Raw genomic sequence first — 126,449 nt, 5'->3', positions numbered from 1 at the left:
CCTCCCCCGGCCTTGGTGGAGGATCATATCAACATCTGCTGAAGGACGGGCAGAAATGCCTAGCCTTGAACTGTGCAGCTTTGTTTGCCTTTTCCATGTGTCTCTGCCAGATGGAGAAATGTGTGTGGTTATTACTTTAAGAAGGATTTAGTTATCATAAGATCACCTGCGTCTGAGAATTCTAAAATGAGAGGCAAACCACAATATGTCCACATGAAAATACTTTTCTAAGTAAAAGTATATTGCCGTTTCAAATGATATCAAAACCCCCAAAGCTGTTGGATGACTTATGTTGTATTTCTTTAGCAAAATTTGTAATGACTTGGGCCTACTTAATACATTTTACATTTTAATACAGGCATCATCCCAAAATAGGCGTCATATTACATTGGAAAACTTTTCATTAAATATTGTTGCAATGAGGATATTAAGTAGGGCAACTTGCTAAGTGTACGCTTCCTACTCATACTGTAGGCCATATGCATTTTTAGAGATCTTAGTATTTTTGTGAATTCTTTAGCTTTTTTCATTACTTCTTTTTGCTCAAACCCACTGAATTACTCGATAGGTATCAATGTGCCTGTGTTATCATAAACCAGTCATTGATGAAGCCATCGATCAAGGGAAAACATAATCCCTATTACCTTTAATGCCCAGTTTCCTGTTTCATGGACAGCACTCATTTTTATGATTTACAATAAATGCAATACACTGTATTTCTGAAGAAAATGCTTTTAATCAAAGGAACTTTGCTCATAGCCAAGTATAACAAAGAAATCAGAGCCATATATAATGGTTTTGGTTGAAACCTCAATTGCCAAAGTCTCTCAATATTAGGCTCTGGGGAAAACCAAGTGGTTCATTAGGCTTGATTGTTCTTGTAGTTCCATTGTGATTGGCTACAAGAGGTCAGAGCGTGTGGGTGTGTTGGATAGGTTCACAATGAATAGGAGAGCCATACTGAGGTTATGAATTACCCAATGACAAACCAAGACCGAAACTAAGAATAATGTGATTTAATTACGGTAATCTAAAAGCGTGGGAGATTGGTAATGGGGGCAATACAATGGAGAATGTGGGAATTCTTACGAGAAGTGAAGGGGGAGAGAAGTCAATCAATCTAATTTCAACATAATCATCAGAACTATGTATATGTTGAAATTGCATAGAAAATTACACATAGAAATGTTTTTCATCCTATATTCAAATGGTTGGGTGAAATTACAGTCGTGGCCAAAAGTTTTGAGAATGACACAAATATTAATTTTCACAAAGTCTGCTGCCTCAGTGTCTTTAGGTATTTTTGTCAGATGTTACTATGGAATACTGAAGTATAATTACAAGCATTTCATAAGTGTCAAAGGCTTTTATTGACAATTACATGAAGTTGATGCAAAGAGTCAATATTTGCAGTGTTGACCCTTCTTTTTCAAGACCTCTGCAATCCGCCCTGGCATGCTGTCAATTAACTTCTGGGCCACATCCTGACTGATGGCAGCCCATTCTTGCATAATCAATGCTTGGAGTTTGTCAGAATTTGTGGGTTTTTGTTTGTCCACCCGCCTCTTGAGGATTGACCACAAGTTCTCAGTGGGATTAAAATTTCCTGGCCATGGACCCAAGATATCGATATTTTGTTCCCCGAGCCACTTAGTTATCACTTTTGCCTTATGGCAAGGTGCTCCATCATGCTGGAAAAGGCATTGTTCATCACCAAACTGTTCCTGGATGGTGGGGAGCAGTTGCTCTCGGAGGATGTGTTGGTACCATTCTTTATTCATGGCTGTGTTCTTAGGCAAAATTGTGAGTGAGCCCACTCCCTTGGCTGAGAAGCAACCCCACACATGAATGGTCTCAGGATGCTTTACTGTTTGCATGACACAGGACTGATGGTAGCACTCACCATGTCTTCTCCGGACAAGCTTTTTTCCGGATGCCCCAAACAATCGGAAAGGAGATTCATCAGAGAAAATGACTTTACCCCAGTCCTCAGCAGTCCAATCCCTGTACCTTGTGCAGAATATCAGTCTGTCCCTGATGTTTTTCCTGGAGAGAAGTGGCTTCTTTGCTGCCCTTCTTGACACTAGGCCATCCTGCAAAAGTCTTCGCCTTACTGTGCATGCAGATACACTCACACCTGCCTGCTGCCATTCCTGAGCAAGCTCTGTACTGATGTTGCCCCGATCCCGCAGCTGAATCAACTTTAGGAGACGGTCCTGGTGCTTGCTGGACTTTCTTGGGCGCCCTGAAGCCTTCTTCATAACAATTTAACCGCTCTCCTTGAAGTTCTTCATGATCCAATTAATGGTTGATGTGTTTCCTTGCAGGTAACCATGGCTGACAGAGGAAGAACAATGATTCCAAGCACCACCCTCCTTTTGAAGCTTCCAGTCTGTTATTCAAACTCAATCGGCATGACAGAGTGATCTCCAGCCTTGTCCTCGTCAACACTCACACCTGTGTTAACGAGAGAATCACTGACATGATGTCAGCTGGTCCTTTTGTGGCAGGGCTGAAATGCAGTGGAATTTTTGTTGTTGTTGAGATTCAGTTCATTTGCATGGCAAAGAGGGACTTTGCAATTGCAATTCATTTGATCCCTCTTCATAAAATTCTGGAGTATATGCAAATTGCCATCATACAAACTGAGGCAGCAGACTTTGTGAAAATTAATATTTGTGTCATTCTCAAAACTTTAGGCCACGACTGTATGTTGAATTTTAGATTTGATTAAACATATTTTATTTCACCTTGTTTCAATGTTGTGTCAACATAAACAGAGGTACTGTATATATAAATAAAATGTGAAACCACTATCCAACGATTTCTGCCTAAACAGTGACTCCTACTGGTATAAGAGAGGTAATGTACTTCAGTGAGAACAAGTCTAACATCCAGATACCTAGCTCCATGTACCCTGCTTAGATTTGGCATAGAAGCTGTGTTCTTTTCAGCTAAGCTAACATGGCAACACATTAAAATATTGATCAGTTTCCATAATCATTTATGTAGACTACCTAAACAACTATTCTACTTTTCTTGCACAAGCTGTATGTGAAAGTAAATGCAGAGTGAGGTTGGGTTTATGTTGGCTACATGGGCCTCTGATTTGCCCAACAAAGGACACCATCATTTCAATGTGTAGAGATGTATACTGTCATTCTTCTATGGTTGATTGGATCTTTGGAAGTGTAGAAGTAGTTACCATTAGCCCTATAAATAGGATGCCAAATTCATGATATTAATAATACACTTCACCTTTGAATATTTACATTTGGATTTTGGATATTTGGATATACAGTACCAGTCAAAAGTTTGGACACACCTACCTCATTCCAGGGTTTTTCTTTATTTTAACTATTTTCTACATTGTAGAATAATAGTCAATACATCAAAACTATGAAATAACACACATGGAATCATGTAGTAACCAAAATATTGTTAAACAAATCAAAATATATTTTAGATTTTAAATTCTTCAAAGTAGCCACCCTTTGCCTTGATGACAGCTTTGCACACTCTTGGCATTCTCTCAACCAGCTTCACCTGGAATGCTTTGTTGTCTGCTTTTCCTTCACTCTGTGGTCCAACTCATCCCAAATCATCTCAATTGGGTTGAGGTCAGGGGATTATTGAGGCAAGGTCATCTGATGCAGCACTCCATCACTCTCCTTCTTGGTCAAATAGCCCTTACACAGCCTGGAGGTGTGTTGGGTCATTGTCCTGTTGAAAAACAAATGATAGTCACACTAAGCGCAAACCAGATGGGATGGCGTATCACTGCAGAATGCTGTGGTAGCCATGATGGTTAAGTGTGCCTTGAATTCTAAATAAATCAGACCGTGTCACCAGCAAAGCACCATCACACCTCCTCCATGCTTCACGGTGGGAACTCCACATGCAGAGATCATCCGTTCACATACTCTGCATCTCACAAGGACCAAAAAACTAAAATCTGAAATTGTAGTTGCATTAAGCGCAAACCAGATGGGATGGCGTGTTGTTGCAGAATACTAGTGGAGTGATGCTGGTTAAGTGTGCCTTGAATTCTAAATAAATCACTGACAGTGTCACCAGCAAAGCATCCCCACACCAGCACACCTCCTCCTCCATGCTTCACAATGGGAACCACACATGCAGAGATAATCTGTTCGCCTACTCAATATCTCACAAAGACACAGAGGTTGGAACCAAAAGGACAGATTTCCACCGGTCTAATGTCCATTGCTCGTGTTTCTTGGCCAAAGCAAGTCTCTTCTTCTTATCGGTGTCCTTTAGTAGTGGTTTCTTTGCAGCAATTGACCATGAAGGCCTGATTCACGCAGAAGAGGTAACTCTGGGTCTTTCTTTCCTGTGGCAGTCCTCATGAGAGCCAGTCTCATCATAGCGCTTGAGGGTTTTTACGACTGCACTTGAAGAAACTTTAAAAGTTCTTGAAATTTTCCATATTGACTGACCTTCATGTCTTAAAGTAATGATGGACTTATTTCAGCTGTTCTTGCCATAATATGGACTTGGTCTTTTACCAAATAGGGCTATCTTCTGTATACCACCCCTACCATGTCACAACACAATTGATTGGCTCAAATGCATTAAGAAGGAAATAGTTTGTGGAATTTTACTTTTAACAAGGCACACCTGTTAATTGAAATGCATTCCAGGTGAATACCTCATGAAGCTGGTTGAGAGAATGCCAAGAGTGTTCAAATCTGTCATCAAGGCAAAGGGTGGCTACTTTGAAGAATTTCAAATATATAATCTATTCTGATTTGTTTAACACTTTTTTTGTTACTACATGATTCCATATGTGTTATTTCATAGTTGTGATGTCTTCACTATTATTCTACAATGTAGAAAATAGTAAAAATAAAGAAAAACCCTGGAATGTGTAGGTGTATCAAAACTGTTGACTGGTATTGTTGTAAATGTATTTCTTCAATTCTATTTATGATATGTTGATACTATCTTTTTAATGGCACCACCTTAACTCATAGCTAAGTGGTCACTAACGTTCTCATGGCCTGTGTCTCTCACTCCTTCAGTCCAAGGCGTCAGACATGCGTTTCGACGGGATCTTCACGGAGAAGGAGGTGAAGCAGGGCTCCAAAAGACAGCGAGTCATCAACTACCGTTACAGAGAGAACTATATCTAGCCTCTCATCTACAGACCTATCATGGAATAACCCTCTTTCTCTACTTCTTTATAAACTCACCCAACACCCAGAGAGTGGGGTATATCTGGGCACCCACAGCCTTGACAAGTGGCTCCAACCCTGGGTACCAGTACGAACAAACTCTCCCATGTCCCTTGGACATTTTTGTATCCAACTGTGTCCAAACGTTTGTCTGCTACTGTATATGTTAGTAATATGATCCTTAATCCCTCTTTTTTTCTCCTTACGCCCCATTTTCTATCCTTCCGCTTACCCTCTTGCTCTTTTTGCCTCTCTCTCGATCTCTCTCTCACTCTCTCTCTCACTCTCACTCTCTCTTGTTCCCAGAGCTCTCCTTTATCTCAGAGGGGTATTAGTTGCTTGGGGGGCCTTGTGCCAATCACATGGTGGTCAGGTGGTAGAGCTCAGGTTACCTCATGCCTTTTAACAACTGATTTAGGAACAGCCCAAACATACTTTTAACCATATTCAGCTACACAACAAAAGCAGCCATGGAACAATGGCTAAAGATTTTAAGTAACCAGGCATGGTGATGAGTATGAGTCTACTGCCTCGCACTCTAAGCCTGTTTTCTGTGTCTCGGTCTTTGGCATTAGAGCAAGGGGACTGACTGAAGGTAAGGTGGGTTTCTCCATCCATGAGGCAATCCATACAGTATTGCTGTCCACTATAGATTACAGACCCAAGACAACGTGGCTCAAGCAGATATGGTGTTTATTACAGCATATGTGCTGCAACCACAGGAGGCGTGGTGAATTGGTCAGATCACTGGTAACAATGTCTCCTCAAAGTTTGAAAAAAATGGAGTTGAAGAACAATAGAATTAGGAGAAACTACAAATTAAAACCTGGAGTGGTTTAGGTTTTTGTTTTGTTTTTTGCTTTCATGATTTGACTCGGTTTTGGTTCGAATTTGCAAACTCAAAGAACTTCCCAATTATAACTGTATATTGTTAATGATTTCTAAGTGAGTTAGCAGTGGTTATCTTATTAGGAGGAACTATATGGCTTGGTCACATCCTGATTAGTGCCTGCCTCTGTACACTCCCTTATGATCTCAATTTCTCAACTGTCTCACTTTGGCACTGAATACTGGCCATAACTCCTGCAGTTTAACCATTACCATTTTGCACAAAATTACCTTGGGAAGGACTTTTGTACTGAAACGTCTTTATGCAACATGAAAATCAAATCTACACCAGTCTCTTGATAAAATCTACCTTGTGCTTTTGCTTATGCACATTTAGACTGCTGCCATAGCAACCACTGTTGATCAGCCAATGGGATGATTGGGTGTGAGGGCTTAGTGGACCAGTGTTATGGTGTGATTATCCTTCTGGCGCTCAGGTGAATTTAAGGTCAGCACAACCGGTGTGGCTTTTAGCCTTTGTGAGTAACTCAATTTGTCTCTCATTTCAGGTGGGTGGACTGTGGATGCTTTAGCTGAAATTCAATGAAACCTGTTTTAGGGCCCTGTACTGAGGGAAAGTATGTTTATAATATTTTAACAAGGATTTACGTTTCAAGTAAATCAATGTTAATTGGATGAAATTAACAAAACAAAAGTTATTCCAAAAGTGTATTTTCTCAGCGCAGTTACAAAATAATTTGAGTTTCAGTTTGAGTGTGATGAAATTCCAATGACACATTGAGGATGCCAGCCTCAATTTCCTTATTGTCCACAGGCAAAAGTACAAGGAACACTGGAAAAAAGGGGTTGATTTACCACTAGCAAATACATTGGATATGGAATGGGTCTTTTTTGTTTCATCTTCTTGATTAGACTTCATTTAAAAGAGCACTCTTTCTTTTGAAGTGGATCGAGTTTGGCTGTGGCTAAGTTCAGTGACATTCACCCTACAAAGTAATGCGTTTGGAGGGATAGTTCCAAAACTACATCATTCTTTCTTCACCCTTTAAGTGTAGCACATGAGGATGTGTGAAACTTACTCCTCACCATAAAGTGTTGAAATTGCTGGCATTTCGGGTTGCACTGACAGTTAAGACGCTTCAGGACGACGGTCCTGGCAACGCGGAGGTCCTGGATTTGAGCCTTGTGTGAGCCGAACCAGGAGTAAGCGGTACTCGCTTAACAAGCAGTGTGACGTCCTTTACAGTGGTGCCGTGACCCGGCTCTACAGTTGTGCTCAGCTCAATACTGGGGTCGCTGTTAAGTGAGTTTGAGGGCGTTCACACAGGCAGCCCAATTTGAATATTTTTTCCACTAATTGTTCTTTTGACCAATCACATCAGATCTTTTTCAGAGCTGATCTGATTGGTCAAAATACCAATTAGTGAAAAAAAACATCAGAATTGTGCTGTTTGTCTAAACGCAGCCTCGGTGATTATTTAATAACAAATGTTGTATCCGGTGCTCTGGGGAAGATGCAGGTGTGTCTGACCTGTCTCTCTTCATTAAAATAAATTAGACATTGTGTGCTTCAGTATGAATGCTCTAGTTACTCCAATGTTTGGAAGCATGCAGGTTGACTGATGATTTCATGTTTACCAAGGACGAGTAAAAAAAAATCATGGTGAAAGTGGCATTAAGAGGCCGCGTTTACACAGGGAGAGTAATCTTTTGCCAATAGCTGGTCTTTCAACCAATCAGATCTTTGCCAATAATTTAGTTGTAATTGAATTGCCTGTGTAAATGCAGCCAGATAAAGCAGGGTTTCCCAAACACAGTCCTGTTTTTTGCCATAGCACTACACAGCTGATTCAAGTAACCAACTCATCATCAAGCTTTGGTTATTGGAATCCGCTGTGTGGTGCTAGGGCAAAAAACTAAACGTGCACCCAGGACCGAGTTTGGGAAAACCTGATATAGAGGATATGATTTAGGGATACTCCCCATCACCAAGCTGTCATCAAGCAGTATGCCAGACTCATCTCACACTTTTTTTTTTATATAGATCAAGACTCTCAGATGCCCATCTGGCTGTGTGACACAATATCCACCTTTAGAGAATCGTCTCATTGAAACAGACATCAATGTCCTGCTAACAGTATAGCTTCCTCCACTGTCCCTGTCCCCAAATCAAACTCAAACCACTGATTTTCTGCTCGCTAACACATGACCGCCCCCTTCCTTGACAACATACCAACCGTTTGAGCTATCGGAAAATATCTAATTCCATAGCTCCATCGGCGACAATTTAAGCTAGCTGTGGAGGGACTTAACTCTTAACTCTGTTACTTAACTCTTAACTCTGTTACATATTTATAAGTGGTTTCTTTAATTGGAAAGAGAACTGGACAATAAGATCCTGGAATATGGTTACCAGGGTCCTGTTATTGCTTAACCATTAGACATTTTAAGTGCTGGACAGCGCCACTTTGTCATAAATGTCTTTACTTTACTTTGTAATAGCTAACCCATTGGGCACAAACTGGTTGAATCAATGTCGTTTCAACTTCATTTGTCAATGTATTGCGGCGTTGAATCTACGTAGAAAATACATTGGACTCGAAAAAAGTCAGCAACCATAAAAACTGTTATTTTGAGGGTGAAATTTCAACCACAGGATAGTGTCGTCATGGTCACCAAATTTCCACTAAGACATTTAAAAACCCATTTCATAGAGAGTGTTACAAATTGGACTATATTACAATGTCCCTATTACAAGCCATTCTAAAAAGTAAGCCTAAAGGCTCCTTGAGAGTGAAATAATACATTGAAGGCCACTGATGATGCTCTCCCAAGATCTTGTGATAAAGAGTAGGGTTAGGGAGCATGAAGCCTACAGGCCAGTTGTGGCATGAGTCATGCGTGTTGCCAGAGCATACATTCCCTAAAGCATAGTAAAGGGAAATATCTGCCTGCCACCAGAGAATACTTCCATGAGGGCAGTTCTGATATATGGACATGATGTTGGACGTTTGAGTGCATGTGTGTTCTGGTAAAAATACCTCATCCTCCCACTAATCTGGCTGGCCCTGATGGAAAACAGTGGCTGTCCGGATTGTGTTTCCTGGTTGATTCAATATGAATAGATCAACCAGATTCATGAGGAATGCTTTTCCAACAGTCTTGAAGGAGTTCCCACAAATGCTGGCTGCAGAATGGATGCATTTTTCATCCTAGCCCTGATCCCAATATAGGATGGGGCCTATGAATGTCACGTACATGACTTGGCTGCTCAGAGGACAAGCAAAATAAGTGCATTCTGAGCAGGTGAGGGTATAAACCTGCTGAACTCCAACAATCTATGCCAACAGCAACATTTGGGAAAATAGCCTACATTGTGGCTTCTACCGAGAGTGTACAGCCCACCACAGAAGTCACTCTTCTTATAACTGTATGCAAGAATTTACATAGTGTAGGCGACAATACAACAATCTCTATTGATGAACGTCGTGAACTATTGAGTTAGACAAAACTTTGAAAGGACGAGGGAGACAATGAAGGGATTTTGATGGGACCACCACACTGCATATCCAATAGCCGAATATAATGTAATAGCTGACAGGGAGAGGGCCACGAAGGTTTGAACAAATGAAAAGGTGCATTCAACTCAATTGAAGTACTGGAGACAATCGCAAGTGCAATAGAACCATCCTACACAACACAAACTGGTTGAATCCGTTGTTTCTCAGTAATTTATCACCGTATTGTGAGGTGGTATCTATGTGGAAAATACGTTGCATTTGAAAAAAGTAATCAACGTAAACTATTGTTTTGAGGGTGAAATTTCAACCACAGGATTATGTCATCATGGTCACCAAATTTCCACAAAGACAAACCTTGTATCAAATATATTGAACTTGTACCTTTAAAACAATGTCAGCTCTTCAATGTTATATCCACTATCAGAAGAAAAAAAACGCCGGGCTAAACCTCCTAATGGAGAATTTATTTAGCTTCAGCTAACTTTTGGTCTCCCATCCAGGATTTTAACCAAACCCAGCCCTGCTTAGCTATGACATTTGTCACTGACACTACCAATGTGATATCATGAGAATAATTGTTGAGCTGTCTTCACTTAAAAAATAAATAGATTCACTGTTGCCAGTGGCAATTTTAGCATGTGCATCTTGGTGGGGCAAACAAAAACCAAAGAATTGGGATGCATGCCAGCAAAGCCACTACACAACATAACACAACACTAAACAATACATTAATTGCACTATAACGGTGACAAACTGTGCCCACAAACTGTTAGAACCTACATCATGCTGTCCCAATAGCAGAGCTTTCTTTTCAGCACTGTGGAGTGAATCCTTACCACTGCTACACCTGGCTATCAGAGGAGCCTTGTCTGGCAGCAAAACAGTTCGTTCAGCCTCATTTACTGCATTCAACATACAGTTGAAGTCGGAAGTTTGCATACACCTTAGCCAAATACATTTAAACTCAGTTTTTCACAATTCCTGACATTTAATCCTAGTAAACATTTCAGGTCTTAGGTCAGTTAGGATCACCACTTTATTTTAAGAATGTGAAATGTTATAATAACAGAGAGAATTATTTCTTTCAGATTTTATTTCTTTCATCACATTCCCAGGTCAGAAGTTTACATACACTCAATTAGTATTTGGTAGCATTGCTTTTAAATTGTTTAACTTGGGTGAAACGTTTCGGGTAGCCTTCCACAAGCTTCCCACAATAAGTTTGGTGAATTTTGTCCCATTCCTCCTGACAGAGCTGGTGTAACTGAGTCAGGTTTGTAGGCCTCCTTGCTCACACACACTTTTTCAGTTCTGCCCACAAATTGTCTATAGGATTGAGGTCATGGCTTTGTGATGGCCACCCTATACCTTGACTTTGTTGTCCTTTTAGTGGTTAGAGCGTTGGACTAGTAACTGAAAGGTTGCAAGTTCGAATCCCCGAGCTGACAAGGTACAAATCTGTCGTTCTGCCCCTGAACAAGGCAGTTAACCCAGTGTTCCTAGGCCGTCATTGAAAATAAGAATTTGTTCTTAACTGACTTGCCTAGTTAAATAAAGGTAACATTTTAAAAAATAAAATAAATTAAGCCTTTTTGCCACAACTTTGGAAGTATGCTTCTCCATTTGGAAGACCCATTTGCGACCAAGCTTTAACTTCCTGACTGATGTCTTGAGATGTTGCTTCAAAATATCCACATAATTTTCTTGCCTCATGATGCCATCTATTTTGTGAAGTGCACCAGTCCCTCCTGCAGCAAATCACCCCCACAACATGATGCTGCCACCCCGTGCCATAATATGTACATGTGTGCCATAATATATGTACATGTGTGCCATGTGTGCCATAATATGTGTATAAATGTACAACATTTATACACATAAAAATGGCATAAAAGCATAAAAACAGCATTTGAATATTACTTTTAAATTTGTTAAAAAGTACATATTTGTAATTTAAAAACAATAGAAACAACCATGAATAAAAGTAGTTTTTCTTGTAAAACATCCAATATGTAAAAGCCATTCAAAATGTGTATCAACAACTATTGTTTCAATTAACCCCAGAATTCAACTATAAATAGACAATACAAGTGGCCTAAGGTTTCAAGCTCTGGTGGATTTAAAATGTAATGATATGAACCAAATATCCACATTTAATGGAAATGTATCTTCTCCTTGGATAGTTACATCTGTGCCATTGACTTAATTAGTTATTGATATGTTGGATTCACGTCTCCATGTTACCAAAAATCTAGTTAGTTAAAGAACACGACTAAATCAAATGTAAACTTCAATGGAAGTGATGGAGGCATGTGAGCATGTTATTTTCTTTTAAATGACAAAATCACCTTTAAGTAACATCAAACCAAATATGGAGTTGATTTGAATTGATTTCCGGTGATTTGCGCATAAATTTTTTAAACATGTTCTCATGCCCCCGCCACTTCCATTGAAAGTTAGCTGAAGTTTGTAGTGGCTGTTTAAAGAAAACTCAACCATGGATTACAGTTTATCTTGGCCTATAGACTACTTTCAGGGTTGTGGAACCATCTAACATCAAGTTGTAAAATAGTGAACTACTCCTTTAAATGGTTGAAAGCCACAGTGATAGACATTTGTGTGACAACTAAACCAAAAATCCCACATTGTTTTTTCATTGGAATTTGGTTGTGCTCTTCGATGGTTGAAAGCGTAATGATAAACACATTGGAAATTCTAACTTTTAGCTGTCTTTTTAAGTGGGTGAATATAGGTTGTAATGTCATTGATCAACGTCTCAACAAAATATTATCCATTGAATTATACATTTTTGGGGGGTATTTTTTTAAATCTATATATTTTTTACCCCTTCTCCCCAATTCCGTGACATGCAACTGGTAGTCCACGTTGAAATGACATGTGTGCACAGTGGGATGTGAGGAACATGATGTTGAGCAAGATGGTTTGGAGAAAAAAGAACGGGGCGCGAGCGAGCGGTCGCGTGATATTTTTTTTTTTAGGGAGATTTTCTGAAGTCTGAAGGTCTTCAATTCTGCTAAACTGAGTTCTCGGAATTAACATGATGATGGTCGGTAAAGGAGGGGGAATACGGTGGCGACCTCTTCGTTGTTTAAACTAGTCTAGCCTTTTCTCAACAACGGGCAAATCTGAAAGAGAGGCTAAGGTAACGACCAAAAACGAATCTGTTTTCTTGTAGCCAGCTCGATGTATTAGGGAGAAGGTTCTGTTTTTACACGACATAGGTGGATGTTAGCTAGTTAGCTAGCGTGTTATTTGAGACAACCGTTACCTTGCCTGGCTTCCAATCATTCTCGTGTGATGTCGCCTTGGTTAGCTAGCTAAGTGTTTAGCTAGCTAACGTACCTAGGGTAATGTTTTTGTAAATGACTATCGTGTATACAGTTTACAGTGGTGATTGCAATAGCTATATTAAATAACTCATTATGGAACCTCACAAACCCAAGGCAATTTCACTACAGTTTATTTGATTTCACTGTGTACCTAACGTTAGCTAACAAGCCAAGAGTTAGCTGAAGAAGTTAGCTATCCGTACTAATTTTCTTTTCTGTGGGTTTTGTGGGTGCCAACCCGACTGCTACTAGGGAAAGGTAATTTTATGTCCAACAAGCTGCCTACATAGTTTTTATTGAGAAACGGCTGCATTTCTGCAAATAGAAATTGGGATTAATGGACCGTTATTTTCCTACGTGACGTTACGTGCTAGAACGATAACCAGCTAGAACAAACCTTGGATGTAGTAATCGTTAGCCAAACAGTTTCGCAACTAAAACGAGAGTTTCCATGGTGGGACACATTCAGGTAGGTCCCTCCCGTTCCGTTTGCTTCCGTTTTAATACGTTTTTTGTAACAGAATCGGCGTAATGACTACGGACGGACTGGGACTACAATTCGGCCCTGACATTTTATCCACTCCAGCCCACATCCACTGCCTGCTCCGTACTCCAGCACCCTACACTTGTGAGGAGAAAGACATTTAAAAAAAAAAATGTTTTATGCGATTGGAGAACACATTGGGAGGTATCTTAGACCATTCCTCTATACACAATTTTTCCAGATTCTTAATATCCTAGTCTGCGTTTATGGACTCTCCTCTTCAATTCAAACCATAGGTTTTCAATGGCGGAGACTGAGATGGCCATTGCAAAATGTTGATTTTGTGGTCAAGTAACCTTTTCTTTGTGGATTTTGATGTTTGCTTGGTTATTGTCTTGCTGGAAGATCCACTTGCGGCCAAGTGTTCACCTCCTGGCAGAAGCAACCAGACTTTTGGCTAAAATGTCCTGGTACTATGGGGCTATTTTGCTTCCACTGGTCCTAGGGCCCTTGTTAAGGTCAACGGCATCATGCACTTTACCTAGTACTAGGATATTTTAGCCAAAACCTGGTTGCCTCTGCCAGTAGGCGGACAGTTGGCCGCAAGTGGGTCTTCCAGCAAGACCGTTACCCCAAGTACTAATCAGTCAACCATTTCTGTACTGGTGAGACATGGTCCTCATCCTGTTTTTTATATTTTTTACAAGCTGATGTTTAAAACCAATGCAATATGTAAAAACACCAACTCACCACTATAACTGTGCCTCTGCTCTAGCCATTTTGTTTGCCTCCTTGTTGTCCTGTCTTATCTGTCTCAGCAACTTCTCTGCTGTCTCTGTTTTCTCTCTGCCAGTCTGCTTAAGCCTTATGTTATAAAAGCCAAGCTAACAACATAGGCTATATTGCAAATTAGTGCCTGTCATGTATTCCCCTGAATCAACAGCTACTGTACCCTAACAGCCTGGCCTCATAGCCATACAAAACATTATTTATGTATTTCTGATACCTACTAAAGGTTACTTAAGACAAACAAAAGTAGGGAAGTTGGACGCACCAATATCATACCTCCCCTCTTAATGTAATGGTGAGAGGTTAGCATGTCTTGGGAGGTATAATATTTGTGTGTTTAACTTTCTCACATCATTCACGATTCATTGAGGATTATCTATAATCATGGAAGCATCCACATTAACTTCTATGGGCTAGGTGGGACACAGCCAGTGAAATATCAGGGCGGCAAATTCAAAAACAACAAAATGTCATAATTCAACTTTCTCAAACATACAACTATTTTACACCATTTTAAAGATACACTTCTCCTTGATGTAACCACATTGTCTGATTTCAAAAAGGCTTTACAGCGAAAGCAAAACATTAGATTATGTTAGGAGAGTATATAGACAAAAATAATCACACAGCCATTTTCCAAGCAAGGACGTGTCAAAACCCAAAACACAGCTAAATGAAGCACTAACCTCTGACGATCTTCATCAGATGACACTGCTAGGACATTGTTACACAATACATGTATGTTTTGTTCGATAAAGTTCATATTTATATCCAAAAACAGCATTTTACATTGGCGCGTGATGTTCAGAAAATGTATTCACACCAAAACGTCCAGTGAATGTGCACATCAATTTACAAAAATACTCATAAACGTTGACAAAATACATAACAATTATTTAAAGAATTATAGATGGAGAACTCCTGGATGCAACCGCTTTGTCAGATTTTAAAATAGCTTTACGGAGAAAGCACATTTTTCTATATTCTGAGTACATAGCTCAGCCATCACAGAGAGCTATACAGACACCCGCCAAGTTCGGGGCAACCTAAACTCAGAATTAGTATTATAAATATTCTCTTACCTTTGCTGATCTTCGTCAGAATGCACTCCCAGGACTGCTACTTCCACAAGAAATGTTGTTTTTGTTTGAAATAATCCATATTTATGTCCAAATACCTCTGTTCGTGCGTACAGTTCACTTATCCAAATGCATAACGCGCGAGCGCAGAACCAGAGACGAAAAGTCCAAATGTTCCATTACCGTACTTAGAAGCATGTCAAACGCTGTTTAAAATCAATCTTTATGGTATTTTTAATGTAAAATTGCGATAATATTCCTACCGGACAATAGCATATTCATTTAAGGAGAAAAAGAAGGAACGGCACGCTCGTGTGACCGCGCGTATCCAATCCCTTTGTCCACAGGCAGTCCACTCAGTAACTGAGCTCCTATTATCTGCTCAGTAACAGGAGATGGCTGAAACAACTTTCTGAAGGCTTTTGACAGCCAATGGAAGCCTTAGGAAGTGCAACGTAACCCCACAGATACTGTAGTTTCGAAAGGGACTAGAAAGAAGAACTGCAATTCTCAGATCCTCCACTTCCTGGTTGACTTTTTCTCAGGTTTTTGCCTGCCATATGAGTTCTGTTATACTCACAGACACCATTCAAACAGTTTTAGAAACTTCAGAGTGTTTTTTATCCAAATCTACTAATAATATGCATATTCTAGTTTCTGGGCCAGAGTAGTAACCTGTTTAAATTGGGTACGTTTTTCATCCGGCTGTGAAAATACTGCCCCCTAGTCCAGACAGGTTATCCTCTCTAGGGGGTGTGGGACGCTACCGCCCCACCTTGCCAACATCCAGTGAAATTGCAGAGTGCCAAATTCAAAAACAGAAGTACTCATTATAAAAATTCATAAAACATACAAGTCTTATACATCGATTTAAAGATGAACTTCTTGTTAATCCAGCCACGGTGTCAGATTCCAAAAAGGCTTTACGGCGAAAGCATACCATGCGATTATCTGAGAACAGCTCCCAGCAGACAAATCATTACAAACAGTTACCAGCCAAGTAGAGGAGTTACACAATTCAGAATTAGTGATAAAATTAATCACTTACCTTTGATCTTCGTATTGTTACACTCACAAGACTCCCATTTACTCAATAAATGTTTGTTTTGTTCGATAAAGTCCCTCCTTATATCCAAAAACTTCCGTTTTGTTTGCACGTTTTGTTTAGTAATCCAAAGGCTCAAAGGCAGTCACAACCGAAAGACGAAAAATCCGAAAAGTATCAGTAAAGTTCGTAGAAACATGTCAAACAATGTTTATAATCAATCCTCAGGTTGTTTTTAGTCATAATAATAACATTTCAACAATTATACAAAAGTATTTCTGACAAACTAAATTCTATCTCCATTACGAATAATGATTAAACTTAACACAATAATAAAGCTGCCTCCTCTTCTCCTCAGACAGCAGCACTTGCCTCCTCAAGGCTGCTGACACCGTGCTTGATGGTTTCTCCTTTCTCAACAGGTACAGATTAGAGGTCGACCGATTAATCGGAATGGCCGATTAATTAGGGCTGATTTCAAGCTTTCATAACAATCGGATATCGGTATTTTCGGACGCAGATTTTTTTGTTATTTGTATTTTACATTTTTTTTAACACCTTTTATTAACTAGGCAAGTCAGTTAAGAACACATTCTTATTGTCACAACGGGTGGATTCAGGAGAGGTGGAGTCAGGCGCAGGAGACAGAATGATTCCGTGAATACATTTTAATAAAATATCCACACGAAAAATATGCAAAAGTATGGAGTGCAAGGTGTGCAAAAAGAAACGCACCACCCTTAAAAGAACGTAACCAGGGACACAGCCCAAAACGAACAATGTAACTCCAAAAGGGAAAACACAGAACCTCATAACAAAACACACCCTGACAACGAACAATCCCGCACAAACAATAAACCTAACTAGCTAGCCTAAATAGACTTCCCCACTAACAACTAACACAAAACAGGTGCGCAACTAACCTAGGCCTAACTAGCAGAACGTGAAACATAAATCGATGGCAGCTAGTAGGCCGGCAACGACGACCGCCGAGCGCCGCCCGGGCGAGGAGGGGCGCCACCTTCCGTAGGTGTCGTGACACTTATTTTCAATGATGGCCTAGGAACGGTGGGTTAACTGCCTTGTTCAGGGGCAGAACGACATATTTTTCCTTGTCAGCTCGGGGATTCAATCTTGCAACTAGTCCAACGCTCTAACCACCGGCTTTACATTGCACTCCATGAGGAGCATGCCTGTTACGCAACGGCAGTAAGAAGCCAAGGTAAGTTGCTAGCTAGCATTAAACTTATCTTATAAAAAACAATCAATCAAACATAATCACTAGTTAACTACACATGGTTGATGATATTACTAGTTTATCTAGCCTGTCCTGCGTTGCATATAATCGCTTAGGTACACGTTGCTCCAATGTGTACCTAACCATAAACTTCAATGCCTTTCTTAAAATCAATACACAAGTATATATTTTTAAACCTGCATATTTAGTTAATATTGCCTGCTAACATGAATTTCTTTTAACTAGGGAAAATGTGTCACTTCTCTTGCAACAGAGTCGGGGTATATGCAGCAGTTTGGGCCGCCTGGCTTGTTGCGAACTGTGAAGACTATTTCTTCCTAACAAAGACAGCCGACTTCGCCAAACGGGGGATGATTTAACAAAAGCGCATTTGCGAAAAAAGCACAATCGTTGCACGACTGTACCTAACCATAAACATCAATGCCTTTCTTAAAATCAATACACAGAAGTATCTATTTTTAAACCTGCATATTTAGCTAAAAGAAATGCAGGTTAGCAGGCAATATTAACCAGGTGAAATTGTGTCACGTCTCTTCCGTTCATTGCACGCAAAGTCAGGGTATATGCAACAGTTTGGGCCGCCTGGCTCGTTGCGAACTAATTTGCCAGAATGTTATGTAATTATGACATAACATTGAAGGTTGTGCATTGTAACAGGACTATTTAGACTTGGGGATGCCACCCATTAGATAAAATACGGAACGGTTCCGTATTTCACTGAAAGGAAAAATGTTTTGTTTTCGAGATGATAGTTTCCGGATTCGACCATATTAATGACCTAAGGCTCGTATTTCTGTGTGTTTATTATATTATAATTAAGTCTATGATTTGATAGAGCAGTCTGACTGAGCGGTGGTAGGCAGCAGCAGGCTCGTAAGCATTCATTCAAACAGCACTTTTGTGCGTTTTGCCAGCAGCTCTTTGCTGTGCTTCAAGCATTGCGCTGTTTATGACTTCAAGCCTATCAACTCCCAAGATGAGGCTGGTGTAACCGATGTGAAATGGCTAGCTAGTTAGCGGGGTGCGCGCTAATAGCGTTTCAAACGTCACTCGCTTTGAGACTTGGAGTAGTTGTTCCCCTTGCTCTGCATGGGTAACGCCGCTTCGAGGGTGGCTGTTGTCGGTGTTCCTGGTTCGAGCCCAGGTAGGAGCGAGGAGAGGGACGGAAGCTATATTGTTACACTGGCAATACTAAAGTGCCTATAAGAACATCCAATAGTCAAAGGTATATGAAATACAAATCATAGAGAGAGAAATAGTCCTATAATTCCTATAATAACTACAACCTAAATCTTCTTACCTGGGAATATTGAAGACTCATGTTAAAAGGAACCACCAGCTTTCATCTGTTCTCATGTTCTGAGCAAGGAACTTAAACGTTAGCTTTCTTAGATGGCACATATTGCACTTTTACTTTCTTCTCCAACACTTTGTTTTTGCATTATTTAAACCAAATTGAATATGTTTCACTATTTATTTGAGGCTAAATTGATTTTATTGCTGTATTATGTTAAGTTAAAATAAGTGTTCATTCAGTATTGTTGTAATTGTTGTAATAAAAATTGGCAGACTAATCGGTATCGGCTTTTTTGGCCCACCAATAATCGGTATCGGCGTTGAAAAATCATAATCGGTCGACCTCTAGTACAGATCTCTGTACTGGATATGCCGCTGCGAGCTGTTTCGCTATGCTATCTCTTTTCAGATGCGGGTTTCCTGACACGAAGGACGAGTTGCCTGCTTGTTTCTGCCCTCTACAATATTTGCAGAACATTACGTTGTTTTCGAACTCTAGCCATGGGAACATTTTGAGCCAATTCGCATTGAATCTATATGTTCTCCCTCCGCCGGCTACAGTGGGCGTTGAAGTGACAGCGGGGGTCACCGTAGCTTCGCCAACGTTGTTCTCAGCAGCTTCGCCAACGTTGTTCTCAGCAGCTTCGCCAACGTTGTTCTCAGCAACTTCGCCAACGTTGTTCTCAGCAGCTTCGCCAACGTTAGCCGCCTCAGGTAAACCTTGTGAAGAGGCTTCATTATTGAACCTTGTGAATCCCCCTCGCCGGATTGTCTTTTTCGTTTAAAATAAAATTTAATGGGCTTCATTTTTAGCGATGTCTGCACGTTAACTTATAGCCTATACCGATATCTTTTTCCAGTGTTCACCTTTCTCTCACTCTGACTGGACTGCGTCATCACAGAAAACTCTACTGTGGTTGGCGCATGCCGCTTGTGGAATGTGGGACTTGTAGTTTTTAAACAATTAGCTGCGGGGGAAAAATAGATTACGGTAGGTTGTAATCTTTACTCGCACACTGTGCTCGTAAATAATTTTTCCGGCTCGCACATATCTATTTTTGGGGGCAAATGCGAGTGAAATACTCGTACTGTGAGACCTTTTTTTATAGACGTGTGTGTGTGTCTTTCCAAATCATATCTTTTTGGTATTTCGGTTTTCGCTTTGTCATTATGGGGTATTGTGTGTAGATTGATAATGTTTTAAAATCAATTTTTAAATAAGGCTGTAATGTAACAATGTGGAAAAAGTGAAGGGGTCTGAGTACTTTCCGAATGGATTGTATATAGTTGATTTTATTAAAACATTGTCTATATGAAAAACTACACATGTCACATTTTTGACCAATCAATTGGTCGAAAGAACAGACAACTTTTGGTCAACCAATATTTATTTTGTTATTGGGGACAGCCCTAGTATACATATTCCGGTCTCTGGCATTGCTCATTCTGATATTTCTTAATTTCCTTTCTTGTTTATTTTTCTGGATAGTTTTTTTATTGCTAGGTATTACTGCACTGTTGGAGCTAGAAACACAAACATGTCGCTGCACCTGTGATAACGTCTGCAAAGGTCTGTACTCGACCAATAAACTTTGATTTGACATGAAAACAGTCAACACCTCAAAGCAAGACCTGGTGTCAAGATAAAACGATTCCCCACTAGGCAGATTCTTGTCGTTGTTGCTATCTGACTGTTTAGTATCATAACAAGGCACGGCTTCCGGCCCCATTAATGTGCGCGTCATTTTCACGACGTTGTCAGTAGTGGTGCAATGGATCACAAAACTCTAGGATCGGATCACGGTTTTGAGTCATGGATCGGATAATTTTTCGGATCGGCAAGAAAAAAAGGGAGACAAATATAGCTTTGCTTTCCATTTATTACTTAAAGAACACTTACAGCAAGGAACTTTTCAATGTTTTTAAGTAGATTTTTAAAATATTGAATACTCAATTGTTAAAGTGCAATATGAGGCATGATACCTTCTTCCTTTGAACAATAGTGAATGAAAAAATATGCCGTGTCCACATAAAAGAAAGAAAAGCAGCCCTGAGCTTATAACTTCAAATTATTTTTCAAAAAGATGAGAATGCCTACATTGTCTGGGGAAAGGGTAGACCTCTTTGCAGTCACTATGTCCCCTGCCGGGGAGAACACCCTCTCGCTAGAAATTGAAGTGCCAGGCACAGCCAGGTAGCATCTTGCCATCATGGCAATGTGAGGGTATTTGCACTCATTGCGTTTCCACCATGCCAGTGGATCACCATCCACTGGAATGCCGCTTGCTGCCTTGAAGGATGCCACCACCTCTTTGATGGTGTTGGCAAACGTCTTGCCTGTGTCCTTGCTCGCAAAGGTCTTCCCGAAAGCTCCTTCATGGCCGAATTATTTTGTGGAGGAGATGCCTCTGAGTCTGCTCCTGTCGGCTCTGGCTTGACCCTGCAGAAAAAAATGATCTGTTAAACTAACTATTTTCATAATTCATAAAACTATAATTGTGGCAATAATATTTAATAAAAGCCATTATTATTCTAAATGAAAAATGGATGATTCTAATAGCAATAGCATAGACTAAGATTAGACTACAGTATATTCATTATTTAAGTAAATCACTCTTATTTTTGATTTTTTTTTTTACATCTTCAATGGCCACAATCTCAGTGGTGAGATCACTGTATGTCCTCCGGCGTAGGGCAGGGTCTAGGTGAGACAGGGACTTAGACCTTGGATCCAGTGCAGTAGATCTATGAAGGTAGTCCTGTACATTAGGGGGGTATCTGGGTTTCATGTCCTCCCTAATGGCAGCCTTGACATCTCTAGTGATGGTGCTGTCTTCCTCACTTGGAGCCATGGATTGTAGAATCCTTGTTTTCAGAGGTAGGATCATGGACACAGATAGTTTCAGTGCTCAATAGGGTTGTAACTGTTTTGAGGGATTTGAGCACCTGGAGGACCTCCTCTGCCACTTTCACGTCATCATCAGACAAGGTGACGATGTCTTTAAAAAACAATTTTTTTTAATTTTTATTTCCCCCACAGGGTCCAGTGCAGAGTATACAGCTGGCTACTGCTTAAGAAGTCACTCCAACATGTCATAAGTGGAGTTCCAGCTTGTTGTGACATGGTGTATGAGCTTGTGGGTCGGTAGCTGTAGCATTTCCTGCTTGGTCTTAAGCACATGAGCGGCTGTTGTGCTTCGGTGGAAAAAGGAAACCACCTCCCTGATCCTCCCAAGGAGGCGGTCCATCTGGTTCACTGAGATTCCCCTTTGGGATGCTAAATTGATCACATGTGCATAGTAAGCTATCTGTGGCTCCAGTCCAGCCTCTATCACTGCATTTACTTGGTACTTGGTATTATCTGTGGTGGTTGGGATATTGCTATTGGGCCTATCTAGCTTCCACTCTGCTACCTGCGCCAGATTTGTGCCTGTGTGACTCTCATAGAGGGGGTGTGTCTGTAGCACCGGACTTCGCATCTCCCACTCCTCTGTGATGTAGTGAGCAGTCACGTAGCTTTCCGTTGCCCTGGAGGTCCAGCCGTCTGTGGTGAGGGCAACAGAGGATGCCTTGGATAATTTGTCGACAATTTTTATATTTTCCTGTTCATAATGATCTGGCACGATCTTCATACTGAAATGGGTGCGCCAGGGGATTTCGTAGCGTGGCTCATGCACTTTCACCATATTTTTAAACCCTTTGTTTTCCACAACAGTGTATGGCCTCATGTCTGCAGAGATAAACATCCCAATAGATTTGGTGATGGCTTTAGCCCGGTCTGATTCTGCAGCAAAAGGCTGCTTAAATGCCACGGTGAGAAGTTGTCTCTTGGCTGAATTGGCTCCCGTCACTGACACACCAGGGTGATGACGCTTTAATTGTGTGGCCATGCTCGATGTATTTCCATGATCCATACGGCTTTCTTGTGGCACAATGCCTACACACCGTAATGGTGTTGTCTACCACCCTTCTTCCATATTTGACAGGAAAGCCAAAATACTTCCATACATGAGACTTAAATGAAGCGGGAGGCTTTTCCAGTTCTTCAGCTCCTCCGCTAGCCATGGCTGTCACTGCTCTTTTTGTCTTCTTTGCTTTTTGCAACGCGAGCATCCAGGATTGATTCAGCATGCCCCGTTCAAGTGAACAGTACACACAACTGCTTTTAAAAAAAATTATCAAATCAACATTCAGGCTTCAGAGTAAAATACAGCACGCATCTGTCTTGTCTTTATCTTTTCACTGCAACTCTGCATCGAGATTTAGGGAATTATTACTTTAAAAAGTAACAGCGGCAGTAAAACTATTTCACACTATGATGGTTAAACTTTGCAATTGATCCGTGGTTCACATGCGTGCTGAACCGTGGGGGGGGGTGATCCGTATGGATCAACCACTGTCCGTTACACCACTAGTTGTCAGCCAACCCCTCTAAGAGCAGCACATCAGTGTTTCCCTTAGGATGTTGGCAAGATTTTTATGTAGAACGACTGCGAGGTCACTTCTGGTGACTTTTTAAATGGACATTCTACTTCAAAGTGCATGACAATTTAATTATGTTGACACCATCAGAAATATAACTAATGGGCAACTTTTAAAGAAAGGCCCCTGAACTCTGTATTTTCTGAACTATGCAATGATATGGGCAGCAACCATCAAGGGGCGAAGTATTGACATGTTTTTTTCTAAATTGAGAGACGAGCTTAAAGTTTTCTTTACTGACCATCATTTTCACTTGTCTGACCGCTTGCATGATGATGAGTTTCTCACACGCTTGGCCTATCTGGGTGATGTTTTTTCTCGCCTGAATGACCTGAATCTCGGATTACATGGACTCTCCGCAACTATATTCAATGTGCGGGACAAAATTGAGGCTATGATTAAGAAGTTGGAGCGCTTCTCTGTCTGCATTAACATGAACAACACACAGGTCTTTCCATCATTGTATGATTTCTTTTTTGTGCAAATGAACTCAAGCTTAAGGACAATTTCAAATGTGATATAGCAAAGCACCTGAGTGAGTTGGGTGCGTAATTACGCAGGTACTTTCCTGAAATGGATGACACAAACAACTGGATTCATTATCCCTTTCATGCCCTGCCTCCAGTCCACTTACCGATATCTGAACAAGAGAGCCTCATCGAAATTGCAACAAGCGGTTCTGTGGAAATGGAATTTAAATCAGAAGCCACTGCCAGATTTCTGGATTGGGCTGCGCTCAGAGTATCCTGCCTTGGCAAATCGAGCTGTTAAGACACTGATGCCCTTTGCAACCACGTACCTATGTGAGAGTGGATTCTCGACCCTCACTAGCATGAAAACTAAATACAGGCACAGACTTTGTGGAAAATGATTTAAGACTAAGACTCTCTCCAATACAACCCAACATTGCAGAGTTGTGTGCATCCTTTCAAGCACACCCTTCTCATTAACCTGTGGTGAGTTATTCTCAATTTTTGATGAACAAATAAGGTTTTATGTAAGATGGTTTACTAAAGAGCAAAATTATTGATCATTATTATTTGTGCCCTCGTCCTATAAGAGCTCTTTGTCACTTCCCATAGCCGGGTCATTCATTCTTATGTTTAACCTCTTACATCTAGACGTTCCGCTAGCGGAACACCTTCTCCAATATCCAATGATGGGCGTGGCGCGAAATACAAACTCCTCGAAAATCTGAAAACTTCAATTTTTCAAACATATGACTATTTTACACCATTTTAAAGACAAATTTCAAAAAGGCTTTACAGCGAAAGCAAAACATTAGATTATGTCAGCAGAGTACCCAGCCAGAAATAATCAGACACCCATTTTTCAAGCTAGCATATAATGTCACAAAAAACAAAACCACAGATAAATGCAGCACTAACCTTTGATCTTCATCAGATGACACTCCTAGGACATTATGTTATACAATACATGCATGTTTTGTTCAATCAAGTTCATTTTTATATAAAAAACCAGCTTTTTACATTAGCATGTGACGTTCAGAACTAGCATTCCCACCGAACACTTCCGGTGAATTTACTAAATTACTCACGATAAACGTTCACAAAAAACATAACAATTATTTTAAGAATTATAGATACAGAACTCCTTTATGCAATCGCGGTGTCCGATTTTAAAATAGCTTTTCGGTGAAAGCACATTTTGCAATATTCTGAGTAGATAGCCCGGCCATCATGGCTAGCTATTTTGACACCCACCAAGTTTGGCCCTCACCAAACTCAGATTTACTATAAGAAAAATTGGATTACCTTTGCTGTTCTTCGTCAGAATGCATTCCCAGGACTTCTACTTGAACACCCAATGTTGTTTTGGTTCCAAATAATCCATAGTTATATCCAAATAGCTGCATTTTGTTCTTGCGTTCAAGACACTATCCGAAGGGTGACGCGCCGGCGCCTATCGTGACAAAAAAATCAAAATATTCCATTATCGTACTTCGAAGCATGTCAAACGCTGTTTAAAATCAATTTTTATGCGATTTTTCTCGTAAAAAAGCGATAATATTCCGACCGGGAATCGTTGTTTTCGTTCAAAGACTGAAAATGTAAACATGGAGTCGTCTCGTGCACGCGCGCCCCAGTCTCATTGTTCTCAGATCGACCACTTACCAAATGCGCTACTGTTTTTCAGCCAGAGACTGCAAAGTCATCATTCAACGTTCTGCCGCCTTCTGAGAGCCTATGGGAGCCTCAGGAAGTGTCACGTTACAGCAGAGATACTCTGTTTTGGATAGAGATGGCAAAGAAGGCCAAGAAATGGTCAGACAGCCTTAGGAAGTGCAACGTAACCCCACAGATACTGTAGTTTCGAAAGGGACTAGAAAGAAAAACTGCAATTCTCAGATCCTCCACTTCCTGGTTGACTTTTTCTCAGGTTTTGGCCTGCCATTTGAGTTCTGTTATACTCACAGACACCATTCAAACAGTTTTCTATCCAAAGCTAATAATTATATGCATATTCTAGTTTCTGGGCAGGAGTAATAACAAGATTAAATCGGGTACGTTTTTTATCCGGCTGTGGCAATACTGCCCCCTATCCATAACAAGTTAATAAAGGTATTGTATAGTGTGTGTGTGTGTGTGTGTGTGTGTGTGTGTGTGTGTGTGTGTGTGTGTGTGTGTGGCAGGCTTACAATGATGGCAAAAAAAACATTTGAGAGTGCGCTGACCCTGGTGCTAGAGGGGATACGCAGCTGGAGGTTGAATGTTTGAAGTGGTACGGGACTATAAAAAGTTTGGGAACCACTGCCCTAGGGCAGTATATTGCTTTGACTTGACTGTTTGTCTTTGAGAAACAACACAAAAGCGTGTGTGTCAGTCACGTTACACCGTTTTCTTGAATGTAATCTTTCTATGATTAGTCCTGTCACAGGTGTAGAATCTTCAAGTCCTATAGTATGCCTTTGCTTTTAAACCCTCGTCATCTGCTACTTTTTCAGCTGCTCCATCACTTTTCTAGTGGTCCCTGTAAAGAGAAGTAATGTAATCATATTTCAACACTAATTCAGCTCAGTGCAGTTGCCTCGCTCCGCAGTGGTTTTTGAAGACTATTGTTTGCACAAGCCGTTAGCTGTTCTGCGAGAGAGAAAAAAGGATAGTGAAATGGAATTTGAATTGTGGCTCAGTTTTATATATCACGCCCACAATCCACGCTGTGTAATGTGTCTCGACAGGTTCTGTGAGTGATAAAAGTCAACGAAGATTAATGGAATTTGCAGGTGAGACAAAATTTGCATTGTTGGATTATATATTTTTTAAACATTAGGGGCCGGGGTAATTTGGACATGGCACAGTATATTGTAGAAGATATTAAAGGAATGGTTTCATTATCCAGATCCAGCCATTATTTCTTCGTTCTTCGGTGCTGCGGTCAGATCTCAGGGCATAGTGGCTTTTCCTTTGTCTCAGTGGAAACAAGGGAACCAATGGTAGAGGAAGCCAGTTGGATAATATTACCTCAGTTATGGAGAGAATGAGACATTTTTTTTATGTTTTGGGGAAATTAAAAAACGTTTGTCTCTCACAAGACTATACTGTATGATTTAGCCTAGTTTGAGTGTTGGCTCAGCATAAAATCTTTCTTTAACTACACAGTGTCGACCACTTTCAACCATTGCAGTTTCTTAAGTAGCTGACAAGCAGGGTGTGCTTTACCTGTTAAAACAGACTTCTTTATCTTCCCCCTCCCCGTGAGCACTGATCTTAGCATAGTGGAAAAGTGAAACTAATAGCACTTATTGTTGATCCACCTTATTTCATAAACACTGCATTGGGTAGTCTTAGATCGGTTGTCTCTAAAGAGCGTGAAGGGTTCTCCCGAGGATTTTTTTGACAAGGTTGTGGCGCCGCTAAGTATGGCCGAGGGGGGCAGATTTTTTTGCGTGTTTGAACACCTGTATCTGCCATTTTCTGAAATCTAGAGCAAAAAATTGGCATATATATATATATATATATATATATATATATATATATATATATATATATATATATATATATATATATATATATATATATATATATATATATATATATATATATATATATAAAGCATTGCTCTAGATTACAATGCCTCTCTTACATTCTTTGGGCAGAGCCCAAGAGTAGATTGGGTAAGGTTTGACATAGCCTAAACCAGGGATCATTTTATTTTTTATCATGAGTGGATGGTGGGGAGCCGGAACAATTTGTACTGCAAATTGACTGCAAGAAGCCTGGACAGATATGTTTGACTCAAACGAAATCATTTCAAGCCTTGCTTACCTTTTCGTATATGATCATGTGTTTCTTTATTATGTATGAGAATACTTGTACAGATTTCCAAAATGTAAAATCAATTGGAGCTGATATCCTGGTGTCTTTTATGTCCAACAATGAAAATGCTAAAAAATGTACATGTATTTTTTTGCTCAGAACTTGGGGGGGGGGGGGGCAAATAAAACACACCAGGTGGGGAACCCTGTCCTAAGCCATTTCTCACAGCCAGACAACCTATTTGCACACAACACTGACTCCTTCATCCTCAACTCCCTTTTCCTCCTCTGCATCTGTCCTGTAGACGATGTGCCATGTGAATGACTGAGAACCACCATGAAGCCCTCACACAAGCTGCTGTTCGTCCTGTGCCCCATGCTGGTCCTGGGCTTCATCTACTACTCCTCTGGGAAGCTACACCTGCCTGTATGGGGCCAGAAGCCACGTGAGTTACACTAGACAGCCTACACCTCTCTCCAATCATCCATCCATTCGCCTGTCTATTTGCTCGACTGCTGGTCTGCCTCTTTTTCAATTGACTTGCTTTTCAGTCTGTTGATTTACCTGTCTTTGTGTGCCTGTCTCCTTGTCGGTCAAGCTACTGTCTCTCTGACTGTCAACCTGTGTGCTTGTCAGTCAGTCCATTGTTCACGGATGGTCTCGTCTGTCAGTTTGTGTGTCAAGTCTTCCTCACTTCCTGTTGCCGTTTCGGACCACAAGCGTATATCTCGATTTGCCCGCTAGTCCCATCAGTCAATGCCTCCCCCGGTCCCCTTGGGAGAGCTTAATTAGAGTTGATGTACAGCCGCTCAGACTCCCTGTCTGACTTCCTGCTACTAGAGAGGATTGCAACAGACCATGCAAGACAGGTCTAGCTGTTTGCTATATACTGTACATGTATTACTATTCCATAGGTAGCCCATTTCTTTCATCCATTTCCTGTAGTTGACGAGGACTACATTTCCACCTGGACGGTACTTCTACAGCAGGGTTTCCTAACTGGCGGCCCGCGGGTTTTTTAAATTTTTTATTTCTGAGCAAAAAACATTTTTATTTTTACAATTTTATTGTTAGACATAAGACTAAGAACACCAGGAAATCATCTCCAAGTGATTTTAATTTTGTAAATCTGTTTACAAATGTAAGCAAGGTTTGATATGTTTGTTTTATGCAAATATTATATCTGTTTGGGTTTCTTGCGGTCAATTTGCCATTGACAAATTATTTGTAATCATGTTCTGGCCCCCCGACCATCCGCTGTGGTCAGCGCCCGAACCCACCTGGCATTTTTGGATATTGGCTGGTTATGAATCAGGGTGATGGAGAGGGTTACGTAACAGTGGAAAATCTGAAACCTGACTGGGCGTGGATGGTGGAGTGATGTTTCACTAGTGCGGGTCCCTGAAACTGTTCTTTGTAACCAGTAGAGGGGGCTAAAAGATTTACAATAAACATGCCCTGGAAATATTTGAACTGGCAGGTGGATGTGTGGTTCATATCAGCAGGGAACACTGTATTTGTGCTTCTCAGTGGAAAAAGTTTTTATTTTGTGCTTTAGACTATGGTTGCCTCTGAGAAACATGTAGCCGGAGACGTTGTGTTGAAGAAAGCTTGAGGGGCTACAAGAATATCAGTTTGACACTTCAAGTTTTGGGGTCTTGTCCACCGGAGGGTACAGTAACAACACAGTAAGACAAGGCGTCCGACAGGGGACACCTAGCTTTTGGATGCCATCCTAAGTATCGGACATCCTCAAGTTATCGCCGCGGCTGCAATATATTATCGCATAAAATGCTCCAATATTATCGCCGCGGGTCTTCCTCTTTGTATACTCCTCCCATTTAAATTAGTAATAAACATTGGAATTTTAGATAGGTGTGCTCCTTGAAAGAAACTTATTTGAGTCTTTCATTTCACTCCTCTGAAGTTGTATTTTTTTGTCATTCGAGTTATTCCAAAATGATGAAATATTTGAAATATTTCAGAAATGATTTATGAGGGTTCCGAAGTCACTTTTTCCAATTATATTTCTCACAACACCAAGATGGAAAATATTTATTCCCGAAAAATACTATTTGGGAGTTGGCGCTTTTTGCACGCTGCTGCCAGATGTTGCGGTCCCGATGTTTTGTTTGTCCAAGAGGACAGGTATCATGTTGACAAGTCCCTTTTGTGTGCTCTCCCAAACTCTGACCTTGTGATCTGTTATTTCACCAGAGAGAATCAAACAGGATAATCCCTGTTCTACACTTTTGAGGTATTCTACTCTGGGAGTCTTTGAGTCACCGTTCAAGGTGCATACCTTTTTAACTACTGTTATGTAAATATGTATCCTTACAATGAATAGGCTACATTTTATTTTGCCGTTTTACAATGTAGGCCTAACACTAAACTGGTGTGTCACAAACCCTGAAATGGTCAACCGAGCAGGTAGGCTATAGGGCTGAGTCCTCATGTTTGAACCCTGATTTGAAGGCTATTTTAGCTTTTAACATGACCTACCTGACCCCTTGATCTTCAAACAAGTTCATATGAATGTTTTCATTCCCACTGTGGCAACTCGAGAGGATGTTTGACCCTTCTGAAGTTGTCGTGACAAGACCCCTGTGTGCATCACCTTACACCGTCAATATTTAGGGTCCCCGGTTTCCCTCTCTGATTTCATTACTCTCAAGGATTAGATAAATGATGCCCACATTGCCCATATACTACACTTGGTTATAGTGTCAGGAGACTGAGCCCCCTCTCCCAAGTCCAATTGCACGTCACTGACTAAGGGGTCTTTATTCATCTCTCATAAAGATGCCTTGGCTGGATTTGAGTGAGTGCTTCAGTTTGACAGTCAGTCTGTATCCGTTTTAATATCAGAGCCTCTCGAGGCCTGTAAGGGGTCCTCCACTACAGTCAAATTTAATGAACCGTGACAACCTGAAACGGCTTGACAGTGTGCAGTAGGAAGTGAGAGCATTAGCCTCCGTTGACTTATGTATGATTAAGGCTTAGTTAGCATTGGAGAAGAGGACATCTTGACATGTTATTGTTTCTCCCAGCCCTCATCACTTCTGTCTGCCACCCTCGGCACTGTCACGCAGGTGTTACTGAAAGTGGACGCTCAGTTTTTATTTGTTGGTACATCACCCAAGGATGTCAACTGTGAAAGACCACACCTGTGTTTGGCGTATAACCAATTTGTTGTTTGCGTCGACGACAATTTATGCAGCAAATTATTCACCTGTGGCTTCATACATGGCTTTCGTTCTTTCTACACAGCTAGGTTTTTATCTAGGCAAGGCAGCAAGCACGCTTGGCTATATGGTTACAATTAGTTCAGTTCATAATTGGGAATTGTATTTGTTAACACGGACTTGTTGTACCATTTGAGAGAGAGTTTGGTTAAAATGCCAGTTTATGGCATAGGTATGTGCATCTTTCCCTTCTATTTACACTGCCAGATTTCTGGATTTGTCACATCCTGACCAGTAAAAGGGGTTATTTGTCATTGTAGTTGGTCAGGGTGTGGCAGGGGGTGTTTGTTTTGTGTGTTTGGGTTTTTTGGGTTTAGGTTCTATTTTTCCTATTTCTATGTTTATATCGAGCTTTTCTATGTGAGTTTTGGCAATGACCTCCAATTAGAGGCAGCTGGTTGTTGACTCTAATTGGAGGCCATATTTAGTTGTTTGTTTTCACTTGTGTTTGTGGGTGGTTGTTTCTCGTATAGTCTGTGCACCTTACTGGACTGTTTTTGTCGTTTGTTTATTTTGATTAAGTGTTTTCTTTAATAAAATAAGAAGATGAGCACTTTACCCGCTGCGTTTTTGTCCCCCTTCAACGACGCATATGACAGAACTACCCACCAAAGAAGGACCAAGCAGCGGAGGAAGGAGCAGCACTAGAGCTATTTGGAGTCATGGACATGGGAGGAGATCCTTGATGGTCAGGGTCCATGGAGCCAGGCTGGGGAGTACCAGCTCCCGAAGGAGGAGCTGGAGGAAGCGACGGAGGTATGAGGCATTATATCCTCCATTTCAGGAGGTGAGGAGGCAGCCCCAAAAATGTTTTGGGGGGAGGGCATATGGGGAGTTGGGCTAAGTCAGGGGGAGCCCTGACCTAACTTCCCGGGCGTACAGGAGAGAGCCGTGGAGGCAAAAAGGAGCCAGTCAAGGAATCAAGCGAGGAGCTTGACGCGACATTCCGGAGAGAGGTACTGGCGGAAAGGGCACGAAGGAGCACCTGTGCTTACTATGAGGAGCGACGGATGAAGCAAGCACCATGTTATGCGGAGATACGCACGGTATCGCCAGTGCGCAGCTACAGCCCGGTGCGCTTGGTGAAAGCTCCTCACAGGTGTCATGCTAGAGCCAGCATCGAGCCAGGACCGGTGATGCAAGTTGCAAGCATCAGACCGCCGGTGAGGGTTCATGGCCCAGTGTATCCTGTTCCTGCTACTCGTACTCTTCCTCCAGTGCGTCAGCCCAGTCCAGTACGTCCTGTTCCTGCTCCTCGCACTAGCCCTGTGGTGCGGGTTACTAGTCTGGCGCCTCCTAAGCCAGCCCCACGCATCAGGCCTCCAGTGCGCGGTCCCCGTCCAGAGCTTCCGGCGACAGTTCCCCGTCCAGAGCTTCCGGCAACGGCCTACAGTCCGGAACCGACAGAGACGCCCCTCAGCCCGGAGTCTCCAGCGACGCTGCGCAGCCAGTAGTTTTCAGAAATGGGACTAATCCCGGAGCCAGAGCCACCTCCGTAGTTGAAGGATTGGGGGGGGTGTAGCACGGGAGCCGTCGTTGACGGTGGCCACCCTCCCTTTAAGTTTGGGGTTGTTTTGTGGGTTTTTTGTTTAAGGTGCATTCAGGGTCTGCACCTTGGGGGGGGGGGGGGTACTGTCACGTCCTGACCAGTAAAAGGAGTTATTTGTCATTATAGTTGGTCAGGGCGTGGCAGGGGTGTTTGTTTTGTGTGGTTGGGTATTTTGGGTTTAGGTTCTAGTTTTCCTATTTCTATGTTTATATCTAGCTTTTCTATTTCTATGTGAGTTTTGGCAATGACCTCCAATTAGAGGCAGCTGGTTGTTGTCTCTAATTGGAGGCCATATTTAGTTGTGTTTGTTTTCACTTGTGTTTGTGGGTGGTTGTTTCTAGTATAGTCTGTGCACCTTACTGGACTGTTTTCGTCGTTTGTTTATTTTGATTAAGTGTTTTCTTTAATAAAATAAGAAGATGAGCACTTTACCCGCTGCGTTTTGGTCCCCCTTCAATGGCGCATATGACAGGATTGGGCTGCGCTCATAGTATCCTGCCGTGGCAAATCGAGCTGTTAAGACACTGATGCCCTTTGCAACCACGTACCTATATGAGAGTGGATTCTCGACCCTCACTAGCATGAAAGCTAAATACAGGCACAGACTGTGTGGAAAATGATTTAAGACTAAGACTCTCCAATACAACCCAACATTGCAGAGTTGTGTGCATCCTTTCAAGCACACCCTTCTCATTAACCTGTGGTGAGTTATTCTCAATTTTTGATGAACAAATAAGGTTTTATATGTAAGATGGTTAACTAAAGAGCAAAATGTATTGATTATTTTTATTCGTGCCCTGGTCCTATAAGAGCTCTTTGTCTCTTCCCACGAGCCGAGTTGTGACAACTCTCACTCATTCTTATGTTTAATAAATGTATCGTATAGTGTGTGTGTGGCAGGCTTACGATGATGGCAAAAAAACATTTGAGAGTGTGCTGACCCTGGTGCTAGAAGGGGTACGCAGCTGGAGGTTGAATGTTTGAAGGGGTACGGGACTATAAAAAGTTTGAGAACCACTGCTCTAGAGGAGTAGTCCTTAGATGAGCACAATTTAATTTCTTCAGTTAAATGTGGGAATGAGGATTTTATTCTCAAACACCACCTTTATGACACTTGACCTTCTCATTATCAAAATGACTAAAAATCTCATTCGGAAAAATTGAGAACCATTACCTTACCAACATGAGTAAGCTTTAGTGATGTGATAAGTTGTTTGCTGACTCATAATGGCGGTCTCATTACTGAAACACACCTTTCTCATTGCCAAATTTTTTTCCATTTTGGTCATGAGAACAAAGCCACAATCGGGAGTTTGTGTTTCAGCAAAGAGCAACCCCCCACTTAGAGGATATCCCCCATTTCGACATGTGTTTTAGCACTTACCTATATTGTTTGATATCCCAATACAGTTTTTTTTTGTCCATATCCCACATATTTAGATTCTTTATAGGCATATCATGTTGTGCCATTTGTCCATAGGATTCCATTCAATTTAGAAATGTAAATACCTTAGAACCACTCATCCAGGTCCTAATATACTGATATTACCTGTAAAGACCTTGGGGAAGTAACTTTTTCTAAACAAGTCACCTTTCTTATGCTTTTGAAAATACATGCACGTAATTACAGTACTTATACTTAATGCAATTTAGAATACATTTAGCTTAAGGGATTTTTGTATTATGCCAAGGCATTTGGGATTAAGAAATGACCGTTTTGATTTGAGTTACTGAATCTCTAATAGAGCTCAATACAGTTTTTCAATGGCAAACTATGTAACACTCATTTTCGAAACATGCATTCTCATTTCCGAAATCAGTTTATTACTGTAATGCACCAATATTTCGGAAATGTAATGAATACTTTAGTAATTTTGGCTTAATCTGATAGTGTGTCATTTTTGTTCTTTATTCAAATGTGTACATAAAAATAACATGTATACACAAGTAATTATAATAAAAAACATTCAGAAAAGGTTGTGTTGGGGTAATGAGATTAAGTGTGCGTGTTTTCAGTGTTATTTTTAAGTCATGCTTTCTCATTAAGTGAGAAATGTTAAATATTAGATGGAACTTTTTTGGACTTCAAACTATTGCGGTAATGAGAATTTTTGCATTGGTAGTTGTGGAAATTGTAGTAAAATTTTATAATATCTGATCAATAAACATAATATTTATGATATAACTACAGATCCTGATCTTAGTGATCCAAGAGGATTTATGGTGGAATAATATATTTTTTTGGTTAAGTGCCAGTTTTGTGAAAATCACCCTTGAGTAGGGCTGGGCGATATATCGATATAAAAAATATATCGATATATTTTAAATGTGATATGAAATTAGACCATTTCGCATATATCGATATAGTTCAAATTTGCGCTTTGATCCTTGCTCCAAGCAAGCTGCAGACCCGGAGCTCTCTGCGCTGCTCTCCGCGCCCCGCCCCTCCTCTTTCATGCACAGAGGGGGGAGGAACAGACACTTCAACAAACATGGAGGAAGCAACAGCGTCTGCGGAGCGTTTTGAGGAGGAATTGGTTTGTAAAAGAAAAAGCATTGGCTCAGTAATTTGGAGATGGTTCGGATTCAAAGTATCAGATGAGCAACAAAATCACGTTATATGTAGGCAGTGCCATAAAAAAAGTTACAGCCAAGGGTGGAAGCACTACAAATCTTTTTCACCACCTAAAACAGTGGCACAAACTGCAATACGAAGAGTGTGTGAAACTGCGCGCTGCAGAAGCCCCAGCCGCAAGCCGTCGACAACCCGAAAAAGCTCCACCCCCGAAACAAAGCTCACTGCAAACTTCATTTTCCCGCAGTGTGCCTAATGTCTACCTCAAGACAGCATTACTGTTTATCAAAGTAAAAAAAGAGGGGGAAAATGTTTATTGAGTTGATAGTCTGTTTCTTGTGCAACTGGTTGAGGCTGTTCAGATAAGAAATTGAGTTAACAAAAGCAAATGGTAATCTCAGGCTGATGTTTAAAAAACATTTTCTCAAACTGAGCACTTTATTTTGTTCTTTATTTATATATAATTGCTGCCCTTACTAGGGTTTGTCATATTTTATTATTTTGTAATGTTCGTTATTTGCATCTGTGGATTTGTTAGAAAGGAGAAGAAATCTGTAATTTGATTTTAATAATCCATTTAAAGTTGTCAAACTAAAAAAAAGTTGACTTTTCTCATAAATGTATATAATATTTATTTCAGAAAAAGATAGGCCTATTTTATTTTATAGGCTATTTTTGTTTAAGATATTTTTATTTATTTAAATGTGCACCTTATGGAGCTTTGATTTCAAAAAAGGTACTCCTGTTGTTATACAGTGTTTATGTTTACATGTTATTGTTATTTGAACAGCTGAGCATTTAATCTGAACCAGGTGAAGAGCCCTGTTTATTATTTATTCATTAGATTTTTCAACTGTTCACTGAAATAGCCGGTTTCAATAAAACTACTTGAGACATGTCATATCTGGCTTTGACTTTGACTGAACATTTGCTCTCACTTTGCGGAAATAATATCGGGATATATATCTTATATCGATATTCAGCCTAAATATATCGGGATATGACTTTTGGTCCATATCGCCCAGCCCTACCCTTGAGCTAGTAATGTCTCAATATTTATAGTTTACAAATTAGCTATGACATAGCCAATGAATGGATAAAAAAAATATATATTTAACTTTAGATATCACCTGATCTCAAAATCAAATGCTTTTCACTGTTTGGAAGTTATGGAGTCACCTTCTCTTCTCGCTTTGGCCATGCAGTGCCCAACAAAAGTGATTGCTGTCCTTGTTATGAAATTATCAACTTTACCCTGTGTGTGTGTGTGTGTGTGTGTGTGTGTATATATATATATAATTTGTAAAACATTTTTTTTACCATATACACTGATTGTTTAAAGCAAAACTAAGCTGATGGTGAACCTGAACCATCAAAATAAAATCTATTGTAAGTCTCGTTCAGCAGGTATAGCCAGATGTAAAACACAAATTGTAAAACCCAATTTAACAGTGCATAGATAACAATAACCTGGCAAATTACAAAGGTTGTCACTCAACTAATGAAGCCTAATATCACGCAAGCCATTTAAGCGTTTGAATGCTGAAGGTGCCGCACAGATGTGCAAGATCAGGAACAGGCCGCCTACCTTGCGTTGATCAGCACTGGTATTCCCTGGAGTTGTTCTGCATGCAGAATTACTTGTAGATCAATGACTGTCAACACAGTTACAGTGCCTTAAAGTATTCACACCCCTTGATTTACACAAAATACTCATGTCAAAGTGGAAGAAGTACTAACATTTCAATTTTCATTGGTCACATACACATATTTAGCAGATGGTATTGCGGATGTAGCGAAATGTTTGTGTTCCTAAATTCAACAGTGTAGTAGTATCTAACAATACACATATCTAAAAGTAAAATAAGGAATTTAAGAAATATATAAATATTGCGTATAGAGCTATATCGGAGTGGCATGGACTAAAATACAGTAGAATTCAGTATATACATATGAAATGAGTATAACACTATGTAAACATTATTAAAGTGACTAGTGTCCCATTTTATTAGAAAGAGACATGGAATCACTGGTCAAAGGTGCATGGTTCAGTAACCCGGTGGTAGTCGGCTAGTGATGGCTATTTTGTCAGTCTGATGGCCTTGAGATGGAAGCTGTTTTTGTGTCTCGGCCCCAGCTTTGATGCACCTGTACTGACCTCGCCTTCTGGATGATAGCGGGGTGAACAGGCCGTGGCTCGGGTGGTTGATGTCCTTGATGATCTTTTTTTGGCCTTGTGACATCGGGTGCTGTAGATGTCCTGGAGGGCAGGAAGTGTGTCCCTGGTGATGCGTTGGGCAGACCGCGCCACCATCTGGAGAGCCCTGCGGTTGTTGGCGGTGCAGTTGCATCGCCCTCATGGTGGCCCGTCGGGAAGTTCAGGGTGGGGTTCAGACCCAGGGCCCTGAGCTGAATGATGATCTTGGAGGGTACTATGGTGTTGCAGCCTGAGCTATAGTCCATGAACAGCATTCTTACATAGGTATCCCTCTTGTCCAGATGGGATTGGGCAGTGTGATGGCGACTGCGTCGTCTGGATATCTATTGGGGCGGTATGCAAATTGAAGTGGGTCTAGGGTGTCAGGTAAGGTGGAGGTGACATGATTCTTAACTTGTCGCGTCCCACCCTAGTCAACAGCCAGTGGAATCGCGTCGCTTAAATACAAAACCTCATAAATGCTATAACTTCGATTTCTCAAACATATGACTATTTTACACCATTTTATAGATACACCTCTCCTGAATCGAACCACGTTGTCTGATTTCAAAAAGGCTTTACAACAAATGCAAAACATTAGATTATGTTAGGAGAGTAACCAGGCAGAAATAATCACACGCCATTTTCAAAGCAACTAGATGCATCACAAATACCCAAAACACAGCTAAATGCAGCACTAACCTTTGACAATCTTCATCAGATGACACTCCTAGGACATCATGTTAAACAATACATGCATTTTTTGTTCGATAAAGTTCATATTTATAAAAAAAACAGCATTTTACATCGGCACGTCACGTTCAGAAAATCTTTTCCCTCAAATGCTTCCGGTGAAACAGCGCTAGAATTTACAAAATTACTATTCGAAAACATTGTTAAAATTAAATATTGTCATTCAAAGAATTATAGATTAACATCTCGTGAATGCCACCGCTTTGCCAGATTTAAAAATAACTTTACTGGGAAATCACACTTTGCAATAAACGACGTGATATGCTCAGAAAAATAGGCTAGGCGATTCATGTTAGCTCCATCTTGGAACCATCAACCATCAAAAATACTATTGTAAATATTCCCTTACCTTTGATTATCTTCATCAGAAGGCACTTCCAGGAATCCCAGGTCCACAACAAATGTAGTTTTGTTCGAAAAATTTAATAATTTATGTCCCAATAGTTCCTTCTTGTTAGCGCGTTCTGAAGGCTACTCAAAATGTACCGTAGTGCGCGGGACTTGTCATCACGAATGTGCAATTTTTTTAAATTTAAGTTCGTTCAAACATGTCAAACGTTGTATAACATAAATCTTTAGGGCCTTTTTCAACCAGAGCTTCAATAATATTCAAGGCGGACGATTGCATTGTCTTACTAAATGTTTCGTAAGGGGAGGGTAGCCATGGGCGGCCGCGTCATAATGGTAAATGGCCCTCCCCCTGTGACCAAGTTCCACAGCCTCTCTTTGGGTCAGTTTGTACCATAGAAGACTCAAACCACTTTGTAAAGACTGTCGACATCTAGTGGAAGCCTTAGGAAGTGTTAAATGATTAATAAGCCCCTGTGTGTTTCAATGGCAAATGTTTGAAGTGATTTCCACACATCAGATTTTCATTTCCTGTTAGGATTTGTCTCAAAAAATGTTTTCTAACGTACAGGAACTCAAGTCGTTTTGTTCACCCGACCTAGAATACCTCAAATGCGACCGTATAACCTCCCAAGAGAATTATATTTGGTTATAGTCACAGCCGTGTATATTCCCCCTCAAGCAGATACCACGACAGCCCTCAAGGAACTACATTGGACTTTGTGCAAACTGGAAACCACATGTCCTGAGGCTGCATTTATAGTAGCTGGGGATTTGAAAGCTAATTTGAGGAAAACGCTACAGAAGTTCTATCAACACATTGCCTCTACTACTCACGCTTCAAAAACTCTCGACTATTGTTACTTTCCCTTCCGGGATAGTTACAAGGCCCTGCCCCGACCCTCCCTTCGGCAAATCAGAGCACGACTCCATTCTGCTTCTCGCTTCCTATAGGCAGAAACTCAAACAGGATGTACCCGTGCTAAGGTCTATTCAACGCTGGTCTGACCAATCGGAATCCATGCTTCAAGATTGATCACGTGGACTGGGATATGTTCCGGGTTTCCTCTGAGAATAACATTGACCTATACGCAGGCACGGTGACTGAGTTCATCAGGAAATGTATAGGGGATGCTGTTCCCACTGTGACTTAAAACCTATTCAAACCAAAAACCGTTGGTAGATGACAGCAAAACTGAAAATGCGAACCACAGCAGTTAACTATGGCAAGGTAACTTGGAATATGGTTGAATACAAACAGTGTAGTTATTCCCTCCGTAAGGCAATCACAGGCAAAACGTCAGTACAGAGACAAAGTGGAGTCGTAATTCAATGGCGCAGACACGAGACGTATGTGGCAGGGTCTACAGACAATCACAGATTACAAAGGGAAAACCTGCCACATTGCGGACGTCTTGCTCCCGGACAAGCCAAACACCTTCACACGCGTTGAGGATGACACAGTGCCACTAACGAGGTCCGCTCCCAAGGACTGTGGGCTCTCGTTCACTGTGGCCGACGTGAGTAAGACATTACAGTGTGATAACCCCTGGCTGGAGTCTTTACGGACATATGTCTCCCTATGGCAGTCTGCTGTCCCCACTTGTTTCAAGATGTCCACCATTGTTCCTATACCCAAGAAAGCAAAGCAAAAGTAACTGAACTAAATTACTATCACCCCGTAGCACTCAATTCTGTCATCATGAAGTAGCTTGAGAGGCTAGTTAATGATGACGACCATACCCATAACATGTTTAGGACACAAAGTGAATTGCTTCGCCAATTTTTTTGCAGTGTTACTTTAGTGCTTTGTTGCACACAGGATACCTGTTTTGTGAATATTTTTATACTGTACATGCTTTCTTCTTTTCACCATTTCAATTAGGTTATAATTGTGGAATAACTACAATGTTGATCCATTCTGTTTTCTCCTCTCAGCCATTAAAATCTAAAGTCTGCATTGGCCTCATGGTGAAATCTCTGAGCGGTTTCCTTCCTCTCCGGCAACTTAGTTAGGAAGGTTGCCTATATCTTTGTAGTGATGGGGGGGATTGATACACTATCCAAAGTGTAATTAATAACTGCACCATGCTCAAAGGGATATTCAATGTCTGTATATTTTTTTTTAATAAGTGCCCTTTGAGAGGTATTGGAAAACCTCCTCGGTCTGTGGTTAAATCTGTTTGAAATTCACTGCTCGACTGAGGGATCAGTGGGCTACAGAGATGTAGTTACTCAAAAATCATTATTATTGCACAGAGTGAGTCCATGCAACTTACTATGTGACTCATTAAGCAAATGTTTTACTCCCGAACCTATTTAGGCTGGCATAGGAGTTGAATACTTTTTGAATCAAGACATTTCAGACTTTTCATTTTTTGTATTAATTTGCAAAAAAAAACAACAACAAAAAAACATTCCACTTTGACATTATGGGGTATTGTGTTTAGGTCAGTGACAAAACATCTACATTTAATCCATTTTAAATTCAGGCTGTAACACAACAAAATGTGGAAAAAGTCAAAGGGTGTGAATGCTTTCTGTTGGCACTGTATAAAGGGAATTGGGGATTCTTAACGTTTCAATAAATAGATTTATTTTTTTGACCGATGCATGGTTAATTTGGTTCGGTTTGGGGTCTGCGGACCGATGTGTCTTAAACATTTGAATTGCGTACCGGTGAATCGTTACATCCCTAGTATGGCTGTTTTTGGTGCAGTCTCCACTTAAATACTAGGCTAGTACCAAACAAAACCCAGGGTTTGCCTGCCTAGAATAGCCATGCCTCCTGCTTTGCTTTAATGATCAAACAGAATACAATTCATGACTCCCATCTCATTGTTCAGCAGAGGTCTGTTGGTTGTGCTTAATCATCAGCATTTGAATAAAAGAACACAACAGCTGTCCTCTGCTTATTTTGATAGAGGAATATTTTGTTGCTTGTGAAGACATGGGATGGTTCTGTTTGAACCTGATCCTCGGTATGCAAGAGTTCGCCATATTTATCTCTTTGAAATATAAATTAAAAAGACAAATCTGTAAGGGGAAGTGGAAAGGAAATGTGGACCTGTTCCCAACTGCTAAAGATGACAAACCCTCATAAACAAGGCAGGGGGATTGAAAGGTCAGGGTTGGTCCGCAGTTAATTTAATTAAGTTAAACAGTTTTACATGGCCTGATAGGCAATGGTTACATTTATAAGCCCTCTGTAATGGGCCAGTCCAACCTGCCTGAAAGTCACATGGACTTTAGGAGTAGTCTCATTGTCTTGAGAATATTTTGTAGGGCAAAAAAAAAGAATAGTGTCACTTTGAGCCCAAGCTGTGTGTGGCTGTGTCTCTGTTCATTCGTTTTCTATCCGTCTCTGTGCTTGTTTATGTGCTTGTTTATCTGCTCTGTCTCCCAGGCCTACTATTCCTTTTCCTGTCAAGCCCTCTTGGTCTCAGTTGCTCCAACAGCTCACTGGCGATGGCACGAGTGAGCTGCCATTCTGGCTCCTCTGATGTCCTCTAACCCATTTTATTTGCAGAGATTGATTCTGAGCCCACTATAATATTCCAGTCTAAAGGTCAAAGCACCACAGGTAGAGGCGCTAGCCCTCTTTCATTGGATGACAGTGGGAAAGTGGCGCAACCGGGATGCTTAGGGGCTCACGTTGGAACATCAACAACTCTCTGCTAACACTACAACAAAAGCCTTGTGTTTTTCTGAAGAGAATGTACTCATTCACTCTTTACTGTGGTCTTTGCGTTCAGAAACCACAATAACAAACACTAAAATAACCGGGAAGGTGCATTTCATATATATATATATATATACACACACACACTACCGTTCAAAAGTTTGGGGTCACTTAGAAATGTCTTTGTTTTGGAAGAAAAGCAATTTTTTTTGTCCATTTTTAAAATAACATCAAATTGGTCAGAAATACAGTGTAGACATTGATAATGTTGTAAATGACTATTGTAGCTGGAAACGGCTGATTTTTAATGGAATATCTACATAGGCGTACAGAGACGCATTATCAGTAACCATCACTCCTGTGTTCCAATGGCACGTTGTGTTAGCTAATCCAAGTTTATAATTTTAAAAGGCTAATTGATCATTAGAAAACCCTTTTGCAATTATGTTAGCACAGCTGAAAACGGTTGTCCTGATTACAGAAGCAATAAAACAGGCCTTCTTTACACTAGTTGAGTATCTGGAGCATCAGCATTTGTGGGTTCGATTTACAGGCTCAAAATGGCCAGAAACAAAGACCTTTCTCTGTTCTGAGAAATGAAGGCTATTCCATGCGAGAAATTGCCCAGAAACTGAAGATCTCGTACAGGCTGTGTTCTACTCCCTTCACAGGACAGAGCAAACTGTGCTTTTCTTTAAAAAACAAGGACATTTCTAAGTGACCTCAAACGTTTCAAAGGTTGTGTATATATAAAAACTTTGGGTACTAATGTCACTAACCTCTCCTCCTCCTCCTCCTTCCTCCTTGGCTGCGGACACTGTTTGCCATGGTAACCCCCACCGACTGGGTCTATCTGACCCTCTTGTGTTTCAGAGTTGGAAGCGGACATTGGTCTCACCGTGGGACAAATAGTAGGCTCAGGTACAAACCTTTCCCCCCTTTCCTCTCACCCCTCTTCAACAATACACTTCCAAGTGCCTCCTGAAAAGCATATTATACCTCAGCAGCCATGTTTGGGGGGGATTCCTCATCTCTAAAAAGTTCACACTTCTTTTGTTTCGTGCCAATAGAGCTTCTCTGCAGTCGACATCATCCCAATTAGAAAGTAAAATGCTTACATGGAACATGTCGTGGTATTGAAAGGCAAGCAGGGGAAGATGAAACGATCAGTAAATCTGGTCTTTGATAGACGGTATTACAGAGTAGGACAGTTTTTCATTTGATAGTTGCTGCTCATCGTTATTGGACTGTGTCGCCTCCCAACATCGTGCATGGCCAGACTCCCTGCAGGGCTCTGTGTCGCTGCCCACTGTTTTTACAAAGGCCCCACACTTGGCACCCTTTTCTCTGGAAAGGGCTACTGGACATGCTCCCAAACTGTTTTTGAAAGGCGTCCTATTGAGATGGGATGGCGAGCGAGAAATTTGTTTTACAGGCAAATGTGGCACCATCTCTCTCCAACCTTTTGAACCCAGTCAACAACCACGTTTACCCTAGACATTGGATGGACCGCAGACACGGGTGAGTGGGTGAGTTTCAGCCGGCCGGATCCAAAAAGAGCACAACTGAGCTGCACGTAGACTCCTCTCGACTTTGACCACATATCCCCAAACCCAATGTGGATGGAGCAAATAAAGCACAGCTCAATTATTCATGTCGCTTGTATTAAATGTGATTCAACATCGCCCTCTGTTGATCACCAGAATAGTGCCTCTTGATCAGCCTTAGAAAAGGGGCATAAAGTAAAGGTTAGGGGGCAACACAGAGTCTGAAGGCATCTGGCGCTTGGTGGTTTCAGTGGCCAAGGTTTGTGCTGTACAGGCAGGGTCCCGCTGCTTTCTCCGCTCAGCTCAGGCTACAACGCACTTCCTTCCACTGACACACACTCATAGCCGCTACATTAAAACCCATGGCCCCATCCACCCGTTCCTCTCTCTCTTTCTCTCCTCTAGCATCCCTCTGAAGGCGTAGCACAACCACAGGAGTGGTGAGAACTGCTTCCCTTTCGCCCTTTTCTCCCCAATTGCTAATTGTATTGTTTTGATGAGGTGTCATTTATGTAACAGGCATGTTTTTGAAATGGCTGTCCTTTCATGTTTATTGCATCACAGATTGTTATAGTGTGGACACTATATAAATAATGACATGGTTATTATTGGTATTGACCGTGACCTTTCCCTTTTGATGATGTCATCACTAAGAGTGAGTTCTGTGCAATGTGATTCTACCACCGGTTGAGTGGGCTATATAGTTCTGCTATATTTGTACCGTTTGTACCTGGCAATACACCTTTAGGTTTGGGTTGAAAGTAAAGGAAAGTAATATCGAAATGCGTGTGGGCCTTCCTTGTCAAGTTACTACACAGATATAGCCTATAGTATTTACTGGCTTCATTAGAAGATGCTGTTCAGTTGTGAGTAATGGTAAAGATATGGATAATTGAGGAACTCTAGTAGCTTTTAGAGATTCACTAGGAATGTACTGTAAGTCTTTGCTGTATTTCAGAGACATGGCAAAATGTCAATACTTCAGTAACAGTTGGTTCCAGAGACCTGGGGCATTCTGTTGACCTAACGGTTTGACAGAATGACATATAACCAAGTCAGCATGCCTCGTAGTAGATTGCCGTCATGCCGAGTCACGTCCAGGTCACAATGATGGATACATGTGTACACAAACGGACTGAAGTGGAATTCAAATAACTGTCTTGCGGAATTAATTTCCATGTTGAAGGACACGCTATTACTAAGCTGTTAACAGTTTTCTCTTGTCTCAGGGGAAAACAGCAGGTAGATCTTTTTAAAGGCACATTTGGCTTGTGCTTCTTTCCCCCTCTCTACTGAAAAAGCCTAAACGCCGACTACGCTTGAAACGGCACCTATGGACCGACCCCACACGATCCTCCATAGGTGAAACACAACTGCTGTTTTTAACTTATCATTTGGACTTGAACCTCGGCGGGGATGTTTTTGGCTGGCTTTCCTTAACACCCCCGCTTGTTTGACCGGCCGCAAAAAAAACTCTCTCTAATCCTAATGCTTTCAACCAAGTGTTTTGCTTTTGTTTCTTTTCTTTATGAAAATGCACAGGCTGTTTACTTGGCGAGAGATGTACAACTACATTCAACATGAGGATGGATGATCTCTCTGTCTCCCGTGTATGGGACGAGTCCTAGTTCACAAGCCATTTTGACTCCTGTATGTTAATTTCAGTTTTCTCTCTTTCTAGTGTTTGATAAGCAGGGCTTTCTGCAGAAGCTGGATGGACAGTTGTAAGTACAACGACTTTTTTGGTAAAGTACAATTATATCATTTTAAACCAATAGGGTTTGGTTACTCATCTCCAATTGATTGTTGTAGCTGGTTGTCCGAGGCAATTTTTTTTAGGAATGGGCTTAGCTATAACCAAGACGTCTCCCCTCATAAGAATGGGCTGTATTCAGTTTGAACAAAAACAAATCAGAAACTGAACTGGAGATGGTGTCCTGAATATTAGATGTATTCTTAGATAGACTCTGAGTCTTAGATGACACGTAGCCCAATAGATGAAATCAATGGGATAATTAATCAAATGTGACATTGAACTTGTGACTTATTAATCTCACATCCACCAGTCCATTCAAATAAACATTAATTGGGATTATTTTAGCCAATTTGACACCAAGCAGGTGTGCTGGGTCGAATTGTAATGGCCATATGAATCTCTATATGGCTAATGAGTGTCAAGGTTTGTTTGTGGGTTAAATGGAGGTGTGGGTTCTGGCTTATATGCAAACTTGAGTAATTGTATTTTGTTGGCGTGAGAGCTCAGCTATGTGTGTGTGTGTGTTGCACTCCCACTGTAAACTTTCATAGGAGGCCTCAGTCCCTCGTCCCCTAACTCACATGCCATATTCTCATCACCACTCCGGCCTCCCAGAGGACATATCTGTCCTCACCATACATTCACACTATAAGCACAACTTCAGGACAGGGGTTATGCTGGTTCTTATCTGGGGCTGCTAATACAACTGCCTACAGCAGTGGTCACCAATTCTGATCACTCCCTCTGACCTAGCAAAGATGGCACGTCAGCAAGAGACCCCAGTCCTCTCCAGCTACAGCCTGTCCATCCACACCCCTCCTCCACCCTGCCATACCCCCCCATCTTATCAACACTGACTCGGTGTGTGTGACAGATAGGCCTCCCATAATGCTGGGACCTCCCTCCTTTCCCCCTGTTTATTTGAACTTGTCTCATGCCATATAGCAGGTAATTAATCAGTATGATTGCAGTGAGGAGGAGATACAATGGGCTGGTTTGAACTTGAGCTTCTTAGTCCCTACTTTACCTTTTAAATTGTACAGGACCAGCATAGGGCGGGCTTAAGGGGACATATCAAACTGTTTTTAGTTCTATCTTCCAGGGAGATCTTTGTCTAAATTGGATTATGTGTAGAAGTGCAAACACTGCTTGTTATCAGGTCACGTTGTTCTCAGTCTCATCTAATTCCCTTTATCCTCCCCTCTTGGCGACACTTACAGGCCAGCGGAGTTGGCGTACAAGTATGGCAACCTCAGCGAAGGAGTTTGCAAGCCGGGCTACACAGCGGCCAAGATGACCGCCATCTATCCAAAGTGAGCAAAACTCCTTCTGTTCTCTCTTCAGGGTTTGATTAAAGTCATTTGGTGCATCTCAAGAGTCTTAAAGAGGCTTCCTCTCCTTGTCTCCACCCCTTTTGAACTTTGCACTGACTTGAAAACTTGGGGTGGCAGGTAGCGTTGGGCCAGTAACCGAAAGGTTGCTAGATCAAATCCCCGAGCTGACAAGGTAGAAATCTGTCGTTCTGCCTCTGAACAAGGCAGTTAACCCACTGTTCCTAGGCCGTCATTGTAAATAAGAATTTGTTCTTAACTGACTTGCCTAGTTAAATAAAGGTTAAACCAATTATTATTATTTTTTTAAAACATGTAAGATGAATGCAAATTCACAGTAGGCATATGCCATATTTCAGCTCAGCTCAGTGCAGATGAAGATGGAGAGAGGAGGAAAGGCAGCCACTCTAGACTATTGAGACGCTCCCCTGGAGACGTTATGTCATTACTCCAGCCAGCATGGCCTACGGGGAACGACTCGTAACATAAAAGCCCCACATTTCCACACAATCTTTTAGGTTTCAGTCACGTTTCATTCATTAATTTCCTCACCACAAACTTCATACCATTTCCTCGTCAGTCCTCCGAACACAAAAGCATCTCTGTTGGGAGAGCGTAACCCCTCATCCTACCCCCATTTGAAATGGTTGCCAGCGGTGCCTCAGAGGCTTATTGTCAGAGGGGTACCTACTTCCTGTCCAGGAGGGCATGACTCACATCCTCCAAACACAATCCACGGAACACTTGACGGCCCTCCGTGATGTCACTGGGCCTTTGATGCCATCCCTCCACCCTTCTCTCCAGCCATAGGTCATTATTCCATGAGGGCTCATCAGCTATGACCAATAGAGGGACATTTTCCACATAGCAGAAGACTTTCCCAAGGCATTTTACTCAGCTGCTCCTAAATGTGGAAGATGGTGACTCCATCTTAACATACGATGAGGTTGTGTTTATTCTTAGTCTGCGAAAAGATTGCTAATAGTGTCTCATAATGCTTATATTCGCTTAGACCAGCAATGACTTTGACAGCTTTATTAAAGATATCCTGAAATTTCTTGTATTCTGTGTGTTATACTTTCTGAACAGAAATGACTGGCATTTTTGTGTAGATAATAGATTTTTGTACGGAAACCAAAAGGGGCCATCGAGGCGTGTTACACAATTAGGCTTATGATTATTATGACTTGAGAGAAAGGGCTTACTTGGAAGAGGTACGTTGGGGCTATGCTAAATTAGAGCAGTTGTTAAAAAAGCCGCCTGGTTTCCAGGGAACTGCCCTCCCAACTAGGAGGCTGTGTGTTAACGATGTCTCCCAACCACTTCCTCTAATCAGCCACACGTTTTCAGCTCAAAGTTCCCTACAACAGAGAGCACCTGCTTGGGACCGCATTGATTACTACCACGTTCACTTCAGTCCCACACAGTTCAATTAGCACTATTAATGGCTTAGAGTGACAGTTGGGTGTATCTGTTAGATGTCCTAGAGTTTGAGGTTTGTCATGTGTGATGGGGGAAAGCAAAACGTGATTGGTCGTACATGACATGTATAAACACAGATGCCAAACCGCTTGACTTTTTTTTTCTCTCAAAAACTGTTACAGCCTGAATTCAAAATGGATTAAATCACATTTTTTCTCACCCATCTACGCATAATACCACACATTTCTTTAACATTCACACCCATGATTCAATACACCTTTGGCAGCGATTGCAGCTGTGAGTCTTTCTGGGTATGTCTCTAAGAGCTTTGCACACCTGGATTGTTTAATATTAGCACATTATTATTTTAAAAATTCTTCCTCTGTCAAGTTGGTTATTGATCATTGCTAGACAACTATTTTCAGGTCTTCCCATAGATTTTCAAGCCGATATAAGTTTAAACTTTAACTTAGCCACTCAGTAACATTCAATGTGGTCTTGATGAGCAACTCCAGTGTATATTTGGCCTTGTTTTAAGTTATTGTTCTGCTGAAAGGCAAATTCATCTCCCAGTGTCCAGTGGAAAGCAGACTGAACCAGGTTTTCCTCTAGAATTTGGCCAGTGCTTAACTCCATTCTGTTTATTTTTTATCTCTCTAGTCCTTAACGATTACAAGCTTACCCATACCATGATGCTGTTACTCAGTAATGTGTTGTATTGGATTTGCCCCAAACATAACTTCTTGTCCTGAATACAAAGTGTCAGTGACACACAATCTCAATTTAATCCATTTTTAATTCAGGCTGTAACATTTTTTTTTTTTAAGTCAAGGGGTGTGAATACTTTCTAAAGGCACTGTATGTCTGTAAACGGCTACCTCTTCTTGGCCACTTTTCCATGTCAGGCCACTCTCATAGAGGAGTGGCAACCCCAGCTCTGAATGCCAGATCTGAATCCCGTCTTTGGTCTCTCATGGCCAAATTGGTTAATAATGCATGTAAAGATGTAGCCAACATTTTCTTTTTGGCAAATTACATTTTGGCATAAATTTAATTTAGTCTGTAGTAAAAACAACTGATGGTTATTTACTTGGCCAGATCCCTTAACTTCCTGAATTTGAGGTCCCTCCCTAATCATCTCCATCCTCCATGTTTGTCCTCTTCCAAAAGGCCCTGCCCAGTGGAATCCAATTTATTTTCAACGTTTCCCCTCCCCTCACGCCAAACTGTTTGTATTGGAGCTCTAAATCAAGTGTTGGCGGTGAACTTGGGCGACGCGGTTATGAAAATATGGCCCCCAGTGAGAGGAAATGAGCACAATGTGCCTGGGCCTCCTGTTTTGGGAGCACTCTCTCTTTAAGACAAGCAAACTATCCCCTGTCTGTCCATCCATAGGCTAGGATACTCTTGACAGTTATTTAATGCCCGGCTCGGCCCCTGAAGCCACACGTTAATGAGTCACGGTTTGTTTTGGCAAGGGTCTTTGCCCGTCTGTTTCTGTCAGGTGATGTGTGGAGAGAGAGCCAGACATGACTGTTACTCTTTCTTTCTTGGTGCATCAAGTGCAATTAAGGAGTTTGGAGGACAAGTGGCTCCTCTTGTAAACCGTGTTTGCTCATTGAGTTCAGACACGATTATTAGGATGTGAAGTTTGGTGACCTGATAGCGGAATCGGATTCCTTTGGTGTTAGTAGCCAGCTTGACTGGGTGCACTGTGGGCAGCCAGCTGTAACTAGTGGTTGGTTAAGTCAACCCGTGGATGTAGACGCAGCCCCCCCTGGGGGTTAGCCTAGTGAAGTCAGCCTGAGTTCCTCCTCCAGATGTTGTTGTGGTTTTGCGTCCCAGGCCTGTGTGAGTTGTAGAGAATGTCTTGTTGCTGTCAGTGTAAACACCATGGGGGCCTCACTGTGTAATCACAGCGAACTAGTAGTCTCACACACTGACACTCGCTCTCACATTGGTCCTCTATGCTGTGTAGGTTTTCATAGGATGCAAAAATATTTTTCCTTGTAAGTACTTAAAATGGGCTTACAATATAGTATAGAATGTCATGTTTATCCATACACATTTTTATGACTAGAATCACCTAAATCTAATCTCAGATGACTTTTCTACCACAACCACATTTTTCAAAAGAGCTACTAATCATACAAATAATTTCTCCACAAGAATCACTTCAGACATATAAACCGTCCTAGGACCAGTAATACCCTTGTTTAAACCCCAATCTGCGACCGTGTTGTGAGTACCTTAAGTGCGAGCTGTAAAAGTGGAGCGTTGGAGGCGCGGGCTTGTTAAACGAGGACCATGGTGCTCTCCCCAGCGAGACAGCGGGTCATAAAAACAGACATCCATCGTCCGGCCACACTTCCAGAAGCAGCACGTACAGCCCGGGTCTGAGGCCTGACCAGGGGAAGTGGCTCTTTTTTGATTTAAAAGGAGTGCTTTATCAAATAGTGGTTGGCGTTAGAGCACTTTGTTCGTGCGCCTGCTGTTTCTGCAAACATTACCAATCAACACTGCCTACTTCAGTAAGACATTTCCTCGAAACATCCCTTCCCAAATCGTCTGGGACAGATCAACACTGACATCAATACATCACCAGGACACGTATAACCATTCTTGACACAGTCTGGGTTCGGCCTTTTCCTGGGAAAAAACATTGTCGATAAGAGTACATGTAGCAGACTTGTTCTCTATTTTTCCCTTCTTCCTTGAGTCAACCCATTTTGCGCCCTATGTGCACGGGATGGGTTCAGTGAACGGGGGAGTGGAAAAGTGAAATAACGCGGTTAGATTGATGAGTGGAACAAGCGTCTCCTCTTTCGCTTTTAGAAAAACTGTCAGCTTCTAAGTTAGTGTCCAGAGAGACATCAGGGTTGTGCACCCCCAGACCCACGTACTCTGCTTGATAACTCACTCACCTGTGTATTGGGTTATCAGGTAAACTCTGTTGCTCATTGGCAAGTCTCAATTCAACTTGATGAACACAGCAATCGATCTATGGTGAATCTCTCACTGAACATTATCTGGAGCAGGAAAGGGCTCGCTGTTGATCTCTCCATCTAGAAATGAAAGGACATCGCAACACAGTAGGCCTATTTTGGTTAACTTGAGTCATGCTGGACTTCTCATGAGTGGACAGACGAACTGTTTTACAAGTTTTATATTATTTGACTTCAATTAAATGCAGTCTCAAATGGCCGGCTGGCCCTTTTTAACTTCTATGGGCTAGGTGGGACGGTAGCGTACCACCTGCGGGACACAGCCAGTGAAATATCAGGGCGGCAAATTCAAAAACAACAAAATGTCATAATTCAACTTTCTCAAACATACAACTATTTTACACCATTTTAAAGATACACTTCTCCTTGATGTAACCACATGGTCCGATTTCAAAAAGGCTTTACAGCGAAAGCAAAACATTAGATTATGTTAGAGTACATAGACAAAAATAATCACACAGCCATTTTCCAAGCAAGGACATGTGTCAATAAAACCCAAAACACAGCTAAATGAAGCACTAACCTTTGACGATCTTCATCAGATGACACTCCTAGGACATTGTTACACAATACATGTATGTTTTGTTCGATAAAGCTCATATTTATATCCAAAAACAGCATTTTACATTGGCGCGTGATGTTCAGAAAATGTATTCCCACCAAAACGTCCGGTGAATGTGCACATCAATTTACAAAAATACTCATCATAAACGTTGACAAAATATATAACAATTATTTAAAGAATTATAGAAAGACAACCCCTGGATGCAACCGCTGTGTCAGATTTTAAAATAGCTTTACGGAGAAAGCACAGTACATAGCTCAGCCATCACGGTGAGCTATTGACACCCGCCAAGTTCGGGGCAACCTAAACTCAGAATTAGTATTACAAATATTCTCTTACCTTTGCTGATCTTCGTCAGATTGCACTCCCAGGACTGCTACTTCCACAAGAAATGTTGTTTTTGTTCGAAATAATCCATATTTATGTACAAATACCTCAAGTTTTGTTCGTGCGTACAGTTCACTTATCCAAAGGCATAACGCGCGAGTGCGGAACCAGAGACGAAAAGTCAAAATGTTCCATTACCGTACTTAGAAGCATGTCAAACGCTGTTTAAATCAATCTTTATGGTATTTTTTACGTAAAATTGCGATAATATTCCAACCGGACAATAGCATATTCATTCAAGAAGAAAAAGAAGGAACGGCGTGCTCGTGTTACCGCGCATATCTAATCCCTTTGTTGCCAGGAAGTCCACTCAGAAACTGTAGAGAATTGTAGTTCTTGTTTTGATTCTCTATCGAAGCTACAGTGTCTGTGGGGTGACGTTGCACTTCCTAAGGCTTCCATTGGCTGTCAAAAGCCTTCAGAAAGTGGTTTGAGCATTCTCCTGTTACTGGGCAATTCTCAGACTTTTCACTTCCTGCTTGGATTTTTCTCAGTTTTTTTTCCTGCCAAATGAGTTCTGTTATACTCATAGACACCATTCAAACCGTTTTAGAAACTTCAGAGTGTTCTCTATCCAAATCTACTAATAATATGCATATTCTAGTTTCTGGGCCAGAGTTGTAACCTGTTTAAATTGGGTACGTTTGTCATCCGGCCGTGAAAATACTGCTCCCTAGCCCAGACAGGTTAATAGCACACATTTCAGGAAATAAACACATTTTCAAATAAACGCTGGGTTAAAAATAATTATTGACGAGGCTACAATGGACACAGCTCTGATATTCCCACGGTCATGTGCATTAAACATGTATTTTTTATTCTGTCATTGTTCCTAGCCGTTCCGTCCCTAATAATTTTTTTTCCATGGTGCTGAAGTGCAAAATCAGGTGTATGGTAGGCAGCCTAGTCTTTGCACGTCTGATCTGCGATGGATTTGTTGTTATAATGTTTATACAGGTCATACGGGTCACAATAAATAGTGTGGTAGTCTTCTTAACATTTTATTGAGCAAAAGCTGTGTGCATTTTATGTAAATAGACGCTTGGCTCAAATAGGAGCCCGTCTCTAATTAGTGCCGTTTTTCTTCAGCGATTGAAACGCCAGGCTATTTATTGAAGTTTTACAGTAATCTCTCCTGTTTTTCTTTCTACTGTTCTTCTCACAGGTTCATGAAGCCAGCTCCCATGTTTCTCGACCGGAACTTCAAGCGGCTGGCCAAAGTCCGCAATTACTTGCCTCCATTTGGATTCAAAACACAAGGTAAGACAAATTGTGTGTCTAACGTTAGACAGATTTGATTATCCCATGTATCTCATTGATGGCAATGGATATGTCATTAACTTGTCATGGTGGTTTTGGAACTGTGTATAGATGATGATTTGGGCTGGATAGGTAATCTAAAGAGAAGAGGGTGCCAGAGCTCTACCATCCTTATCACCACGGGCCAGTTAGCGCATCTTCATGCTTGGTGATAGAGCTGGCAGAACATCCCTCCTGGCCTACTTGGGTTGATCTCACGCTGCTCCTGTCATGCTCTCTGATGGTTACACACACTGCCACTGACTGTGCCTTTTTGCCTGGGTTGGGGCGAAGGGTAAAGGGTGAGAATGGGATGCTTGGATATTACAGGACGTTTCTTGCTACAGCAACATCTAGACAGTGAGACAACACTTCAGTTTCTCTGAACTTCTACAAACTTCTATGGCTTTTTCTTCAACACCCATCCTAAAGGTGAAATGCATCAAAATACTTAAGTCTTCATTCTTTCCTCGATTGTGAAGCAGTAGGGCTGGCACAATAACCAACTGTTATGGATGAAGACCGTCATGAAAATAAAATTATATCGAACAGCTGACTGAATGACCAAAATGCAGGAGCAGCACACATAGAAATAGAGTGAATAGAAAAGGCTTGGAACCGCTAACCCTGGCAATTTGACTGGCATACGCATATTCATGGGTACAATCCCAATGTCTGCCTGGTATTGTGGTGTAATAATTTCCATGGAAATGTAGAATGTTCATTCAAATGATGTTAACAGATGTGGCTCATGCAATGGAATGTACTTTTTTGTAATGTAAGTTGAATCAACAAATCATAGCACATATTTGACTTCCTAGGTTTGCTCATAGGTCGAACATATACAGGTTAAGACAACGTCGTCACAAATCTGAGGCCAGCGCCGTTGTTAACTGGAATAGCCGGTCCCGTTGTTGCAAAGAGTTATGGGATATTAGAATCCCGTTGTCTCAACATAGCTTTGCTTCTACAGTGGGGGAAGAAAGTATTTGATCCCCTTCTGATTTTGTACGTTTGCACACTTACATAGGAATGATCAGTCTGTAAATTTAATGGTAGGTTTATTTGAACAGTGAGAGACAGAACAACAACAACAACAACAAAAATCCAGAAAACCGCATGTCAAAAATGCTATAAAATGATTAGCATTTTAATGAGGGAAATAAGTTTTTGACCCCTCTGCAAAACATGACTTAGTGCTTGGTGGCAAAACCCTTGTTGGCAATCACAGAGGTCTGACGTTTCTTGTAGTTGGCCACCAGGTTTGCACACATCTCAGGAGGGATGTGTGCAACCCCCCTCACGTAGGGGTTGTATGGGCAGCGTTTTTTTTCCTGAAGTGCCGTTTCACCCGGATTCATCCGTCCTGAATGGGCTGATGGTTTTCCAATTTTACTGTCACCGGGCCTGTGGCTTATCCTTATCTGTAATTTTAATAAATGGTTAGGGACGTGTTCTCCTCCAGACCTTCTCCCAAGGACCACCTAGCTTGCTACATTGTTTTCTGGGCGTTGAAGTCCTCGACAGTTTGTTATTAAAGAGGAGCTATTAATCCTTTTCATGAGGGGTTTTGTCTGTGACCTAGCAAACAACATTGAACTGTAGTTGATATCTAAACTGTCTTTTTCTCTCCCGTTTCATTTTGCAGAAAGAATCATAGACAGTATTCTAACTGCCACAAAGAACTATGGCTTGGGTGAAGACCTTGACAGGTAATTGCCATGGGAATTAAGTAGCGCACTCGTGTGCGGACACACTTTTTAACCCCTCAGATGTTCTTCTCTTCCAGTCTTGGTTGTAAAAGATGCATTATTGTGGGCAATGGTGGTATCCTGGCCAACAAGTCTTTGGGCTCGCGCATAGATGATTACGACATTGTGGTGAGGTGAGTCTACGTCCAATGGAAGGGCAACATGATGCCAGTTAAGAGGGTAAAGAGGGTAGTTCTGCTGAATGTCAGTTTCTCCTTTTGAACTCTTGACACTGGTTAGACTTTAATGGACTTGGGGTTAGTTTGGTAGCCTGGGTGCCAGCCGCAGATTATGTTATGATGTCAACACACAATGTATTCGCCCCCATAGCATTTCTTCTCTAACCGCAGGTTGAACGAGGCTCCTGTGACTGGTTTCGGCAAGGACGTGGGCACCAAGACCACCATGCGCATCACCTACCCCGAGGGGGCCATTCAGAAGCCTGAGCGCTACGAAAAGGACTCGCTATTCGTCTTCTCCGCCTTCAAACCGCTGGACTTCAAGTGGCTCAGACAAATGGTCTACAAAGAGAAACTGGTGAGGCATACCTCAAGGCTGACTTACCTTTTTTATTAATTTGGACCGCTAACAAAAAGTTAGTTGGTCATGTTTGTTAGTGGTTGGGTGCACTTCCGCTGCCCTGAAAGAGTATGCATTCTTCTGCAAAATGCCCAGTCCCACCTCCTTTCTAGGTCTCTTCCATTGCTTCTCCATCTGTCATAAAATTAATGCGACCACATAAACATGAATTCCACTGGATGTTTTGGATAGTTTGAGTGCTTTCTGCGGCACTACGTGACTAGGGGTGTTTTAGAAAAGCCATTATGGTCATCGATATACATGCATCTTCTGTTGCAGTCATTTGCTAGTCTTGTGACATTTAGTAGATGTGGTTATGGGTTCTCACAATATTTTCCCATTTCCTCATGATTACGAATAACAGGGTTTAAATTGTGCTTTATTGAGAAACCAATCTGAGCAAATGTTCTCTCCACTTTTCATTCTGCCCTGGTGAGAAATAAAACACGATTTTACCATTTAAGGACCTTTGTCTTTTCTTTTGACGAGCCACTGACTGCCATGCTTGAGTGACAGCCTGCGAATTGGCCTCTTAATCCGAGGGTCTGCCTGTCTGAATGAGCTTTTCCTTATCTCTGCTAGGGAGGACGGCAGACAATCCTGTATCACTGAAAGAGCTTGCACAAGCACTCTCGTCAGTTACTCTACCACAGTCAGGGTAGGGTAGCTAAATTCAAGGACATTTGCAGTATCTCCTGATGGAGGAAAAAATTGTGTCTGCTGTTGAACTTGCCGGTCAGGCATTCAATTTTGGCCGTGTTGAGTTTCTCCCAATAGGGGGCTGCTAAATGTCTGAAGGGATTCTACTGGTAAATCTGGCAATCCAGCGTCTGTGGGATCCACTTCCTGTCCAGCGCAGCTGTGTGACTTTCAGGGACCAGCAGGAGTTTTTACTAGGTGACATTTGTCAAAATACAAGACTCTGGAGAGATAAGAGGGGTTAGGAGGAGGGGGAGTGAGAAAGAGAGGGTAAAATTAGGGTAAGGGAGAGGGCCATAAGAATAAGGGAAAACGTAAAAGAGGTGGCTGTTCGATGGTGCCTTTGAATTGGGCAGATTTGTCTGGACTGTCAGCTGGTAAGTAACGGGGACAGTGCAAATGGCGGACATGGAAAACATTTATCTGATCTCTGGCTCCTCACAGATCAGGCTTTGATCTGCAGGGAAAGGAATACTTTCACTCATTAAATAAATCACTGGTCAGAAGTCCTCTGTCTTGCATGACGGCACTGTAGTTGGGATGCATGCACGCACACACACTTAACTCAGTCACACCAACTCACTATTTTGGGTCGAACGTGCCTTATGCAGCTCAATGTAACTCACAAACTATAGGTGTTGGTTAACACTTTTACATTGCCACTAATGTACAGTGCCTTCAGAAAGTATTCATACCCCTTGACTTTTTCCAATTGTTTTTGTTTTACAACCTGAATTCAAAATGGATTACCTTCATTTTTTTCTCATTGATATAAACACACTACCCCATAATTACAGAAAAATAAGGTTTTTAGACATTTTTGAAAATGTATTGAAAGTTAAATACAGAAGTGTTCACACCCCTGAGTTAATACTTTGTAGAAGCACATTTGGTGGCAATTACAGCTGTGGGTCTTTCTGGGTGAGTTCTAAGAGCTTTCCACACCTGGATTGTGCAACATTTACCCATGTATTATTTTCAAAATTCAAGCTCTGTCAAATTGGTTGTTGATCATTGCTAGGCAACCATTTTCAGGTCTTGCTGTAGATTCAAGTCCAAACTGAAACTCTGCCACTCCAGAACATTCACTGTCTTCTTGGTAAGAAACTCCAATGTAGATTTGGCCTTTTTTTAGGTTATTGTCCTGCTGAAAGGTGAATTAATCTCCTAGTGTCTGGTGGAAAACAGACTGAACCAGATTTTCCTCTAGGATTTTGCTTGTGTTTAGCGCCATTCCGTTTATTTTTTATCCTGAAAACCTCCCCACTATGCTGGAAAATATGGAGAGTAGTACTCAGTAATGTGTTGTATTGGATTTGCCCCAAACATAACATTTTGTATTCAGGACAAAAAGTTGATTGCTTTGCCTGAATAAAAAATAAAAAACTTAATTCCACTTTGACATTACAGGTAGGCCAATACCCCCAAAAATCTAAATGTACATTTTAAATTAAGGGTGAAACAACAAAATGTGGAAAAATATAGCCTAACCTATGCAAATGTGAATTCAGCAGCTGACCTTTTATTGAAGCTGCAGAAATTCCTGACAACCACAACACTTGGCTCCTGAGAGGTGCAGTGGTCTAAGGCACTGCATTGCAGAGCAAGAGGTGTCACTACAGTCCCTGGTTCGAATCCAGGCTGTATCACATCTGGCCTTGATTGGGAGTCCAAAGGGTGGTGCACAATTGGCCCAGCGTCGTCCAGGTTTTGCCGGGGTAGGCCGTCATTGTAAATACGATTTTGTTCTTAACGGACTTCCCTAGATAAAAAATATTTCAACATTGTGATATACAGGTGAAGTTGGAAGTTTACATACACTTAGGTTGGAGTCATTAAAACTTGTTTTTCAACCACTCCACAAATTTCTTGTTAACCTTTCTATAGTTTTGGCAAGTCGGCTAGGACATCTACTTTGTGCATGTCACAAGTAATTTTTCCAACAATTGTTTACAGATAGATTATTTCACTTATAATTCACTGTTTCACAATTCCAGTGGGTCAGAAGTTTACATACACTAAGTTGACAGCGCCTTTAAACAGCTTGGAAAATTCCAGAAAATGATGTCATGGCTTTAGAAGCTTCTGATAGGCTAATTGACATCATTTGAGTCAAGGCCTACCTTCAACCTCAGTGCCTCTTTGCTTGACATCATGGGAAAATCAAAAGAAATCGGCCAAGACCTCAGAAAAAATTGTGGACCTCCAGTTTGGATCATCCTTGGGAGCAATTTCCAAAGGCCTAAAGGTACCACGTTCATCTGTACAAACAATAGTACGCAAGTATAAACACCATGGGACCACGCAGCCGTCATACCACTCAGGAAGGAGATGTGTTGTGTCTCCTAGAGATGAACGTACTTTGGTGCAAAAATCCCAGAACAACAGCAAAGGACCTTGTGAAGATGCTGGAGGAAACAGGTACAAAAGTATCTATATCCACAGTAAAACGAGTCCTATATTGACATAACCAGAAAGGCTGCTCAGCAAGGAAGAAGCCACTGCTCCAAAACCGGCATAAAAAACCCACACTACGGTTTGCAACTGCACATGGGGACAAAGATCGTACTTTTTGGAGAAATATCCTCTAGTCTGATGAAATACAAATAGAACTGTTTGGCCATAATGACCATCGTTATGATTGAAGGAAAAAAGGGGAAGCTTGCAAGCCGAAGAATACCATCCCAACCGTGAAGCACAGGGGTGGCAGCATCATGTTGTGAGTGTGCTTTGCTGCAGGAGCGACTGGTGCACTTCACAAAATAGATGGCTTCATGAGAAAGGAAAATTATGTGGATATATTGAAGCAACATCTCAAGACATCAGCCAGGAAGTTAAAGCTTGGTCACAAATGGGTCTTCCAAATGGACAATGACCCCAAGCATACTTCCAAAGTTGTGGCAAAATGACTTAAGGACAACAAAGTCAAGATATTGGAGTGGCCATCACAAAGCCCTGACCTCTATCCTATAGAACATTTGTGGGCAGAACTGAAGAAGTGTGTGCGATCAAGGAGGCCTACAAACCTGACTCAGTTACACCAGCTCTGTCAGGAGAAATGGGCCAAAATTCACCCAACTTATTGTGGAAGGCTACCTGAAACGTTTGACCCAAGTTAAACATTTTAAAGGCAATGCTACCAAATGCTGATTGAGTGTATGTAAACTTCAGACCCACTGGGAATGTGAGGAAAGAAATAAAAGCTGAAATAAATCATTCACTCTACTAATTATTCTGACATTTCACATTCTTAAAATCAGTGGTGAATGTCAGGAATTGTGAAAAATTGAGTTTATATGTATTTGGCTAAGGTGTATGTATACTTCCGACTTCAACTGTATGTACTGCCACTGAGCACAAAGTGAGGCATTACAGTAGTTAAAGGGTTACTTTGGCAATGAGGTTACAGGTCGTTTTAACGAGCCAGTACTAACTAGCGTTACCCATAGACTTCCAGTCATTGCGCCGCTATTATGCTTAGTGTCTTTTTAAGTGTTGCTTGCTTGACAAATGAGGCCCATCATTGTTGTGAATTCCTGTTGATGAAAGATTATCCAAGAAGCTCTATTCGCTCCTAGAGCTAGATTAGCATCGAACGCATACACTCCGTCTGTTGCGGCAAACAGTTTCTCTTTGGACGTGTTTATTCTTTGGCAGGTAACTAAAAAGGAACGTCATTTAGATGTTCAACCAGACATTCAACTAATATCAGGTATTCACATTCATTCAATTACCCTGAGTAGGCATTTCTCTACGCATGATATTGGGGGAAATGAATGATGAGATGCGGTCCGGTCTCAAAACATGATTCATTCTCTCAGTAAACAACCTGTAACCCTGGTAACAAGGTAGTCAGTCAGATAACTGTTGACTGGAAACTGTAATCTTCTGTTTAGTCATTTTGGGATCCCTCATCAAAAGACAAGTAATCCTGTTGATTGAATATTATCGTCACTTCATTGCTACCGGAGTAACTGCATCATAAGGGACCTAAACTATTGCAGTGGAAACATAACACACTTTGTATGTCTTTAGCGACTGCGGCTAGCAAGCCCCTTTGTGCTGTCATGTTTTTAACCCTTCACATTTTCACCTTGTTAATACCAGTTGGCAGGTTGTACACCGGTAAAGCCATGAGTAACTATACAAATAAAACAAGCTTCAGAAAACTCATGTTTTTGGACTCCTGTTACACTAATCCCTACACATAGCCAAGCCCTGTGCACTCTCTCCTTTTTTGTCTGGCCCACAGGGAGACTTGTATGTAACTTTGAACAGTTGCTCTGTGGGAGCTTTGATGTCTTTGGTCTGGCGGGGGCTCCTTTGTGTGGCGTGGGCGCTCACAGGTGGAAGGAATGCAAGGCCCTTTCAGGATGCCTCTCTCACCAGGTTTGAAAGGGAAGGTTTTTCACTGCTTCTTTTATGTGGGTGGGAGGTGCACTTTCGTAATAGTGCTTCTGAAAGTGACTCTCACCTGTGCTGTCATGGCCGTCCCCTTTTCCCCCCTCTCTCCTGGCAGAAGTGTTTTGATGAGTGACTGACACCTCTGAATGTAATGTCTTTTAAAGGTTGGAGAGTTTACCAACATTTCTTGCCCAGAGGGAGTTGGAATTGACATAATAAAAGTGTAATGACGGCCGTTTTATGGGCTCCTGACCAATTGTACTATTTTGGGTATTTTTTGAAAGCTGATCTTAACTTTCTTTGTACATAATGTTTCCACCATCGTTTCTATGACTGAAAGAGCTTCTGGACCATCAGAACGGCTAACACTAACCTCGATTTGGACGAAGACCTCTACTTCACTGAGTTGGAGGCGAAAGACATATTCATTATTCCGGACCTGGCGTTGATCCCCGACACTCGTAAAAGGCGGAGACTGCGCTCTATAGGTCGGCGCACGGACACCCTGGTGAGACTATGGTGGCGAATGAACAAATCGCCTCTACCCTCTGTTCTATTGGCGAATGTGCAGTCGTTGGAGAATAAATTGGACGAGCTTCGCTCAAGACTATCCTATCAACGGGACATAGACTATGCTTCTTGGAGTCATGGCTGAACAAGGACATGGATTATATAAAGCTATCTTTTTTTTCTATGCATCGGCGGGACAGAACGGCAAAGTCCAGTAAGATCAGGGGTGGTGGCTTGTCTCTTTAACAACAGCTGGTAAGCAATCTCTGATATTAAAGAAGCGTTAAAATACCTCCATGATAAGCTGTAGACCATACTATTTACCAAGAGTTCATATTATAATTTTTTTGTAGCTGTCTATTTACCACCACAAGCCAATACTGGCACTAAGACCGCATTCAACAATCTGTATAGGGCCATAAGCAAACAAGAAAATACTCATCCAGAGGCGGCGCTCCTAGTGGCAGGTGATTTTAATGCAAGAAAACTGAAATCCATTTTTACCTAATTTCTACCAGCATGTCACCTGTGCATCTAGAGGGATAAAATCTTTGGATATCATTTACTCCACACCCAGAGACTCATACAAAGCTCTCCCCCACCCTTATTTGGCCATTTGGACCTTAACTCTTTCCTCCCGCTTCCTGTTGACAAGCAAAAACTCAAACAGGATGTACCAGTGACGTGGTCCGATGAAGCGGATGCTAAGCTACAGTACTGTTTTGCTAGCACAGACTGGAATATCTTTCGACATTCATTTGACAGCATTGAGGAGTTTAACATATCAGTCACCGGCTTCATTAATAAGTGTATCGATGATGTTGTCCCCGCAGTGACCATACATGCATACATATTCCAACCAGAAGCCATGGATTACAGGCAACATCCGCACTGAGCTAAAGGCTAGAGCTGCCGCTTTCAAGGAGAAGGAAACTAATCCGGACGCTTATAAGATATACCGCTACGCCCTTGGAACCATCAAACAGGCAAAGTCTCAATACAGGACTAACATCGAATCCTACTAAATTGGCTCTGATGCTCGTCGGATGTGGCAGGGCTTGCAAACTATCATAGATTACAAAGGGAAACCCAGCTGAGAGCTGCCCAGTGAAGCGAGCCTACCAGAAGTGCTAAATGCCTTTTTATGCTTGCTTCGAAGCAAGCAACACTGAACCATGTGTGAGTGTGCCAGCTGTTCCGGGCGACTGTATAATCACGCTCTCCGTAGCCGATGTGAGTAAGACCTATAAACAAGTTAACGTTCACAAGGCCGGATGGCCAGACGGATTACCAGGATGTGTACTCGGAGCATGCGCTGGCAAGTATCTTCACTGACATTTTCAATCTCTCTCTGACCCAGTCTGTAATTCCTACATGTTTCATGTGAACCACCATTGTCCCTGTGCCTAAGAACACCAAGGTAACCTGTCTAAATGACTACTGCCCCCGTGGCAACATTTGTAACCATGCTTTGAAAAGGCTGGTCATGGCTCACATCAACACCATCATCCCAGAAACCCTGGCCCCACTCCAATTTGCATACCGCACTAACAGATCCACAGATTACGCAATCTCTATTGCACTCCACATTGCCCTTTCCCACCTGGACAAAAGGAACACCTACGTGATAATGCTGTTCATTGACTACAGCTCACCGTTGAGCCCTCCAAGCTTATCACTAAGGTAAAGACCCTGGGACTGAACACCTACCTCTGCATCTGGATCCTGGACTTTTTTGACGCCCCTAGGTGGTAAGGGTAGGGAGGAAGTGAGGCCCTGGCAGAGTGGTGCCAGGAAAAGAACCTCTCCTTCAACGTCAAAAAATCGGAGGAGCTGATCGTGGACTTCAGGAGACTGCAGAGGGAGCACGCCCACATCCACAGTGGAGAAGGTGAAAAGCTTAAAGTTCCTCGCCATACACATTACTGACAATATGAAATGGTCCACCCACACAGACGGTGTGGTGAGATGGCGCAACAGCACCTCTTCAACGTCAGGAAGCTGAAGAAATGTGGCTTGGCCCCTAAGACCCTCACAAACTTTTACCGATGCACCGCTGAGCACATCCTGTCAGGCTGTATCACCTGGTACGGCAACTGCACCGTCTGCAACCTCAGGGTTGTGCGGTCTGCCCAACTTATCACTCATCACTGCCTGCCCTCCAGGAAATCTACAGCACCCGGTGTCACAGGAAGGTCAAGAAGATCATCAAAGACCTCAGCCACGCGAGTCACGGCCTGTTCACGCCACTATCATCCAGAAGGTGAGATCAGTACAGGTGAATGAAAAATGGCACAGAAAAGCTGTTTTTCAGTTTCTATCTCGAGGCCATCAGATTGTTAAATAGGCAGCTCTAGCCGGCCTCCACCCGGTTACTCTACCATACACCTTAGACTGTGCATAGTCATACAACACCGGTCACTTTAACCTGTCTGAGCCAGTGGGACGCTTGCGTCCCACCCTAATCAACAGCCAGTGGAATCGCGTCGAGCTAAATGCAAAACCTCATAAATGCTATAACTTCAATTTCTCAAACATATGACTATTTTACACCGTTTTATAGATACACCTCTCCTGAATCGAACCACGTTGTCCGATTTCAAAAAGGCTTTACAGCAAAAGCAAAACATTAGATTATGTCAGCAGAGTACCCAGCCAGAAATAATCACACAGCCATTTTCAAAGCAACTAGCATGCATCACAAATACCCAAAACACAGCTAAATGCAGCACTAACCTTTGACAACCTTCATCAGATGACACTCCTAGGTCATCATGTTACACAATACATGCATTTTTCGTTCGATAAAGTTCATATTTATATATAAAAACAGCATTTTACATCGGCGCATGACGTTCAGAAAATCTTTTCCCTCAAATGCTTCCGGTTTATTAGCGCTACAATTTACAAAATTACTATTCGAAAACATTGTTAAAATGTAATATTGTCATTCAAAGACTTATAGATTAACATGTCTTGAATGCCATCGCTTTGCCAGATTTAAAAATAACTTTACTGGGAAATCACACTTTGCAATAAACGTCGTGGTATGCCCAGAAAAAAAGTCTAGGCTATACGTGTTGGAGCCAACTTGGAACGATCAACCATCAAAAATACTATTGTAAATAATACCTTACCTTTGATTATCTTTATCAGAAGGCACTTCTAGGAATCCCAGGTCCATAACAAATGTAGTTTTGTTCAAAAAAGTTAATAATTTATGTCCCAATAGTGTTAGCGCGCTCCGAAGGCTAGTGAAAATGTACCGTGTGCGTCTGACTTGTCGTCAGGAATGAGCAAAAAATATATATTTAAGTTCGTTCAAACATGTCAAACGTTGTATAACATAAATCTTTAGGGGCTTTTTCAACCAGGGCTTCAATAATATTCCATTGGGACGGTTGCTTTGTTTTTCAAAACGTTTCGAAAAGGGAGAGTAGTCATAACATTTTGTTATGTTACAGCCTTATTCTAAAATGTATTAAGTTGTTTTCCCCCCTCATCAATCTACACACAATACCCCATCTTGACAAAGCAAACAGGTTTTTTTTTAGTTTTTTTTATTATATATATATTTTAATTATATATATAATTTAAAAAATTATAATAATCAGCCTTTTTTGGTCCTCCAATAATCAGTATCGGCGTTGAAAAATCATAATCGGCCGACCTCTAAAACAGACGCCTCACAATTTTTTTAAAACTTTTTTTGTTCACATTTATTTGTAATAATGACAATTACAACAATACTGAATGAACACTTATTTTAACTTAATATAATACATCAGTAAAATCAATTTAGCCTCAAATAAATAATGAAATATGTTCAATTTGGTTTAAGTAATGCAAAAACTAAGTGTTGGAGAAAGTAAAAGTGTAATATGTGCCATGTAAAAAAGCTAACATTTAAGTTCCTTGCTCAGAACATGAGAACAGATGAAAGCTGGTGGTTCATTTTAACATGAGTCTTCAATATTCCCAGGTAAGAAGTTTTAGGTTGTAGTTATTATAGGACTATTTCTCTCTCTACGATTTGTATTTCATATACCTTTGACTATTGGATGTTCTTATAGGCACTTTAGTATTGCCATTGTAACAGTATAGCTTCCGTCCCTCTCCTCGCTCCTACCTGGGCTCGAACCAGGAACACATCGACAACAGCCACCCTCGAAGCAGCGTTACCCATGCAGAGCAAGGGGAAAAACTACTCCAAGTCTCAGAGCGAGTGACGTTTGAAACGCTATTAGCGCACACCCCGCTAACTAGCTAGCCATTTCACATCGGTTACACCAGCCTAATCTTGGGAGTTGATAGGCTTGAAGTCATAAACGGCACAATACTTGAAGCACAGCGAAGAGCTGCTGGCAAACACACGAAAGTGCTGTTTGAATGAATGCTTTCGAGCGTGCTGGTGCCTACCATCGCTCAGTCAGACTGCTCTATCAAATCGTAGATTTAATTATAACACACAGAAATACGAGCCTTTGGTCATTAAAATTGTCGAATCCGGAAACTATCATTTTGAAAACAAAACGTTTATTCTTTCAGTGAAATACGGAACCGTTCCGTATTTTATCTAACGGATGGCATCCCTAAGTCTAAATATTGCTGTTACATTGTACAACTTCCAGTGTTATGTCATAATTAATTATGGCCTTTGTTAGGAATAAATGGACTTCACACAGTTCGCAATGAGCCAGGCGGCCCAAACTGCTGCTTGCACGGAACGCAAGAGAAGTGACACAATTTCCTTAGTTAGATTTCTTATATGTTAGCAGGCAATATCAACTAAATATGCAGGTTTATAAATATATACTTGTGTATTGATTTTAAAGAAAGGCATTGATGGTTATGGTTAGGTACATTGGTGCAACGACAGTGCTTTTTTTCGCAAATGCGCTTGTTAAATCATCACCCATTTGTCAAAGTAGGCTGTAATTCAATGAGAAATTAACAGGCACCGCATCGATTATATGCAACGTAGGACACGCTAGATAAACTAGTAATATCATCAACCATGTGTAGTTAACTAGTGATTATGTTAAGATTTATAATTTTTTATGAGCTAAGTTTAATGCTAGCTAGCAACTTACCTTGGCTTCTTGCTGCCCTCGTGTAACAGGTAGTTAGCTCGCCACGCGGGCTCCTCGTGGAGTGCAATGTAAGGCAGGTGGTTAGAGCGTTGGACTAGTAACCGGAAGGTTGCAAAAACGAATCCCCGAGCTGACAAGGTAAAAATCTGTTGTTCTGCCCCTGAACAAGGCAGTTAACCCACCGTTCCGAGGCCGTCATTGAAAATAAAGTGTTCCTAACTGACTTGCCTAGTTACAAAAATAAAAACCCAATTTCAATTTAAGCTTCGTCGCAAAATTATCCATATGAACTTCAGAGGACAACTTGTCATCCAACCATATACCTAGGTATTTGTAGGATGACTCTTTTTCAGTGGATAAGCCACCAGATTTGACAACGCTAACCTTCTCTGGCTGAGTGCAAGCTCTGGTAAAGGTAATTTTGTTATTTAAGACCAGTTTGAGACCGTAAAGGGAGGCCTGCACTGACTGAAAAGCAGTCTGGAGGTCTTCAACAACCTGATCCAGTGAAGGATCACATTAATACATGACTGTAGCATCTGCATATAGATGCAAGTTTGCTGGTTGCTTCCCATTTCCCAAATCACTAACACAAACTTAGAACAACACAGGAGCTAAAATGGAACCCTGGGGCACACCTCTATTAATCTCAAGAAAGCTAGACTTGTGATTGTCAGCATATACACATTGTGTTCTGTCATTAAGATAGTTCCTAAACCAATTTACTGCTCCTTCACTGAGACCAATGTTACCGAGTCTAGTGAGCAACAATTTATGGTAAACTGAATCAAATGCCTTTGAGAAATCAACAAACAGATTAGCACAATGTTGCTTTTTATCAAGTGCATTGATGTAATTTGCCACTGCCATAGCTGCAGTTGTGGTGCTGTGCCCCGTACTAAAGCCAGACTAAATCCCGCTTAGTACGTTATTTTCAATTTCAAAGTTTTTTAGCTAGGGATTCATAGACTTTGGCTAGGATAGGATTATAGTTATTAGCATCTGAGGGATCGCCACCCTTTAGCAGCGGGAGGACATAATCTGATTTCTAAATGCTGGGTATGGAATTGGTCAAGAGACTCAAGTTGAAAATGTGAGCCACAGGTTCAGTAATAATACCAGCTGCTATCTTTGAGGTAGGCATCCAGGTTTTCTGGACCTGCAGACTTTTTAGTGTCTATTGCCTTTAATGCTTTATAGACCTCAGCATAAGAAACAGGCTCAATGTTAAAATGGTTCACGTGAGGGCCTATATGATAGTTTACTGTAACAGAGCTTACATTAAAGGCCCTGCTCCCCAGCATTATCAAAAAGGGAACCAGCAGATATTCAGTGCTTGTTAAAAAAAAAAAACTATAATATCAGCTTTATCCTTCCCTTCATTAGAACACTTATGTAAATAAGGTATTTCTGTTTTTTATTTATAATACATTTGCAAAAAAATCTAAAAACCTTTTTTCACTTTGTCATTATGGGGTATTGTGTTTAGATTGATGAGGAACTTTTATTTAATTCATTTTAGAATAAGGCTGTAACGACTTCCTTCCATTCAGCCACCAGCATAAGTGAGGTCGGGCACTGATGTTGGGCGATTAGGCCTGGCTCACAATCGTCGTTATAATTCATCCCAAAAGTGTTTGATGGTGTTGAGGTGAGGGCTCTGCAGGCCAGTCAAGTTCTTCCACTCCGATCTCGACAAACCATTTCTGTATAGACCTCGCTTTGTGCATGGGGGCATTGTCATGCTGAAACAGGAAAGGGTCTTCCCCAAACTCTTGCCACAAAGTAAGAAGCACAGAATCGTTGAATGACATTGTATGCTATAGCGTTAAGATTTCCCTTCACTGGAAGTAAGGGCCCTAGCCCGAACCATTATTCCTCCTCCTCCACCAAACTTCACAGTTGGCACCAATGCTTTCAGGCAGGTAGCGTTCTCCTGACATCCGCCAAACCCAGATTCGCCCGTCGGACTGCCAGACTGTGAAGCGGGATTCATCACTCCATGGAATCCCATTTTGTGAATCTCTCGACGAACAGTTCTTGTGCTGAAATTGCTTCCAGAGGCAGTTTGGAACTCTGTAGAGTGTTGCAACCGAGGACAGACAATTTTTATGTGCTTCAGCACTCGGCGGTCTCGTTCTGTGAGCTTGTGTGGCCTACCACTTCATGGCTGAGCCGTTGTTACACCTAGAAGTTTCCTCTTCACAATAACAGCACTTACTGTTGACCGGGGTAGCTCTAGCAGGGCATAAATATGAATCGACTGACTTGTTGGAAAGGTGGCACCCTATGACGGAACCACGTTGAAAGTCACTGAGCTCGTCAGTATGGGCCATTCTACTGCAAGTGTTTGTCTATGGAGATTGCATGGCTGTGTGCTCAATCTTATACACCTGTCAGCAATGGGTGTGGCAGAAATAGCCAAATCCACTCATTTGAAGGGATGTCCACATACTTTTGGTCATACATACATGCATTCATACTCCGACATGGCTCATCCTAATATTTAGATATTTCTTAATTCCATTCTTTTTACTTTTACATTCATGTGTTTTGTTGTGTGTTGTTATACATTACTGCACTGTTGGAGCTAGGAACACAATCATTTCACTACACTCGCAATAACATCTGCTAAATATGTGTTTGCGACCAATAACCATTTGATTTGGGAAGACCGCTGCTCAGAATGAACTGTGGATCTTAAAGGAATGGCTAAAATGGACAACAATGAATAGTGTTTATAGTCTAAAAACAGCAACACACAGTAAAGGGGACAGCCACGGGTGGAAATCCGTCCCCAGATCCAGTTGAAAGGCAGAGTTTGGTCTCTAAGACAGTTTCGCTACTTGAAAGGTTTCTTCCATCCTAGGGAGTTTTACCTCGGCTTATTCTTAGCAGGTTTAGCGAGAGCCTGTCGTACTTTATAGATTGTGCAGTACAGCTAGAGATGCGTGTTGTCTGAAACTGGGAAAGATGGTCTTTCTCACGATCAGTGAGACATCTGTATAGATGTTTGCATGCATACATAGTGCCTTCAGCAAGTATTCACACCCCTTGACTTTTTCCACATTTACAGCCTGTTGTTACAGCCCAAATTTAAAACCCATAGTGTCTGTGGAATTATGTTTTTTGAAATTGTTAAATTACTTAATTCCTTATGAAAATCTGAAATACTTTTTGATTAAAGATATCAAACCCCTTTATGGCAAGCCCAAATATGTTTTGAAGTCAACATTTTCAGTTGCATGGACTCAGTGTGCAGTAATATTGTTAAACATGATTTTTGAATGACTACCTCATCTCTGTACCCCACACATACAATTATCTGTAAGGTCCCTCAGTCGAGCAGTTAATTTCAAGCACAGATTCAACCACACAGACCAGGGAGGTTTTCCAATGCCTCACAAAGGCCACCTAGTTTTGTATATGTACTGACATGTATGTGTAACTGATAGACGCACGCACATTGCATATTTATGTTTTTAAATGTTTGTAAATTGTAAAGTATTTTGTCTAATGTATAATTCGCTGTGTTTGAACTCAGTAAGACTAGCTGTCGCCATTGGCGTTGGCTAATGGGGATCCAAATATAATCTAAACCTTTTGGTAGATGGGTGGGGAAAAAAGTAGACATTGAATATCCCTTTGAGCATGGGGAAGTTATTAATTACTCTTTGGATGGTGTATCAATACACCCAGTCAGTGTGAATACCTGAATGTACTAAAGTCGTTTTTTAGGGTACCTGTACTTTACTATTTTATATTTTTGACAACTCTTACAACTCTACATTCCTAAATAAGCAAATATACTTTTTACTCCATACATTTTCCCTGACACCCATAAGTACTAATTTCGAATGCTTAGCAGGACAGGAAAATGGTCCAATTCAAGAACTTATCACGAGAACACCCCTGGTCATCCCTACTGCCTCTGATGTGGCGGACTCACTAAACACACATGCTTCATTTGTAAGTGATGTCTGGTGTTGGAGTGTGCAACTGGCTATTCGTAAATAACATTTTAAAAACAAGTAAATGGTGCTATCTGTTTTGCTTAATATAAGAAATAAAAAAATGTACTTTTTGATGCTTAAGTATATTTAAAACATTTTTTTGTAACTTTTACTCAAGTAGCATTTTACTGTATGACTTTTACTTGAGTAGTTTTCTATTAAGATATTTGTACTGTAACACAAGTAAGACAATTGGGTACCTTTTCCAACACTGCACCCAGTCACGACAAAGACACAGTACAGGCGTCCTTCCTAACTTTGTTGCCAGAGAGGAAGGAAACCGCTGAGGGATTTCAGAGGCCAATGGTGACTTTACAACAGTTTAGAGTTTAATGGCTGTGATAGGAGAACACTGAGGATTGAGCGATAACATTGTAGCCACCATACTAACTTAATTGACAGAGTGAATAGAAGTAAGCCTGTACAGAATAAACATATTCCAAAACATGCGTCCAGTTTGCAATAAGTAACTAATGTAAAACTGCAAAAAATGTGGCAAAGAAAGGAACTTTATGTCCTCAGTACAAAGAGTTATGTTTGGGGAAAATCCGACACATCACTGAGTACCACTTCATATTTTTAAGCATAGTGATGGCTGCATCATGTTTTCCTAGAGACACTGGGAGACATTCACCTTTCAGCAGGGCAATAACCTATACACTGAAGTTGCTTACCAAGATCACATTGAATGTTCCTGAGTGGCCTAGTTACAGTTTTGACTTAAATCGGCTTGAAAATCTATGGCAAGACTTGAAAATGGCTGGCAATGCTCAACAACCAACTTGACATAGCTAGAAGATTTTTTTTAAATAATAATGTGCAACTATTGTACAATCCAGGTGTGCAAAGCTCTGATTTACCCAGAAAGTCTCACATCTGTAATAGCTGCCAAAGGTGATTCTCACATGTTGAATACTTACTTATCTAATCAAGATTTATTGTTATTAAAAATATATATATATTTTTAATACATGTTTAAAAAGTTCTACCATTTTGTCAGAGTATTTTGTCAATTAAATCAATTTTAATCCCACTTTGTAACAAGAAAATGTGGAAAAAACACTATACAGAAACATTTACCTACCAGTAAACAAGGATTAAGAACATTAGCCAAGCAGTATCTGTGTATATGCAAGAAGTCAAATCCAGATTATTATAAACAAAGCAGAATCAGTAATTTAGCCTGCTAACTTTTGATACACCTTCAGATGTAGGCTAGCTCTTAATTCCCTGGTTTTGACAGAAGACTGGGTTATTGAGAGTATCTTGATGCAGAGGCTTCTGAATATTATTTTGATAATTTGCTAAAGTACTAATTTAACTGCTATGAGAACCATGCTGTAGGTCTGCTGTAGTCTATTTGCTGTAAGTAAACGGCTCCAGACTCTGCCAGTGGAACAAGGGTTGTCTAAAGACACCCTCTAAACCGCTCTGAGGCCACATAGTTCACACAAGTCCTCCTTTGGCTCGGAATGCTGTTAAGTGTTCCCATTGTTTTCCCTGTTTGCCGTCATGGGAGTGCGAAGGCATGGGTTTCACACACCGGATAACCCCGGCACGACCTGAAGAAGGGAAACTGACGTGACCCCCAGAGAGGGCAGAGGTTGTAGTGCGTGTCAAGAAAAGCACATTGGCAAATGCTTCAGATTTCTCCTGAACAAAGGAAGAAAGCATCGAAGTACCTCATAGAGTTTGGGTTGTTTGGGATTTTTGGTAACTGGAACCTTGGTCTGTCTGGCCAACCTGGTTTTCTCGTGGCGAGAGCCCTTCAAAAACTTTCTTCCCCCCCTTCATATTTCTTTCAAGTTCCTCCTCCGTGGGACATTGTGATGAGACACTGTGAACCTTGTAAACTCTGAGTTAAACATGTACACAGTGCTAATGACCTCCAGACAACCTTAATTGGGTTTGTTTGTAGCTTGGTGCTGCTATTTAGACCTTTAGTTACACTTAGTAGTACATTCCTGTGACCTGCTCTAGCCTGGTCCATAAACAAGTCCTGACGACTACCCCTTCAGTGATAGCAGATCGGAAGGAACCTGAATGGTGCAAGCAAAAAGGCAGACACTTTCCTAAGCCCATTGGAAGCCCAGCGCCTATTGCTTACAGGACATCTACAGTGTATCGGGTCCTTCCAGACCTTCAGAACATCTAAAGAGTAGCCTACTGGGAGGGGGTATGGGGTTGTTTTTGGACAGGGAGTCAATGTCCGTCTCTCTGGTGTGCTCTTACCCTTTCCAGCTTGGTCCAAGGTCTCGCCTGGCTGCTTGTGGCTGGGCGCAGGGTGAAGCGTGTTTTTATTTGCATAGAAGGGCCTTATGACCATCTGTGTATGGCCTGCAGGTGTGAGCTGTCCAACTCGCTTGCCCTTCTTTCCCTCTCTCGCCCTTTAGCCTTTTCTCCATGATCTCCCCCTCTCATTCGGTCCCTCAAGCAATGGTGGTGAACTAGAACATGCACAGTGTAAAAATAGCTAATTTTACTTTAGCAGCGTGGGTTCCGGAGGTTTATCTACCTCGGCTATACATGAACTGAAATGCAAACAGGAAGCCGTAGAGGCTAGACATCTCCAGGGCGTTTTACTGAGGCCGCCTCCTTCCCATTGAGGAGCAGAGCTTAACTTGAGTGGTTTCTCTTCATCACTTCAATTGTACATCTATGGAGTGAATGCACCACAGGAGGTTGGTGGCCCCTTAATTGGGGAGAACGGGCTCGTGGTAATGACTTTAGTGGAATGCTATCAAATACATCAAACATGGTTTCCAGGTGTTTGCTGCCATTCCATTAGCTCTGTTCCGGGCATTATGAGCCCTTCTCCCCTCAGCAGCCTCCACTCGAAATGCACAGTATGTTATATCATTGTGTTATGTGTACGTGCACATTAGACAGGCAGGAAGCTGTGTGTGTGTGTGTGTGTGTCTAGGTAAGTGTTGCAACCGAGGACAGAGTATTTTTACACTCTTCCGCACTCGGCGGCCCCGTTCTGTATGCTTATGTGGGCCAACCTCTTCGCTGCTGAGCCGTTGTTACTCCTAGACGTGTGGCTGAAATAGCAGAATCAACTCGTTTAAAGGCATTTCCACATACTTTTGGCCACGTTGTAGAGGGATGTGTGGGCCGTCGAGGTTGAAAGTGTTATCGCTGCGATTACACATCGGTCAGGAATGTACAAACCTTTTGAGATAAGCATCTAAACACCTGAAGTATATGGAAGACTGTGTTCCGCCGCAACTTTTTCCAGCGAGGGATTTAGAAATCTTCTTGGGGGTTTTGGATTTTGTGTTGTGACATTCAGTCTTTTCAATACGACTGTCCTTGAGCACCACTTTCATCAGACTGTTGGTTGCAAGAATTTTTCCTATTCAGATCGATTTCCCCCCCCCCCTTCTTGGTACACATCTCTATTCTTCCCCGGCCTGGCATTGTCTTGCTTTAATCCTGCCCTTGACTCTTGTGTAGGTTGATCTGTATTTTCTTATGACTTGGGAACGACTAGACAGAGCCACTTACCAGAGGCTCTGTTGTAGAGCACTCACATATGTTGATTTGCCAGACTGCCAATGAATGTTTTTGAAGTATTAGACTATTTGTGGAAAGTCACAAACCGTATCCAGCCATTCCTTTGATGGTGATCAACAGAAATAGTTAGTCTCCAGAAAAAAAACACACCACTTGACATTTTGATATGATTTGTTAGGTCTACTCAACATACTTTCCCAGAAATGCTCCCATTTTATAAAATGATCTCCTCCGGGTCAATGGTGTTTACCATCCATACACATTCTGTTTTCCACAGACGCCTGTTTCTCATCATGGGAAAAGTGTTTATCTTACCAAGTCTTACACCTGTTTTATGATTGTTGTTGAACTGTTAGGCAGTTAGAGCAGATGCCTTTTGGAAAGTCATTTCATATCATCTATTTGTTTTGTAACTCAGATTTGTTAAACCAAGCGGCCTTTGTTTTTTTATGCCGTGTTGAGTGTTGAAGAGAAGATTTAGAGATTGAGTCAGAGGCTAGACTGAGGGAAGAGGCCAAGAAAGTAAGTGAAGGAAATAGTGAGGTGTCTTCCCTGTGGTCAGTTGGTAGAGCATGGTGTGTGCAATGCCAGGGTTGTGGGTTCGATTCCCACGTGGGGCCAGTACAAAAAAAAATGCATGAAATGAAATGTATGCATTCACTACTGTAAGTCACTCTGGATAAGAGCATCTGCTAAATGACTAAAATGTAAATAAAAATAATAGGTGAGAGAGAGCGAGAGAGGATGACTATCCTCTTGCTGTGTGATGTTTATAGAGTGATTTAACATTGGGCTGGCACACTGCGGGGCTAGTTTAGAGGGTCACCGGCAGGAGTGACATCCATTGACTGGTGCAGGAGGAGGGCGACTCGGCCAAGAAGTCTTACTCACCCGCTGGGTTTTGGGTCGGCTCAGTTACACATCCCACCGCGAGGGAAGAAAGCGGGGCGGTCGTTAGCCTGACTCTCTCGTATCGCTTACGGGCTCAACGATCAATCAAGTTCCCCTTTCTCTCCGCAAAGTTGAAATTCCCAAACTGGAATGCTGGTGAGAGTTCTGGCCTCGTGCCAACCAGAGAAGACAGCTGGGGGATGTGGAAGATTTTGAAATAACCAGAGGCTTGAATGGGAAAAATCAGACCCTGGCACAAACACCACAATGAGGACATTTGTGTATGCCGGGGCTGTAGAATAGGAATGTGAGCATTGATCTCACTGAGATGACAACATGTAGTATGGACTCATTCAACACTGTGTAGCATCTTAGATGGCCATGTAATACAATGATGTTCATGTCTTTCCGTTTTGTGGGTCGGTCCCTGGGTGACAACATATTTGCTTTAGTTTTCTGGTATGATGAAATTAAACACTGGATGTTCGGCTAGCAGCCCTGTTATAAGTTTCATTACTGAGTGACCGGTGACCCACCCATAGCTCCCATGTCTGGTTATTGAGTTAACCGGGGACCCACCCATAGCTCTCATGTCTGGTTATTGAGTTAACCGGGGACCCACCCATAGCTCCCATGTCTGGTTATTGAGTTAACCGGGGACCCACCCATAGCTCTCATGTCTGGTTATTGAGTTAACCGGGGACCCACCCATAGCTCCCATGTCTGGTTATTGAGTTAACCGGGGACCCACCCATAGCTCCCATGTCTGGTTATTGAGTTAACCGGGGACCCACCCATAGCTCCCATGTCTGGTTATTGAGTTAACCGGGGACCCACCCATAGCTCCCATGTCTGGTTATTGAGTTAACCGGGGACCCACCCATAGCTCTCATGTCTGGTTATTGAGTTAACCGGGGACCCACCCATAGCTCTCATGTCTGGTTATTGAGTTAACCGGGGACCCACCCATAGCTCCCATGTCTGGTTATTGAGTTAACCGGGGACCCACCCATAGCTCTCATGTCTGGTTATTGAGTTAACCGGGGACCCACCCATAGCTCCCATGTCTGGTTATTGAGTTAACCGGGGACCCACCCATAGGTCCCATGTCTGGTTATTGAGTTAACCGGGGACCCACCCATAGGTCCCATGTCTGGCTATTGAGTTAACCGGGGACCCACCCATAGGTCCCATGTCTGGTTATTGAGTTAACTGGGGACCCACCCATAGCTCCCATGTCTGGTTATTGAGTTAACTGGGGACCCACCCATAGCTCCCATGTCTGGTTATTGAGTTAACTGGGGACCCATCCTTAGCTCTCATGTCTGGTTATTGAGTCATTCCCCCTTTTCGACCTTTAATATATGACCAAGAGGCGACGTCTGTGTTCTCTCATTGATGAGCCACTGTTAGGCATTGAAATATGGTCACCCTGTAAGCCAATGTCAACGCTGGTGGAACTGAGGTAGTTTGGCCAGAGCTGAAGCCCTTGTCTGGATGAGAAATCTTGACCACACTCTCATTCTCTTTCCCCGCTATGCAAACTATTGCCTCTCCAATTAAAGCCGGTTATAACAGGTGCTGGCGTCAGGGCACACAGCCTTGTGCACGCACTTAAAGTAACTGTGCAGTGTTTCCAGATTTCTATCAAATATGACCTACAGTGCATTCAGAAAGTATTCATACCCCTTGACTTTTTGCACGTGACCCGATTCAGGAAACTAGGCGTATGTCGCAAGTCATGACTTCACAGGAGAGCCGTTTGAACGTCAAAAATGTTTTTATCAAAATGCATTTTTTTGGCAGAAATGCCTTCTCGAACATGTAAACTTTCATGTGCCTTTAATACCAAACTTGTATGCCATCTGTAAATACGAATAAAATTGTTAAATTACGAGCCTAGTTGGTTTAGCCACAGAAAAAGTGAGCAACCTTCCCGCTAGCCATGATTGACTGGGATAATGAGTGGGCTGGACATGCCGAGAGATGAATTTGGATTGTTCTGCCATATAGCACGCGTCTGTCTATTGGAACTGGTCAGTATGTCTAGGTAATCGTGTTGAACGTGGCTTTAAAAAAAAAATGTATCGCGTAGTAAAACTGCATAAACCTAATGTCAAGTTAAAGTGTACTCCACTTTCTGGATGATCAAATTTTGAAATCAGTGGAATTTGAGTACGATAGCTAAGGAGATGGAGAAAACACCAGTCTGGATTACAAAGTCTGGATTATCTTCAAAGGGCAACCATGACAAGAGAGGCGTTCAACCATGATGTATACGGGTAAGATAGTCTAGCTCGCTACATTTTCAGATATTACACATTTCTAATTTTGACAAAGTGGTTTCATTTCAAGTGTACTGTTAGCTAGCTAACATTAGCTGGCTGGGTCACTAGCTAAAGTTATATGTATGATCTTATTCTTCGTATATCAGACACATTTGCTTGACTAGTTATAGCCATATTACCTGGTTGGTTAGCTACCTGCAGATTCTTGGTCCATTGTTTAGCTAGCTACATGTCTTAAGCACCATGGCCTTGTAGCAGATGCGAGCTTCAACTGGAAGCCAGTGGAGTGTGCGGAGGAGTGGGGTGACGTGAGAGAACTTGGGAAGGTTGAACACCAGATGGGCTGCGGCGTTCTGGATGAGTTGTAGGGGTTTAATGGCACAGGCAGGGAGCCCCGCTAGCAGCGAGTTGCAGTAATCCAGACGGGAGATGACAAGTGCCTGGATTAGGACTTGCGCCGCTTTCTGTTTAAGGCAGGGTCGTACTCTGCGAATGTTGTAGAGCATGAACCTACAGGATCGGGTCACCGCCTTGATGTTAGTGGAGAACGACAGGGTGTTGTCCAGGGTCACGCCAAGGCTCTTGGCACTCTGGGAGGAGGACACAATGGAGTTGTCAACCGTGATGGCGAAATCATGGAATGGGCAGTCCTTCCCCGGGAGGAAGAGCAGCTCCGTCTTGCCGAGGTTCAGCTTGAGGTGGTGATCCATCATCCACACTGATATGTCTGCCAGACATGCAGAGATGCGATTCGCCACCTGGTTATCAGAAGGGGGAAAGGAGAAGATTAATTGTGTGTCGTCTGCGTAGCAATGATAGGAGAGACCATGTGAGGATATGACAGAGCCAAGTGACTTGGTGTATAGCGAGAATAGGAGAGGGCCTAGAACTGAGCCCTGGGGGACACCAGTGGTGAGAGCACGTGGTGCGGAGACGGATTCTCGCCACGCCACCTGGTAAGAGCGACCTGTCAGGTAGGACGCAATACAAGAGTGAGCCGCGCCGGAGATGCCCAACTCGGAGAGGGTGGAGAGGAGGATCTGATGGTTCACAGTATCAAAGGCAGCAGATAGGTCTAGAAGGATGAGAGCAGAGGAGAGAGAGTTAGCTTTAGCAGTGCGGAGAGCCTCCATGACACAGAGAAGAGCAGTCTCAGTTGAATGACCAGTCTTGAATCCTGACTGATTTGGGTCAAGAAGGTCATTCTGAGAGAGATAGCAAGAGAGCTGGCCAAGGACGGCACGCTCAAGAGTTTTGGAGAGAAAAGAAAGAAGGGATATTGGTCTGTAGTTGTTGACATCAGAGGGATCGAGTGTAGGTTTTTTGAGAAGGGGTGCAACTCTCGCTCTCTTGAAGACGGAAGGGACGTAGCCAACGTTCAAGGATGAGTTGATGAGCGAGGTGAGGTAGGGGAGAAGGTCTCCGGAAATGGTCTGGAGAAGAGAGGAGGGGATAGGGTCAAGTGGACAGGTTGTTGGGTGGCCGGCCGTCACAAGTCGCAAGATTTCATCTGGAGAGAGAGGGGAGAAAGAGGTCAAAGCATAGGGTAGGGCAACGTGAGCAGGACCAGCGGTGTCGTTTGACTTAACAAACGAGGATCGAATGTCGTCAACCTTCTTTTCAAAATGGTTGACAAAGTCATCCGCAGAGAGGGAGGGGGGGAGGGGGAGGAGGATTTAGGAGGGAGGAGAAGGTGGCAAAGAGCTTCCTAGGGTTAGAGGCAGATGATTGGAATTTAGAGTGGTAGAAAGTGGCTTTAGCAGCAGAAACAGAGGAAGAAAATGTAGAGAGGAGGGAGGGAAAAGATGCCAGGTCCGCAGGGAGGCTAGTTTTCTTCCATTTCCGCTCGGCTGCCCGGAGCCCTGTTCTGTGAGCTCTTAATGAGTCGTCAAGCCACGGAGCAGGAGGGGAGGACCGAGCTGGCCGGGAGGATAGGGGACATAGAGAGTCAAAGGATGCAGAAAGGGAGGAGAGGTGGGTTGAGGAAGCAGAATCAGGAGATTGGTTGGAGAAGGATTGCGCAGAGGGAAGAGATGATAGGATGGAAGAGGAGAGAGTAGCAGGAGAGAGAGAGCGCGAAGGTTGCGACGGCGCAATACCATCTGAGTAGGGGCAGAGTGAGTAGTGCTGGAGGAGAGCGAGAGGGAAAAGGATACAAGGTAGTGGTCGGAGACTTGGAGGGGAGTTGCAGTGAGATTAGTAGAAGAACAGCATCTAGTAAAGATGAGGTCAAGCGTATTGCCTGCCTTGTGAGTAGGGGGGGACGGTGAGAGGGTGAGGTCAAAAGAGGAGAGGAGTGGAAAGAAGGAGGCAGAGAGAAATGAGTCAATGGTAGATGTAGGGAGGTTAAAGTCAGGAAAGGAACTTATCAAGGCATCAAGCTCATTGATGAACTCTCCAAGGGAACCTGGAGGGCGATAAATGATAAGGATGTTAAGCTTGAATGGGCTAGTGACTGTGACAGCATGGAATTCAAATGAAGAGATAGACCGATGGGTCAGGGGAGAAAGAGAGAATGTCCTCTCTATCCACTCCTGATGTGACCAGGTGTCCATCTCCTCCCGAGCATGCTGCTTGATCCAGTTGTGGTGGGTAGTTCTGTAACGTGGGTCATATAAAGAGGACCAAGGCGCAGCGTGTATAGTGATAATATTCACTTTTATTATGAAGACACTAGAACAAAACGACCGACAGCAGTTTCGTCAGGTGAACATACACTAAACAGAAAACAACTACCCACAAGACCCAGGAAGAAAAACCCCTACTTAAATATGATCTCTAATCAGAGGCAACGAGGATCAGCTGCCTCCAATTAGAGATCAATCCCAACATAGAAATAGAAAACTAGAACTTAAACATAGAAATAGAAAAACACAAAAACACCCCCTGTCAAGCCCTGACCTACTCTACTATAGAACATGACATCTTACTAGAATCAGGACGTGACACAGGGTCTGTAGTGACGCCTCTAGCACTGAGATGCAGTGCCTTAGACCGCTGTGCCACTCGGGAGCACTTAACATAATTATGTTAAAAAGCTGCTTTTCTGTGTTGGAATGGTGTGCGCGTACCAACAACAGAGTGGTGTGGGTGTATACCAGCCATTAAAAATATTCAGGTGAGTAGACTGCTGATTGGCCAGCCCATCCTCCTCTAAACCGTGGATTAGCCAGTTCATCCCCCTCAGGAGTATGACATCATTTTTTAAACCGCCTCTTTGAGATCCACGTTCATTCTCTCTTTCTCCCCTTAGACAGGAAATATCACTATAGGGTGAGTCAACAATGTTATTTGGGTATGAGTTAACAGAATATGAACTTTTAAAAGGGATATTTTCACTTGACAGTTACTTAATCTAATAATCCAGACCAATGTAACCATAAACCTGTCACGAGAGAAGGGGGAACAGCCATTTCCTTTAGGCTATACCACAACCCAACAGTCACCACCCTACACAAGCCATACACGTCTGCTCACCCCATAATGTATGTGTGTGTTTGTGCTCGCACATCCATATGTGCGTATGTATGGTTGACTCAGGTTTAGCATGGCATGTGAGTGAGTAGGACAGGATAATTCTGCAGCTTCCTGTTTTATCTGTTCAAACGGCCCATCTCCTGACTCACCGACCCATGTCACAGCGCAGGGGAAGTCACTTCTTGTCCCCCAGGGGCCCATTCAGAGACAGTTCTTTGGGTTCTGAGTGATAGAACTTCATTACATACAGAAACCTGTAGAAATAGGCTATATCTCTCATTTGATGCTATAGGTAGCTTTATTGGAAATTATCAGTGTTTATTGAAAAGCACTGCTGTTACCTGCTAATTGGATGTACCTTTCTCCAGCACTCTCTTAATACTTGTTTGTCTGACTCAGACATGACACTCTTGTCTCAGTGTGTGTGTGTGTGTGTGTGTGTGTGTGTACACGTACCGTCTATTTGAGTCGGCACCATGCTCTCCACATTAAAACAAATGACTTACTGCTGCTACACCTCTGCCAAACAGATCCCCTAACACAAGCAGCATGTTGACAGTAGAGATGAGGTTTTCCTGCCACGGCTTGCGGAGGGCTCGGAGGCCCCTGGTTGAAAGCACGCGATCAAACCGCCTCTTCCATTATTCTCCCCAATATCAAGGCGGCAGGGCGGGCGTCTGAATATTTGAACAGGTTTCCCATTTACATCTGCTGACCCCTTCGAATTGTGTGCAAGGTAGTCAGTCAGGCAAGCAGGCAGGCTAGTCAGTCAACCAGTGCTGTTTGTGGTAGAATGCTACTGTTAGTGTGTGTGTGTGTGTGTGTGTGTGTGTGTCGCATCACAGTACAGGCATGATGCCTGAGGGATGTTTTCAGAGGACAAGAGCTAGCCGTAGCTACTTAGCTATTGTTATTAAATATTTTTGTGGATTTGGCAGATATTTGCGAAAAATTACTTATATTCTGGCTTTACATTCACATGTGTAACTCCAACTTTCATTGTCTTGAGTGAAGTATACGCGAAAGTCTGTTTTTGGCGTTCTGGAGCATATGAAGTCAGACAACAGGCCAGAACGTGTCCTTAGATTTGGGAGTATTCTACCTCCGGTGTGGTGTAGCCAGTCGAATCTGGTCTCTGGTGATTGGAGTAGGAGGTACCAGAGGGGTGTGAGTGCTCCCGGAACCCATGCTGAGGTCAGGGTGTGATTTCGCTCACTTCCTGTAACACTTCCTAGCTGATGAGGGGGCGCTGCTGTGGTCGTAATTATGGTCGATTGGCCATCCTCCATGTTACCCCCGAGGCACAGAGCTATTTTCTCAGTCCGTGTAGGGAGTGAGTTTGTAGGTGGGCCTCTCTGGGTGATGTGACCTTTTGTGTTCTATGTCAATGTTATAAAAGATAATCCCTTTGTGTTTGAAACTCTGGCTACCTCATACTAAGAAGTGCTCCTTTGACACCCCTCAAAATTACAAATTGGATGACCATTTTTACTTTCAATGCCTTTCCTGAAACTCACCATCTCTCTTCCACTCTCAGCGGGGTACAGAGGGCTTCTGGAAGTCTGTGGCACACTACGTCCCCAGGGAGCCCACAGAGATGCGCATCCTCAACCCCTACTTCATCCAGGAGGCTGCCTTCCAGTTCATTGGCCTGCCGCTCAATAACGGCCTCATGGGCAAAGGGGTGAGTGACACTCAAACAGAAACCCACTCCAGTTTAATGAAAATATTAAACTGGGAAGAATGTCATGAAAAAACATGTATGGTGCTATGTTTGCGGAAAATGGCATGTCTTCAATCATCTGGATTCAGGTGTCTAAGATTCATCTCGGTTTGCAGTCTGCACGCAAACACATATGCAGACATGCATTCACACATGCAGTACAAAGTGCATAGACTCTTACTCACTTTTTTTTTTTATGTTCATGAATACACACACAGGCACACCCTGACAGAGTCGCATTCTTGCTTTCACTCTCTCACACATGCGACGAAACGGTACAACGGCTCCACAGGCAGCCGGGAGCCGTTGACCGACCGCGCGGTCATAACCAAAGTGTGTTTGACACACTTCAGGCCACAAACAGTAGATTCGCTGTTCCTATGACAACCACCGCAACGCAGCACCTTGCCATGCAATCACAGGAAATTAAACCGTTAAAGGGATACGGTGAGATTCTGGCATTTTAAGCCCTTTTATTTACCCAGAGTCAGATGTGCAGTATGAAGGAAGTTAGTGGCCGTTTTGCGAGGCTAACTAGCGACAGCTCAATGACTGCAAGTCTACAGGTACGGTAGCATTATTCCGCAGTATGAATGACTAATTATAGATTTTCATGGAGCCACAAAGGAGCAGTTAAAGAGCGACAAGGCTCCAGGCAGACCCCTGCTCTAGATGTTTTATTTTTTTTAAAGGAACTGTTTACGGAGGGAAAATGAAGCGTCAGAGGTATTACCTTCTTAACTCCTCCACATAGATTCATTTTGTTCTCATTTTTGTTTTGAGGGGGGCATCAGATGAGGCTGTAGATTCTGGACTGCCGCAAGGTCTGCTGGTTTTCATCCCTCCTTGGCACGTAACTAATCAATCAAATGAATTGATTTTCTTAACGTGGCCACTTACCTGGTTTACTGGGACCGTGGCTGGCTGATCAAAGGGATAGGTTAAAGTCCAGCAGATGCTGTCACCCTCCAGGATAGGAACTGTACAGCAGACTAGCTTGAAAGGCTAAAGTTCCACAGAGGAGAGCAAGGGAGATGGGTTAGGCCGGGGGTAGGGAGGTGGGCTGCAAAAGGGGTTAGGGAGTTGGGAAGGGGTACAATAAATGTACATCCTTCTGCCCTGAACACCTGGTCTACAAGAACATGTGTAGAATATGTGGGGAGCCCTGGTACCCCCTCAGTGTGTGTGTGTGTAGGTGGGGGGGATGGGGCTGTCCCAAACAACAATGCTGATCAAGGCAGGGTGCAGCCTGACACATCATTCCCTTAAATTGCCCACCTTTCTTGCTCCTGATTAGTACTTGTGTGTGTTTGTGGGCTCACACAGCAAGGGGGGACCCTATGCTACACCTGCCCTAGGGCTCCAAATCAAGCTGATGAAGTTTGAGGTCTGAGGAAGTGGAGGTCTGTCCTCTCAAACTACTGTGACATTGGGGGGGTGGCTCTTGAAGCAAATTGTTGATCATGTTCAGAGCAGGACAAGTTAACAACTCCTATGAGCAACGGGGTGTGGGAAAGGAGGGTGGTGCCAGACCAGTCACAGACTAGGAGCAAGATAGCAGATTTAAAGGAAGATGGAGAATGCAACGGTTCATATAGGCATTTTCAGTTATGATTTGATTTCCAATGCTTGCTTGTACTACCTACTGTTCTTAGTGGAAAGGGTGTTGGCTTGTTGACGACAAACTCTCATCTCACCTTCTAATAACGCTTTTTTCCTATATTGCACCCCAACATAAGATACGACACAGTGACATGGCCACTAGTGAGGCGACTCATAACCCACAGTCCCCACAGTTATATCCGCTGGGCGGGTGGGTTTAGGGTCATGAAATATTGTGTGGATAAAGGCCGTGTGGGTGGCAGCCGGGTTGAATAAAGAAAAAACAGTACATAAAAAAATATATAAATAAGCTCTCCAGACCTTAATTCCATAAAAAATCTGTGGAGGGAGCTGAAGGTACGAGTTGCCAAACGTCAGCCTCGAATCCTTAATGACTTGGAGAAGATCTGCAAAGGGGACTGGGACAAAATCCCTCCTGAGATGTGTGCAAACCTGGTGGCCAACTACAAGAAACGTCTGACCTCTGTGATTGCCAACAAGGGTTTTGCCACCAAGTACTAAGTCATGTTTTGCAGAGGGGTCAAATATTTATTTCCCTCATTAAAATGCAAATCATTTTATAAAATTTTTCTGGATTCTTTTTTTGTTATTCTGTCTCTGACTGTTCATATAAACCTACCATTAAAATTATAGACTGATCATTTCTTTGTAAGTGGGCAAAAGTACAAAATCAGCAGGGGATCAAATACTTTTTTCCCCCACTGTATATGCAGTTGAAGTCTACATACACTTAGGTTGAAGTCATTAAACCTTGTTTTTCAACCACTCCACAAATTTCTTGTTAACAAACTATAGTTTTGGAGAGTCCGTTAGGACATCTACTTTGTGCATGACACAAGTAATTTTTCCAACAATTGTTTACAGACAGATTATTTCACTTATAATTCACTGTATCACAAGTCCAGTGAGTCAGAAGTTGACATACACTAAGATGACTGTGCCTTTAAACAGCTTGGAAATTTCCAGAACATGTCATGGCTTTAGAAGTTTCTGACATGCTAATTTACATCATTTGAGTCAATTGGAGGTGTACCTGTGGATGTATTTCAAGGCCTACCTTCAAACTCAGTGCCTCTGCTTGACATCATAGGAAAAGAAAAAGAACCTCAGAATTTTTTTTTTACCTCCACAAGTCTGGTTCATCCTTGGGAGCAATTTGTTAACGCCTGAAGTTACCACGTTCATCTGTACAAACAATAGTATGCAAGTATAAACACTATGGGACCACGCAGCCGTCATACCGCTCAGGAAGGCGACGCGTTCTGTCTCCTAGAAAGGGACGTACTTTGGTGCGAAAAGTGCAAATCAATTCCAGAACAACAGCAAAGGACCTTGTGAAGATGCTGGAGGAAACGGCTACAGAAATATGTATATCCACAGTAAAACGAGTCCTATATTGACATAACCTGAAAGGCCGCTCAGCAAGGAAGAAGCCACTGCGCCAAAACCGACAGACTATGGTTTGCAATTGCACATGGGGACAAATATGGTACTTTTTGGAGAAATGTCCTCTGGTCTGATGAAACAAAAATAGAACTGTTTGGCCATAATGACCATCATTATCTTTGGAGGAAAAAGGGGGAGGCTTGCAAGCTGAGTGATACCATCCCAACTGTGAAGCACAGTGGTGGCAGCATCATGTTGTGGGGGTGCTTTGCTGCAGGAGGGACTGGTGCACTTCACAAAATTGATGGCATCATGAGGAAAGAAAATTATGTGGATATTGAAGCAACATCTCAAGACATCAGTCAGGAAGTTAAAGCTTGGTCGCAAATGGGTCTTCCAAATGGACAATGACCCCAAGCATACTTCCAAAGTTGTGGCAAAATGGCTTAAGGACAACAAAGTCAAGGTATTGGAGTGGCCATCACAAAGCCCTAACCTCAATCCTATAGAAAATTTGTGGGCAGAACTGAAAAAGCATGTGTGAGCAAGGAGGCCTACAAACCTGACTCAGTTACACCAGCTCTGTCAGGAGGAATGTGCCAAAATTCATCCAACTTATTGTGGGAAGCTTGTGGAAGGCTACCCGAAGGCTACCCGACTTAAACTGTATTTATAAATACTTGTGCAATTTATATCTATAGGCTCCATTTGAGGTTTTTCTTTTTAGGCTATCGGTCATTAGTGCTTAAGCTTTAGGGCCTAACTTTACGCGAGCCAAATAGCCTACACGCCAATCACCAAACGCTTTTTGGAACAGGTAGAAAAGTTAGCATCGATCCACTAAGGTAAAAAGGACAATGCCTGAGTTTAATTAAATAAGAAATGGAGATTTGAAAATAGAAAAGGAGGACCAGATAGTATTAAAACCTCTGGCTTTCATCAAGCTGCCCACTCAAGAAAAAGCTTCAAACTATAACCAGTGGTTCAGGTTATCAGTCAACCAACCAGGGTAGTTAAACAGCACAGGAGTGAAATCATCAACATGTATTGATCACATCTTTACTAATGCTGCAGATCCATCGGATATAGTGATCACAATATAGTAGGCATATCTAGGAAAACCAAAGTTCCAAAGGCTGGCCCTAATATAGTGGTATAAAATGTCATACAATAAGTTTAGTGATTCCTATGTTGTTGATGTAAAGAATGTGTTTGTGTATAATCCGTGGTGTGTAATGAGGAGAAAACAGATGTTGCACTTGACACATTTTATGAAATTGCTTATCCCAGTTACTGTTCAGATTTTCGTTATTTAGCCCTCCGAAAAGGCTCACCAGGAAGCACACAATGTCATGACTCGTGTTTTGTCCTTCATTTTATTTTAAATCAAATGACCACAGGTCATAAACCTGAAATACAACAAACAAGTAATGACAATATATTATTCAGATATTATTTAGTATATTATTCAAGTAATATAATAATAATAATAATAATAATGTAAATAATAAATCAAATAAGCCTGCAACACCATCAAAGATGTGGCGAATCTGGCTTAAAACAGCACCGACTACATCACCCAGAATGCCCAGCGCCAGAGGAGCATGCGCACAGTGACTCTGCCGTCACAGGTTGCTATGGACACTGTCACAGGACACAGAACCCATGCCACCACATGCCTCGTCCAAAGGATTTACACACAAACGCAACATAATGCTGCACTCCACCACGGATCACCGAACCAAACCACCGCTATCACCACCGCCACCAGAAACCAGCAGAGTGCTCCGAACAATCAGCACAATGCAAATGGCTGATAATAATAGCCTAATGCTATATAGCATCTGGTTCGTTGAGCTACCGCACCCAGCGAGCTACAAGTTACTCCCGGCCAACTAACACCGACACAGTGAGGTAAACGTTCAGTGCACAAACATATAAGTGACTTAAACATCAATGCTAGACTGAGTAGTTCGCAGATACATACCAACGGGCTGTGTGCTCCTGATGATTGTCTACGGTGAAGTGATTACCAGGTGCTGTAATTTAAGTCTCTAGTGAAGCTGCGCATGCGCACATAACGTAACATATCTGAGCATCTAAGAAACTTAAAGAAATCACTCGTTCCCCATTTAATTGAACACATCAGACCCATTTGCTTCTCTTTTATCTATTTATATATATTTTTTTTTTCTTTTCCTGAGTGAGCTAGAAATCTCAACACCTCCCACTTGGCCGACTGATCGAAGATCCAAGGAGGGCACAGTCTCTTGAGTCTCTCAGTGAGAATTTCAAACCAAAGTCCAGTCTTTCTAGGCATTTACAAACAAACCTGTGTTAACTAAGGAGGTAGGCTCCACCACCTTTCCTCCTACTGAGTGTAGGTTTGCCCTCGAAGCACTCAGTTTCCTCCCAGGGTTACCCGCTAAGCAAAGAACACAGAGTCACAGTCTTTGGGTACCCATGGTGAGGACTTATCTTACCTCCTCTTGGTCTTCAGCAGGAATCAAGATCACCAACCTCCGCACATCCCTGCGAATGACGATTTTCGTGTGCATGGTAGAGTCCTTTCTCCGGGCCCTGGGAACCATGGGAGCAGGAAGACCCATGCAGGTTGTTATGTCCGCATCCCGGACAACCCCCTTCTCGTCTGGATATGTTGTAGCAACCCGGCCGAGCCGGAACTGCCCCCTCAGAGCGTTCTGGTCCGCAATCCAGACTACATCTCCAACCTTGATACTTCTCTCTGCTCGGTGCCACTTGTGTCGTATGAACAAGTTTGGTCCTGCCAGTTCGCTCCATTTCTTCCAGAACCTGTCGACTCCAGCCTGGAGTCATCCTCAGCCTGCGCCAAGAGCGGGTTTCCATGTCGATTCCGTGTATGTCACCTCCCTGTCCGGTGCGCCCCAGGATAAGGGAGTTGGGGGTCAAGTACTCCACTGAGTCCTCTTGTTCCTGTGCCCTGGCGTCGATGGGTCGCTCATTAGTCAAGTTGGCTGCAGAGTAGAGAAGGGTCTGGAACTCCCCCCAGGTGTAGCAGCCAGTTGTTCCACCAAGACTGTTAAGTGCTCTTTTAAGGAGCTTGACAGCTGCCTCTGCTGCTCCATTCCTGTGTGGCGAGTCTGCAGGATGAAAGTCCCATTGCCACTCTGTGCTATTTCTGGCAGCCTTGTCTTCAACGGATGCCTTCTGCAAACAGGCCAGGTGCTTGTGTAGCTCTCTCAGAGCAGGCCTGGCTCCCAAGAAGTTTGTGCCTCTGTCTGACCATAGCTTTTTGGGATGCCCCCTCAGAGCAGTGAACCGGGAGTAGGCCTGAAGAAAGCTCTCAGAAGACTGGTCGTCGATGAGATCAGCATGGACGGCTCTGGAAGTCATGCAGCAATACACGACTCCCCAGACCTTTTTCTTGGTTCTTTTCTTAACAGCGTCCCTTACTTCAAAGGGTCCAAAGAGGTCTAGTGTAGTATACTCGAATGGGTTTGCTCTACTGGTACGTTCCTGAGGAAGAGCGCTCATCACTTGCTGGCACAGCCGGGCTCTTTGCTTCTTGCAAGTGATGCACCTGTTGACCACCTTCTTCACTGTCCTCTGACCTTGCACAACCCAGGCCTTTCTTTTAGTGTGCAGCAGTGTGGCAGCCACCCCTTCATGATTCGCTTCGTGAGCTTCCCTCGCAAGCAAGGCCCCCAGCCACGACCGGAACGGGATTAAAGGTACAGCGGTTCCGTCTTCATTCCAAGACTGGACTCTACCACCACAAAGTAAGAGTCCATTGTTGTCATCTTTCATCACAACAAGGCGGTTTAAGGTCGTATCCTGAAAGTTCACGCCGTCTTGGGCTGCAAGGGATAGGTCTTGGAAAGCCGCTGTTCTCTCTCCAACAGACAGCCTAGGGCCCCTCACCTCCCAGTTTGCTGAGCTCGAGGCTTGGTAGCTTGTCCTCAGCCAGGATTCTGCCGCTCTTCGAACCCAGGCGATTGTTCCACACAATTTAGACAAGCTACTGAATCGTTCGGGCCCGACAAGGTGCACTAGAGCTACACCCCAGGGCTTCCTCTTTGGCCTCTCTACTGCTGGAGTTGGACCTTGGTCTTTCATCTGCGGTCGCGGTGCGGAGTCTTGCAAGTCTGCCCCAACATCAGTATTGCTGGGGCCTGAGAACTTTTCTGCCTGAGACCTGGTGACTACAGCTGAGAACGCTCTTCTCTGCAACCTTTTAACGTCATCAGCCACGCTGGTCACTATCTCACTGGCCGTCTTCACAGGCCACTCAGCCTCAGGCCAACTCAGGAACTCTGGGCCTTGTTGCCACTCTGACCCTTCATCGAGTTCCTCAGGAGTTGCTCCCCTTGTGATGATGTCTGCTATGTTCAGGTTGCCCTCAATCCACCTCCAGTCTTCCACTGGTCCAGCCTTCTGGATCTCTCCGATGCGGTTGGCAAAGAAAGTTTGGTAGCCATAGCTATCCTTGTGAATTGCTCCCAGGATTGTTTGGCTATCCACGAAGTGGATCCAGCGTGCGACCTTGATGCGGCAGTGCTTTACAAGGTATTTTCTCAGGCGGATCGAAAAGACAGCACCACATACCTCTGCCTTAATCACGTCTCCTTTCTGGTTGAGATGGGTAAGCTTTGCTTTTGACTCAACCAACCTCACTACGACAACATTCTGCGTCTCCCAACGGAGATAGAGCACCACGCCGTAGGAAGCCTCACTCCCATCTGAAAACGTGACTCCCATTGGATGGCCTATGGCTCCAATTGGTGTGAGGCTTCTTTCGAACCTGATCTGGGCAAGTCTCACATATTCTTCGAGGATTCTTATGGAAGCCTCTCGTAGTTTTGGTGAGAGTGGGTCATCCCAAGTGTCCTTAACTGGACTGCTTATACTCGCTTCTTGGTAAGCGTCTCTCACAAGCATAACCCCTTTCTGCTTTGCGGGTGTGGCAAGACCAATGGGGTCGTAGAACCCAGCGATCTGCCTTAGCAGCATCCGACGGGTCAATGGGTTTGGAGTTTTACCTCTGACTTCCTCTTCGCGCAAATCGACTCCTGTTCTCATCTTTCCTCTCTTCTTTGAGAAATGTACAGAGGTCATCACACGAAGTTTGTCGGTCTCTGGTTCATAGCCGAGTCCAAGTGCTTTGCTCTCTTCGTCCCGCATCTGGTTGGGTAACACCAGCGTTTTTGGCACATTCACAGTTGTCTTACTGATACTGGCATCAGTTGTGGTTGCTGACCTCCCACTTTGGCCTGATAAGACCCATGGCTTAAGGGAGAAGCCTCCAGCCTTTAAGATCTTTTCCACTCCTTTGGTGATTTTCTCCAGTATCTGCAAGTCATTGTGGGATGTCAAGATGTCATCCACATAACTATCTTCTACCACAACTCGGCGCTCCTCAACCATGGCTGCAAACTGGGGCAGGTTGGCTGTTTCTCTCATTGCCACCTGGGCGATACAACCAGCAGGTTTATCGCCAATGTTGACCCTGACGACAGCAAAGACTTCGATCACCTCCTCAGGATTGTCTCTCCAGAGGAATCTATGGAGGTGTACTTCTTTGTCTTCTAGCCAGACAGAGTTGTAAAAAATTTTCACATCGCCCAGTGCGGCGTACAACCCAGTCCTGAATCTCAGAAGCACGCCCCTTATCTGATTTAGGACATCAGGACCCTTGTACAGTAGGTCATTTAAACTTATTCCCATGAATTCTTGGCTACTGTTCCAGACAATTCTTACAGGGGTAGTGGTTGAGTGAGGATTAGGAGCAACTAAATGACTGATATACCACTTAGGTCCCTTCCAGCTATCGATTTCCTCCTGGGTGACTTTAACGGCAGCCCCTCTTGAGACCATATCGTGGATTTGCTCTCTGTACGCAGCCTTCCATTCCGGCTCCCTCTCCAGTCGTTTCTCAGTGTTTAAAAAGATTGCTTCCACTGCACGTCGATTGTCAGGCAGCGTTGTGGGGTCTCCTTTCCACGGGTAAGCTGTGTCCCAGTGAGGGGATACGCTGTGCTTGTCAGCTTGCACGTAGGTCAGACATTCCTTTATTTTCTCCAAGTCTCTTTCCTCTCCTAGGGTCATTTCCTTTCATCCAGGGGGGCACCTACCGCATCTGCAGCCACCACACTGAGGATCACAGGCAGCGCCAATACTGTCCCACTTGAACCATTCAAAAACTTCTTTGTTGGTAGTTGCAGTGTTTCGGAGGATTGCGTCATCTTCTTCCACCGAAACTCCACTGGGTCCTCCCGTCTTCACGAGAATCTCTTTGTACGCCCTTGAAGCTGTTCTCATTGACCTAGCGAAATGTGTTTCAGACCTGTGCACTGCTAGGTCTATCACTTCAAAGAGGTCAGGATGCGTTCCACCAACAGTCTTCCCAAGGGGACCATCCCAGAGGACGAGGTCTCCAACTACTCTGACTGGCTGTGGGACCAGGCGACCCTCTCTGTGGCTAATCAACAGGTCGATCTTTTCGGGCCGGACCAAGTCCTTGAGTTGAACATTTGGAAAGAACTTCTGCAGTTGCTGTGGCGTGACCGCTTGGTTCACCTTCGCAAGATCTTCCAAGCCGTAACAGAGGAGTTTGTGCTCTGCTATTGTACCTCTGTGAGTTTTTACTCTCAGCCTCAGGGTATACTTCATGGTAGTAATGGTTTTCTCCATCCCTCCAACACCTTGGACAATCAACTTAATGTTCTCACCATTTAGCTTGAGACGCTCTGCTGCTTTATTAGAGATATAATTAGTATCTGAAGCGAGATCAATCAACGTACCGACTAGCTGGCCAGAGTTTGTCGTCACATCCAACAGCATCATTATGACAGGGCACTCTTTTGGCTCACAACCAATGCTAGCACACACTTTTGTCGTGATCTTATTTGAAAAGGCTTCTTTGAACTCTGCTCGCAGCTCTGGAGAAAGTTTGGCAAGGAGCTCCTCCTGTTTGTTGGTTAGTCCAAGCCCCCTTTTCCCCAATTTTGCATCGCTCTGCTCTCCGCTCTTTTCCTCTTTCTTCTTGATCTGTGACTTTGGACAGAGCAAGTAATTGTGGTCTGAAGAGCCCTCTTTCTGACAGTCATCCTTTGAGCATAGATACTTTACTTTTGTGTGCAGCCGCCATCGTCACCATGAAGGCGCAAGCACTTAAAGCATGCTCCTGCTCTCCTAAGCTGAGCCTTCTTGCCTGTCAGATTGAGCTTCTTGAAGACCTTGCAGGCAAACAGCCTACCTACAGGGCCTTCCCTGTAGCTCAGTTGGTAGAGCATGGTGTTTGCAACACCAGGGTTGTGGGTTCGTTTCCCACGGGGGGCCAGCACAGAAAAAAAATGTATGAAATTGTATGAAATGTATGCATTCACTACTGTAAGTCGCTCTGGATAAGAGCGTCTGCTAAATGACTAAAATGTAAATGTAAATGTACCTCCGTGCTCATTGTCTCCACATGTGATGCATGAGCTTGGTTGAGCGCCCTTTAGGGTGTTTCCTGATGTGGCTCTGGTGAATGCCCTCCTTTCCTTTTTCTTCTCGCTCGACCTCTCAGTATTGTCCGCCGGGCTAGGCTGTAGCTGGTCTAGCTCCTCGAGAATGTCCTCCTGCTTCTTCAAGTATTGCAATAGACAGTCAAAGTGGTTGCGTGGTGAAAACCCGCTTCCAGGGTCATTTTTGTGTGTTAACCACTTTTCTTTCAGGGAGTCAGGAAGCTTACTTTCAATCGACTGCACAACCACTCGGTTCTTTACAGCATCTTCCTCCCCTAAGACTTGTAGGTCACGAAGAGCTCTCTCCACGGCTTGAATCAGTTCGATTGTCTTCCTCGGATGGTTTCCTTTCATGGGGCAAAGTCCTTGCACTTCTTGTGCAATCAGCAGCACTATTTTTGGCTTATTTCCGTGCTTGTTGTCCAGGAGCCTGAACACGTCGTTGGCGGATCCACAGCTGGACAATACGAGGTCCCTCTTGACTTTTTCATCTAGGCTTCCCAAGAGATGGAATTTTCTCACATTTTCCAATCCATGAGGGTTTCCCAGACGTTGCAAGTCCTCCCATTCAGCTTTCCAGCGGTAGTAATCCCTCATATTACCAGCAAACATGGGCAAGCGTGCACGTTCTAGGCTGATCTGGGGCCTGTAGTTGTAAGTCCCAACTGGCTCCTCCTGCTCCACAATTTTCACTTTTCCCAGTTTCCCTTCGTCGTCGGATTGAGAACCGCCTTTCCATGCCCACTCATCCCACAGTTTTTCACGCCTTTTCTTCAACTTCCGGATCTGGTCCTTTGACTCTGTTGCCTTGGACCGAGGGATCAAATCTTTCCACTCATCCAATCCTCGTTCGAAGTTGTTGAGCTCCCGTTCCAGGTTCCTATGAATCAATTCACATTCCCTCCTGGTCATATGGTGGTGATCGGTGTCCTCGGCCTGGTCCATGGCTGATCCAGCCTCTTCAGTGAGGGTGGTAATTTCTGCCTCAGCGAACCTTGTCCAGAAGCTGATCAGGATGACTTGTTCAGTTTCATCAAACTTAGTCACATTCTGCTGTTTTTCCATCAATGTTTTCCGCCTTCTTTTTGGCTTCGTCATCGTCCACTTCTCTCAGGGCCATGGCATACTCAAACAATGCATCTCTGACTCTGGAGTGATCCACTTTAAAGTTCCTCCACTCACTTCTCATTTCACTTTCCCCCAGTGCACTAGCTCTGGAGGTGAGATGATTGGCTCTTCTAGTGAATGCAGTCTGGGCTGCTGACCGCTTCTGTTTTAGCCTCTCCAGCTCCTCCTCTGATGCTGCCATCTTGCCAACTTTTCTAGCGTTTAACTCAAGCTCAAGTGTTTTCTGCCAACTGGGTTTTAAGTAGTCCTTTAACTGTAGACTCTATCCTCTTCTTGGCTTTCACTCAGTAATGATTTGCCTAGTAAGTCAACAGATGAGAAGACAGCTTTATGGGTGGACTGTTTGCTTATCAGAAGTTAGTCTCGTGACGAATGTTCTAGCACTTGCATTATCCATGTAAAGGAGAACCGTGGATTATGACTGTTCAGATTTTCGTTATTTAGCCCTCCGAAAAGGCTCACCAGGAAGCACACAATGTCATGACTCGTGTTTTGTCCTTCATTTTATTTTAAATCAAATGACCACAGGTCATAAACCTGAAATACAACAAACAAGTAATGACTATATATTATTCAGATATTATTTAGTATATTATTCAAGTAATATAATAATAATAATAATAATGTAAATAATAAATCAAATAAGCCTGCAACACCATCAAAGATGTGGCGAATCTGGCTTAAAACAGCACCGACTACATCACCCAGAATGCCCAGCGCCAGAGGAGCATGCGCACAGTGACTCTGCCGTCACAGGTTGCTATGGACGCTGTCACAGGACACAGAACCCATGCCACCACATGCCTCGTCCAAAGGATTTACACACAAACGCAACATAATGCGGCACTCCACCACGGATCACCGAACCAAACCACCGCTATCACCACCGCCACCAGAAACCAGCAGAGTGCTCCGAACAATCAGCACAATGCAAATGGCTGATAATAATAGCCTAATGCTATATAGCATCTGGTTCGTTAAGCTACCGCACCCAGCGAGCTACAAGTTACTCCCGGCCAACTAACACCCACAAAGTGAGGTAAACGTTCAGTGCACAAACATATAAGTGACTTAAACATCAATGCTAGACTGAGTAGTTCGCAGATACATACCAACGGGCTGTGTGCTCCTGATGATTGTCTACGGTGAAGTGATTACCAGGTGCTGTAATTTAAGTCTCTAGTGAAGCTGCGCATGCGCACATAACGTAACATATCTGAGCATCTAAGAAACTTAAAGAAATCACTCGTTCCCCATTTAATTGAACACATCAGACCCATTTGCTTCTCTTTTATCTATTTATATATATATTTTTTCTTTCTTTTCCTGAGTGAGCTAGAAATCTCAACAGTTACTAATAAGCATGCACCCATTCAGAAAATGACTAACAACTGTTAAATCCCTGTGGATTGATGAGGATTTGAAAATTGTATGGTTGAGAGGGATGAGGCAAAATGAATGGTAAATAAATCTGGCTGCACATCTGAATTAAAATAAGAAACTATACTATGAACCAAAGATAAATGACAAAGAATGATAGTAAAAAACTTTGGAGCGCCTTCAATTACATTTTGAGAAAAAGGTGAACTCAGCTCCATCATTAATTGAATCAGATGGCTCATTCAGTACAAAACCGACTGATATTGCCAACTACTTTATTTATTTTTTAATTGGCAAGATTAGCAAATTTGGGCATGACATGCCAGCAACAAACACTGACACTACACATCCAAGTGTGTCTGACTAAATTGTGAAAGACAATTGTAATTTTGAATTTCGTAAAGTGAGTGTGGAAAAGGTGAAATAGCATTATTGTCTATCAACAATGACAAGCCACGAGGGTCTGACAACTTGGATGGAAAATTACTAAGGATAATAGCGGACAATATTGCCACTCCTATTTGCCATATCTTCAATTTAAGCCTACTGGAAAGTGTGTGCCCTTAGGCCTGGAGGGAAGAAAAAGTAATTATGCTACCTAAGAATAGTAAACCCTCTTTGCTGGCTCAAATAGCGACCTATCAGCCTGTTACCAACCCTTGGTAAAGTTTGGAAAAAATTGTGTTTGACCAGATACAGTGCTATTTTACAGTAAACAAATTTACAACAGACTTTCAGCACGCTTATAGGGGAAGGACATTCAACAAGCACAGCACTGAAAGAAATTGATAATAAAAAGATTGGGGGGGCTGTTAGACTTCAGTGCTATATTGTGGATGACGAGTTACCTGTCTAACAGAACACAGAGGGTGTTCTTTAATGGTAGCCTCTACAGCATAATCCAGGTAGAATCTGGAATTCCCCAGGGCAGTTGTCTAGGCTCCTTACTTTTTTCAATCTTTACTAATGACATTTGAGTAAAGCCAGTGTTTCTATGTATGTGGATGACTCAACACTACACGTCTGCTACTACAGCAACTGAAATGACTGCAACGCTTAACAAAGAGCTGCAGTTAGTTTCAGAATGGGTGGCAAGGAATAAGTTAGTCCTAAATATTTCAAAAACTGAAAGCATTGTATTTGGGACAAATTATTCACTAAACCCTAAACCTCAACTAAATCTTTGAATAAATAATGTGGAAATTGAGCAAGTTGAGGTGACTAAACTGCTTGGAGTAACCCTGGATTGTATACTGTCATGGTCTAAACATACAACAGTAGCTAAGATGGGGAGAAGTCTGTCCATAATAAAGTGCTTCTCTACCTTCTTAACATTACTATCAACAAGGCAGGTCCTACAGGCTCTAGATTTGTCACACCTGGACTACTGTTCAGTCGAGGTCTCTTCACAGTTCCCAAGTCCAGACCAGACTATGGGAGGCGCACAGTACTACATAGAGCCATGACTACATGGAACTCCATTCCACATAATCAGGTAACTGATGCAAGCAGTATAATCAGATTTAAAAAAACAGATAAAAGTACACCATATTAAACAGCGGGGACTGTGAAGCAACACAAACATAGGCACTAAACACATGTACACATGCGTAGATATTTGGTAGTGGAGTATGGGCCTGAGGGCACTCACTTAGTGTGTTGTGAATTCTGTAATTAATGTTTTTAAAATTGTATAACTGCCTTAATTTTGCCGGACTCCAGGAAGAGTACCTGCTGCCTTGGCAGTAGCTTATGGGGATCCATAATAAATACAAATACATAAAATATGCAACCAAGCCGAACTGAAATCCTATCAGAAACATGTTGGGTCATTTTCACAGCTTTTGTATTTCCTTACAACTGGTCAAACTGATGTCATTTGGAAATTTGGCACTGAAAATGTTTCCCATTTTTCTTTTCTTTTTCCCCGGTCCCTAAATGTCTTTGCTCCGCGAAAGAAGCAGGGATGACATTACTTTACTGATGTCAACTAGATTGAAGCATTCATTCTATAATTTATGACATTCTGGTGAGCAAGGGTTTATTTAGTCTTCTAGGTTAATGTATACTGACAGAAGAGAAGCTGCATGTATTTAATTATAGACAATTTGACTAACAAATGACAGAAATTCTAAGCAGAAACACGTAAATAAGGCAAAGAAAATCCTGCATCCCCTGTCATAAAATCATTCCTCCTTTTCTGACTATATTTACTATATTTAGATTTTCACTTCATCACATATTCAGGCGTTTGCAGATGGGTTATTAACGATTGCAGGCGGGTGCAGGTGAACAAACAGCTGACCCGTGCACCACTAATGGCCACCTCTGTGCTTTTCCTTCTCCAGAACATTCCAACCCTGGGGACCGTCGCCATAACAATGGCGCTGCATAACTGTGATGAGGTGGCGGTGGCCGGCTTCGGTTATGACATGAACATGCCTCACGCACCCTTGCACTACTACGAAACGGTCAAGATGTCTGCCATCAAAGAGGTGCGTGTTTTTGTTGCATTCATATCAACTGGAAATGGGTGCATCTCAGTAGGCTTCGAGTGGCGTGTCCTCTCCTTGTCTACGCTAAATCAATGTGAAAGAACTGGAAGGGCGAAAAACGCATTGTCAGTGCACAAATCCACCGTATTGCTTTCCCCGATCCTGTGTTTTCAGGAAAGTGCAGATGAGAGAGCAGAGACTACATTGGGTCCCCACTAGACCTGTTAGACTATTATTCCATTATCTGTGTCTTTTGATTGGCTCTCGCATCCCCCCTCCTCCCTTTGAACTATGACCAAATAAATTACCCCAAGACGGAGTGTTTTAATCCTCCACTACAGACTGCATCAGTGTTCTGTTATTACAGATGTCACAGAGGGGAGCTGACATAGGAACTATGAGCTCAGAATGATAACCTTTGTCTAAACTCCCAGTGAACTCCTGACATTTGCCATGTTGAGCAATGCAATCAATGGAAACATCTAGTAGGTCTATCGTCATTGGAACACTAAAAGACTACCGCTCCCTCATGTCCTTCCGCTGGTGGTAATGTGCTGAGGTCACGTCTGAGGGGGTGATGAGATGCAGTAGTATCCTTACTCACTGTCTGACGTGAACTAGTCCCCTCCTTCAAACAGCGTTACCCACCGAAGACGCGAGATGGATCAAGGTGCACTTTGGGGTGTTTTTCAACTTTCTCTAGCTTAGTGTAAAGGGGTCGTACAGGAGTGAATGTAGAATACCACACTGTACAGCATGGCTGTACACACCATTTGTATGTGTGTGTTATGTGGATGCAAAGATGTTAAAGCAAGAGGGAGGTTGCTTCCATATCTACTTTCTGAACTATCTCTTCATCCCTGGACTTTCAGCCTGAATCAGATAGCAAGGCCTGAAGACACACACCGGTGTTACCGCTCAAATGGGTTTCCCGGCCATGCTCCCTGTAGAGCATTGAAACCCTAGCCCTGGTTCCGTGTGAGTGAGATCCGTCAGTGTCTGGGCCGTGCCGACCCAGACAGGCCAGGGGCCCTCGAGCGGCTCGGTCACACAGCTTGGACCCAGGTGGGTTCCCTGGGGCAGCTGTGGGGCCCGGTTCAGCCCGGTCCTCGCACTTTCAGGCCCCAGAGCCCACCACCTGCTCTGGTTACACACTCTGCCGACCGGACTGAGGGCCTGGATCACAATAGGGAGGGAAACGCGGTGTGGCTCCATACACACACACACACTAACAAAGGCTCGCGTGCACACACACACTATAATCTATCACACATTTATCAGAAAAACAATGCATGCTTTTACTAAAGTGCCTATGGCAAGGCTCTTAACCAGGTCAAGTGAAATGGTTTGATGCAGAGAGAGATGATGCAAACAGAATAGAATGCAAGGTCCTTCAAGTTTAGGCTGATGAGAACAGGGTCGTTGAACCTGACCTGCATTCATCTGACAATCTTCTTGTTTCTGATTGTGTTCCCTTGCACCTCCACAGTCCTGGACACACAACATATCCAAGGAGAAGGAGTTCCTCCGCAAGCTGGTGAAGGCCAACGTCATCACGGACCTGACTAACGGGATCTGAGTCTGACCATCCAAGGGGTTTGCCTTTTCACAAAAGAACTACAGAACAGAGGATGCTGGGAAGGAACCTGGGTGGGGGGGAGAGGACCCTTAGAACCCGGACCCTGGTGGTCTGCACACTGCCTGAGTTTTTATGTAGAGGAGATTTAAGCGGATGACTCGGTGGAAATGCACACATATGTGCCTTCTGATCCAGAGGCTCCTGTCTGACACAGCCAGGAGGGACGGGCATGGATCGAACGCCAGTGAGCGGACAATCGGACAACTGCGTTTACCGTTTTGAAACCAGCGAGCATCGAATGAACGCATAAGTGGTATGGAAGAGGATGACGGAAGGTCTGACAGACAGATGTAGAGACTGACAGACAGCAGGAGAGACAGACGGACAGATAGTTACAGCAGTGCCAAATGTACCTCGTTCCAAAGGGGGGAGGAGAATACCTCTCCCTCTACTGCCTGAATGTATTTACTTTAACAGTGTAACTGTCAAAGATTTTTACTATGCTTTTTTAACAAGCTCCAGCGACCTCCACCCCATCCCCAGTTCTCTCAGTACTGTCTTTCCCGGCAAGCCTCCATCCAGGCCTGGCGGGGAGAAACCTTTTTCAAACCTCTATCTCCCCCTTCTCACTTCCATATCAGCAGTCGTTTTTGAGGCCACCGTGCGTTTTGAGATTAGCATTTCAGATTTTAACAGGAATTTTAGGCCTGGATTATTTTATTTTGGTTGAATTTGTTTATAATTTAAGGCTGAAAGAGCACTAACTATATTTTCCTTCTAACAGTTCGCCATAACTTGCTTCCTCAATAAGTTGTTGAGTGGATGTCCCTCAAATCCTAGTATTTCTATTATGGCTCTTCACAAAATCAGAACAATTATATTTCCAGTCGAAAACGTTCTAAATGAAGATACCACTTCATTTTTTTGTACAAACACTGCAGTGAGGCAGACAGCCTAGGCCTAGGTTACCAGCCACGCAGCGAGAGAGTGGAGATGGGAACTCTCCATTATTTGTGTGGTGCTGAGAAACATTCTTAATTTGTCCATGTGCAGAGCTTATGTTCCCTTCCGCCATGAGACTATATGTTGCCAAGTTTATTTTCCCTGACTCGTAGCACATGCAAAAATTGTTAACTTAACCTTTATTTTTATTTCTCCTGTTATGATGGTTGAATTTACACCATCGTTGAAACAGTGAAATCCCCGTTTTAGAGACAACAACCCGGTAGATGGATACACAGCAAAAGTACAAGCAGGTGTTTGTTTACGATAATTCTGTTTATTATCAGTTAATTATTACATTAATTAACCTTGCACAGGCTATATAAAGTTTAAACCTGTGTGGCTGGTAAAAGTTTGAGTAGCCAATTTCTGCAGCCTTATAGCCTATTTGATTCTGGGAATTGTTTGTTTCAATTAAACAATATTGAAGGTAAAGGTATTGTTTTTTGTCGGCTATAGGCTTTCATTAGTTAAGAAGGCTAATTGGAAGGCTCTTTTTAAAAGCGATTTGAGTTGTCAATGTGCTGCATAGTGAATTATAAGAGAGGCTTATTATCGTTCTTAATTCATGGCATTCTTCTAGCCAAATCTTGAATAGACATGCAGACAAATTAATACAGGGAAGGGGAACACCTATTACCCTCCTACTCTGGAGTCATAAAAACAATTGAAATATATATACTTTTTTTGGCGGGTCACGGATCGGCTCTCAGAACAATTCTACGTGGTTGGTTTGTTGTGGAGAAAAATCTGTCCTGATGTCAAATATTGGTTGGGGCTCGGAATTGATGTGCCTGACCCTTGCAAGACTAGATTGCAGTAAATTATCCACAGGAGTTGTATTATAATATCCTTTTGACTTGCATTATTAAACCCAGACTGGTATTACAATGTGAAAGCTTACTGGTCCCAAGTTTCTCAGCAAAAACGGCCATTTTTTTATGTTAGTTACAGTTCAGTATTTAAGTGTTGCTCCGTGCATAGCAGTGGTTCAGTATTGACCAGATAAGACAACGCTATGGTTGCATTTTCTGCCTCCCTCGCTGCTTCCCTCAACATCGTCAACAAAACTTAAGAATGTCAATTTTAAGATTTGAATATTTAAAAATGTACCGAATGTAATAATCAGCTTTATATGGTGAATTTTATTCTGACATGATACGTTTTGTTTTGTTTGTACCTTTTTTGGGGTGACATTTGAGTTGTTTTTTTGAAAGTCAGTCATTTTCTATGAGGCTTTTTTAATTAATATAATTTATTTGTTTTGTGCTTCCTGGACTGGACAGGAATTTAAACAGAATTGACCCCAACCCTGTTTTTCCAAGCAGAATATAACTATTAAAACTGGAGACAACAATGACATCATACAGGAAACCTCACCATATCACCCATTGGGAGAGGTCTATATCAGTTATCACCTTGCCCTCAATCACTGGCAAGGTCGTTACACTTCAAATCACATGTGTTGCTGTTTCATTGTATATTATATATACAGTACCTTCAGAAAGTATTCATTCCCCTTGACTTATTCCACATTCTGTTACAGCCTGAACTCAAAATGGATTTTCCCACCCATCTACACACAATACCCCATAATGACAAAGTGAAAAAATACATAAATATCTAATTTACATAAGTATTCACACCCCTGAGTCAATACTTTGTAATCACCGCCAAAGTTGCTTCTACATCGTTCTAAGAGCTTTGCACATCTGGATTGTACAATATTTGCCCATTATTCTTTTTCAAATTCTTCAATCTCTGTCAAGTGTGTAGTTGATCATTGCTAGACAACCATTTTAAAGTCTTGCCATAGATTTTCAAGACGATTTAAGTCAAAACTGTAACTAGGCCACAGAAGCATTCAATGATGTCTTGGTAAGCAACTCTAGTATAGATTTGGCCTTGTGTTTGAGGTATTGTCCTGTTAATAGGTGAATTTGTCTCCCAGTGTCTGTTGGAAAGCAGACTGAACCAAGTTTTCCTCTAGAATTTTCCCTTTGCTTATAGCTGTATTCCTCTTATTTTTATCCCCCAAAAACTCCACAGTCCTTGCCAATGACAAGCATACCCATAACGTGATGCAGCCACCACCATGCTTGAAAATACGAAGTGGTAATTGGATTTACCCCTAATGTAATGCTTTGTATTTAGGACAAAAAGTTAATTTCTTTGCTACATTTTTTGCAGTATTACTTTATTGCAAACAGGATGCGTGTTTTGTAATATTTTTATTCTGTCCAGGCTTCCTTCTATTCACTCTGTCAGTTAGGTTAGTATTGTGGAGTAACTGACTGGGTGTATTGATGCACCATCCAGAGCCTAATTAATAACTTAACCCCATGCTCAAAGGGATATTCAGCGTCTGCTTTTTTTTTTGTGCGAGGCATTGAAAAACCTCCCTTGAATCTGTGCTTGTAACTCACTACTTGATTGAGGGCCCTTAGAATTATCTGTATGTGTGGGGTACAGAGATGGGGTAGTTACTCCATAATCATGTCAACCACTATTATTGAACATGGAATGAGTCTGCAACTTATTATGCGATTTGTTAAGCACATTTTTATTCCTTAACGTATTTAGGCTTGCCATAACAAAAGGCTTAAATATTTATTGATTCAAGACATTTCGGCTTTTAATTTTGCAATAATTTCTAATATTTTCTACAAACAAAATTCCACGTTGACATTATGGGATGTGGAGTACCACAGTATGTGTCAAAATACCAATAAAACCTAGTGGTCAAACAGGGAAATGGTTCCAATCGTTTCTCCACCATTCATTTTCCCCATAGGGGATTTTGGAAACACTTCAAATAAAGGGGCCGTGTTTCGTGTAGGCTTACCCTGGCGTGACGTTTTATTAACCATGTAAATCTCTATCGGACAAAGTGACTTTTTATAAATATATATTTACCTATATTTACCCCCCAAATTGAAATAATTAGCTGCTAATGTGGCTATCATAAAGGACTACAAATGCCATGATGATCTGGATTGAGACTGCGAAATCGAGGCAAAGGTAAAAAATCTCTTGATTAACCATCTAATGCTAGCTAAGTATAGTAATGAATAAATAGGCTACATTTCTTTAAATGGACAATAAATTGACACAATACCTGTCAGCAAAAGTATCAGCTAGAAATGACGTGCAGGAGTTTTGCATGATGTCTACTTTTATGCCTATTAGCATTTTTGAATCTGAGAGTAAGTAGAGCCGGATATATTGATGAAAGTCACCTTGTCCGAGAGATTTACATGGTTATCAAAACGTTATGCCAGGGTAAGCTTATACGAAACAAAGCTCTTATTTTAAGTGTTCCTAAAGTGAGTGGTGGAAAAATTATTGGAACCTGTTTTGACCGCTAGGTTTTATGGGTATTATGACACCTCCACTGTGGTGCCCTATTGTGTGTAGATCAGGGACACAATCTCAATTGAATCAATTTTAAATTCAGGCTGTAACAACATTTGGAAAGAGTAAAGGGTTGTGGATACTTTCTGAAGGCATTGTATAAACGTCTGTGTGTGTATATATAGACTTTGTCCTATCTGCGACTTATTAATAAATATGTTGACCCTTTGGTCGCTTGGTAAGGTGACTGATGGATGGTGTGTATTTATTTGTTTTGTTTGTTTTTTGTTAAAACATAAAGGACTGTCAATGGGTGGTCTAGTGTGCAGGTAACTATCTGTGCAGGCCTTAGTTAAGTTACAAGGCCCTGGTGTTCTTTCTTGTTGTGCAGCCCCCATACTATAGCTGTGTCCATTACTCTTTTATAGAGATTATAGACTCCACAGGAAACATACTGTTAAGGTAAAAAAGCATTGGTCTAAGCCTGGAGCAGGATTTCCTGATTCCTGCTACCTGCTGAGAGACAGGAAATAATTTTTAAAGCCCTATCCACTACTTCCTCTTGCACACTTTCTCTCTCTTCTTCACCTGCCAAACCCTTATGAAGATCTAGTTTCATTGTACAGTTGTGGCCAAAAGTTTTGAGAATGACACAAATATTAATTTTCACCAAGTCTGCTGCCTCAGTTTGTATGATGGCAATTTGCATATACTCCAGAATGTTATGAAGAGTGATCAGATGAATTGCAATTAATTGCAAAGTCCCTCTTTGCCATGCAAATGAACTGAATCCCCCCAAAACATTTCCACTGTATTTCAGCCCTGCCACAAAAGGACCAGCTGACATCATGTCAGTGATTCTCTCGTTAACCTGTCTGGGGTATGTGGGACGATTTCGTCCCACCTACGTAACAGCTACTGAAATTCCAGTGGCGCGATTTTTGAATCGTTAGAAATACTATTACTTCAATTTCTCAAACATATGACTATTTTACAGCTATTTAAAGACAAGAATCTCGTTAATCTAACCCCACTGTCCGATTTCAAAAAGGCTTTACAACGAAAGCAAAACATTAGATTATGTCAGCAGAGTGCCCAGCCAGAAAAAATCAGACAGCCATTTTTCAAGCTAGCATATCATGTCACATAAACCCAAACCACAGCTAAATGCAGCACTAACCTTTGATGATCTTCATCAGATGACACACCTAGGACATTGTGTTATACAATACATGCATGTCTGTTCAATCAAGTTCATATTTATATCAAAAAACAGCTTTTTGCATTAGCATGTGACGTTCAGAAAACGCATAACCCCCGGCAAACTTCCGTTGAATTTACTAACAGTTTGCTAAATTACTCACGATAAACGTTCACAAAAAGAATAACAATTATTTTAAGAATTATAGATACATTACTCCTCTATGCACTCGATATGTCCGATTTTAAAATAGCTTTTCGGATGAAGCACATTTTGCAATAATCTAAGTACATAGCCCGGCATTACAGGGCTAGCTATTTAGATACCCACCCAGGTCAGCCTCCACCAAAATCACATTTCCTATAAGAAAAATGTTCTTACCTTGCTTGTTCTTCATCAGAATACACTGCCAGGACTTCTACTTCAGTAACAAATGTAGGTTTGGTCCCAAATAATCCATCGTTATATCCAAACAGCGACGTTTTGTTAGTGAGTTCTAGAATGCTTCTTCCCGGTCTCGCGCATGGCGCATTGGCGTGTCAAAAATGTCTAAATATTCCATTACCGTACTTCGAAGCATGTCAACCGCTGTTTAAAACCAATTTTTATGCCATTTATGTCGTAGAGAAGTGATAATATTCCGACCGGGAGTATGCATTGAGCCTAAACAGCCGAATAAAATTTCTCCTCAGAAGCGACTCATGCACGCGCATCATTCAAAGGTCCTCTGAGCATCCACTTACAAAAGGCGATAATCTGTTTCAACCTGAGGCTCCCTCGTAAACCTTCAGTTATTTCGCGGGCTCTGAGAGCCTATTGGAGCCCTGGGAATTGTCACGTTACAGCTAAGATCCTTACTTTTCAATAAAAAGATGCAAGACGCACGACTCCTTGTCAGACAGGGTACTTCCTGCTTGAAACCTTGTCAGGTTTTTGCCTGCCATAGGAGTTCTGTTATACTCACAGACACCATTCAAACAGTTTTAGAAAATTCAGAGTGTTTTCTATCCAAACCTGAACAATAATATGCATATTCTAGCTTCTGAGTTGGTGTAGGAGGCAGTTAAAAATGGGAACATATTTTTTCCAAAATTCTCAATACTGCCCCCTACCCCAAACAGGTTAACACAGGTGTGAGTGTTAACGAGAACAAGGCTGGAGATCACTCTGTCATGCTGATTGAGTTCGAATAACAGACTGGAAGCTTCAAAAGGAGTGTGGTGCTTGGAATCATTGTTCTTCCTCTGTCAGCCATGGTTACCTGCAAGGAAATACGTGCCGTCATCATTGCTTTGCACATAATGGGATTCACAGGCAAGAATATTGCTGCCAGTAAGATTGCACCTAAATCAACCATTTATCAGATCATCAAGAACTTCAAGGAGAGCAGTTCAATTGTTGTGAAGAAGGCTTCAGGGCACCCAAGAAAGTCCAGCAAGCGCCAGGACCGTCTCCTAAAGTTGATTCAGGTCAATCCTCAAGAGGCGGGTGGACAAACAAAAACCCACATATTCTGACAAACTCAAAGCATTGAATATGCAAGAATGGGCTGCCATCAGTCAGGATGTGGCCTAGAAGTTAATTGACAGCATGCCAGGGCGGAGTGCAGAGGTCTTGAAAAAGAAGGGTCAACACTGCAAATATTGACTCTTTGCATCAACTTCATGTAATTGTCAATAAAAGCCTTTGACACTTATGAAATGCTTGTAATTATATTTCAGTATTCCATAGTAACATCTGACAAAATATCTAAAGACACTGAAGCAGCAAACTTTGTGGAAATTAATATTTGTGTAATTCTCAAAACTTTTGGCCACAACTGTAGAGGCCCATAGTGACCCATCCAAACCAGGACACAGACTGTTGTAAGGATACTCTTAAGATGCGCACACACACAATTTATCTGCCACACATACATTGCCTAGTGAAAGTCGACACACCTCTTGGACAGTCTTCACATTTTGCTGCCTTACAATTCAATCTAAAAAGGGATTAAATCCGATGGTACCGATCTACACAACCAACTCAAAATTTACAGAGTGAAAAATTGTCTTGATTGTGTGTCTTCACACCCCAGAGTTTACACTTGGTGGAAGCGCCTTACAGCTGTGAATCATTTTGAATAAGATTATACAAACTTTGCACAACTCTTAGGGCAACACACAGTGCCCTCTGTAATTATTGGGACTGTGAATATTTTTTTTATTCTTTTGGCACTATACTCCAAAAGTTTTGGGATTTGAAATCAAACAATGACTGTCCAAACAAGTCCAGACAGTCAGCTTTCATTTGAGGGTATTTTCATCCATATCTGGTGAACTGTTTAGAATTTACTGCACTTTTTGTACATAGTCGCCCCATTTTAGGGGAGCAAAAGTATTGGGACAAATTCACTTGTGTTTTAAAGTAGTAAAATGTCCCACATTCATAGCATGCAATGACTCCATCAAGCTTCTCACTACAAATTTGTTGCAAGCCTTTGCTCTGTTTTGGTTGAGTTTTAGATTATTTTGTGCCCCATAGAAATTAATGGTAAATAATGTATTGTGCCTTTTTGGAGTCACGTTTATTGTAAATAAGAATATGTTTCTAAACACTTCAACATTAATGTGGATGCTACAATGATTATGGAAAGTCCTGAATGAATTGGGAATAATGAGTGAGAAAGTTAGAAACACAAATATCCGTAATCATGGTTGCATCCACGTTAATGTAGACGTGTTGTTAAGGGAATTATTTTATCCCAATTATAATAATTAACAATCAATAAGCCTTGACTAATTCCCAAGGTTTGTAAGACAATGGGTTAATAATTAGGCAAAGACTCAGCATCTGCAAAAGATTCGTACAGTTTATTCAGAGAACGTTCTGCCGAACATTACATAAAGAAGGTCATTTTATTCTCCCTCCCCGCTTACGCATATACCTCCACACAAACAGTAGATATCCTACGCACACCCATACACCCAAACAGTAGGTGAATAGTATCCCTCCCCGGACTTCCACTACTGTTAATCACTATCCAGCGCTGCCTGTTCCTTTCCCCCGAGATTGGGGGAACCTTGAAGGCTACTCCCTGTTTCTTCACACACACACACACACGTCTACAGTTCCCTTAGGCTCACTAATCACACAAACACACACACATTTCTCTCCCTTCTGGGTCTCTACTAGACCTTATGGGACTTCCATTCAGTACTTTAATTATTCATTACCCATGCTACATAACTACTAATTACTAATTGGTTACGTGACAGGGTCGGAATCTTTATTGATTTACCTTTATAGAATTCTCTTATCATTCCACCCTTAAATGTCTAAATAATAGACATTGATTATCAAATGCTATATGGAAACATAATTGTGAGACAAGGATTTACCAAACCAATACATGTATATACTTCCGATACTCATCAATGACTGTCCTGGGCCTATCTCCAATTATGACACTTCGTTACAGGATTTATCATAATTATCATGAAAGGAACAGTCAATCTAAACATTGAAAACGGTCTCATTCAACATTGGCTCCTCGTGGTTAAACCTCTCACACATGGGACAAGACAACATCCACACAGTACTAACACACTCATACAGGTGAAAGCAGCCCACAATACAGTACTTACAACACTTTTCCATTTCCCAAATATGCTATCGAACCATCTGGTCAGGGAAGTATCTACCCCAGCGTTCTCTGCTAACTCATGAGCCAAATTGTTTAGACCGGTTAGGGCCTTGGTTACTGATCCATCTGAAGCTGTGTTATCAGGAATGTCCGTGCAGCAAGGAAACCCAATCTTTCTACCTACACCACCCTTTTCTGCCAATAACATATCGAGAGTCAGTCTATTTTACCAGGTCATGAGGGGGTTGCGGATAATTGGTCAGAGAACCCCTTTACTGCATCTCCGGTTTCATTCATGAATCTCTGTTGATTATAATAGATGTCATTAATCCAATCCACATTTTTATTTATTGTCAACCATTATCCTCAAGGCCACTAAGTCTTTCCTAACCTGCAGTGTTTCCTTACCTGCTCTACCATTCTTCCTCCCTGTTGACACCTGGCTCCGCCCGTGTGTCAATATTGCTGCATATCTAAACAGTGTCTTTGGTAAGATTAGTAAATTATCCTTATCAGACCTTCTTTTGTTGGATTGCCCCTTTCATTTTCCACATGACCAATTCTCCCTGGGGCATTTGTTCTTAGCTATCCTGTAACAATTCTCTGTCAAGTGTCTTATCTTCTTTAAGATGTATCTGTGCTGCTTTGTATGGTTTTAAATGCCTATGTGCTTGTCTGTGTAAATAGTAACTTTTCTCTCCTTACTTATTTCGCCGGCTCGACTCAATGCTACCATTTTGGCCTGCTGTGCAGAATAGTGTCTGAGCAATGGTCCAGTGGCTAACGCCTTAGTTCCTGAAACCAACTAAGCTTTCATTCCCCTTTTAGTTAGGGTAACAACTACTTTCAAAAAAATCATCATATCTCTTCCTAGCGAATTTACTAAACATAAACTTAAAATTCAAACTACAATTCCTGCCTCTCCTCCTAACTTTTCATATTTCTTTAAAACCAATGGAGCCGATAGTCTCTCATGAATTAATATCCTAAAGCTAAGCGAACCAAATTCTCTTCCCCTGTCTTTTTCTGTTTGTCACGGTATTATTTCTGTCCCCCATTTCTCGGGAGAGCCTTACACTCTGCCATCTAATCCTGTTTATAATTTAACTATGCTGGTCTCCACTCAGTAACTGTTATCTAACCCTTCTGTGTCACTTCTATCTTCTCTTCCTGGCTTATGCTCTACTCCTGCTACTCCCAAACCATCAAGGTCTCAGCAGTGCAGGGGAGGACTTCTCCGTCTGCCCTTCCTTCTATCTGTCTGTCGCCTTTTCTCATAACAGTCAGTATCAAATATGGTTTGTTTCCAAATATTGACTAAATGTCTCACTGTCTTCCTGGTTGCACTCCTAGATTTTAGAAAAATCAACATGTCAATGGTAGTAATATCAAGATTATTGCATAGTTAACCTGTTATGGCTAGGGGGCAGTATTTTCACGGCCAGATAAAACGTACCCAATTTAATCTGATTATTACTCCTGCCCAGAAACTAGAATATGCATATAATTATTGGCTTCGGATAGAAAACACCCTAAAGTTTCTAAAACTGTTTGAATGGTCTCTGAGTATAACAGAACTCATATGGCAGGCAAAAACCTGAGAAGATTCTGAACAGGAAGTACCCTCTCTGACCATTCCTTGAGCTTCTTGGCTCTGTTTAAAGAAAATGTAGGATCTTTGCTGTAACGTGACACTTCCTACGGCTCCCATATTCTCTCAGAACCCGGGAAAAAGCTGAATGATGTAATTCCAGCCGCTGGATGGTGGTCGATCAGAGGGCCATCAGACTGAGGCTCGTGCACGAGGGGATCCCATGCTTTTACTTTCTCTCTCTTTGAACGTAAACACGTTTTCCCGGTCGGAATATTATTGCTTTTTTACGAGAAAAATGGCATAAAAATTGATTTTAAACAGCGGTTGACATGCTTCGAAGTACGGTAATGGAATATTTAGAATTTTTTTGTCACGAAATGCGTCGGGCGCATAACCCTTATTTACCCTTTCGGATAGTGTCTTGAACGCACGAACAAAACGCCGCTGTTTGGATATAACTATGGATTATTTGGGACCAAACCAACATTTGTTATTGAAGTAGAAGGCCTGGGAGTGCATTCTGACGAAGAACAGCAAAGGTAATAACATTTTTCTTATAGTAAATCTGACTTTGGTGAGTGCTAAACTTGGTGGGTGTCTAAATAGCTAGCCGTGATGGCTAAATGCAGCACTAACCTTTGATGATCTTCATCAGATGACACTCCTAGGACATTATGTTATACAATACATGCATGTTTTGTTCAATCAAGTTCATATTTCTATCAAAAACCAGCTTTTTACATTAGCATGTGACATTCAGAACTAGCATTCCCACCGAACACTTCCGGTGAATTTACTAAATTACTCACGATAAACGTTCACAAAAAACATAACAATTATTTTAAGAATTATAGATACACAACTCTTTTATGCAATCGTGGTGTCCGATTTTAAAATAGCTTTTCGGTGAAAGCACATTTTGCAATATTCTGAGTAGATACCCCGGCCATCACAGGCTAGCTATTTTGACACCCACCAAGTTTGGTACTCACCAAACTCAGATTTAATATAAAACAGATTGGATTACCTTTGCTGTTCTTCGTCAGAATGCACTCCCGGGACTTCTACTTCAACAACAAATGTTGGTTTGGTTCCAAATAATCCATAGTTATATCCAAATAGCGGCGTTTTGTTCGTGCGTTCAAGACACTATCCGAAGGGTAACGAAGGGTGACTCGCCCGACGCGTATCTTGACAAAAAAAATCGAAATATTCCATTACCGTACTTCGAAGCATGTCAAACGCTGTTTAAAATCAATTTTTATGCGATTTTTCTCGTAAAATAGCGATAATATTCCGACTGGGAGTCATTGTTTTCGTTCAAAGACTGAAAATGTAAAATGGCCTCTTCACGTGCACGCGCACACCCGTCTCATTGTTCTCAGATCGACCGGTATCCAAATGCACTACTGTTTTTCAGCCAGAGACTGCAGAGTCATCATTCAACGTTCTGGCGCCTTCTGAGAGCCTATGGGAGCCTTAGAAAGTGTCACGTTACAGCAGAGATCCTCTGTTTTCGATAGAGATGACAAAGAAGGCCAAGAAATGTTCAGACAGGGTACTTCCTGTCCAGAATCTTCTCAGGTTTTTGCCTGCCATTTGAGTTCTGTTATACTCACAGACACCATTCAAACAGTTTTCGAAACTTTGGAGTGTTTTCTATCCAAAGTTACTAATTATATGCATATTCTAGTTTCTGGGCAGGAGTACTAACCAGATTAAATCGGGTACGTTTTTTATCCGGCTAGTCTTTGTTTTTTGTGACATTACATGCTAGCTTTAAAAATGGGTGTCTGATTATTTCTGGCTGGGTACTCTGCTGACATAATCTAATGTTTTGCATTCGCTGTAAAGCCTTTTTGCAATCGGACAGTATGGTTAGATAAAGGAGAGTCTTGTCTTTAAAATGGTGTAAAATAGTCATATGTTTGAAAAATTGAAGTTTTGGGATTTTTGAGGAATTTGTAATTCGCGCCACGCCTATGGATATTGGAGCAGGTGTTCCGCTAGCGGAACGTCTAGATGTAAGAGGTTTTAACATTCACATGGAAAAGTCCACAGACCCACTCCAAAAGGCTTTCGGAGCCATCATCGACTCAGTGGGTTTTGTCCAACATGTCTCTGGACCTACTCACTGCCACAGTCATACTCTGGACCTAGTTTTGTCCCATGGAATAAATGTTGTGGATCTTAATGTTTTTCCTCATAATCCTGGATTATCGGACCACCATTTTATTGCGTTTGCAATTGCAACAAATAATCTGCTCAGACCCCAACCAAGGAGCATTAAAAGTCGTGCTATAAATTCTCAGACAACCCAAAGATTCATTGATGCCCTTCCAGACTCCCTCTGCCTACCCAAGGACGTCAGAGGACAAAAATCAGTTAACCACCTAACCGAGGAACTCAATTTAACCTTGCGCAATACCCTAGATGCAGTTGCACCCCTAAAAACATCTGTCATAAGAAACTAGCTCCCTGGTATACAGAAAATACACGAGCTCTGAAGCAAGCTTCCAGAAAATTGGAACGGAAATGGCGCCACACCAAACTGGAAGTCTTCTGACTAGCTTGGAAAGACAGTACCGTGCAGTATCGAAGAGCCCTCACTGCTGCTCGATCATCCTATTTTTCCAACTTAATTGAGGAAAATTAGAACAATCCGAAATTTCTTTTTGATACTGTCGCAAAGCTAACTAAAAAGCAGCATTCGCAAATGGAGGATGGCTTTCACTTCAGCAGTAATACATTTATGAACTTCTTTGAGGAAAAGATCATGATCATTAGAAAGCAAATTACAGACTCCTCTTTAAATCTGCGTATTCCTCCAAAGCTCCATTGTCCTGAGTCTGCACAACTCTGCCAGGACCTAGGATCAAGGGAGATACTAAGGCGTTTTAGCACTATATCTCTTGACACAATGATGAAAATAATCATGGCCTCTAAACCCTCAAGCTGCATACTGGACCCTCCTATGTTGAACATAATAAACGGCTCTCTATCCACCGGATGTGTACCAAGCTCACTAAAGGTGGCCGTAATAAAGCCTCTCTTGAAAAAGCCGAATCTTGACCCAGAAATGATAAAAAACGATCGGCCTATATCGAATCTTCCATTCCTCTCAAAAATGTTAGAAAAAGCTGTTGCGCAGCAACTCACTGCCTTCCTGAAGACAAACAATGTATACGAAACGCTTCAGTCTGGTTTTAGACCCCATCATAGCACTGAGACTGCACTTGTGAAGGTGGTAAATGACCTTTTAATGATGTCAGACCGAGGCTCTGCATCTGTCCTTGTGCTCCTAGATCTTAGTGCTGCTTTTGATACCATCGATCACCACATTCTTTGGGAGAGATTGGAAACCCAAATTGGTCTACATGGACAAGTTCTGGCCTGGATTAGATCTTATCTGTTGGAAAGATATCAGTTTGCCTCTGTGAATGGTTTGTCCTCTGACAAATCAATTGTAAATTTCGGTGTTCCTCAAGGTTCCGTTTTGGGACCACTATTGTTTTCACTATATATTTTACCTCTTGGGGATGTCATTCGAAAACATAATGTTAAATTTCACTGCTATGCGGACGACACACAGCTGTACATTTCAATGAAACATGGTGAAGCCCCAAAATTGCCCTTGCTAGAAGCCTGTGTTTCAGACATAAAGAAGTGGATGGCTGCAAACTTTCTACTTTTAAACTCGGACAAAACAGAGATGCTTGTTCTAGGTCCCAAGAAACAAAGAGATCTTCTGTTGAATTTGACAATTAATCTGGATGGCTGTACAGTCGTCTCAAATAAAACTGCGAAGGACCTCGGCGTTACTCTGGACCCTGATCTCTCTTTTGAAGAACATATCAAGACTGTTTCAAGGACAGCTTTTTTCCATCTACGTAACATTGCAAAAATCAGAAACTTTCTGTCCAAAAATGATGCAGAAAAATTAATCCATGCTTTTGTTACTTCTAGGCTGGACTACTGCAATGTTCTACTTTCCGGCTACCCGGATAAAGCACTAAACAAACTTCAATTAGTGCTAAATACGGCTGCTAGAATCCTGACTAGAACCAAAAAATGTGATCATATTACTCCAGTGCTAGCCTCCCTACACGCTTCCTGTTAAGGCAAGGGCTGATTTCAAGGTTTTACTGCTAACCTACAAAGCATTACATGGGCTTGCTCCTACCTATCTTTCCGATTTGGTCCTGCTGTACATACCTACACGTACGCTACGGTCACAAGACGCAGGCCTCCTAATTGTCCCTAGAATTTCTAAGCAAACGGCTGGAGGTAGGGCTTTCTCCTATAGAGCTCCATTTTTATGGAATGGTCTGCCTACCCATGTGAGAGATGCAGACTCAGTCTCAACCTTTAAGTCTTTACTGAAGACTTATCTCTTCAGAAGGTCCTATGATTAAGTATAGTCTGGCCCAGGAGTGTGAAGGTGAACGGAAAGGCTGGAGCAACGAACCGCCCTTGCTGTCTCTGCCTTGCCGGTTCCCCTCTCTCCACTGGGATTCTCTGCCTCTAACCCTATTACAGGGGCTGACAGGGGTGTTACAGGGGTGTTCTTCCATGCCGTCCATGGGAGGGGTGCGTCACTTGAGTGGGTTGAGTCACTGACGTGGTCTTCCTGTCTGGGTTGGCGCCCCCCCCTTGGGTTGTGCCGTGGCGGAGATCTTTGTGGGCTATACTCTGCCTTGTCTTAAGACGGTAAGTTGGTGGTTGGAGAAATCCCTCTAGTGGTGTGGGGGCTGTGCTTTGGCAAAGTGGGTGGGGTTATATCCTGCCTGTTTGGCCCTGTCCGGGGGTATCATCGGATGGGGCCACAGTGTCTTCTGATCCCTCCTGTCTCAGCCTCCAGTATTTATGCTGCAGTAGTTTATGTGTCGGGGGGCTAGGGTCAGTCTGTTACATCTGGAGTATTTCTCTTGTCTTATCCGGTGTCCTGTGTGAATTTAAATATGCTCTCTCTAATTCTCTCTTTCTTTCTTTCTCTCGGATGACCTGAGCCCTAGGACCATGCCTCAGGACTACCTGGCATGATGACTCCTTGCTGTCCCCAGTCCACCTGGCCGTGCTGCTGCTCCAGTTTCAACTGTTCTGCCTGCGGCTATGGAACCCTGACCTGTTCACCGGACGTGCTTGTTGCACCCTCGACAACTACTATGATTATTATTATTTGACCATGCTGGTCATTTATGAACATTTTAACATCTTGACCATGTTCTGTTATAATATCCACCCGGCATAGCCAGAAGAGGACTGGCCACCCCTCATAGCCTGGTTCCTCTCTAGGTTTCTTCCTAGGTTTTTGGCCTTTCTAGGGAGTTCTTCCTAGGGAGTTTTTCCTAGCCACCGTGCTTCTTTCACATGCATTGCTTGCTGTTTGGGGTTTTAGGCTGGGTTTCTGTACAGCACTTTGAGATATCAGCTTATGTACGAAGGGCTATATAAATACATTTGATTTGATTTGATGCTGCACCGTTGCCTGGTGTGTGGCTCCCATAGACTACACAGAGGGGGTATATTACACATGGTCGTAGTTCACTGGATACCCCAGAGCCATACTCCACTGGACTGCAGGTGGGCTGTGTGGAAAATACCCTGTGTGGTCTCTGGGCCACCATATTGTGGTGGTGTCAGCAAAGTCACAAATCCGTCTCGAAGGACCATAAAAGAGAGCGACCCGGATCTACGTATTTTACTGGTTTGTGACTGGTTAGAGGGGAATAAAGCATTTAAAGAATTAATTACATCTACACGTTCCGCTAGCGGAACGTCTGCTCCAATATCCAATGATGGGCGGGGCGCGAAATACAAACTCCTCTAAAATCCGAAAACTTCAATTTTTCAAACATATGACTATTTTACAGCTATTTAAAGACAAGACTCTCCTTTATCTAACCACACTGTCCGATTTCAAAAAGGATTTACAGCGAAAGCAAAACATTAGATTATGTCAGCAGAGTACCCAGCCAGAAATAATCAGACACCCATTTTTCAAGCTAGCATATCATGTCACATAAACCCAAACCATAGCTAAATGCAGCACTAACCTTTTATGATCTTCATCAGATGACACACCTAGGACATTATGTTATACAATACATGCATGTCTGTTCAATCAAGTTCATATTTATATCAAAAACCAGCTTTTTACATTAGCATGTGACGTTCAGAACTAGCATTCCCACCGAACACTTCCGGTGATTTTACTAAATTACTCACGATAAACGTTCACAAAAAGCATAATTATTTTAAGAATTATAGATACAGAACTCCTCTATGCACTCGATATGTCCGATTTTAAAATAGCTTTTCGGATGAAGCACATTTTGCAATAATCTAAGTACATAGCCCAGCCATCACGGGCTAGCTATTTAGACACCCAACCAGTTTAGCCTTCACCAAAATCACATTTCCTATAAGAAAAATGTTCTTACCTTGCTTGTTCTTCGTCAGAATGCAGTCCCAGGACTTCTACTTCAATAACAAATGTAGGTTTGGTCCCAAATAATCCATCGTTATGTTCCATCAAGACGTTTTGTTTGTGCGTTCTAGACACTATCCCAACGCTAAATCTCAGCCACGAGCATGACGCAGAATGTGACAAAAAAATTCTAAATATTCCATTACCGTACTTCGAAGCATGTCAACCGCTGTTTAAAACCATTTTTTTTGCAATTTATCTCGTAGAAAAGCGATAATATTCCGACCGGGAATCTGCCTGTCTGTATACTGAGGGAAAAACCGAAAGCCGGGGGCGGGGCGGGTCGCGAGCGTAAGGCTTTGTCCACTGAGTGACCACTTAGCTTTTGCTCTCCTTTGTTTCAGCCAGGGCTTTGAATTACGTCATTCCTGTTTTTCCCGGGCTCTGAGAGGCCATTGGAGACGTGGGTATTGTCACGTAACAGCAGAGATCCTTAGTTTTTGGAAGAGATGTAAAACAAAGAAAATAAAAGGTCTGACAGGGTACTTCCTGAACAGAAGCATCTCAGGTTTTTGCCTGCCATAGGAGTTCTGTTATACTCACAGACACCATTCAAACAGTTTCAGAAACTGTGGAGTGTTTTCTCTCCAAAGCTAATAATTATATGCATATTCTAGTTTCTGGGCAGGACTAATAATCAGATTAAATCGGGTACGTTTTTTATCCAGCCGTGAAAATACTGCCCCCTAGCCATAAGAGGTTAACACAAACAGGAACTTGATTTAAACACTCTGAGGAAGATGTACATGGGGATAAAAAGTGGGAGAAGTAGTGGAATTGTAGTGCTTCTGAAACAGGAGAAACAGAGGTAATGAATACACTGTACACAATACTATAACTGATAGCACAAGTAGAGCAACAAGACTATTAAAGGGAAGGATGAAAATGTATATGCTACCTGCACATATGACAATACAGCTATACACAAGACGGCATACAACAATAGCAACAACTAACTATTAAGAACAATGTATACATGTCACACAACTCACTTTGGGCAAACACACCATCCCACAAGTCCAGAGATATGAGTGAGTCCAGTTGTTGATGGGAGAGACAGAGATATTGGTCTTTGCCGCTGCTTGAGGGTGACTGCAAGTATTGTGTGACGTGGAGTCAAGAGGATGGGCAGATGTCCGGGCCCCTAGTAACCTATCAGGGCACAGGTCAGACAGATCAAAGAGCGTTTGAGAGGTAGGTTTATGGTACCCCCTAGACTCTCAGTCTCCGGGTGTGGGGGATGGGGAGTGGAGTGTGCAGCTCAGGGTTGTGGCAAATATTAATACATTTTTGCATTCTATCTATGTTGGATTTCACAGGCTACATGAGACATGAAACGGATAGGTGGGAGGGCATTTAGTCTGTCACCAATTTATTAATGCGCAATTTGCCTAAATGGGTAATGGTACAGTAGCGGTGCGTGGGTAAAATCACTGGGGAAGCTAATCCAAAAAAAAGCCATATTACTACCTATGTGTTGTGATTATTGCGTTGTTTTCTATTTAAATCCTGTTAGTTCATATGCCTTGCGACCATGATATGTAGGCTGAAGGCAGAGACAATAAGAATACACAGTGGCAGAATAAATTCAACCATACATTTGTTTCATTACAAACCCGGAGAGCAACATCTGTCCGGTGAAGTCCACAAATCATATTGCATGTAATAAACAGTTACCTGACCTACAGCACGGTCAAGCAAGTTAATGTTTCCAAAATTTTTGGGCAACTTAATAACTATTGATTTAGAACCACGGAGAGTTACCGTAAGTCGCAAAGAAAAGAGGAGCTGACTCCACTATTCCAGCGCCATTTAAAATTCAACATCATCTATCCAATCACCTATGCTTAGTCTAATATAGTGACAACCAAAAGATACCAAAAATAATTTTTCCCAATCAAGGTAAGCTAAATAGGATGTAGCTGTCCATGGTTTTGATTTCTCTCTCTCTCTCTGTGTGTGTGTGTGTGTGTGTGTGTGTGTGTGTGTGTATGTGTGTGTGTGTGGTGTGTGTGTGTGTGTGCGCGTGCAAGTAGAAAAACATATTGACTCACCCTACTTGTAGAGAACCGCCAATGCCATGTTGAACTTCCATCCTCTCAGGCCAGAGGCACAATGTATGAATTTATGGTTGGATCAGAATCGGCGTTATAATTGGCGTTATAATCATTGGCCAGTATGGAAAATTAGGTAAAACCACAAGTCCAAATCCCTATCTCCATCCATGGCTAATTTAGGAAAGGGATTATTTTAGCCAGCTGGCCACTGGAGGAAAACAACACAATGAGGTGCAACAATTCAAGTTTTCTTCTGTCAATAATGACTGTTAATAATGACATTTGGTCTGAAGCCAAATCCAAACTGGCTTCCCTTTACACTTTATTTTGGGTGTGCCAGGACCATTCACAGCTGAGCTCGCTCAGTTTAGATCAATGCTGATTTGGCTATTATTATTTATTCATTTTTATCAAGGGAGGCCAAATGATCGCTGGCTTCCCTTGCATTCAATGCTATGGGCGGCAAAGATGTCATACTCTTTCTGACCAGGCTACACATACTGAGACAGAGGCGCGGTTTCGTTCACTCTGATGCTTACTCCAGTGAGATACATTCAGCCTCTTGCGAATTGAAGGACATTTATTAAACACAGAAGAGAGGAAAGCTAAATACTTATATATTTTTTTCTTGGTACCTTTTTTTTGAGGAAGGTAGTCTTCTTTTGGCATCCATGAATACACAACACAACACTGTAATGGAAACACTTCAACCACTTCATTTTTATTCAACACTGCAGGATTTAGCTAAGCGTTTTTTGTGATGTCATTACGTCCAGCTGTTTTTATTGACACAATAAATGGTTAAACATTTAACTAGGCAAGTCAGTTAGAAACAAATTCTTATTTACAATGACGGCCTACCAGGGAACAGTGGGTTAAATATTTTGTTTAGAAAGATAGATGTTTATCTTGTCAGCTCGGGGATTCGATCCAGTAATCTTTCGGTTACTGGCCCAACACTCTAACCACCTGCCTACCCAGGTTAAATGTAAACGCACTGTAGCAGGCAATGTGAAGTCTCTACTTTCTGAAGGCACTGTAAAGTCTACCCGAAGGTGCTTTTATTAACTCTGGCGTGTAGACTTTCACTAGGTACTGATCTATGCAAACGGATGTAGGAGCGAGTGAGAGAAATTACTTCAGCACAGCTGCTGGTGCTGTAAGCGAATTGCGAGTGGGGGACGCTGGAGCATTTTAAAAGGCCAGTGGGGGTGTTCCATCCTGCCGTTGAAAGGGTGCCAGCAACACCGGGCCCATTACGCGCTGCTGGCCACTAACACGCCGCTCTCACGGCTCTGTTGGCTCTGACTCAGCAGACTTTACTATCACCACAGCTAGCCCCAACCACGCTTTGCCTCCCCGGTGGCGAATATGTGCGCCTGCGGCCCTTCAGCGGACTCCCCTTTTATTCCCGGCGACAGATTCTGCACTCCGCCTCCTCTCCGTGGGCTTGGAATGGGAAGGGTGTGACCCCTGGGCTGAAACCTAAACTCCTCGTAAATGTTGAGGACGTGTGAAAGGGAAAGAGGGCACGCACACACAGACAGGAGAACAACATCCGCCATTCTCTCTGTTTACTTTAGAGAGGGTAAACTGAGACAATGGAGGACACTCTCTCTGTCCTAGTTTTCTCACTCTGACCCGCGCTGTCCGTCTTTTTACCCATCCCTCTCTTCGGTCCATGGCATTGGGGACATAATCAATGTCAGCCTTACGGCTTTTTAGGAAATACTGGATCGATAATGTGATAAACGATCTTCAGAAAATGTTTATATATACATATATATATATATGTCACAGTTGTCATAAGGAGAAGCGGACGAAAGTGCAGCGTGTGTGTCGTTCCACATTTTTTTTTCACCATGAAACTTTGCAAGACATACACAAATAAACTGAACGAACAAAAACATACACTAACTCAGAAATAATCTCCCACAAACCTAGGTGGAAAAAACCCTACTTAAATATGATCTCCAATTAGAGACAATGAGGACCAGCTGCCTCTAATTGGAGATCATCCCAAACAAAACCCCAACATAGAAATACAAAACTAGAACCTGACAACATAGAAATAGAAAACATAGGAAAAAAAACCTGTCACACCCTGACCTACTCTACCATATAAAATAACATCTTTCTATTGTCAGGACGTGACAGTACCCCCCCCAAAGGTGCGGACTCCGACCACACCTAAACAAAACAACAAACCCCCCCCCAAAAGAAGGGAGGGTAGGGTGGGTAACTATTGTGTATGGCGGCTCTGGTGCAGTACACATAACCTTCTCATCCCGCGGATCCTCCCACAGAGGAGGTGGCTCCGGTTCGGGGTGCAACCCCCGCTCCGCCCGCTGATCCCTCTGCTTCTGTGCCACCGGACCGTGGATCGGAGGAGGAGGAACCCGGACTCTGGGCTGCAGGCCGTCGCCGGAGGGTCCGGGCTGCAGGCCGTCGCCAGAAGCTCTGGACTGGGAACTGTCGCCGGAAGCTCTGGACTGGGAATGCCCACTGGAGGCCTGATGCGTGGGGCTGGCACAGGTGGCGCCAGACTAGTAACACACACCTCAGGGTGAGTGCGGGGAGCAGGAACAGGACCCCCCGGACTGGGCAGGCGCACTGGAGGCCTGATGCGTGGGGCTGGCACAGGTGGCGCCAGACTAGTAACACGCACCTCGGGGCAAGTACGGGTAGCAGGAACAGGACACCCCGGACTGGGCAGGTGCACTGGAGGCCTGATACGTGGGGCTGGCACAGGTGGCGCCAGACTGGTAACATGCACCTCAGGGCAAGTGCAAAGAGCAGGCACAGGGCGTACCAGGCTGGATAGACTCACTGGAGGCCGGGTACATGGGGCAGGCACAGGATATACTGGGCCATGGAGGCGCACCAGAGGTCTCGAGCGTAGGGCTGGCACAACCCATCCTGGCTGGATATTCAACCTAGCTCGACAAATGCGGGGCGCAGGCACAGATCGCGACACAGTGCGCATCACCGCATAACACGGTGCTTGCTTCGTCACTCGCTCCCCACGGTAAGCACTGGGAGTTGGCTCAGGTCTCCAACCTGACTGCCAATCTCCCCATGTGCCCCCCCCAAAAAAAAAATTGGAGGCTGCCTCTCGTGGCTGGTATAGTGCCTCGTAATATCGCCGCTCCGCTTTAGCTGCCTCAATTTCCTCTTTCGGACGGCGATACTCCCCAGCCTGACTCCAGGGTCCTTTCCCGTCCAGAATTTCCTCCCAAGTCCATTCTTGTTTCTCCTGGGCACGCTGCTTGGTCCTTTGGTGGTGGGAGATTCTGTCACGGTTGTCGTAAGGAGAAGCGGACCAAAGTGCTGCGTGTGTCGTTCCACATTTTATTTTCACTGTGAAACTTTGCAATACATACACAAATAAACTGAAAGAACAAAAACATACACTAACTCAGAAATAATCTTCCACAAATCTAGGTGTAAAAAAACCCTACTTAAGTATGATCTCCAATTAGAGACAATGAGGACCAGTTGCCTCTAATTGGAGATCATCCCAAACAAAACCGCAACATAGAAATACAAAACTAGAACCTGACAACATAGAAACAGAAAACATAGGGAAAAAAACCTGTCACGCCCTGACCTACTCTACCATAGAAAATAACATCTTTCTATGGCCAGGACGTGACATACGCTACCATTCAAAAGTGTGGGGTCACTTAGAAATGTCCTTGTTTTTGAAAGAAAAGCACTTTTTTTTGTCCATTAAAATAACATCAAATTGATCAGAAAAACAGTGTAGACATTGTTAATGTTGTAAATGGCTACTGCAGCTAGATTTGTAATGGAATATCTACGTAGGCGTACAGAGGCCCATTATCAGCAACCATCCCTCCTGTGTTCCAATGGCACATTGTGTTAGCTAATCCACAAATGCTGGAGCATCAGCATTTGTGGGTTCGATTACAGGCTCAAAATGGCCAGAAACAAAGAACTTTCTTCTAAAACCCATCAGTCTATTCTTGTTCTGTGAAATGAAGGCTATTCCATGCGAGAAATTGCCAAGAAACTGAAGATCTAGTACAACACTGTGTACTACTCCCTTCACAGAACAGCGCAAACTGGCTTTAACCAGAATAGAGAGGAGTGGGAGGCCCCGGTGCACAACTGAGCAAGAGGACAAGTACATTAGAGTGTCTAGTATGAGAAACAGAAGCCTCACAAGTCCTCAACTGGAAGCTTCATTAAATAGAACCCGCAAAACGTCAACAGTGAAGAGGCGACTCCGGGATGCTGGCCTTCTATGTCTAATGTCCACTGCTCGTGTTTCTTGGCCCAAGCAAGTCTCTTATTATTATTATTATTATTGGTGTCCTTCAGTGGTGGTTTCTTTGCAGAAATTCGACCATGAAGACCTGATTCACAGTCTCCTCTGAACAGTTGATGTTGAGATGTGTCTGTTACTTGAAATCCGTGAAGCATTTATTTGGGCTGCAATTTCTGAGGCTGGTAATCAACTTATACTCTGCAGCAGAGGTAACTCTGAGTCTTCCATTCCTGTTGCGGTCCTCATGAGAGCCAGTTTCATCATAGCGCTTGATGTTTTTTTGTGACTGCACTTGAAGAAACTTTCAAAGTTCTTTACATTTTCCGTATTGACTGACCTTCATATCTTAAAGTAATCATGGACTGTTGTTTCTCTTTGCTTTTTGAGCTGTTCTTGCCATAATATGGACTTGGTCTTTTACCAAATAGGGCTATCTTCTGTGTACCAACCCTACCTTGTCACAACACAACTGATTGGCTCAAACGCATTAAGAAGGAAAGTAATTCCACAAACTAACTTTTAACAAGGCACACCTGTTAATTGAAATGCATTCCAGGTGACTACCTCATGGAGCTGGTTGAGAGAATGCCAAGAGTGAGCAAAGCTGTCATCAAGGCAAAGGGTGGCTATTTGATGAATCTCAAATATAAAATATATTTAGATTTGTTTAACACTTTTTTGGTTACTACATGATACCATATGTGTTATTTCATAGTTTTGATGTCTTCACTATTATTCTACAATTTAGAAAATAGTAAAAAGAAAAACCTTTGAATGAGTAGGGGGTTCTAAGAATTTTGACCGGTAGTGAATATGTCAGTAAACGTCGCAAAAAAGCATAGTTAAATTGTTGCCAGCAGCACAGCTAGTCACCAAAGCACTGGATAACATCAAAACAGCCTTACCAGCTCTGTTAGGGCAATTTAAAATTGTCAGAGTGAGGTTTTCTGTCATTGTTTCTGGAAGTAGCTAGCAAGCTAGCCAACGTTAGCCAGTTAGCTTGGGTGCTTGACTGCCGTTGTGAGGTGAGAACGCTCAGATCAACCCTTCTCCTGGGCCAGAGCGTCCAGTGTGTGCTCTGAACACTCTAATTTAAAAAAAGACATTGAATATACCTTTGAGCATGGTGCAGTTAATTACACTTTGGTTGGTGTATCAATCCATCCAGTTACTATAGATACAGGCTCTCTTCTTAACTCAGTTGCCGGAGAGGAAGGAAACCACTCAGAGATTTCACCATGAGGCCAATGGTTATTTTAAAACAGTTACAGAGTTTAATGGCTGTGATAAGAGATAACGTACAGTAAGATGGATCAACAACATTGTCGTTACTCAACAATACTAACATAAATGACAGAGTGAAAATAAGGAAGCTTGTACGTAATACACATATTCCAAAACATGCATCCTGTTTGCAATAAGGCACTAAAGTAATAGTGCAAACAATGTGGCACTTTGAATACAAAGTGTTAGGTTTGGGGCAAATCCAACACAACCCATTACTGAGCACCACCCTTCATATTTTTTCCATCATGTTATGGGTATGTTTGTCATCAGCAAGGACTAGAGAAATGTTTAGGATAAAAATAAATAGATCTAAGCACAGGCAAAATTCTAGAGGAAAACCTAATTCAGTCTGTTTTCCAACAGACACTGGGAGACAAATTCACAGTTCAGCAGGACAATTACCTAAAACACAAGGCCAAATAAATATACACTACTTACCCAGATAACATTGAATGTTCCTGAGTGGCCTAGTTACAGTTTTGACTTAAATTGGCTTGAAAATCTATGGCAAGACTTGAAAATGGCTTTCTAGCAATGATCAACAACCAACTTGACAGAATAATGGGCAAATTTGTACAATGTAGGTGTGCAGAGCTCTTAGAGATTTACCCAGAAAGACTCACAGCCATAATCACTGCCAAAGGTGATTCTAACATGTATTGACACAAGGGATTGAATAGTTATCTAGTCAAGATATATTCATATGTTCCATACATTCCTTAAGAATGTTCAATTGTTTTATTCACTTTCACATTACATAGTATTTTGGGTAGATTGTTGACAGAAATTACAATTAAATCAATTTTAGTCCACTTTGTAACACAACAAAATGTGTAAAAAGTTAAGAGTTGGGAAATCTTTCTGAAGGCACTGTAAGCTGTATTTGTTGTCTGTTTGCATAAATACTGCCATAACAAGCCTTGAGAGAACTTTCATGAAATGAAAACCCCCCCAAAATATTTTATGAGAAATGTTCAATTCATTATTTATTTCATAAATTGACAAGCGCTAAAATGGCATTGACCTAAATTGGGAGTGTCTTAATAAAAAATATAATACATGTCATTTAGCAGACGCTTTATCCAAAGCGACTTACAGTCATGCATGCATACATTTTATGTAGGGGTGGTCCCGGGAAGCAAACCCACTCTATCCTGGTGGCCTTTATATTACCTTGTCCTTCAACCTAGATTTGATGGAGGTCCACACTTGTAAAGAGAAAAGAGAAAGCAAACTTGCACATGACAGTTGGACAAGACCCAAGGAGGAAAGGCACCTTGGGATAGAGGAGGGTGGGGGCAGTGAACAGACCTGTGCACTAGATGAAACTGGAGAAACCCAAAGGAAACCAAACTCTCTTAAAAACTAGCCCCTCACATCTGGAGGGTGCACCACACTCCTACCCCCCTCCAACCTTCTCATAATCCCCCCCATCCGGGACTGGGACTGCCCTCTACCCTGTCTGGAAACAGGGCGGGACATAGTCAGGTCCAACGGCCCAGATGTCCATCCGGTAACCGTGGAAACTGCTCTGGACAGCTGCCTGCTGAGCAGTACAGGTACTTGAGAGCTCTGTGTCTGCTAAGAAACATTTCGGTAATAATAAAGTGTTCTGTGTGCGCTGGACTGGAGCGAAAAGCACTCTGAACAGGACAATGACTTTGCCTTGCAGCTGGCCGGTGACTTGCTGGCATAACTACATAACTAACTATTAAGTCATTCAGCTTTTCATTTCGGGCATCTCTTTTAGGTGACTAAGACATTTAATGAAAAGTGTGATGAGTAAATGAGTTTGAAACTATAAGTAGGCTATAGAAAAGGCATGTTATACAATATATGAAGTAGCCTATCAGATTAAGTGTAGTACAAAGTACGGATTTGTCATTGCAGGTTGAGTCAGTATGTCATATTCATAAGAGGTAAGAAGTAATGTCTGTTTGTATTACAGTTTGTATTGTTCCACAGCCAATTCAGTTGCAGGTAAAAGGTTGGCAGTCATGTAACTTGTCATTTATCCAAAACCTTAGTTGACTATATTTCTCTGACTCGGCTATTCTTGGGAACACTGGAGGACACAGAGCTCAGAGTTACTGGTAGAGATTTCACCTATTGAGGTTACCGTCTTGTGGGGATGGGAGGAGCAAGGTGACACAGCATATTACGTGAGGTGACATGCAGCATATTATGCCCAAAGTAGTGTTCGGAGTGTGTGTGTGTGTGTGTATGTGTGTGCG

At 42.4% G+C, this 126,449-nt stretch overlaps 1 protein-coding gene and 1 long non-coding RNA gene across 10 annotated transcripts; one reads left to right on the top strand and one right to left on the bottom strand.

Annotated features, from left to right (window-relative positions):
* The first annotated feature begins 12,399 nt into the window (after nt 1-12,399).
* Nucleotides 12,400-101,211, top strand: LOC115156719 (CMP-N-acetylneuraminate-beta-1,4-galactoside alpha-2,3-sialyltransferase-like). 9 transcript variants are annotated; one of them, XM_029704337.1, is made up of 13 exons: nt 12,408-12,728; nt 26,548-26,592; nt 27,930-28,070; nt 42,848-42,895; nt 45,203-45,245; nt 46,498-46,590; nt 53,141-53,247; nt 54,935-54,998; nt 55,076-55,171; nt 55,388-55,574; nt 82,048-82,194; nt 97,586-97,732; nt 99,222-101,211. In XM_029704337.1, exons 3-13 carry the CDS (start codon nt 27,962-27,964, stop codon nt 99,309-99,311), a joined length of 1,131 nt encoding a protein of 376 aa, XP_029560197.1. In that variant the 5' UTR covers nt 12,408-12,728; nt 26,548-26,592; nt 27,930-27,961; the 3' UTR covers nt 99,312-101,211. The 9 variants fall into 9 exon arrangements, with proteins under 9 accessions (XP_029560204.1, XP_029560197.1, XP_029560199.1 ...); XM_029704339.1 differs by lacking the exon at nt 26,548-26,592 and adding an exon at nt 13,437-13,603; XM_029704344.1 differs by lacking the exons at nt 26,548-26,592; nt 99,222-101,211 and adding an exon at nt 98,605-98,655 and having other exon boundaries at nt 12,400-12,728.
* LOC115156720 (uncharacterized) lies at nt 92,260-93,072 on the bottom strand. The gene is made up of 2 exons (XR_003868311.1): nt 92,672-93,072; nt 92,260-92,479 (listed from the first exon to the last, which is right to left on the bottom strand). It is a non-coding gene; the product is annotated as an uncharacterized LOC115156720 (long non-coding RNA).
* Nucleotides 101,212-126,449: the final 25,238 nt, after the last annotated feature.

The sequence above is a fragment of the Salmo trutta genome, chromosome 21 (genome assembly GCF_901001165.1).
Source record: "Salmo trutta chromosome 21, fSalTru1.1, whole genome shotgun sequence".
NCBI lineage: Eukaryota > Metazoa > Chordata > Actinopteri > Salmoniformes > Salmonidae > Salmo > Salmo trutta.
This window is presented reverse-complemented; position numbering and strand designations above follow the sequence as displayed.

Bases quoted from the DNA above. Each gene is read 5' to 3' on its own strand.
- LOC115156719 (XM_029704337.1), top strand. From the start codon at position 27,962: ATGAAGCCCTCACACAAGCTGCTGTTCGTCCTGTGCCCCATGCTGGTC. The intron at 45,246-46,497 runs GTAAGTACAACG...CGACACTTACAG, and splicing joins CAGAAGCTGGATGGACAGTT to GCCAGCGGAGTTGGCGTACA. The intron at 54,999-55,075 runs GTAATTGCCATG...CTTCTCTTCCAG, and splicing joins TTGGGTGAAGACCTTGACAG to TCTTGGTTGTAAAAGATGCA.